We start from the raw sequence: 144,179 nt of genomic DNA on the forward strand, positions 1-144,179 counted from the left end.
GAGCAGTAAAAAAAAGAAAACTCATCTAGGGGCTGGAGGTGGAAAGAGAGTTTTGTTACTATTTACAATAATAACAAGTACCTTTGAGCTCACTTGGCAAGAAATGTGCAGCATTTATATGAATCAAACTATGAGATGCTACTGAAGAACATAAAAAATGATTTCAAAACAAGAAAAGTAAAGCACACCATTTTCCTAAAATTGTTGTAAGGATGTCCATTATTACCAAAAGAATATAAATGTAATACAACTCCAATGAAAATCTAAACATAACTTTCTTGGGGAAACTTGACCGAGAGAGTCTTAAATGTTCATCTGGAAGAATAAATGTTTGAGGATAGCCAGCTAGCCAATAAAAATGTCAAAGAGTCTAATAATAGGGAAGCATCTGTTCAACAAATAATTAAAATTTATGATAAAATGATTAAACTTATATGATTATAGGAACAATCAACAGAAAGAGGATTAAAAGCATAGAAACATACCCAAACGTACACATAAACACAGTATAAGTAAGTCCTACTTCACATCAGCAGGTAAAGAAAACATTTTTTGTAGAGCTGTCATATGATCCAGCACCCCCAATCCTGGGCATATACCCAGACAAAACTATAATTTGAAAAGACACATGCACCTTATGTTCCTAGCAGCACTATTCACAACAGTCAAGACATGGAAACAATGTCGACAGATGAGTGGATAAAGAAGATGTGGCACATATACATGCTATGGAATATTAGCCATAAAAAGAATGAAATAATGCCATTTGCAGCCACATAGATGGACCTCAGTTCAGTTCAGTCGCTCAGTTGTGTCCGACTCTTTGCGACCCCATGAATCGCAGCATGCCAGGCCTCCCTGTCCATCACCAACTCCCGGAGTTTACTCAAACCCATGTCCATCGAGTTGGTGATGCCATCCAACCATCTCATCCTCTGTTGTCCCCTTCTCCTCCTGCCCCTAATCCCTCCCAGCATCAGGGTCTTTTCCAATGAGTCAGTTCTTCACATCAGGTGGCCAAAGTATTGGAGTTTCAGCTTCAGCATCAGTCCTTCCAGTGAACACCCAGGACTGATCTCCTTTAGGATGGACTGGTTGGATCTCCTTGCAGTCCAAGGGACTCTCAAGAGTCTTCTCCAAAAGCATCAATTCTTCGGCGCTCAGCTTTCTTTATAGTCCAACCCTCACATCCATACATGACAACTGGAAAAACCATAGCCTTGACTAGACAGACCTTTGTTGGCTAAGTAATGTCTCTGCTTTTTAATATGCCGTCTAGGTTGGTCGTAAGTGTTCTTGCCCCGCCCCCCAAAAAGGGTCTCAAAGAAATAGATGGACCTAGAGATAATCATATTAAATGAAGGCAGAAAGAGAAAGACAAATACCATATAATATCACTTATATGTGAAATCTACAATATGATACAAATGAACTTATTTACAAAACAGAAACAGACTCATAGATTAGAGAACAAACTTATGGTTACTTGGTGGAAGGATGGGAGGAAGGGATAGTCGGGAGTTTGGAATGGGCATGTAGACACTGCTTTATTTAAAATGAATAATGTAATGCTTACAAGTATATAAGGAAAGAAAATTGGGTCAAAAAAGGGGTGATGACACCAATAGGCAATTCACACAAAGTGCTGGGTGGAGTGGGGAGAGAGAGAGAAAAACAAATGGCCAAGAAAAACAGGTGAAAAAATTTACTCTCAATAGTAACTGAAGAAATACAAATTAAAATAGTGACATGACACTGAACTTAGTATACTGTTAATAAAAGTCACAACAATGCTATTCTTAGACAGCCTGTGGGAGGCTGGGTTCTCATATCCTGCTGATGCAAATATAAATTGATAAAACCTTTTTGGAGAGCAAGTCAGCTGGATATGTCAAAAAGTAAAAACACGTTCTTACCCCTTTGATTAGGAATTCCCATGTGTCAGAATTTATCCTGAGAACATTTTCATGGATGTGCACAAAGCCTTAGTGTAGAAGAGATGCATCTCACCATTCTTTCTAATGAGGACAAATTGGAAATGGAAGGGTCAACAATACAGAACTGCTTTGAAAAAGTCCAGGCCTGATATGAGTGTGTGAGAGCAACTCGGATTGGTCAGCACCTCTCATGCACATTTGATGACTGTTTTAGATTGCACCCACACAAGGAAGTACTCTGTACCACTGAAATAATGTGGAAGAACATTCATCATATAGAAAAACTATATACAATTGCATCTATGGAAAGATTCCATTTTAAATGAAATACATAGGTAAATAGAGACAGGAAACAACTTAGGATACAGGTCAAAATGCCAGAAATGATATCTCTGGCTAGTAAAATTAGGTACAGTTTTTTGCCTACTCTTATTATATTTTCTGGGCTCTTCCCTGGTGGCTGAGACAGTAAAGAATCTGCCTGCAATCCCAGAGACCTAGGTTCGATCCCTGGATTGTGAAGATGCCTTGGAAAAGGGAATGGCTACCCACTCCAGTATTCTTGCCTGGAGAAGTCCATGGACAGATGAGCCTGGCAGGCTACAGTCCGTGGGGTTGCAAAGAGTCAGACATAACTGAGAGACTAAACACTATATACATTGTATTTTCTAATAACTGCACAAGATTCTACATATAATTTCTTTAGTAGAAGTTCCCGGATTTTGTAAAGTAATGATCAGCCCTGGTGGAGGCTACTCCTGGGTCAAGGATGGCCACACCTGGAGAGTGTCCATGGCTAGGGTCAGGGTATAGCGGGTGAGGTAAGGGGTTCCAGCCTTTCGGAGAACAAGATATGTGCGTGTCAGGAGATTAATATATGAATATGTATAGGAAAAAAACCTTAAGTGATGGGATTATGATGGTTCTTTCCTTTTTTTTTTTTTTAAAAAACAATCTATTTATTTATTTTTGACTGTGCTGGGTCTTAGTCACAGCTCATGGGATCTTCATTGCAGTGTGAGGGCTTATATCTCTAGTAGTGCCATGAGCTCCAGGGCACACAAGCTCAGGCACATGGGCTTAGCTGCCCCGCGGCATGTAGAATCCTAGTTACCTAACAAGGGATCGAACCCATGTCTCCAACACTGGAAGGCAGATTCTTAACCACCAAGGAAGTCCTTGGTTGCTACTTTCTTTTCTACATTCTTTTCTATCGTTCAAATACAATGAAATTTTGTGTTGCTTATAATTGACAGGGAGGGGATGAACACAGTATAACTGCTAAATATTATAAAAGCCTGCCTGCGCTATAAACCCCACCAGGGCCTGGGCCTGCCAGCCCCTGTATCCCACCCCCTCTCCCTCCTTAGGTTGATGTGTACCAGTGCCTGGGCTCCTGTTGCTTCCTCCTTCCCACCTCCGCTTTCCTAGTTTCCTCTGCCAGGAGAGACTTTTCATTTTTTATATAAAATACAGGTTTTTAATATTTTATATTTACATTTTTATATAAAATATCTCTTGGATATTGCAATAGGAAAAATTATCAGATAACTTGGAAAAAGATTTCTTAAAATCATCAGATGGGGGCGGGATAAATTGTAAACACTGTAAATCAACTATGCTCCAATAAAATTTTAAAAGAAAGAAAATTTAAAAAGCACCAGTTACAAAAGAAAGCAGTGATCTATTTTATTATGTTAAGAACATTAATTCTTCAAGAGATACCTTCAAGAAAGTGAAAAGGACAGCAAACAAAGAATTAGAATTGAGAATATATTAAGGACCCTTCTAATAAAAGCACCAGCAATTATAGAATGATGGGCAGAAAACATGCACAGATACTTTTCAGAAGAAAGGAGATATATTTGACCAGTCATATCCAAAGAGATGCCCACCATCAAAGGTAAAAATGCAAATCAGAACCGCAAGGAGGTACTATTTCACACACAATCTATTGGCAAAAATGAAAAAGCCTGACAACACCTAGCACTGGACCTCTCACTTCTCATACACACGGGCCAGGGAGGTTTAAGTTGGGGCATCAATTTGGGGAAAAGTTTGGCTTTGTACTCTGAAATCGAGCACATGGATGCTATCCAACTCAACAATTCCACTCTGAGGTGTGTGCCCAAAAGAAATGTTTGCACATGTATAAGACCAGCTATAACACAGTTCATCACAGGACTGTTTACAGTATCAAGAGTCTTTGACCAGCTCAAATGACGGGTAATGAGAGGGTGGCTGGATAAACTATGGGATGCTCACATAATAAAATGTTACAGAGGAGCCAAAACAAATGAAAGACAGCAACATGCGACAATAAGTGCATCTTAACAGCTTAGTTCCTAAAAATTACATATAGCATGATGTCTTTTCTATAAAGTTAGGAACATATATACACGTAAATAGACATACACTTTTCTGAATACATATAACATATATATAAAACAGTGAGACTAGATAAAAAAGAAGGGCATACTGAACACAGACATCAGAATGAGGGTCCTTATGAGGGAGAAGTAGGTAAATAGAGTGGGGGTAGATCTACATGGTTAGATGCAGGTTATAATCTTATTGTCAAGGTTCTAGCATTTTATGTTAAAAAAATTTTTTGTTTTGTTTTTAAAAACCCTGCTCTCCCACTGCAGGAGGCACAGATTCGACCCCTGGTCAGGGAACTAAAATCCCACATGCCACATGGTGTGGCCAAAAAAATCAAATCAAATGATGGAGCATTTATGAAAAAAAGTAATTGAAGCAGGTCATGCATGGACCAATGGTGATGTGTTTCATGAACCAAGGATTATTAGTAGATTATGCACTTCTGTGTATCAGGCATCCAATAAGAAAGAAAAACTTATGTTAAATGAAAGTTAGAACATGATAAAGGAAACACAATTATTAACTAGAGGAAACAGGGAGCTGGAGTCTGACAACAGATTGAAGATTCAGTCTGAAGGCATATATCCAAGGTTTGAAGCGCCTACTACAAACTGTATGCAAAGGTATCATCTAAAACTGCACTAAGAAGCTAAACAGACCTACCTGGGGCTTGTCTTTGTTTTTATGAAAGTTCTCTTCCATTTCAAAAGCACCCTCTGATACCACTCAGTGAAACCAGGGAATAGCCTGAAGACTCTCAGCAGCTGGACATTGGTTCCTTGGCTTTTTTCAAGACAGCTAAGCTCTCACGTCAGCTGGAAAGACTCGTCTCATGCTATCTTATTCCTACAAGGCATTAAATGTGAAATAAGGCCTTGCTGGGCAGTTTGCCACCAAGTCTACTTTTACAGCCTCGGTAACCTATGCTCATGGCATCTCAGAACTCTGTAATGCATATCACAGTGCTTGGAAGGTTTGGTCATTTCCAGGCAATGAGTATGTGTGTGTATATGTATGTGTGTGTTTAATCTAAGTAATACTTTACTGTCATTCCATTATTACAAATACAAAAGCTGGCTCTGCTTTTAAGGTTCTTTTAAGATCTGAAAAAAAAACAAACAAACAAACTCAAAAACCCAGCAACCTGTAACTCCAGCTTCTGGGCCATATTCTACTTACTGTCTGGCATGTAGTAGGTGCTTCCTGAGTGTTTTGTTGAGTTCAGTGGCACTGTTTTCTAAATGATGCTGTTGAAGACCCTGGATTTCAAGAGTAAACACTTGTTCAGTGAGTCATCTTTTCTACCGATCCTGTTTATACAGACACACCTTGTTCTACTGTGTTTCACAGATACTGCGATTTTTTTTACATATTGAAAGTCTGTGGCAGTCACGTCTATTGGCATTTTTCCAACAGCATTTGCTCACTTCATGCCTCGGTGTCACATTTTGGTAATTCTGGCAATATTTCTAGATCTTTCATTATAATATTTGTTATAGTGATCAATGATTCATGATCTTTGATGTTAATGCCATGACTTATAGAAGGCTCAGGTGATGGTGAGCATATTTCAGCAATAAAGTATTCTTTAATTAAAGTACATATATCATTTTTTAAACATCATGCTATTGCACACTTAACAGACCACAGTACAGTATAAACATAACCTTTATATGCACTAGGAAACCCCCAAATGCATGTGGCTTGCTTTATTATGATACTTGCTTTATTGAGGTGATCTGGAACCAAACCTATGGCATTTTGAAGGCATGTCTATATAGCAAGAAACAATCTAAAAAGGATGAATATATTTATGGGGGAGGTATGTCAGAAGAATGAAGTTTGGGACTGTCTTTGGATGTTAAGGACACACTGCTGTTGTATGTGAGATCAGCCACTGCAACAAGGACACACCTTCAGAGTATATTCAGAATCCAGGGAGTCAGAAAATAGCGCGCATACACACACATTTAGTGACAGATGATGAGATTAAGACAAAGCCCTCCTACATTAATGACCCTCTTGTACAGATGACAGTCAAATTTTCCAACTCATTTTGTTTTGTCCGTTGAATTTGGTCACCAAAAGACAGCGGCAGACAGACGGAACAATGAAAGAAATAATTAAAACCTTACCCAAAAGGTTATCAGCCAGAAGCAGGAATTATCCAGAGAATCTCTCTAGGAGGAGGATGGAAAAGTCACTTTTCCTGTCCACCATGGGCGTGTTATCTGAGAGGAGAAAAATATCACATACTTTTCAGAAGAAGCTCCTGGGCCAGCCCACGCAGAAGCTCATATTCATATTTTCCCAATTGAGGTCGATCCCATCTAAAAACATCTGGACCGCCCCTCCCTTCACTGTGGCTCTTTCTTGATCAGCCCCACCTGCCAGGCCATTTGGTTCTTTTTTGCCATCTAAGCACACATGTGTTCGTTTTCGCCTAGATTAACTTGCTTGTGGGTTTGCTGGGGTCCAAGTGTTAAGTCATTTCACGTGTGCGGCCCCGCCCATCCATGTAGCACAACTGGGTGCAGTTATGCTGTTGGCTTGACCTGACTTGTATTTGTTGAAATGGAAAGGCACCCGGGGCATAAACAGATGTCTCCAGTCTCAAGGCTGCTAGGGAGCAGGTGGAGGCAGGTACCGGGAAGGTCCTTTTTGTCTCTGCTCCCCAGCGTCTACCCCTCCCCAAATTCGTTGCCGGTCTGGGCTTTACCTATTCCTGGTCACGTGTCAGTTAAAAAGGAAAGAAAAGAAAAAAGCTCACCTACCAAATACACTCTAGGAGTGTGGGATCAGCACACCAGTGTTAGGTGTGTACACTTCATCTGTGTTTGCACCCAAATACAAAGCAACAGGGGCTTCCCTGGCGGCTCAGATGGCAAAGAATCTGTCTGCAGTGCTGGAGACCTGGGTTTGATCCCTGGGTCGGAAGATCCCCAGGAGAACGGAATGGCAACCCACTCGAGTACTCTTGCCTGGAGATTTTCCGTGGACAGAGGAGCCTGGTGGGCTACAGTCCATGGAGTCACAAAGAGTAGGGACAGGACTGAGCGACTAACAATTTCACTTTTCACAAAGCCACAGATGGGTATGGATGAGACAGTGAGGGCGGATACCAAGAGCTTCAGGATAAATCACCATAAAAATGGGTTGCCCAGGTTTTTTCAATTCCACCAAACTGTTAACTGTGTTTATTTCTTAAAAGATATTTGTGGTATAATTTACAATAAACATCACATATTTAAGCTGTATTTCCTGAATGATAACTGGCAACGTGTATGTCGTGACATCATCACTGCAAGAGTTTGGACATTCCCATCAACTCCAAATGAGTTTCCATGTGTGTATGGCCAGTTTTTCAGTTTGGAAGCCTTTTTGGTTTTGAGGGAATTGGAGCTCACCTAGGAGTCCAGGGCTTACCATGGGGTCACTGATAATGTTAAAGAAATCAACAGCAACCTCACCTCCTTCCCGACACCCCTACCCCCACTCCCGCCTCCGCCCCAAATCCACTGCTTCCGCAGGAAAAACAATCCCTCTGACCAACAAAAGACTTGGGACTTCCAGCATGACTCACCCTCAGTCCTGGGGCGCATACTCGGTTTCTGATAAGAGGCAGTCAATCTGTCCTCCGTTTGTTTATAATGAGTCATGCTGGAAATCAGGCAGCTCCTTTTTTTTTTTTCCCCTCCCATGTCAGGGTTGGGCAAGAATTAGAGGCAGATACACCACCATTCAAGTGCAGTCATCCTTAAAGTGTCCGGTGACTCAATGGGGCCCCCTACTGGTGGAGACAGGGAGGGCCACGTCGTGGAGCGGAGGTCTGCCTTTCTACTCACACTTCAAGGCCAGACCTTAGCGACTTGCAGATTGATAAGAGAACTGGGAAAACGCAACTGAGTTTTCTGTGCATCCTGCCCACTACCCCCAACTATTAGTGGCAGAGTGGAGCGTGAGTCACAACTTGCAGCCGGTGTGTACACTGGAGCGATTAGCCACATAATTGCTTCAGTGATGAACCTTCCCCCAGCTGCAACCCGCCTCCCCCTCGGAGACCTCTGCCAACAGTTTCAGTGGCAGGAATACTGAGGGCCGAGGTTTACAAAGCGCGAGTTGTGATTCTTTTAGCTAGTGCCCTCTTGGCCCTGATTTAAAATTCCTGCACACGAGTCTGAGGGGAGCAGGGGAGAGTTTTCAACTAGAATTGGTGTCATGATCAAGCCAACGTAAACTAGACTGATCTGCTGTTTCAAGGTATTGAGGCAAAGCGCTCTGTTTGGAGAGCAAATCACCATAGCAACTCAGCCGCCCCAGTTACAGTAGGCGCGCAGGACGACCAAAATAAAAATCCTTACCAAGTCTCAGGATTGGCTCCTGAGAGCTGCTCAACAGACTTTCAGTTTCCAGACAGCATGAGCCAGCATATATTTTGGTTTCCTAAATTGCTGAAAGGAGCGCTTTAAATAATAATAGAACTATCCAGCCAGGTTACAAACAGAGGAGTTCTGGGCTGTCCCCCCTTTCAGCTTAAAACACAAGCAGACATCAGTGCCAAGCAGCAGCATTTGTCGTTGAAACAGACTTTGGAAAAGGGCTCATTGTTACTTATTGTGGCTTGCCACATGGGGGTACATGGTACTCTAAATGCTGATTTTTAAGAAGAGCCAAATCTGTATGAAAACAGGTTTTCTGTAGGTGTGAAAGGAAGAAAAGCAAAACCACTCTTTCTTTCCTCCACCCCCAGGATCCCAAGCACTGGGCTTGGATTCCATTAATTATCTGCCCTCTCTCCAGCATCTGCCTTCTCTCACTTGGCTCTGCTCCTGATCACCAACAGACAAAATCGCCTTGGCCATGGGACTTGCCCGTTCTTCTCTTCATCCTCATTGTCCAGACTTCCTTTGGCCTCTCAGTCTGGTGTGTGTCCGGAGCTCCCTGCAATCACCATCCGGGATGCCCAGTGTTCTCTGCTGCAAACCCAGGCAATGAGCATTCCTTCTGCTCCACTCCTAATCCTGTGGGTCATCCCCTTGAAATTCTCTCCTGCTTTTGATTCTGGTTGCTGCATGATTCAGAATCTTCTTTTTATAGTCTGTCTCCTCTATTGTCTCACCTCCTAAATTTAGGAACTTTTAAAGTCCTATCTGTTTCATATTTGCTTTAACCATTTATCCGATGTCTTCAATTCTCACTTCTAAGCAGATATCTACTACATTTTCAGCTGAGACTGTTTGCCTAGAGGTTGTTTCAAAACCAACCCTATCAAAACTGAATTTAATCTTCCCCACACAACTGGATCCTTCTCTAGGCTCTGTTAACAGTGTCATCATTTCCTAAGGCTTAAAGGTTAGGTGTTATTTAGACTCTTCCTAGATGGATATTTTCTTTGCCACATTCCATTGACTGTCCATTGATGCTTCTTCCATTTGTGTCCTTCTTTCCATTTCCAAAGCTATTGTCTGAGTGCTCATCACCAGAACTGTTGCTGAAATTGCTACAACTTCTGAAATGGTGATTTCACATCCAGCCTTTCTTCAAGACAGCAAATTATGGTAGAAAGAAAGTAGGCTTTGGAGTTGGACTCCCATCTCTGCCATTTACTTTCATTGTGACTTTACTTTCATAATCCCGGAGTCTTAGTCTCTTTACCTGTAAAACAGGTATAAATCTGTACTTTGAGGTATAAGGACTTAATGGGGGTAACATATGTGAAGGACAGAGAAGCCTGGTGTGCTGCAGCCGATGGCGTCACAAAGAGTCAGACACGACTCACGACTGAACAACATATGTGAAATGTCTGGCGCACTTTAAACCCTCAGTTGATGCTAGTTCCTTTCCATTCAAACTTACTACCAGACCGAAGCCTTAAAACAGACTTCCTAGTCACGTCCTTCTCTTACTCAAGCATACGTTTTTCTACCAAAATAAGGACAAACTCCTTGAGCCTAGCACTTGAGAGACTTGCCTAATGTGGCCCCCGTGTCTTGCTCCAACTCTGCTGTTCATGACTCTTTCTTTAAACACCATCTGCTCCTTTGCTGGTGCTCTGGACTTGGACTTGAGTGCATTGTCTGCGTCTCTGTCTGATGAAATTCTAGCTGTTCTGTAAGACTCATCTCAAATTCTATCTTCTCTCTGAGGCCACCCCTGCTCCCTACCATCGGATATGACATCTTTCTCTGGCCCCTTTTTTATTATTCTACTTGGCTCATGTTCTTTGTTCGAATTCTCTTTACTGCACGACTGAATGTCCTTGATGGCACAGAGAGTCCTGTGCCTTATGCAATAAATGCCTTATGCCAAAAACAAACCTGCCTGGTCACGCTTCCCTTTGTCTACTGAGCTTTCTTCTTCCTGAAGTTTTTGTTGGGTGTCACCCTTCCCAGAAACAAAGTTGCACAGGGAAGCAAATCTCTCTCAGTGAAAGGCATTCTCTGGGACACCAAAGTTCTGGAGCTCATCGTTATGGGAAAAGTGTCCTCGAATATCCTCTCAAATAATCCACGTCACCATTTCATCAGACCCAGTTTATTTACTGTTTTCATAAATCCCAGGGAATTCCCTTGTTTGAAATCACAACTTGGTTTTGCTTACTGGTCTCTCAGGCCCTCAGGGAGCACTGTTCTTTCAATGTAGAAAAAACTTCATGCAAATGGATCCTTGGGAATGTCTGAAATTCCTTTTTTCCTCATGCATTAATCAGCCTTTTTAAGACTGATAATACAACACAGGAAAGGAACTCAGATTAAAGATTCAGTTGAGCATTTGTGAACAATGAAAAACAGAGGTCCACTGAGCGAGTATCTTAAAATGTGTCTGTGGTTCTTAAATATTTAATCAATTTATAGTTTTTAATATTAATGGCCTAATTCCAAAGTACAGTTCTTAAATATGTGTACATATATTATGTATGTGTGTGCACGTGTTCGTGCTGTCGATTCAGTTGTGTCTCTTTGCAATCCCACGGACCTCAGACTGCCAGGCTCCTCTGTCCATGGGATTTCTCTGGCAAGAATACTAGGGTGGGTTGCCATATCCTTCTCCAGGGGATCTTCCCCACCCAGAGACAGAACCTGCATCTCCTGCATTGAACGTGGATTCTTTAATACTGAGCCACCTGGGAAGCCATATTGTGTGTGTGTGTGTGTATACATATATATCTTTTTTCCTCATTCATGAATCAGTCTCTTTAACACTGATGATACAACACAGAAAAGGAACTCAGATTAAAGATTGAGTTGAGCTTTCATAAAATGAGAAACAGAGGTCCACTAGAAGGTTTAATTTATACTTTCTAGTTTACAAAGTTTCATTTTAGGATGAATGAGGCTGGAAATATGGTTTCATCATTATATGGGAGCTCCTGTTGGTAACATCATTTGCAAAGTACAATTTTCAAAAGGTTAAATTCATGGGCTCTCATACAAACAGAAAAATAACAGAAGTCAAAGTTTTTCTTTAATTCAATCTCATTAATGAGGAAACCAGTTATATATTGACTGAGTTAGGAGAAAACTGAAAGACCTGGAGATTTGTAGCTGGTCACAGGAATGTAGAAATAAATTTACTAACAAATGCAAAATTGGTTAATTTCCCACCAGACAATAACCTTTGTGATGTTACTGAACAAGACTCATCTGCAGAGCTATCAGCTTTCTGCAAGTTAAACTCTCTTCTTTATAAGCACGCAAAATAGTTTTCCTAAGCAGTCAGCAAAAGGTTCACAACTCTAGAAAATCAGATAATCCCTGGGCAGCAGAGGTCACTAGACAACATCCAGGTCTGCAGAGAAGAGTACTCCGTGTTCTCTTTGACCTGTTTCCAAGTTTTGCGTATTTGCTCAGCACATTCTTCTCTGAGAGGCATGGAAACAAACCAATCTGCTTTCTCTATATTTGTTATTAGATTCATGAAAGGAGACACAAAACATAGTTTCCAACTCTCCACTGGGCCCTCCTTTGCCCTCAAGTTTTTCATTATGAACTTTGGGGTCAAAGTGCTTGAGTTGAAATCATGGTTCCACCATTTATTGGATGACTTTGGGAAAAATTACTTAACCTCTCTGTGCCTCAGTTTCGTCTCTGTAAAAGAAAAATTTAAGTATCTGTAACTTTATGGCTTTGCCATGAGTTAAAAGAGATAAAGCACAAGTGCTAATAAATTTGAGTTATATTACTACTGACTAAGGGTTTGATCCCTGGGTTGGGTTACAGTGCATGGGGTCGCAAAGAGTTGGCTGTGACTGAGCAACTTAACACTTCCGCATTACAAGGGTTCATTATTCTACCGAAGTATTGGGACATAAACATTTTGAGAAATAAATTGACATTGTGCATTAAAGAGGGTTTAGGTCCTACATTTTAAAGCAGAAGCAAAATAACTGTTAGTCTCTCAGTCATGTCCAACTCTTTGCAACCCTATGGACTGAAGCCTGCCAGGCTCCTCTGTCCATGGAATTTTTCCAGGCAAGAATACTGGAGTGAGTAGCCATTCCCTTCTCCAGGGGAACTTTCCCACCCAGGGATCAAACCCGGGTCTCCTGCATTGGCAGGTGGATTCTTTACCATCTGAGCCACCATGGAAGCTCAAAATAATTAAATCCAAATGAGCAAATTAGTAAATAACTTATTTAAGAGGATACAATAAATTCTTGTTTCAAAATAATCATCTACCTCTTTCAACTTCATTGTTAAAGGGACAAAAATGTATGAGTCACAGGTGGCAAGAATTAATCTTTGTTGAGTTGAGGTGTCCCAGGCATTGTGCTTACGACACATTCATTACAAGTCAACAAATGAGTATTTTCAGAAGAATCATTTTTCCCCTCCTCCTTAAGGACACATGCTACAAAATGAAAAGCAGCAAAGGAAAATAACCAGAAGAAAAATACACTGGAGCCTTAGAAAGTGGGCTCACCAAGCAAGTCAAATGCCAAAGCAGTGGTTCAAAGCACATTGCAGCTTTAATCACTTATTCTGTATGAAAAACTAATTAAATATTCTCTATAATTTTAAATTAAATCTACCAACACATTGGTAACTATCATATACTGGGAATGTATTCCTTTTTGCTCCACTTGGTTGTTTTTGCCCACAGAACGTTGAGGAAAATACTGAATAAATACACACATTTTATTAAAACATACACAAACAACTCTGTCACAAATTGATGTAAATGGTTAGGTATCCCTCCCATCCAAATTTTGGCTTATATAACCTTAAAAAAACCACAGTGGTGTAGGCCACCAAAAACCTATGGATAAAGATGGTAGATTAAGTACTGAAGCTCAGAATCAGACAGGAAATAGCTATAAACCAAAATAGAAAGCAAAATAATGAAGAAAAGTGACAACTCATGTCGAAGTCTGGGTAAATTTTAATAGGCTCAAGCCTGAGAAAAGAATTTTCCTGAAATGTTGGTTCTTAAGGGGACATTCCTAGGTTCAACTGAACACAAAAGAGAAGGGAATTTCCCTAAAGAAGTTTTCTGAGCCAGAAGAAAATCAAATTATGCTTGAAAAACAAAAGCAAAGATTAATAATGCCTGTCTTTCTCCCCTACCCACTTCTCTGGATTCACTTCAGTGTAGGTTTTCCTGCTGGAGGCCATTTATTAAGTCTATACTCTGTTTTCTCAACACAACCAAATCTAGTCTTAACCCTCTGAGTCTCAGAGGGTTGATAAATGAGACAATTATTTTCAGTCCCCTCATGAGCTGGGAAACTACAATCTGGAGGTACTCAAACATATTCAGACATATAGACATACTAAGCCTCAGATTAAAGAAACAGCAACTGGTTGCCAAAAGGATATTATTTATGGCCACTCTTAAAAATGATTTCTTATATATAATTTTAAGAAAGTATCAAGAGAGGCACTGTGATTTAAACAAAACTGAAAACCATTTCTCACAATATTTCATATACTCAAAAAGTTTTGTGCAAAAAACTTGTAAACTAGAATAATGCTGGTCTCGAGTTCTTAAAAAAGGTTTTAAGAAAGCTAAGCATGAGTTCATAATCGGATATTTGTGATTTTGAAAGAAAAAAAAGGGCAAAGCTAACAAAATGCTGCTAGAAAACAAAGTGATAAAGTTTTTGCAACTGCATGCATCTCTAGCTCTTTGCCAGATTCTTAGGCTATAAAAATTTGTAAAAGAAGTTGATGTAAAGTAAATACGTGGTGGTTATATTGAAGGGTTTTCACAACTGGAGACACTAAGATGTTTATTTAGTCGGAAGAGGACGTAGCAATGAGAGCCTTTCAATTATAATGACCATTTTAGAGCTCATTAGAAACTATCACTCATAATTCAAACACATCTGAGCCAGTGCCCCATCTTAAGATGTCCAATAGGCATGTCCAGTATTGTGCATGCTGAGTCGCTTCAGTCATGTCCAATGCTGCGCAACCCTGTGGACTGTAGCCCGCTGGGATCCTCTGTCCACAGGATTCTCCAATCAAGAACACTGGAGTGGGATTCCACATCCTCCTCCTAGCAGGTACAACAGCATGTAAGTCTTTGGGAGCCAGAGGATGTTGGCTCTCTAAATACAACTAACTAAATACAACTGTCTTCTATGTTGTAGCAGGTAACGAGGACTATTTTAAAATAGTAGCTTTAAGAGAGGTTATTTTTGAAAACCTGGAGTGAAACCCTTCTCAAAAAATGTGCTGTTAGGGTTTTCCTTTTATGTAATGAAAGAACAATAAAAGGCAGGTGGAATTATACTAGGAGAAAAAAATAGAAATTACGTTTCTCAAGCAGAAGTGCTAGGATGAAGAAAAATGATAATAACCATCACTATCTGAGGTGGTATCTATTTTAATGTACTTAAAAGACATGACTATGACTGAGTGCTTAAAGAAAGAAATGCAGAGGAAAGTGAAAATTAACATATGTGCCTGACATTTTGTTTTCTGTTCTTAAGGGTATATTTTTAACCCTGGGACAGAGTTAGTATCCCAAATCTTTATTCTACCACAAACTAATCTCTGTTTCTTGTCCTCTTCTCTCTTCTCCAAGTCACTCTACAGAGTCTAATGATAACAATTCGGTACCCCTTAATTCATTCTTGTGATACTCTCGTAAAGAGTTCAAAATCCACACACTTTAACTTATGTCAACATACCAAGAAACCAAGATGTCAAGACAACAGATTTGGTTTAGAGATGACACTTGAAAGACTGTGTTAAAGATGAAGGCCATTTCATGTCACACAGACCCCCGTCTACTCTGAGTTCAGACACTGTGACAAACACAGCTGATGCTGACAAAACACGCCCCTAGGTGATGTGGCCAGTGGAGCTTATGCTCTTGAACAGCACTCCTGAGGTAGATGATCAACTCATTACTGAATATGTGAATAATATCTAAGTTAATAATGGTTCAATATCAAAGTTTAAAAACTGTACAAAGATGCTGTGAAAGTCCTGTATCTATACTTCAGTAAGAAGCTAAATAAAGTCAATCAGAAGGTTTGGAATGAGACTGTTTTCCTTATGGATTTTTAAAATATATATATATTTCATTAGGATTTTTATATATTCTATGCATTGATCTTCCATTTCCTCGCAACACTTGTAGTTCAAATCAAGAAGGAAAAATCGAATCTTAAAAACTGTGCATCCCTCCTTTTCTTGCATCCAGTCCTCACATAAGAGACGCAGGAGGCCAGTCCGGCCCAGGAAAGTGGGGGGCAGGGACCTGGGAGAGGACATGTGCTGGGGGGGTCCCAGGGCAGGTGAGGAGACACTGGGAAGGAAGGCATCTAACAGACTCCCGGACTAGCCATTTGGGCTTAGAGATCGCTGGACTCAGGAGGTTAAATATCTGTAGAAACAGAATTTTTAGGGCTCCTTCTAGACAATCCAGTTCTATAAACAAGTAATTCATTCTATGTTTTAAAAATACTGGTTTTGAACAAACCAGGTATGGTTCTGGTACATGCCATCTATCTTCAGGTGATCAGAAAACCAACTGGCGTTTTAGAGGTTGCTGTCTTTCTTTGATTAGCAGTAGCAAGTCCCCATGAACTTATCCTAGAGGCAGGCAGTTAGGAGAAGCTAAGGAGAGCGTGGAGAGTACTGGTGAGGAGTGGCAGAGATGCTCCCTTCTCAGAGTCCCAGAGGCCCCTCTCAGACAGAGGGTAAGAACACAACTGTGCATTTCATTAGTCTCCGAAGGAAACCGAAGTTTCTGTTCCTTTCACGAACAGCCTTCTATAAACACCTGCAGACACCTTCCCTGATCCTGACAACACTTCATGTAAAGATGGAACGTACTAGACCTGGCGCGGATGGTGCAGAGTGAAAATGATGCCTAAACAAGCCTCTGGTCCCCTGACCCAGGAAACAGCACAATCGTTCAAAGATTGGAAGAGAACGAGCTTTGTTGTTTGGTCGCTGAGTCCTGTCTGACTCTTTTGTGACCCCAGGGACTGTAGCTCACCAGGCTCCTCTATCCATGGGATTTCCCGGCAAGAATACTGGAGTGGGTTGCCATTTCCTCCTCCAGGGGATCTTCCCAACCCAGGGATCGAACCTGCGTCTCCTGCACTGACAGGCAGGTTCTTTACCACTGCGGCACCTGGGAATCCCGAGAGAATGAGCTACTGGGCTAATAACAAAGATCTGTGAGGGCCGGCAAAGAGCAGCTCAGAAGCAGTCGGGGGACAAGAAAACAGGCAGCACGGCTCACTTTCTCACTCTCCCTCTGGACAGGACCTCTGCATAGGAGGTGTGAATGAAGTCATAGAGCTGCCGCGCACTGCCCGTGTTCCCCAGCAGGCTCGCCAGCTGGTCGAAGGGCAGGCTTGCTAATTCAGCGATGTTCTTCACGTGGTTCATCAAGGAGCGGCAGTTTTTGGCGTTTATCCCCGGCATTTTTAACAAGAAGTCCTGGGGCCCGGGGTTGTACTTCTCCGCCTCGGGGAGAGTCTCGGAGTCGGCGGTCACTGCCATGGCGGTGCTGGCGTCCGGCTGAGGCTTGTTCTGCTTCAGCTCCTCGAACAGCTCGGCGGTGGCGTGCGGGGAGGGGCACCAGAGGATCCGCAGCCGCGGGAAGTGCAGCGTGAGGAGGGTGAGCTTGGAGCTGACGTCGTTGCCGGAGATCTCCTGATAGAGGGCGCCGCGGGACATGAGAGAGAACGGCTTACTGGGGTCGAACTCGATGAGAAGCACCGGCCGCTTGTAGTAGCGGGACATGGAGATGCACTGGCTGTAAAGGCGGCCGTTGTTCAAGGAGCCAATCAGATCACTGATGCTCTTGCGCTCCACGCACATTTCCGGAGTCAGGATGTAGTCTCCGACCTCCAGGGTCACTGGCTCGATGTCGATGCCCCGGCGGTGGATCAGAGAGGGCAGCTCACTTCGAAACTCCCGCATGTCCACGACGATGCTCTGCTGGGTACCGTTCTGCTCCTGGCCGCCTGGGAAGAAAGAGAAGCATTTTAAGAAACATTGCTGAGGAGTAACTCTCAAAGATGGAAGATGACAATTAAAGTCAGATGTCTGTGTTTCTGCTATTAGTCTCCCACGCCTGGTTACACAGTATTACTTTATTCCACATTTTCCCGTATTTTCAAAAAGGTTTATTTACGGTTGAAGGCAATTTCCCTTAAACTAAATAGAGCTACTAGGAAACTGGGGTCTCTTGGTAAATACTTCCTTACACAGAATTCACAAACACCAACACTCACCATCGTCTTCCCTCTGGGGCTCCTCTGTGCTCCCTCACTGCTGCACTGACCACCCTTTGCTGATCACCGTCATCCCAATTCCTACGGCAGAGCCTAGCAGGCAGTAGATGCTTAGTAATGTCCTCTCAATAAACTGCCATGTGAGCTGCTGTGAAAAATTTTGAAGTGTTTCCTGCTTGTATCAATGAGTCCAGAGACAGAAAAATGGAAGAAGCTGGGAGAAACATGAGCACAGAGCTTCTCCCACTAATGTGCATGTGAATTGCCTGGGATGGAGTGAAAACGCCTACTGCATTCTGTAGGTGTGGAAGAGGGCCCCAGAGGCTGCGTTTCTAACAAGCTCCCTGGTGATGCCAACACTGCTGGCTGAAGGACCTACTTCTGTAGGTAGAATAATGTCCCCCGCTCCGGAAGATGTCTCTGTCCTGACCCCTGGAAGCTGCAAATATGTTACTTTACACAGCAAAGGGGACTCTGGAAATGTGATTAAATTAGAGGTCTCAAGATTGGGAGATTCTTCTGGATTATGGAGACAGGTCCAAGGGCCCTTATAAGCAAAGGAGAGCAGGAAGCTCAGAGGCAGAGCTGCTGGTGGAGGTGGAGGAAGGAGCCACGAGTGAGGGAGCAGGCAGCCCTGGATGACCTGGAAGAGGAAGGGATTCTCCCCCAGAGCCTCCAAAGGGAGCGCAGCCTTGCAGACACCTTCTTTTTAACTCAGTGAAACCCATTTGGACTTTGGATTGTATAATAACTGTTAGATAATGACTGCATGTCATTTCAAGACACTAAAGTTTGTGGCTATTTGTTACAGCAGCAAAGGGAAGCTAATACGAGCGCTGAGAAGACTGAACTCAGAGGGCAGATTTCTGTGAATAGCTTTTCATGTGGTACCCATAGGCTCTACCTTCCTTCATATTGCCGGGTATTCCTGCTGTCCTGCAGGAAATGTCCCCAACCTATTTAAGAATCTTCTTCAAAAGACACAGATCCTCTGATGAGGCCGTGTTTCCCAAAGTATGGGCCAAGGACCACTTCCATCAGATGCTGACCCCGTTTCAGATCTATCAAATCGGAATTTCTATGGAGTGGGATCCATGAATCTACAGTTTTAACAAGCACCAGAGGCTATTCTGAAGGACAGTGAATTCTGAGACGCACTGCTTTAACTGCGCTGACCTCACCAAAGGAGAAAGCGACTCAGCCATAGTTTTTCCCACGCCACCTGGCTGAAGGCAGCTGCTGAAATGGAGATCTGGGGAGTGAGAGGGACATGGTCATCCTCGGACCGCAGTGCAAGGGTCATCCAGCATGTCTCGGTGGAAGGCCACTGGCTGGATGCGGCAGAGCAGTGAGTACCACATACCTGTGGTCTAGAAGAGTGCCAGGAAGCAATCAACAAACACTGGAAGGGGTGGGAATGCTCCCTGAACAATGAACCCTGTCTCTTATCTATAAGGACACTGGCCTCTTTGGGTTAAGGTAAGAACCCAATCACCATTCACAAAAGCTTCTTGGCAAAAGTATATTCTGAATCTCAACTAATGCTGGAATGTAACTTATTTCCAATGCTGGTGCCTAAAACACAACCCCCCTATCTTATGGGTGAAGAGCCTGAGATTCAGAAAGACATGTGGTTAGTAAGTAGCAGAGCTGAGACCGAGATATGAGAGCAGACACCCACATTGAAGAGCTTGTTGAGAAAAACCAAGCTCTTGCAGTGAGACTCTGGAGCCCCATAGCCTTCGGCACAAGCAGCAGGAGAGCTTGACAGAGAGTGGGACTCACCGGCTTTTCGCGTGTCGGTGGGAGCACTGGCAGACACGCAGCCTCTCACAAGGTCGAGGTTCGTTTCGTCTCTGCCTTCTCTTTCTTCAGGGATGACCATGCTAGCCTTTTCCCTGGGGGTGGGAGGAACACATCTTCAACCTTTCTGAATTAATTTCAAAATTCCTGATTTTAATCTTCGGTAAATTATAACATAGAAAATGATCTATGCAACTGTAGTGCTAAAAGAGAACCCAGGAAACATCAGAAGGATGTTTGGGTATGAGCCAAACATGCACAGACAAGCGATGGGGAATGGAAGCACAGTTTCTTGGTTGGGTACTTCTGCTCATCTTCTGGAGTTAAAAAAGAAAAAAAAACTTACTTATTTTCTATTCTGTATGTCCTCCAAACACTTTGAGTCATGAAATAAGCATATGAAGACTGCCACAAAGAGGTTACTGAGGTTTTTTATACAAATGTGCTAAATGTGTTACTGAGCACTGAAAAGAATTCAAACAATTCATATTCCAATATTTTCAGAGAAATCATAGATAAGATAATTAAAGACCAATGATTAAAGACATGAAAACATAAATGGCCAAACTAACTATGATTTGAAAAACTCTAGGTGGGAGGCCCCATTAAACACTCTCCAGTTTTAAAGGAAAATCATGATTAATATAAGAAAGCAAATTTCCAACAGAGATTTAAACAAAAAAAATCGACATCTCAGGTTATGCAGTACGGCAGTATTGATTCACTAACTTAGCTGTTTAAAACATTTAGGGCAGGCTCCCACATACTATGCGAGGTAATTTGGATACAAATATGGTTACCCAATAATTTCTGTCTTCAAGAAAGCTTAGCACCTTAAGCTGGTAGACTGACAAGCCTATAGAATCCTAACTCAGATTTGCAATCAGGAACCAGAATCATGACAGGACCCTCAATAGCCACAGGAAGACTAAGCCAGGCTTGCCATCCTCTGATTTTTCAAAACCAGTAAAAGGATGTTAGAATCAGCTCAGGAAACAGCGGGCTCTGTGGGTCCTTTTGTGGCAGGTCAACAGAAAAGATGTATAAGACTGCGTCTCTGCCCTGGCTGGGTTTGCAGCTGAGTTGAGGAAATATAGCAACGTGAAAAACCACCGTGGAACTGCCTGCAATAAGAGAGTCTGCGGAAGGGGAAACAAGAGGAATCATTAGCAACCAGTGATTCCAACAAGGGCTCATACCCAAGGGTTTTCCAAAGAAATAAGATAAAATCAGATGGAGCAATTCCTCAGCCACTCTGGATACGCAATGTCTTAGGGCACGGTACCAAAAAGAGGTACCATGGGTGAACAGAAACTCAAGTTTATAAATTCTATACTATTTGAAATAATATACAAATGCAAAGTTGTTATTAGTGTAACACTTTATGAACAGGTTGCATAGGCCAATCACTCGAGTTCTGTTCTGGCCCATTATTCTCAACACCAGCGTCAAGGGTGGCTACTGCAGAATTCTTTGCAGTGATCACAGCTCCAGAGTCACTCAGTACTGCCCCGTCACACCTACCAGACTCCAGCTGGGGACACATGGCAAATGGTCCAGAGAGCTTACTGCTCTTAAATTTCTTTTACATTTGGGATCAACATGGGGGATTTTCCCCCCCTCTATATCTCCACTTACCCTACTGACTAAGCCATCACAGGCAGGGGCAGCTTCCTTTCCTGGTCAATCTGTTATCTGTGCGTGGCTGCACAGCACAGGGGGTTAGAACGCAGACTCTGCATCCACATGTTGTGGATCTGACACCACTTACTGGCCGTGTTGACTTTAGGCGAGTTTTTTAAAAGCTCTGTCCCTCAATTCTGTCTGTAAAATGGGAAGAATACTAAAACCTAACCTCAACAGGTTAGGAGGAAGCACAAGCTGGAATCAAGATTGCCGGAGAAATATCAATAACCTCAGATATGCAGATGACACCACCCTTATGGCAGAAAGTGAAGAAGAACTAAAGAGCCTCCTGATGAAAGTGAAAGAGGAGAGTGAACAAGTTGGCTTAAAGCGCAACATTCAGAAAACTAAGATCATGGCATCTCGTCCCATCACTTCATGGCAAATAGATGGGGAAAGAGTGGAAATAGTGGCTGACTTTATTTTTCTGAGCTCCAAAATCACTGCAGATGGTGATTGCAGCCATGAAATTAAAAGACGCTTACTCCTTGGAAGAAAAGTTATGACCAACGTAGATAGCATATTAAAAAGCAGAGACATTACTTTGTCAACAAAGGTCCATCTAGTCAAGGCTATGGTTTTTCCAGTGGTCATGTATGGATGTGAGGGTTGGACTCTAAAGAAAGCTGAGCACCAAAGAATTGATGCTTTTGAACTGTGGTGCTGGAGAAGGCTCTTGAGAGTCCCTTGGACTGCAAGGAGATCCAACCAGTCCATCCTAAAGGAGATCAGTCCTGGGTGTTCATTGGAAGGACTGATGCTGAAGCTGAAACTCCAATCCTTTGGCCACCTCATGTGAAGAGCTGACTCATTGGAAATGACCCTGATGCTGGGAAAGATTGAGGGTAGGAGGAGAAGGGGATGACAGAGGATGAGATGGTTGGATGGCATCACCGACTCAATGGACATGGGTTTGGGTGGACTCCGGGAGTTGGTGATGGACAGGGAGACCTGGTGTGCTGCAGTTCATGGGGTCGCAAAGAGTTGGACACAACTGAGTGACTGAACTGAACCTCAACAGACCGTTACAAAGATCACATAACACATGTAAGGCACTCATAGTAGTGCCCGGAACATAACAAGCACCATATGTTAGCTTTTATTAATGTCGTAACTGTGTGCTCAGTCACTCAGTCATGTCTGACTCTTTGTGGCCCTCATGGACTGTAGCCCGCCAGGCTCCTCTGCCCATGCGATTTTTTAGGCAAGAATACTGGAGTGGGTTGCCATTTCCTCCTCCAGGGGATCTTCCCCACCCAGGGATTGAATCTGTGTCTCTTGTGTCTCCTGCACTGGCAGGCTGATTCTCTACTACTGAGCCACCTGGGAAGCCCTATAATGTAGTAACCTCATCCCCTAATTATCCATGACTATGCTAAAAAAAAAACTGGCAAAGGAAATGGCAACCTACTCCAGTATTCTTGCCTGGAAAATTCCATGGACAGAGGAGCCTGGCCGGCCACAGTCCACAGGGTCGCAAATAGTCTGACATGACCAAACACGCACTCGCATGCTAAAAAACAGATTTCTTTCAAATGATCCTGCAACTGCTTCAGTTAATACTGTTAAACAAAACAGCTAGTTTACTATGAAATGTAACTGCAAATTAAATCTCAGAAAAAAAAGCGTACTCTTGAAATGAAACCAGGGTTGTGAAGAAAATATTAAGTCTTCCTAACCAGTAACTCAAATTAGTTTAACAGAAATTTGTCATACTTAAAAATATTCAGTCCCTTGTTCACAACATTTCGCATAATCAAATTACTGTATGTGACAGATACAAAATAATAGAACAATTCAGATTTCTACATCCACCTGAAATACTATGGTTTCTTAATATTGCTGTAACATCTCTAGTGGTATTTGAATAGCTTGTACAACGTGATAAAACAGGGAGGAGGTATTGGACTAGGAGTCTCTTCAAATGGGCATTTATTCAAGTCCTCATAATAACCCATTTTGTGATCATATTTTTTTAACTGTAAAATTTCAAATAATCTAACCCTTCCCTTTGAAAAGTGGTGACCTCTCGAAAACTATGTTTACTCAGAATGTTATTACTAATTTTTTGACCCAGGGAGCATTTTATTATCAATACTGAGACATGTAATCTTTTTTCTCTTTACTTGTCATCTGTAATCTACTGATCTCTAGTCCAGCCAAACAGTCCTTTCACTGCCAGTTTGCCTGATTCATTCCTCTCTGGTTATTTTAAATAGCAGCATTGCTTTTGTTCTTAACAAAACCACTTGTGGAGGTCCTGGCAAAAGTGCATTTCCTCAGTCTCCCATTACATTTTTCTCTAAGTCCAGGCTCAGTGCAAATGCTCTTTTAGCCATGCACCTCACATATATTTTGCTTTTCAAAACAAACACTTCTCAAATTCCCCAAGTTTTCTGGGAAAGTAAATATCTTAAGATTCTAAATAGTGTTACTATCTGTGTGATATGGCAAGACCTAACTTAATATGTAGACAGTCACAGCTGAGAGAGTTAGAAAATTAGGCCAGGCCATATAGATAAAATCTGGTACGGAAATTGCTGTAGAAATTGAAATGTAGGAGAAAGGCTACATCCTGGGTTCTGCTGAGGGATGTTTCCAGTCAAGGCCAGGTTGATCTGAGCCTTGTCACTAAGCCCTTTGAGTGTACAGTCCCTCGTATAAGCTGGGAAGTGCATGCGGGTCCCCAACACCTGGCTACAGTCCACTAATGGCACTCTTTTCTAGGCTACGTTCTGATGAACTGGAGAAGATGCAGCTGTGGGAAGGAGGCCTGGCGCATACAACTCACCTACTCAGATGCTACAGGCACCCTGGGTGGGCTACAGCTCTGGGCAGGAAAGGGTTCAGAGAGCAGGCCTGGGATGCTCAAACCCTGCACATTCCCAAGAAAGGCCTGTCTCCTCAGTTTGTCTTTCTGGAAACCCCTGGCCAGCTTCTGGGAGCTGAGATCTGAGTTCTTGGACTACTCCGCCTGATAAGAGGATCACACAGCAGGCCCCAGTGTGATTTATGGTGAATACATGTTTCATCTCCAGGGAGCCGGAGTCCGTCCTTTGAGTACTGCATCTGTATGACTGACTCCCAGTAAAAACGCTGGACCCCAACTCTCGGGTAAGCGTCCCTGAGGGTAGTGCTGAGTGTGTGCTGTCACACACGGAGGCCAGGATTAAGCACTTCCCGGGACCTCACTGCAAGAGGACACTCGGAAGCTCACGCTGGATTTCTCCTGGACTTGGCTCCGTGCGTTCTTTCTCTCTGCTGATTTGACTCTGTGTCCTTTCTCTGTAATTAACCACAATGGTGAGGATCCCAGCTTATCTGACTCCTGTGGGTCCTTCTGGTGACTCACTGAGCCTGAGGGTGATCTTTAGGGACCCTCAACGTAAACACCTCATCTGAATATCTTAGTTCCCTGTACGCACTGTAATCTAGAGACAGTCACTTTAATCAGAGAAGCCTGAGGCAAAGGATATTTTAAAAAAAGTGAAAGAGCCAATTAGGAGGTTACTGGCCCACATCCAGGGGCACCAATTCTTGGACTCCATTTCCTCAATATCGCTTAAATCTCTCCCCTTCTCTCCATCAACCTAATCTTAGCTGCCACTGGTTCTTATCGGACAACTGCAATAGCTTCCTGACTACTTCCCTACTCCATCCATTCCAAGTTTGGTGCCAGAGAGAGCCTCTGAAAACACACTACGTCACTCTCCTACTTAGAACTCTGCAGTGCTGTCTTACGGCCTTCAGAGTAAAGTTCTGAATCCTTAACAGGTCTCCTGCACCTCTGAGCTTTCACACACACTCTTGAACACAACCCTCGGCCCACTTTTGTCTACTCAGCAACCAACACACATGCTGCCTAGGTCAGCTTAAAGGTCACCCCTCAAGAGATGCTGCCCCTGACGCTGCCCTCCTCGCCCCCTCTGACAATCTCTCGATACCACTTTCTTTCAGCTTTGCAGGCTATAGCCTGCAGGTGTTTATTAGACTGTGCATAACCATTCAGTGTTTGTCTTTTACACTAGGGGATAAGCTCTAGAAGACAGAACTGAGCTTTTTTTCTGCACCACTTTAAGTCTAGCACTTTAATGTGAGGACAGGAGGAGTTGGATCATAATAGATGCTCAAGAAATATCTGTTGACTGAGTCTTGGGAGATGAAGGTCTAGGAGACACAGAGAAGCTAAATGTTCTGAACAGGAAGAGGAAGTCTGTGTAACACATGGTTATAACACTTTCTGGAATATCTTTTTCAAAAAGCATACATACACACATATAAAATATCCTCCATGGATTATAGCTCACCAGGATTTTCTGTCCATGGAATTCTCCAGGCAAGAATACTGGAGTGGGTAGCCATTCCCTTCTCCAGGGACTCTTTCAAACCCAGAGGTCAAATCCAGGTCTCCCGCACTATAGGCAGATTCTTTACCATCTGAGCCACCAGGGAAGCCCACATACTATCCTCCAGAACACATGAATAGAAAATACATACCCACAAAACACCAGAGAGGAAAACGTCAGTTTTCATTTCAATTGCAAAGAAGGGCAATGCCAAAGAATGTTCAAACTACCATACAACTGTGCTCATTTCACATGCTAGCAAAGTAATGTTCAAAATCCTCCAAGCTAGGCTTCAACAGTATGTGAACTGAGAAATTCCAGATGTACAAGCTGGATTTAGAAAAGGCAGAAGAACCAGAGATCAAATTGCCAACATTCACTGGATCACAGAAAAAGCAAGAGAATTCTAGAAAAACATCTGCTTCACTGACTATGTTAAAGCCTTTGACTGTGTGGATCACAACAAACTGTGGAAAATTCTGAAAGAGATGGGAATACCAGACCACCTGACCTGCCTCTTGTGAAACCTGTATGTAGGTCAAGAAGCAACAGGTAGAACTGGACATGGAACAGTGGACAGGTTCATACTTGGGGAAGGAGTCGTTTACTCAACTTATATGCTTCTTTAACTTCCATGCAGAGTATGTCAGGTGAAATGCTAGGCTGGATGAATCACAAGCTGGAACCAAGACTGCTGGGAGATATATGAACCACCTCAGATATGCAGAAGATACCACCCTAAGGGCAGAAAGTGAAGAGGAACTAAAGAGCCTCTTGATGAAGGTGAAAGAGAAGAGGAAAAAAGGCTGGCTTAAGACTCAATATTCAAAAAATAAAGATCATGGCATCCAGTCCCATCACTTCATGGCAAATAGGAGGGGAACAGTAGGCCTGTACAGATGTGAGAGTGGACCATAAAACAAGTTAAACACCAAAGAATTGATGCTTTTTAACTGTGATGCTAGAGAAGACTCTTGAGTCCCCTGGACCACAAGGAGATCCAACCAGTCAATCCGAAAGGAAATCAACCCTGCATATTCACTGGAAGGACTGATGTTGAAGCTGAAGCTCCAATACTTTGGCCACCTGATGCAAAGAGCTGACTCACTGGAAAAGACCCTGATGCTGGGAAAAATTGAGGGCAGGAGGAGAAGGGGGAAACAGAGTTTGAGATGGCTGGATGGCATCACCGACTCGATGGACATGAGTTTGAGCAAACTCCAGGAGATGGTGAAAGACAGGGAAGCCTGGCGTGCTGCAGTCCATGGTGCTGCAAAGAGTCAGACACAACTTAGTAACGGAACAACAATGAAACAGACTCAAGACATAGAGAAAAGACTTCCCAAGGTGGAGAGGGGCTGGGGGAGGGAAGGACTGAGAGTTATATGTGTGTAACTGAATCGCTTTGCTGTATGGTGGAAATTAACACAAACTACAAATCAACCACACTTCAATAAAAACTAAAAGAAAATATATTTTCACAGGTTGAAAGGACTGTCCCATAGCTGTGGATCGACAGCTGTAAGAATCCTTGCCTAAAGGTGAAAAGACAGCCCTCAGACTGGGAGAAAATAATAGCAAATGAAGAATCAGACAAAGGATTAATCTCAAAAATATATAAGCAGCTCCTGCAGCTCAATTCCAGAAAAATAAATGACCCAATCAAAAAATGGGCCAAAGAACTAAACAGACATTTCTCCAAAAAAGACATACAGATGGCTAACAAACACATGAAAAGATGCTCAATCACTCATTATCAGAGAAATGCAAATCAAAACCACAATGAGGTACCATTACATGCCAGTCAGGATGGCTGCTATCCAAAAGTTTACAAGCAATAAATGCTGGAGAGGGTGTGGAGAAAAGGGAACCCTCTTACACTGTTGGTGGGAATGCAAACTAGTACAGCCGCTATGGAGAACAGTGTGGAGATTTCTTAAAAAACTGGAAATAGAACTGCCATATGACCCAGCAATCCCACTTCTGGGCATACACACTGAGGAAACCAGATCTGAAAGAGACACGTGCACCCCAATGTTCATCGCAGCACTGTTTATAATAGCCAGGACATGGAAGCAACCTAGATGCCCATCAGCAGACGAATGGATAAGGAAGCTGTGGTACAATATACCATGGAATATTACTCAGCCATTAAAAGAATTCATTTGAATCAGTTCTAATGAGATGGATGAAACTGGAGCCCATTATACAGAGTGAAGTAAGCCAGAAAGATAAAGACCAATACAGTATACTAACGCATATATATGGAATTTAAAAAGATGGTAATGATAACCCTATATGCAAAACAGAAAAAGAGACACAGATGTACAGAACAGACTTTTGGACTCTGTGGGAGAAGGCGAGGGTGGGATGTTTCGAGAGAACAGCATCGAAACATGTATATTATCTAGGGTGAAACAGATCACCAGCCCAGGTTGGATGTATGAGACAAGTGCTCGGGCCTGGTGCACTGGGAAGACCCAGAGGGATCGGGTAGAGAGGGAGGTGGGAGGGGGGATCGGGATGGGGAATACATGGAAATCCATGGCTGATTCATGTCAATGTATGACAAAAACCACTACAATATTGTAAAGTAATTAGCCTCCAACTAATAAAAATAAATGGAAAAAAAAAAAAAAAGAATCCTTGCCTAAGACATGCCACAATCACAGAGGAGAGGAAGGGGAGGGAAGGACAGCACAGGGTGCTGCCCACATACTGTGCTGAGTGTCTTTACAGGGGCTCAATGACACTGATTCAGGAAGTGCTCCTGTGTCTGGAAACCATTCCTGGATGCACTGGGGTATCTACATATTTTAGGCATATACTGAAAGCCCATAGCCAGTGCTGGAGAATGACTGTCCATTTTGAAATTGTGTCGAGGTCCTGGCTGGCTAACTGCCACTAAAAGTGACTTATGCCCTCTCGTTGTCACTGCTACGTTGCCAGTGTCTGAGGCTTTTAGGACTGGTCTGGCTCGGTCCCAGCCAGGCTAGGCCATGGTATCCTCTCATCTAGCCTCTTCTCTATCTCAGCTCAAGGATTCCCTGTCCAGCCCCTGCCCTGGCTCCTGGGGCCCCTGAGAGACCACCTGATTCATCTTCTCTCACCAAGCTACCATCTCCTTGACAACATTCCTTGGGAGATGTTATCAGCTTTCTCAGATGCCTACAGGTAAGAGGTAGCCATGCAATTTGCCTATCAATATCTCACTTAGGAACATTTTCCTTCTGTTAAACCAAAAACTTTTTCTATCTGGAACATTAAAGGATACTCATTCTCAAAAAACACACATCTGCTCAGACAAATGTTGCACTTTTATAAAAATGTTTTTCTCAGAGTGATTCTATTGATATGAACTGACCAGGTCATAAAAGTATTTTTGGGTAAAGACTAAAGCAGTCACCCACCCAAGACAATGGAGATTTCACAAGGGAAAAAAAAAAATCATGATTCCAAGCGAAGGGAGAAATCTTGGACATGGGGGAGGGGGAGAGTTCTACCTACTGCTGGTGCTTTAGGTTTTATTTCTTTACAAACAGAAAAGCAGTTTTCTTCACATATCTAATAGTCCATCAAACCCCTGAAAAGCAAATGGGGATGGTGCAGAGGCAGGGAAAAAAGAAATGGGTGCTGATCCATGTAAACCCTGGGGGGTTATCAGACCATAGGTGTATCTTGACGTGACTGTCCCTAGCACCTAAGGGCTAGGAGATATTCCCCCACCTAGATCCAGAGAAGCCTCTGGATCTTCAAAGGCCTTTGATTCCTTCATACTGATCTTCTGTGTATTTACCTTATGAGCTTTTCAAAAGCTTCCTTTTCTTTCCGCAAAGCAGTGAGGTAGCGCTGTTCCTCCGTTGAACCTCCGTATATAAGAAAGTAAACCCTGCAAGTTAAGACAGATCTCTTTTAGGCTGAAAACACATAATTTTTAATCCCTGGAAGGAAAAGCGTGAAATCAGCAACCCAGAGTGTTCAAATAATAAATATTTGATGGAGAAGAAAAGGTTCCATTAATCACATACTTGCTAAAATCAAGCAGCCTAAACCCCACCTGTTAAAGGTCTCATTACCACATGGGCTTTTTTTTCCTTTCTTCTTTCACCGAAAGGAGGAATGGAGTTTAGGTAAACACTGAAACATAACAAAGAGGGATAGAGTAATTCTTTCCTCATAACTATAAACAAATCAGAAAACACAATCTTAGCGGCTTCTCTTTTTTCAATTTTTTCTTTGCACCCCTGCCAAACAATCATTTAAAAAGTTGGAGAGCAGTTATAAAAGCCAGCTTAGGAAAGTTCATGTTAGTGAAAAGTAAACAAATGAAATCTATATGACCTTTATCTTCACAAGTAATTTCTCAGTTCTTTTTATTCATGTCTTAACAGAACCAAGCCATCGCACATTTTATATAAACACATGGACACAGAGGACATATGGATTATATCAAGCGCCTCAAGAAATAATTTGACATATTCTTTTCTCTTAGAAAAGGCCAGCTTTCTATCTTGTTTGTTGCTAAGCTGAATGAAGCACCTTTTCTTCACCTTCCATCAGAGATATTTTCTTTTTTTTTTTTTTTTAATTTTTCCTCTTTAACCCTCAATTTTTCTTTTGACCTTCATCTTCCTAGATTGCATTTTTTTAAAGTGTGAACATGGAAAAGTTCACATGAGTGAACATGAGTCCAGAGACCCCCAGCTCTGCCACGAATACATCAAGTGGCCAAGGGCAAGTCACTCACCACCTCTGAGCCTCAGTTTCTCATTGTTGGACTAAGTGGTTGAACTCCAAAGACCCTTCCATTTCTGACATTTTGTTTTCTAAGCATCACACAGTATTCTATTATCAGGCAACAGAGAACTTGGGTGCACATAAGCTATCTACAGTATTGATCAATGGTAAAGTATGAAAAATTTATCAGCCTATAATTATTTTACCAGCTTTGTCTAATCTCTTCATCCTGCATTATTTCTGACCCAACTCCTCCATTCATCTCTACTTGGAAGGGTTGCCTTTGTTAAACTGGCTAGAAAGGTTTCTTTTGGCTCTGATTTTGGTTCAGGCTGAGTTCAGGATATTAATTTTGCTGTTTATTTCCCTCGGATAATTGGAGAGCCAGAACACTATATTCTTTGGGAGGCACCATTTTCTCATCTGATATTTCTGTAGATTTCTCATCTGATAGTTCTTGAAACTCAAGAAAACTTGGTACAATAATTCCCCAAATACTTCAGTTTTATGTGGCTGTAACTTAGAGTCACTTCTTCAGATTTAAAAGAAAGACATTTTCGAATTATGACATGATTTTGCTGAGTCATAATTACATGAACATTTGGGAGAAGTTAGGATATTGTAAATTTCCTAGGCTTATTCAGAGACGGCACCCTGTAGGCTACAACCGATGCATAAAGAATACGGCACCGAACAGCAGCAGAGGTTACCAAGGGAGGCGTTCGCCCAGATCCCCGGTCCCACTACAACACGCGACCTCCTCCTCAGGCGTACTTCCCAGATGGACCTGAACCATCAGACGTTTCACAAACTCAGCCAACATCCCAACAAGGCAGCGTTACAGATCAGAAAGCCCATGGGCAGCTGGTCTGTCTGTACAAACCCTACAGAACTGTGAAGTCGAGCCTGTAAGGTGAGACTTCACCTTCCCTACAACTTGCCTGAGAGGCTTCCCGGGCCGAGACGCCCTGTAAATTTCAAGCTGACGCACGAAGGTCAGCTCTGCATCATACAAGACCACGTATCTCGGCTCCACCTCGTGGAGCACGCGTGTCAGAGCGTAGGGATCACTGCAGCCCAGGAGCGGGTGGATGATGGTGAGGGGGTCTTTCAGAATCCCGTAGGCGGCATCGGAGGACACGTTCACATCAGACTCCTCGTGCTTACTGTCTCCTGTGCAGCTCTCCGGGCTGCTGGTCAGCTCTCCTGGGCTGCCCTCCTCAACACCTGCCTCCCCCTCTAGTTCTTCAGTTCTTCCCACCATCTGAGTTAAAGTCAACCTTGGTTTCTTCTTTCTGAGGGCCTTCTCTTTGGCAGGGGGCCTGTCTTTGTCTCGGAGGTCTTTGGGCCTCTTGTTGGATTTCATGATTCTCTTCGAGTCATCTTCCTTCCTTAATCTCATCCATACATCTTCGGCTTTGCTGTCCTTCTCAAAGGTTTTTCTGTACAGCCTCAACAAGAAGACCTCTGCTCCGACAGTGAGGTACTCTCGCAGCTGGGAACATGTCCTGTCGTCACTTGCGCAAATGAGAACTTGTCCTAAAATTGAAAACAGCGTTATGGAGCTATGAGCTCACTTCCTGCCCTCCTCCCTGTGTGCCCCCGCCTCCTGCCCCCCACAAAGAAGACCCGTCTCACCTCCTTGGCGCTAAAGATACTTTACACTTTGTTTAACAAGGGTCTCAGATGCTCATCAAAGACATTCACCTCTCTGCCAGGATCACTTAAATCTTTTGGGTAAAGTTGAAGCCAGAAATATTTAGAGACTTATGAAAATATAGCTGTGGTATAACAGAGGCTTTAAGGGAGCTCTTTTTAATTAATAATTTTCCAGAGGATCTGGAAATACTAAAATAAATTCCAAATGGATTACAAAGTCAAATGTTAAATAATAAATCATAAAAAAAAGATGACTCTTCTCCATCTCTCCATATGAGGATGCTTTTCCAGGCTTAAAAGCAATGAAGAAATCTCAGAGAAGATTGATATCTGTAAACTAAGACTGACTCAATACACTGGAGAATTAACTGTGCATTATAAAGGTAAAGAAAGACTGCTCTCAAGCCTTTTGAGATGGACCGTGTTCTGTCTACAGAATGTGTATCTCTCTAAATAAACCCATTTCTAATCTTAAAAAAAGAGCTAAAGACAAAATACAACTTTATACAACTATGATAAATGTTAGTATCTTCAATGTATAAAAAGCTGATACAAACTAAGAACACACCTTAAACCAGCAAAGGAAACTAACACAATTCACAAAGAAAGAAATGCATCTGAGAAAATACTGAGCTCCCTAAACATCAAAATTTCAAACTAGATAAGCATTTTTCTCCCATCAAATTAATAAAACTGTTATACATATGTGGTACATGCAGATACACACAAATATATACAGCGTCTTCAGTCAATGCTAGCTAGGTGAAAAAGAGACAAAAGAAATGACAACTTTTCTTTTCTTTTCTTCCAAAAGAAATGACAACTGATAAAAAAAAGAAAAACCTACATATCAATGTGGTAATATGTTTTGAGAACTTTGAAAATGTCAGTGTCATTTGTCTCATTAATTCTACATCCAGAATTAATCTACACTATAACTTTATAGTGTTATATCTATACTATAACTTTAACAATGTGAAACAGAAAATACACAGAAGAAAACCAGGAAGGAAATATGTCAGGGTTAACAGTGGCTGCGAGACATAATTTTCCCCCCTTTTCTTTTTTCTTTATACTTTTCACTTTGTCTAAGTGGGTATGTATGACTTAGGGTCATAAATCACAGCACCATATGTTCTGTGATAATATCATAGAATAATACTCATATAAGGACTCTGTGCTTGCCTTTATTGCTTTATAGGAGTCAAAGTCTCAACAGATATTCTTTAAAATTTAGTTTTATTTTTTATCTGGTTTTATTTTAAAAACTTAGCTCAGGTTCTGAGCTAATGAGTTATGGTGCTAATGTTTAAAGAGAGTAGCCCTAAAACTTGGAATTTCTTTAGGGCTAGGCCAACGTTACTCCACAGGCCAATTAAGGCTTCTTTGAAAAGACTTGCTGACAACTTAAAACATAAGCCCATTAGCTTTCTCCTTGGGGATTTCAGACTTTAAGCTTTAAAGCCTAGTGAACATATATGTGGAGATTAGCTGCACCTTTTATTTTTTTTAATTGAAGTCTAGTTGATTTATGATGTTGTGTTAATTTCTGCGGTACAGCAAAGTGACTCAGGTATATACATATATACATTCTTCTTAATATTCTTTTCCATTACAGTTTATCACAGGATATTGATTTGAGTTCCCTATGCTATATAGTAGGACCTTGTTGTTTATCCATTCTATATATAATAGTTGATTAGCTATATCTTTAAATAGAGGTTTTCCCAAGAACTCAACCAGTAAAACAACCTGCTTTCATGAATATACAATGACTGAACTTGGAGAAAACCATCCAATGAACAGAAAGGAAGTTGTCACTAAGATTTTGGTGATGTGGCACTTATTTTTCTTATTCTATAGACAAAATAATAGTGTTAAGTTATTTTTAAAGAGCTAATCAAAAGGACTCATTTGCCAGATTTTGAAGGCCAATGTCATCATCTCCTTTTTTCCTACCTGGACCACCAAGGACTTCACTCTCCTTATTCTCTGCCTCAATTTCCTTCAAAACTTCTGTGAGTGCTGCCCACTTTGGGTTGCTTTCTAGCACCAGTTCCTTTTTTGTTTCTGTATAGAAATAAACGATAATCTCATTCTATGTGATAATGTTTATCCATAAAGTATTCCAAAGGCTTTGAAAACAAATAACACAGGCATCGTTCTATAAGCCCATTCCTTTGAGCTTCCTTCATAACGGGGGGAGGAGGGGCAGGACTGTCAACTTAGGAGGTCCGGTTGAACATGTGCACATATAAACGGTACATCAAAACAATCAACAAGCACCCATCAAAGTGCTTATAGTGCAGGTAGTAAAAAACAAAAAACGAAAAACAAGCACCCACTATGCAGCCCAGGAAAGTAGACTTATGAGAGAATCCAGATTCTTGAGAAGGTCTCCTTATGGTCTAAATGAAGACACTTCAAACCCAGATTAACATAGGCTCCATAACGCCTTGACAGAAAGTCATATGCATGGTCACTAATAAGAGGTGATTACATGTCAGTTGTCAACTACGATGTTATATATAAACTGCTACACAAAATAAAGGAATCAGTACAGAATAACAGTTTTTATTATTTCTAAAATCTCCATGATTTTCCTAATGCTGAACACGAGATATAAGCAGACAACAATAAAACCTTTATTTCTGTAAGTACTCAAACATATTACTAATGTATTTAATTAAGTTTTGAAATAGATCTTTGCACTAGGCAGGACATAAGCATGGCAGCTCAGCTGGTAGAGTCCACCTGCAATGCAGGAGACCCTGGTTCGATTCCTGGGTGGGGAAGATCCACTGGAGAAGGGATAGGCTACCCACTCCTGTATTCTTGGGCTTCCCTGGTGGCTCAACTGGTAAAGAATCTGCCCGCAATGCGGGAGACCTGGGTTCAATCCCTGGGTTGGGAAGAAGCTCCCCTGGAGAAGGGAAAGGCTACCCACTCCAGCATTCTGGTCTGGCCTGGAGAATTCCATGGACTGTACAGTCCATGGGATGGCAAAGAGTGGGACATGACTGAGCGACTTTCACTTTTATGTCTTAAAAAGGCAACAATATTCACTATATATTTATTATAATAGTTATAGATGAGTGTGAAATAAAATCCATTATTTGCCTCATTCTAGTACCTTTGTTTCCTAAAAGCTAAAAAGAAAATCTTAAAGAGATCGGAATATCAGACCACCTGACCTGCCTCTTGAGAAATCTGTATGCAGCAGGTCAGGAAGCAACAGTTAGAACCAGACATGGAACAATGGACTGGTTCCAAACAGGGAAAGGAGTACATCAAGGCTGTATATTGTCACCCTGTTTATTTAACTTATATGCAGAGTACATCATGAGAAACCCTGGGCTGGAAGAAGCACAAGCTGGAATCAAGATTGCCAGGAGAAATATCAATAACTTCAGATATGCACATGACACCACCCTATGGCAGAAAGTGAAGAGGAACTTTCATCAAGAGGAACTTGATGAAAGTGAAAGAGGAGAGTGAAAAAGTTGGCTTAAAGCTCAACATTCAGAAAACTAAGATCATGGCATCCGGTCCCATCACTTCATGGCAAACAGATGGGGAAACAGTGGAAACAGTAACAGACTATATGGTTTCACCATGAAATTGCAGACGCTTGCTTCTTGGAAGAAAAGTTATGACCAACCTAGATAGCATATTAAAAAGCAGAGATATGACTTTGCCAACGAAGGTTCGTCTAGTCAAAGCTATGGTTTTTCCAGTGGTCATGTATGGATGTGAGAGTTGGATTATAAAGAAAGCTGAGCGCCAAAGAATTGATGCTTTTGAACTGTGGTGCTGGAGAAGGCTCTTGAGAGTCCCTTGGACTACAAGGAGATCCAACAAATCCATCCTAAAGGAAATCAGTCCTGAATATTCATTGGAAGGACTGATGCTGAAGCTGAAGCTCCAATACTCTGGCCACCTGATGTGAAGAACTGACTCATCTGAAAAGACCTTGATGCTGGGAAAGATTGAAGGTGGTAGGAGGGGATGACAGAGGATGAGATGGTTAGATGGCATCACCGACTCAATGGACATGAGTCTGAGTAAACTCCAGGAGTTGGTGATGGACAGGGAGGCCTGGCATGCTGCAGTACATGGGGTTGCAAAGAGTCGGACACAACTAGGTGAACTGAACTGAAAGGGGATGTTAAAATAGTCCACTAAGACCTTAAGTGCCCAAACAGTAATTATTCTGAAGTTAAAAAAAAATAAATCAACCATTCTTATGTAGTAGTACTTTTGATTGATACTTGGTGTTTGTTATTTGGAATCCCCTGGCAGTGAATCCATTCCAAATATTTTTTAACACAGATCACATATGTTACATGTTAACAAGTAATTAAATGCAGTCACATATTTTTCACACAGTCGAATGAGATTTAAAGTTATACTGTAACTTGATAAGCATTTCTACACCAAATATGTAAAAAAAAGACATGTTTGAAGACTTAATCATACAAGATACCTTGTTCTTCTTTAATCTCCAGTTTTTCAGGCAGTTTGATTTTTTTACTCATTTTTGCATCTGGAACATGATAAACCCTTGCTCGAGCATTTACAAACATTGAGGTGCTGGAGTCAAGAAAGAGCCAACCTAACATAAAATGTTAAGGGGGAAAAAAAAGCCTTTAATTTATGGTTAACTTCAGAGAATCTCTGAAGGTCACATGACCTGTATATCAACCAGTCACCAGCCTGTTCATCTCCCAATCACACCTCCCTTGTTATGGTCTCTGTCACTGTTTGGCTAGACTGGTGGTTTTCAAAGTGCGGCCTACAGATCCCTGGGGGTCCCCAAGATGTTTTCAGGGGGATGGTCTGTGACCTCAAAACTACTCTCATACTAATACTATTACGGAATTTCCCCCACTGTGTTGACATTTCTAACGATGCTGCAAAAGCATCGGTGGGTTATGCTGCTGGTGCCCAAGCACAGATGAAGGCAGTGGACCCAAAGTTCACTAGCAATCAATGTATTCTTCAACTCTGTGCATTTGTAGTTTATGACTCAAGAAAGTCCCTGGTGAAGCAATAAGAAATATTAACTTTATTAAATCTTGGCTCCAGGGGCCCCTGGGCCACACTTTAAAAATCACTGGTCTTGCCACACAGTGAGAAAGGTCACAGTAATGAGGCAAGAATGTGACTGGTAGAAAATCCAGTCGGTGGACAGCAGCATATGTATGCTTCCCTACAAATCTCTTCTCATTCTCTGGCTAATGAAACTCCATATTCCCTTGCCGTTTCTTTGGGGAAATGAATTTTAAGTTCATAACAACTAAACTTTCAGAAGACAACCTATTTCTAAGCTGGGGACTGCCTATGATATATGGTCTTTTCTAGAAATAAAACTGCCTGGATGGATATGAATATTTATTAATATACAGAACAGAAGTTAAGTAGGTGGAAACATTAGCTATCAATAAAACCTACATCCCTGTGCTATGAACATAAAACATAATTTGACATCTCAGTACATCATGTAGTTGAATATAGCACTCCGCACACCTGACTCCCCAATAAAATCTAGTACTTCACTCAAATCAGTTCCTAGAATAACGTTAGTATTTTTATCTCCCACCTGAATTCTGACCGAATGCCTTCTCTGTTGCTCTGAGAGATTCCAGAAGATTAAGAAATGTGATACAATCATACTGAGAGAGATACTGCAGCAGGGTTCGTAATATCTTCAAATCCTGAACCAAGGATTTAGTCTTGGCTCCAAGCTGGTGCCACAAAGGATCTAAGTAATGGCGAATTGTCTAAAACAAGAATAAAATACTGCTAAGAGATATTTAATATAGCTATTATTAATACAAATGATACTTGCAACAAACATTATTCCTTGTATACCTAAAAATGGTTAAAATGGTAAATTTTGTTATGTAAGCTTTACCACAATGGTTTAAAAAAAAACAAAAGACATTATCTCCCAAGGAAGTGGACAGAAAATTTAAGTTCATAAGACTCAGAACATTCTAATTAGAATGTTTAATTTTTCAAATGTAAAGCAGAGTGTCATCACTACAATCTTTATGATCAGATACAGTCAATTCATAATTACCTGCATTTACATTATTAGGAGACAAAGGTCCTGATAAACATCAGATACTCAATTATTCACTTTTATGCAGAATCAAAGCAAGTAATTGAGATACATTTAATTTCTGCCAAGTCCTGTATGGACAGAGATGTGACAGCCAGCTGGATGATGAAAAAGACATAAACTAGGGAAACTACACGGTATCAAATTAGTATCAGCAGACTGTAGTTTGCTGCTATAAAAGATGTGTTTATTATTTTCTTTAAGTGTGATTCAAGGATGAGAAAATATTTGTTAACAACCAACTAAATCTGAATACTTTTTAAGATCCTAAAAAACTGTCTAAAACACAGAACAGTTTTATGTATATACTATGTAGGTATCTATATATCCAGAGCTATATATATGCATGTCTCCTTCACAAGCTGATCCTATAACTAAAAGGGATAATGCAGCATGATGCAGAAGCAGTTTCACTACATGGCATCTTATCTAACACATTTAATACTGAACGGAAGTAATATTTAGAAGACCAAATAATCTACTGTCCAAACTGGAACTCTTGTGAAAATGAAATGACGTTATTAATAATTGCTCCAGGACAATAGGCAGACACTGTGACTGTCCTAGATAAACTGGGACATATAAGTCTTTTGTATATCATCTTTTGTAAAAAATCACCTACATGCCCCTTTTCTAAAACCATTAACAAAATTTAAATTTTCTAACAAACGCAAAGATTATGTTACTTTGATTTTTACTGGCCAGGGGATGATTTACAGAAATTTAGTGTGAAGCCTATCTGGCTACATTTTGTTTTTCTAGGGACATATACGGGGGCTTCCCTGGTAGCTCAGTGGTAAAGAATCTGCCTGCAGTGCAGGAGACCTGGGTTTAATCCCTGGGTTGGAAGATTCCCTGGAGAGGAAATGGGAACCCACTCCAGTATTCTTGCCTAGGAAATGCCATGGACAGAGAAGCCTGGCAGACTACACTCCATGCGGTCACAAGAGTCGGACACAACTTAGTGACTAAACCGCCACCACACAGATATATGTACCATTAGAAGAATGTGAGAGGTGTTTTTGGTATACTAGGCACTAAATTAAAATAAATTTTAAAAAGAGGCACAAAACACATGGAATGGTTTTTATGCATCATTATTTCACAGTAAAAAGACTTTCTGGAAGAATCAGAAAAATAAGGACTTAAATTTTTCCCTTTAAAAAATCACTATGCATTATTTTTAGCGACAAAGAGATTGATTCAGAGTTCGAAAGAAAAGAACTTGTTCTTCAAAAATATGAAAAAAAAAAAAGCTGCCTGGAATTTTTTTAGTTTTTTCTAGACATACAATTTGATCTTAGACATTTATGTACCTGTATTAATATTAATCTATGATGAAAAAGTTAGTTGAAATAAACATTCCTAGACTACAGTCTTAGCATTTTCTCACTTCAGAATGTAATTTTAAGACAGGCAAGTTTCACATTCCTCAGTAATCAAAACTCATCGAAATTATTTTTATTCCAAATAAGAGACCATAAATTATGAAGCTTCTTATGCACACTCTTCTACCTGTAGATATTCAAATGTTGTCATTTCAGAGCAAAAGGTGATTCGTTGTTCTCTTGGAGTGAAAGTTTAGTCGCTTAGTCGTGTCCGACTCTTTGCCACCCCACGGATTGTAGACTACCAGGCTCCTCCGTCCACGGGATTTTCCAGGCAATAGTACTGGAGTGGGTTGCCATTTCCTTCTCCAGAAGATCTTCCCAACCCAGGGATCGAACCCAGGTCTCTCACATTGTAGGCAGACACTTTACTGTCTGAGCCACTAGGAAAGTTCTCTTACACATGTTCTCTTACATATACTTAAAAAAAAAGAGACAGTCACTGTATAACTGCAAAAATCAGAATTATGCTTAGAGGCCAATCAATGTATTTGACTACAAATTACTTTCCGGTAAACCAAAGAAGATATACTTTAAATCACCTCCAACCTAATTTTAAAATGACAACAAATTCCTACTGAGAACATTATAAATATTAAAATAACTTGCATACTTAAAAATTACAACATCACAAACAGTGCTTAAAAAGAAAGAGAAATAGAGTACCTTGTCAAAAGGTTTTCCAATAGCATTTTCTAAAGATAAATCTTCAACTTCAAGTGACGGGTTATGGCATTTTAATTCCTTTAAACAGGCATTTAAAATGTCCAGAATAGCAGTCTGTATAGCAAGCATGGCAGGTGTCATAGAAACATGAATTTCTACGACTTCGGGTTTATGCAGTTCTAAAAACGAGTTTACTGCTACATGGAACCTAAAAAGACAAACATTTTAAAATTATTTTCTAGAGTTGTAAGAGCTCTGTGTTTCCAGTCTCAGTTTACTACTCTAACAGCTTTTTGTAAATGGACTGAAGATCAAACCAGTCAATTTTGGAAGTCAGTCCTGAATATTCATTGGAAGGACTAATGCTGAAGCTGAAAATCCAATACTTTGGACACCTGATGTGAAGAACTAACTCATTTGAAAAGACCCTAATGCTCGGAAAGATTAAGGGCAGAAGGGGAAGGAGCGGCAGAGAATGAGACAGTTGGATGGCATCATCGACTCAATAGATGTGGATTTGAGCAAACTCTGGGAGATAGTGAAGGACAGGGAAGCCTGGTATGCTGCAGTCCATGGGGTCACAAAGAGTCAGACACGACTGAGCGGCCGAACAACAAATGCAATTAAGAAGCAAAACGGAAAGCCAGGCGACAGTGTTTTCAGGATTACTTTTAACCATATAAATGGAAGTATTACTCAAATAAGGCAGGGTCAGGGATTGAAGCCAGGTCTTCTGCACTGCAGGGAGATTCCTTACCATCTGAGCCACCAGGGAAGCCTTAACATACACACATACCCAGCCTTTTCTAGATTCTTTTCCCACATGGGTCATTAAAGAGCGCTGAGTAGAGTCCCCGTGCTATACAGGAGGTCCTCACTAGTCATCTATTTTATACACAGTAATGTATGGCAACCCCACCCGCCAATTTACCCCACCCTCTTCCCCACTGCTGATGGGTAGTTTTCAAAGTGCAAGTTAGAATCTTAGCCAGTAAATCTGTAGTTCACCTAATTCTGTTGTACACATGAGCCTCCAGATTCCTAGGGATTTCACTAAATGAACAAGAAAGTGGTGGCCTTGGGCTACCAGAAAAATAACTATCAAATCTCTCTTTCCTATTAAAAGAATCACAAATGTGGTGACCATTTATCTATACTTGGGTGCACTGTTATAAACCTGACTAGCATGTGTCAAGTGCAGTGACAGTAAATACTATATTAAAGTGTGAAATTAAAGTACAGCAGGTTCTCTTGCAGAAATTGGTCACATAATGCTGTTTACCTTGGCCACAGATACAGCTTCCTTACAAAAAGATTTCTCATCACTCTTTCCACGTGACAAAAGCCGGTGTCAAAGGCAACAGCGTTGTCTGTGAAGGCTTTAATAAAACCACGTTTGTTTTTCTGTCGAAAGAGGCGCAAGATGAATGCTTCTTGACAAGACTCGATTATTCTGTGAGCTCTATATACCAAGATGCCTGAGGGGGGAAAAATCATAATTTAGAGTGCACAAAAGACATGTCATTTTTATGCTTGCTTTCACTTATTCATCACAGTTTTCCTGAATGCCTTATTTGAGCATAGGCAAGCTATTCTAGGCTGAGGATACAGCCACAAACAAAACACGAAAAGCTGTTCTGTGGCATTTACAAAAGTAATATAAGTAAGAAAGATATTTAGTTGTTATAAGGGATAAGTGCTGAGGGAAAAAAGTGAATCAGAGGAGACAAGGAGTATGTATAAGAGGTGGTGGTTTGCAATTTTCTTACTTATTTAATCTTTTAAAAAAAATTGTAGTTGATATACAATATTATAGTTACAGGTATATAATACAGTGATTCACAATTTTGAAAGGTTATACTCCATTTATAGCTATCATAGAATATTGGCTACATTGCCCATGTTGTACAATATATCCTTGTGGCTTATTTTACACCTAATAGTTGTATTTACTAATACTTTACCCCAATATTTGCCCTTCCTTCCCTCTCCCCTTGGTAACAATAATATGTTCTTTTTTTTTTTTCCACTGCACTTTGAGGTGTGTGTTCTTTGACCAGAGGTGGAAACCATGACCCCTGCAGTGGAAGCATGGAGTCTTAACCACTGGACAGTCCACAAGTTTGTTCTTTGTATCTCCAAGTTTGCTGCTTTTTTGGTCATATTCATTAGTTTGTTGTATTTTTTAGGATTTGCAATTTCAGATAGGGTACCTCACTGAGGTCTTAAGTGAGTAAAGGCTGGATGGAGATGAGAAGGGTGAGCCTTGTGACCAGGTGGGCCAAAAAAGTTCCAGCCCAAGGAAGGGTGAGAGTAAAGGCCCTGAGGTGGGGTGTGTCCGACCTGGTGGAGGAAAAATTTCTCAAAGTCAAGTGGGCCATTTGTTCTTTTATATGTGAATCAGATGTGAACTTTGCAAAACAGCTGCCTTTCAGAAGTCTGGGCAGCATCTGCTTCACTTATTGTAAGAGTTCAACTTTCAGAATCAGTATATTTTACTGAAAGATAAATTAGTCTATTTGAAATAAAAATCTTAAAAAAAAATGCTTAAACATCTGTTTTGTGGGGTGGATGTGACAATGACACCTCTGAATTGTAAAAACAAGGATATACACGTTTCTTTAATTAGAAAAAGAGAGTTCTGGACCAGATGATTTCTCATGTGCATATATCATACACACACGCCTCTGTGGTGCAGTAGGATTAGTGGGAAATTAGAGAGAGACAAGAAATGACAAGAGTGCACAGATGTCAATTACTCTATGACAATTCTCGCCTTTTAGACCTAAACCAAGCCAGGTACCATATATATTTGCTGTAAACTCACTGGCATGTTTTTGCTCCCATTCTCATCACTCCTGGGATCTGGAAAATGACAATACTAACCCATGACTTGTTCAATAGACTTGTTCAATAGACTCAATACAGATTCTACTATTTTGGTGTTTAAAATTTAGATTGAGGTAGATGGAGCTGAAATTTATTCTAGCCAAGCAAACTGCTTTTCAAAGACAGTAAAAACAAACAGTGCTAAGTAGAAATTTGTAGACAGAGGATTTTCAATAACACCAGTAAATGTTGTTGTTGTTTAGTTGCCCAGTCGTGTCTGACTCTTCTGAGACCGCATGGATTGGGATTTTCCAGATAAGAATACTGGAAGGGGTTGCCACTTCGTTTTTCCAGGGGAAGCCAACACCAGTATATGTGCACAGCTAATCTACTACTCAGAAAATACTTCGTACCTAGCAGGTGGGTTTTTCCAAGTATGCTTCTGGGCCACAGTTGTGGTCCTGGACAAAATAGGACATGAAAGTTAGAAATAATAAAAATAGACTTCTAAAGAAAAGGTGAATCTCAAGTTAAGAAAATGGTGTACTCTAAAAAGTTGTCATTCTTTTGGAAGCCAGAAGAAGGAGGGAGAAGAGAAGTATATTCTATCCCAGCCCTAAGCACTGGGCTTAGGCACTTTTACAGATTTTTATTTCATTTAATCCTCACAATAACTCTATGGGGTAGGTATTACTATAGAGACCAGGAAAGGGAAGCAACTTGACCATGGTCATCCTACAAGTAAGTGGAGGCCAAAGGTTCCAAATCATGAGTGTCTGATAGCACAGCTATATTCTTCCTACCAGGGCATATCATCTGAGGACCATGCACCCCTCTCCCTTAAAAATGTACAAGTAAGTTAGGTTTCCGGGTACAATTCTAGGGCCACATTTTTGCATCTCATTTTGCTGCACTGTAATTACTTCTTTACACCTACCTCCTCCTGGTTGGGCACAAGATCATTATAAGAAGAAGTAATCAGAGAGTGCTTACTATGTGCCATGCATAATGCAAGAATTTCATATACCTGATATCAGTTCACCCTCACAATAATCCTAAGAGAAAGGGGAGAAAACTGAGCCATACAGAAATGGAGAAACCTGCCCAAGGTCACACAGCTGGCACCTGCTGCCGGTGAGCTCAAACCCAGAGGCTGCCTAACTCAGGAGAGTCCCCTGCCATCTCATCATCTTTGTCTTCAGCACTGATCTCATTCCTGCCACATAAGGGCAACTGGTAAGTGAAGCCTTCACTAACACTGAATGTTAAAAATGACATACAGTCTGAAAGACGACAAAGCTGAATTACAGCACTGGGTGTGCAAATCTAATGTCACTTTTTTTTCCTTTAAGTTTCCCAAGGAAAGTGTGTTCTGAGGTCTATTTAGAGATGTCAGAATATGCTTTAACAACGAAAGAATCCTCTTTCCCTATATGTTTGAAAGTGTAATCTGGGGAGATATTTTCACAGTTCTCCCACTGCTGAGAAGTCATGTTGGCAGGGATGCCTGGGGTGGGTGCAGTGACGCTGAAAGCTAATGACAGGAACAAGTTAGGGCTGGTGCGTTCAGGACTTCCCAGGGGGTTACATGCTCCTAGGACACTGGTCTGTAACAGCTGTGCTGAAAGCTTCTACAGGGGCTGGGAGAATGCAGGGGATAGACGATGATCCCATGGGTTGTAGCATTTGAAGGGATTCATTTCTGTGGCTCATTTACATTCTATTCAGCCAAGGAGCACTAACAGCTCCCACTTCATTATTGGCTGGGAATCAATCAGAAATGGGAATAGCATTTTAATTAGGAACCACCTATAAACTACACTTTGCATAGTCCTTCGATTCAGATTGCTCTCTGCCTAATCAGGTTGAACTGTTACTGGGAGTCAAGAGTAATACTGACATCTAGTGGTTATTTCAATACTTTTTTCCATTTTATCAACTTAAGTAAAGCTAAATTTATAAGAAACCAGCAAGCAGTAAAATATTTTACAACGTATCAAGATTTCAGGCTATACAAAGCCCTTTTTTTTTTTTGCTATTATCTATTATTTATTACATACCATGTACTGTACTAAGCAATTATATTTATTTTACCTCATTTAGTCTTTATAATAACTTCACAAGGCACTATGTTCTCAACGTAAGCAATGAGACAACCTAGACTTGTGCAAATTAAGTAACTTGCTTGTAAGCAGTGGCGTTACCCTTCAAAGTCAAGTGAGTCTGACCCTAACTGTACAGCCTTGCCATGGCTTATAACTGATAAATATAAAAGTATAGCAAAACTTTCCATCAATCGGTTCACTATGAATCATATAAAACATTGGTTCGGGGCTTCCCTGGTGGCTCAGTGGTAAAGAACCTGCCTGCCAATGAAAGAGACACAATTTCAATCCCTGATCTGGGAAGATCCCACATGTCATGGAGTAACCAAGCCAAGGCACCATAACTACTGAGCTTGTGCTCTACAGCCTGGGAGCCACAACTACAGAAGCCCGTGTGCCCCAGAGCCCATGCTCCGCAAGAGAAGACACCACAATGAGAATCAGCCCACACACCACAACTACAGGGGAGCCCCTGCTCAAAGCAACTAGAGAAAAGGCCACTCAGCAACGAAAACCCAGCACAGTCAAAAACAAATAAAATTATAAAGTATTACACATGACATTTCCATTAAAAAAACATTCATTCATACATTTATGCATTAAATATTTCTTGAGGGTCTTCGAGGCTCAGGACAATGTGTTAGATAGAGTAGGAAGGACAATTACGAATTCCAGCACCAACAAAGATACAAAAGGAAATTAAAAAATTCCTTGATATGAAAGAAAACGGAAACATAACTTTCTAAAGTCTATGGGATGCAGTAAAAGCAGTTCTAAGAGGGAAGTTTAAAGTGATACAGGCCCACCTCAAGAAGCAAGAAACATCTCAAGTAAACAACCTAATTTTCCATTTAAAGGTATTAGAAAAAAACAAACATAGCCCAAAGTTAGCAGAAAGAATAAAATAAAAATCTGAGTGGAAATAGAGACCAAAAAAACCAAACAAACAATAGAAAAGATCAATAAGACTAAAAGTTGTTTTTTTTGTCTGTGCTGATCGTGCGCGGCCACCTCTCCAGTGGACTCTGAACTCTGTGCTTAGCGCCTGTGGGAATGACAATGGAAGGATAAGACCCCCCTCTGGGCAGGGGAATCTTGAAGAACAGACACTAATCACCCCTGCCTCCGGACACTATCTATCAGAATGTAAGCACAGGCTTATCAGTTATTAACTATTTGGAATGTAACTGCGGGCTTATTGATTATTGACTGTTTGAACACATAACTCGTGAATGATGGGGTTATTGTAGTTGTATTTACCCTTCCTTTGTTTATGTAAGTCTCAAGGGAATTGGGGTAGTGGGTTTGGACACATGGGGTATAAAAGATTTTCACAAATGCTGGTCGGGGCCCTTGGCTAAGAGGAGACTCTGCCTTGGGCCCTCCGGTGTAATAAACTGCACTCCACTATCTGCATTGTCCTTCTGAGTGAGTTTGTTTCCCGGAAAGCGTGGCTATAACAGTAACACATAAATTAAAAATTGTTAAGTGTTAAAAAATAAATAAATAAATAAAAGACAAAACTGATCCTTTAGCAAGACTCAAGACAAAAAAAAAGGGGGAAGGGCCCCAAAAAAATTAGAAAGGAAAGAGGCAAACTTACAATTGATATCACAGAAATATAAACAGTCATAAGAGAATATACTAAGAGTTAAATGCTTACAAATTGGACAACCTAGAAGAAATGGATAAACTCCTAGAAACATACAATCTTCAAAGATTGAATCAGAAAAAAATAAAATATCTAACTAGTAATAAAACTGTATCACTAATAAAAAAATCCCAACAAAGAAAAATCTAGGGCTAAGAATTCCACCCAACATTATAGGAAAAGTAAATACCTATGTTTCTCAAACTAACAAAAAAATCAGAGGATGGAACACCTCAAAACTCATTCTACAAGGTCAGCATTATTCTGATACCAAAACCAGACAAAGACACTACAAAAAGACAAAATATCCCTGATGAACACAGATGCAAAAATCCCCAACAAAATATCAGCAAACTGAATTCAACAATAAATAAAAAGGATCACACATCATGACCAAGTGTGATTTATTCCAGGGATGCAAGGATAGTTCAATATTGAAACTTGACTTGTGAATACTGAACTATTAACAAAACAAAGGATAAAAATCACCTAATCGTCTCAATAGATACAAAAAAGGCATTTGACAAAATTCAACATCCATTCATGATAAAAACTCTCAACAAAGTTGGATAGAGAGAACATACCTCAACATAATAAAAGCCATTTATAACAAATCCACAGCTAATGTTATACTCAATGGTGAAAAGTTGAAAGTTTTTCCTCTAAAATCAGGGACATGACAAGGATGTCCATTTTCCCCACTTCTGTTTACCATAGTATTATAAGGCCTACCCTCAGCAATCAGACAAGAAATAAAAGGCATCCAATTGGAAATGAACAAGTAAAACTATTTCCAGATGACATACTATATATAGAAAATGTTAAAACTCCATCAAAAAACTTTGAGAATATACAAATTAAGTTGTAGGCTACAAGATTAATATACAGAAATCTGTTGTGTTTCTTTACACTAAGTATTAGGTATCAAAAAGAGAAATCAATACAACAATCCCATTTACAACTTAATCAAAAAGAATAAAATACCTAAGAATAAATTTAACCAAGGAGGTGAAAGATCTGTATTCTGAAAACTATGACACTGTTGAAAGAAACTGAAGACAAAAGGAAATATATTTTGTTCATGAAATGGAAGAATTAATATTGTTAAAATGACCATACTACTTGAAGCTATCTACAGATTTAATGCATCCAAATAAAAATACCTATGACATTTTTTAAAGAACTAGAACAAATAATCCTAAAATTTGATTGGAACCACAAGACTTCAAACAGCAAAACCAATCTTGAGAGAAAAGAACAACACTGGAGCTATCACCTTCCTTGAGACTATCCTACAAAGCTATAGTAATGAAAACAGTATGGTTCTGGCCCAAAACCAGACACAAATATCAGTGGAACAAAATAGAAAGCCCAGAAATAAACTCAAGCTCATGGTCAATTAATTTACATCACTTCATGGCAAACAGAAAAGGCAAAAGTTGAAGTAGTGACAGATTTTCTTTTCTTGGGTTCCAAAATCACTGCTGACAATGACTGCAGTCATGAAATTAAGACACTTGCTCCTTGGAAGAAAAGCTATGACAAAACTAGATAGTGTATTAAAAAGCAAAAACATCATTTTGTTCACAAAAGGTCCATATAGTCAGATCCATGGTTCTTCCAGTAGTCAACGTATGGATGTGAGAGTTGGCCCGTAAAGAAGGCTGAGTACCGAAGAACTGATGCTTTCGAATTGTGGTGCTACAGAAGACTCTTGAGAGTCCCTTGGACTGCAAACAGATCAAACCAATCAATCCTAAAGGAAATCAATTCTGAATATTCATTGGAAGGACTGATGCTGAAACTGAAGCTCCAATACTTTGGCCACCTGATGCAAAGAGCCGATGTACTGGAAAATACCCTTATGATGGGAAAACTGAAGGCAAAAGGAGAATAGGGTGGCAGAGGACCAGATGGTTGGATGGCATCACCAACTCAAAGGACATGAATTTGAACAAACTCTGGGAGATAATGAAGGACAGGGAAACTTGGTGTGTTGTAGTTCATGGTGTTGCAGAGTTGGACATGACTTAGTGACTGAACAACCACAACAAAATAGGGAAAAGACTCTCTTCAATAAGTGGTGCTGGGAAATCTAGGCAGTTACATGTAAAAGAATGAAATTAGAACATTTTTCTCACACTGTATTAAACAAACTCAAAATGGACTAGAGACCTAAATTTAAGATCTGAAACCATAAAACTCCTAGAAGACATAGGCAGTATACTCTCTGACATCTGTCTTAGCAATAATTTTTGAATCTGTCTCTTTAGGCAAGGGAAACAAAAGCAAAAATAATCAAATGAGCCTACACCAAACTAAAAAGCTTTTGCACAGTGAAAGCAGCCAACCAACAAAATGAAAAGGCAACCTACTAAATGGGAGAAGATATTTGCAAACAATATTTCCAATAAAAGATTAATATCCAAAATGTATAAAAAATTAATACAACTCAATATAAAAAAAAAAAAAAGAAAAAAACTTGATTAAAACATGGGCAGAGGACCTGAATAGGCATTTTTCCAACAATGGCCAACAGACAAACAATGAGATATCACTTCACACTTCTCAGAATGTCTATTGTGAAAAAGACAATAAATTATAAGTGTTGTTGAGGTTGTGAGAAAAAAGGAACCCTTGTGCACTCTTGCTGGGAATGTAAACTGGTACAGCCACAATGGAAAATGTATGGAGGTTCCTCAAAGAATTAAAAAGAAAAGTATGATATGATCCAGCAAGTCCACTCCTGGGTATTTGGCGAAAATAAAAACATTAATTGAAGAAGATATATGCACTGCAATGTTCACAGCAGCATTATCTAAAAGAGTCAACTGAAGTGTCCACAGGTAGAGGAATGGATATAAAGAAGATGAGCTCTCTCACTATATATATCCAATGGAACATTGCTTAGTCATAATAAAAAATGAAATTTTGCCATTTTCCACAACATGGATGGACCTGGAGGGTATTATGCTAAGGGAAATAAGTCAGACAGAAAAAGACAAACACTGTGTTTTTACTTTTATGTGGGGTCTAAAAAATAAAACAAATGAACAAATGTAAAAAAACAGGAACAGACAACAAACTAGTGGTACCAGTAAGGAGAGGGGTGGGGGAGAAGCAAAATACAAAAAGCAGATCAAGAGGTACAAACTACTAAGTATAAAAGAAACAAGTTAAAGATGTAATGTACAGCTCAGGGAATAGTCAATCTTCATAATAAATTTGTATGGAGCATAATCTATAAAATATTGAATTAACTGTGTTATACACCCAAAACCAATGTAACACTGTAAGCGAATGAAAATTTCAAATCATAGTTTAAAAAAAAAATACTCTTTAAAGAGGAAAACCAAACTACTCTCGGGGATATACAAAGAATATTTATAAACATTCAAATCTGATTAGCTTCTAAAAGCAACCGCCAGTCAATTACTAAGCATTGAGTGAATATGAGCTTAAAATACACAGAAATGTCAATCTTACATTTAGTTTCTTATTCAGGCCATAAATATTTACTGAGCATCCAAAATGTGTCAGGTATTGTGTTAACACCTGGAAGCAAAATGCTGAGCAAAAAAACATCCAATGCTGCTTTCAACAAGGTTCTAGTTTAGAGTTTAGCAGAGGGAACAGACATACATGGGAAAAAAAGAAACATATGCAAATAAACAATAAGGCTTCAAATTCTCACCGGTAATTAAATCTGAAGGTATTCTATCAGTCAGGAAATCAACCACAAGTATTCGGCTTGTTGCAAATATCACACCGCCTTGTGTGTATACTTCATAGCGATTGCTACTTGTGATTTCATTTGTTACTCGCCGAGGGAGATGTTCAACTCCTTCTATCTTCAGCTGATTGATAAAATACTCCTAAATCAAATTAAACTGGATTAGCAGACTATTTAATACAGGGCAGTTTTTAACAGGTTACAAGTGTTTGTATTTAAAGAGCTTCCCTGAAGGCTCAGGTAAAGAATCCTGCGGCAACTCAGGAGACCTGGGTTCCATCCCTGGGTAGGGAATGTCCCCCGGAGAAGGAAATGGCAACCCACTCCAGTGTTCTTGCCTGGAGAATCCCAGAGACAGAGGAGCCTGGCGGGCTACAGTCCATGGGGTTGCACAGAGTCGAACACGACTGAGCACGGCTCGGCACAGCAGCAGCATTTGTACTTAAAATGACATGCTGCCTTTTTCAGAGATTATGAACTTTATCATGAACATACAAATTAAATTACTACTTAACACCAATCAATCGACATTTACTTAGGGTTTTGTTTTTGTTTTGGGGTTTGCACTAAAGACTCATTGCACTTGAGATGTTATTAGCAGTTTAACAACCAAAAGACTTTAAAATCCTGGGCTAAAGACTGCTACCTAGAAAATACTGCCTGCCAGAGGTGGCTTTGCAGTCACGTGTACCATGTGAGAGGACAACAAGGGAACCCTTTCTCCAGGTGGTGTTTTAGACTATTAGTTCTGTCCCGGTCCCCCCTAGAGGGGATTTCATCATGTCAGTGAGACCCTTGGTCCTTCACATCTTCAGTTCTGTGCCAGGGGGGCGTGACAGGGGGGTGCCTGTCATGCTAAGTCCCAGTCCAGCACTAGGGATACCCAGATGAATCAGCCAGGTCCCCAGCTCTTAGGAGTTTATGGTCACTCTTCTCAGCTGGCATTTTCCTTGAGGCCACCTGCTCTAGATATCTAGGGGCTCATCAGACTTGTCAACCAGGCTGTGACACCTGTCACTATCCCACAACACAGGTGTATCCTATTTTCCTCAATGTCCTCCACTCTCCCCAACCCAGGTACCATTTCCCAATAACCTCAGCTTCCAGCTCCCTTCCCTTCGGACCCTGTGCCCCGCGTCCCTAAAGCCTGGGTGAACCCCCAGTACGTCCCGTCCCTGCTGAGTTCTCCCCAGCCTCAGCGTCTCCTAAGTTCTCATTCCCCTCAGTGACTCCTCCATCCCCATCACTGTTCCCTTTTAGGGACCTCACTGCTCTTGCTCCAGCAAGTCCCTTAATATCCAACTTGAGGACTGCCTCGTTATTCCCACCCATATGCTCCTCCAAGTATCTCCCCACCCTCTGAAGAGACCTCCGATCCTTCTCCCCACCTCCATCCTCCTTAAATGAACTCCCCTAACTGCTCTCAGAGACCCTCCAACACTCAGCGTCCTCGCACCTGTTTCACTGTCCCGCATTTTCCCTCGGGACCCCGCCGCCCTCTCAGGGTCCTGGCACCTACGTCAGCATCCTGCGACCACCTCGGGACCTCTCCCACCTTCTCAGCGCGCCAGGGGCCTGCATCTACCTCAGGGACCCTTACTCCACGCCCCCCCGCCCGCGTCAGGGCCCCGCATCGCCCTTGGCCTCCGCGCGAGGCCTGCGTCCGCTCAGGAGGCCCCCCCCAAGCCCTATCGGGGTGCCCTCGTCCCCCGCGCCAGCTGCCGGCCGCACCTCTTCGGCCGGCTGCGTGTTGAGCACCAGCACGAGGCACGCCGGGTGGCAGTGCAGCCGGAGGAAGTGATAGAGGAGCCGGTCCGCGCCGAGCCCGCGGGCGCACACTACCAGTCCGTCGGCGTCCAACAGTTCCAGCACCAGCTGCCGCTCGTATTCCAAGAGCGGCGCCATAGCCGTCGCTCTAGCCGGCGAGCCCGGCTCCATGGGCGCCCTTCCGGGGCCGCGGCCGAACGTAGCCGAAGGGAGCCGAGTCTGAGACGAGAGTGGGCGAACCAGGCCGAAGAGAGCCGAGCGTAGCCGAAGGGAGCCGAGTCCGGGACGAAAGTCGCCGAACGTAGCCGAAGAGAGCCGAGCCCGACAGGACGAGAGCCGGCCGAACGCAGCCGAAGAGGAACCTAGAAGAATCGAAGATTCGTGGAGTCGCGGGGAGGTGCTATCGCTCTCAACAGGTGTCTGCTGCGGGCTTCAGGTTTCACCTTGTCTGTAGTTTAGATCTGAGAGTCAGGCGGCCTAGACCCACCAGAGCACAAGCTACCACAAAGCGAGAGAGGAGATGTAAACCCAAGGAATTGAGCTCCCTGACACTGTCCATTGAAAAAGTTAACTGTCAGTCTAAGGATTGCGCTTAGAATGGGTAGCACCTGCTACCCAGGGTGAGGTTTGCTCCTTTCTTTTGCAACGGGCCCCTCTTAAAAATTTTTTTTGAATAAGCAGAATAGTTTGTTAATCTCAGACTCTTGCTTCTCTCGAAAGGTCTTGACTATAATTGCCGCTGCTGCTAAGTCGCTTCAGTCGTGTCCAACTCTGTGCGACCCTATGGACTATAGCTTGCCAGCCTCCTCTGTCCATGGGATTCTCCAGGTAAGAATACTGGAGTGGGTTGCTATGCCCTCCTCCAAGTGATCTTCCCCACCCAGGGATCGAACCCGTCTCTCTTACGTCTCCTGTATTGGCAGGTGGGTTCTTAGCTCTGTAAAAAGTCGCAACCAGGTGTACCCGGGGCAGCCTGGTCTAGTCTTCCACTAGGGGGACACCTAGGTATTTGTTCTGTAGGTAGAAATGCCAGTAATCTAATTAGAGGAATTCTTCTGTGTGTACGCACCTTCCCCCCCCAACCTTCATTACTAGAAAATAAAAAATACTGTATAAGTAAGCAAAAATAAAAATCATTTGTAATTCTGTTACCAGAAATTACTACTGTAACATCATCTACGCTTTGTTTTTGTCTTTTTTTTTTGGTATATAAATTCTCACCACACAGAATTATTTTACTGATATCATGAGAAACCCTGAGTTAAATCGAGAGTTTGTTGCTCTCATTTGATAAATCTGTGAACGTGGTATTTAATATTCTTCTACAAAATTCTTTTTCGTGACAGTTTTATTGAGGTAATTGTACAGTCACATTCATTTGTAAGAAATGCTGTTGCTGTTTAGTTGCTAAGTTGTGTCCAACTTTTTTGCGACCCCGTGGACTATAGCCTGCCAGGCTCCTCTGTTCGTGGGATTTCCCAGGCAAGAATACTGCAGTAGGTTGCTATTCCCTCCTCCAGGGGATCTTCCCAGCCCAGGGATTGAACCCGTGTCTCCTGCGTTGGCAGCCAGATTCTTCACCACTGAGGCACCAGGGAAGCCCCCCAAATTTTCTTATATATATATGGCTGATGAGATTTCTGCAATGCAAATGTACCATACTCATTTACCTAATTCTTTATTAGTGGACATTGAGTCTGTTTCCACTCCCCCCTGAGATATTGTAAATAATATTTTATTGAGCATCTTCAGACATAAATTCAACCATGCCCCTAAGATGCACCTTAGAAGTGGGTACTTACTAGGATAAAGAGAACAAACATATAAAAGATTTTACATTACATCCATGGTGCCACATCACCTTCTAGAAAGCCTGTACCAATTTATATCAACATCAGCAGTTTACAGGGCTTCCCTGATGGCTCAGTGGTAAACAATCTGCCTGCCAGTGCAGGAGATGTGGTTTAATCTCTGGGTCCAGAAGATCCCCTGAAGGAGGGCATGGCAACCCACTCCAGTATTCTTGCCTGGAGAATCCTGTGGACAGAGGAGCCTGGTGGGCTACAGTCTGTGGGGTGGCAAAAGAGTTGGGTGCAACTGATCACACAGCAAGAGGATCTGTTTCTCTACCTTTTACTGCTTAGTCTAGTATTTTATGTACATTTTGTCAAGATTTAAACAGTATATGGTATTTCCTAAATGTTGATTAAATGGAAAAGAATGTCTGCCGACATTCTCCACACACCTGTTCTATGAGACACATGTGAATCCCTCCACTTTTGCAAGTGAGAAAAAGGAGTCTCAAGGAGCTTTTGTAACTTGGCCAAGACCAGTCAACTAGTTAGGGCATTTAGTTCAGGACATGATAAGTAGGGACTCAACATGTGTGAAGGATATGCATATTGAAGTAACAACTCTGATATTCACACCTGATTCCAAGCTGTGATATGCAAAGTAATGGCTCCACAAAGATGTCCCTGTTTTAATCCCTTGGTACCTGTGAATATGTTACCTTATGTGGCAAACGAGACTTTGCAGACTTTATTCATTTAGAGATTTCAAGATGGGGAGTGTATTTTGGATTGTCGTGGGGGGCCCACTGTAATTATGAAAGTCTGTATAAAGGAAGGAGAGAGACCAGAGGGTGAGAGTCTGAGATGGAGATATGACAGTGGAAACAGAGGTTGGAATGATGTGGAAGGGGCCACGAGCCAAAGAATGCTGCCTTTTGTAGCTGAAAAAGGCAAGGGAATGAATTCTCCTCTGAGGCCTTCAGAAGGAACACATTCTTGCCAACTGATTTTGCACTTTTGACCCCCAGAACTGGAATATAATGAACTTGGGTTGTTCTAAGCCCCTATATTTGTGGTAATTTGTTATAGCAACTGGAAACTAATATATAAGCATTCACTATTTCCACTAAACTGAGCTCTACAGATGAAGTCTGATAAGAGTATATAATGAAGCAGTAATTTTGGAGGATGATTGGTCAATATATAGAGAAATTTAAAATATCTATATAGATCCATATATGTGAAAATATATTTACCCCACAAATATTTACCGGGCACCCATGGCTTGTCAGTGAACAAAACAGATAAAAACTTGGCTACCGTAAAACTTATATTCTGTGGGGAACTTATGTATGAAGATGTTTATTCATCATATAATTTTGTGAATTGTCATTATTTCTCAGACATTTCTCCGGAATTTCTAATGCTAGGAGACTAGTCAAAACTTCTTCCTGCATCCCTAATAAGTGGAATATCATACCATACTTATAAGCTGTTCAGTTAAGCCACTCAGTCATGTCTGACTCTATGACCCCATGAACCGCAGCATGCCAGGCCTCCCTGTCCATCACCAACTCCCGGAGTCCACCCAAACTCATGTCCATTGAGTCGGTGACACCATCCAACCATCTCATCCTCTGTTGTCCCCTTCTCCTCCTGCCCTCAATCTTTCCCAGCATCAGAGTCTTTTCAAGTGAGTCAGCTCTTCGCATCAGGTGGCCAAAGTCTTGGAGTTTCAGCTTCAACATCAGTCCTTCCAATGAACACCCAGGACTGATCTCCTTTAGGATGGACTGGTTGGATCTCCTTGCAGTCCAAGGGACTCTCAAGAGTCTTCTCCAACACCACAGTTCAAAAGCATCAATTCTTTGGTGCTCAGCTTTTGTTATAGTCCAGCTCTCACATCCATACATGACCACTGGAAAAACCATAGCCTTGACTAGACGGACCTTTGTTGACAAAGTAATGTCTCTGCTTTTTAATATGCTGTCTAGGTTGGTCATAACTTTCCTTCCAAGGAGTAAGCGTCTTTTAATTTCATGGCTGCAATCACCATCTGCAGTGACTTTGGAGCCCAGAAAAATAAAGTCAGCCACTGTTTCCACTGTTTCCCCATCTTATTGCCAAGCTGTATGTGACAGATACCAAATCCATGCTATTATATAATACAAAAAGTAACTTCAAAACAGTAATGTATAAAATGGTCCCATTTGTTTAAAGAACCAGTAAACAGACATTATTTCCTTATGACTACATAGAAAAGCCCTTAACAAAAGTAATAGCTTCTGGGGAGTTGAAATGGGTGGTTGGTGTAGGGTGAGACCTTTACATTTCAGTTTATTCCCTTCTGCTCTGTTTGACTTTCTTACCATGAACTTATATTGCTTTTATAATGAAAGCAAAAGAAAACACTTCCCAGGTACTAAATAAATACTTCATCAGTACTGCACAGTATTACATCGTGAATTCTATATTTAATGTGTGTTCTGGGCAACAATGTCAAAAGTTGGTATCTAGGGAAGCAGACTTTTGTATTAATAAATTCTAGCAGATGTGTCTAGACATTGTAGTTTTGTCCCTCAGTCAGTTCATTCGCTCAGTTGTGTCTGACTCTTTGCGACCCCATGGACTGCAGCACACCAGGCTTCTCTGTCCATCACCAACTCCCAGAGCTTACTTAAAACTCATGTCCATTGAGTCAGTGATGCCATCCAACCATCTCATCCTCTGTCATCCCCTTCTTCTCCTGCCTTCAGTCTTTCCCAACATCAGGGTATTTTCTAGTGAGTCAGTTCTTTCCATTGGTGGCCAAAGTATTGGAGTTTCAACTTCAGCATCAGTCCTTCCGATGAATATTCAGGACTGATTTCCTTTAGGATTGACTGGTTTGATCTCCTTGCAGTCCAAGGGACTCTCAAGAGTCTTCTCCAACACCACAGTTCAAAAGCATCAATTCTTCAGGGCTCAGCTTTCTTTATAGTCCAACTCTCACATCCCTGGGCAAAAGTTTTTCACTTAAAGGATTCTTCCTCCCACCATGTCACTGTCACAATAATTCTCCAAACCTTTCCTTATTTTTAGATTGTTCTGATCAACAGAGCTATCTCCACTCTAGATCACTTTGCAAGTTTCAGTTTTGCCCACAAAGACACAGGTCAGGCAGCAGCCCTGTGGTTTTTGATGCTGGGCTGCAGTGAAATTAAGCATCATTTTCCTCCTAACTTGAGGTAGAACTCAGCACATCTTAGATAACCCTGATTTGCCATAGGTAGGCCACCATAATTTCTCTCAACAACCTCAGTTTTTCACATCCGTATGGAGACTGCCTTAAATCTAGAGGCTGGAGAAAAGATCAAGAGAGAATGCTTTCTGACTTTTAACTCCTTTCCTAGGACCAGATCACCTTTGGGCCCCTTAGAGTTTGCTTGTAAGGTTTAAGGGTTCTGGATGTAACTTATAAAGACTTGGGCTTAAGACCCAGCTCAGCTATGTGACCTGTGCAGGTTATTTAACCTCTCTACGCCTAAGTGGCCTAATCTTTAAAATGGAGCTGACATAAAAAAGAATGAAATAATGCCATTTGCAGCAACATGGATGGACCTAGAGATTATCATACTAAGTAAGCCAGAGAAAGACAAATACCATATGATATCACTTATTTGTGGAATCTAAAACATGATATAGATGAACTTATTTACAAAACAGAAACAGACTCACAGACAGAAAGCAAATCTATGGTTACCAAAGGGGAAAGGGGGTGAGGGATGAATAAGGAGTTTAGGATTAGCAGATACACACTATTATAGCTAAAACAGATAATCAACAAGGGCCTGCTGTATAGCACAGGGAACTATTTTCAGTATCCTGTAATAACCCATAGGGGCTTCCCAGGTGGCTCAGTGGTAAAGAATCTGCCTGCTAATGCAGGAAACGCGGGAGATGTAGTTTCAATCCCTGGGTTGGGAAGATCTCCTAGAGGAGGAAAAGGCAAAATCTAATGGTCAGTGGAGCCTGGCAGGCTACAGTCCAGAGGGTTGCAAAGAGTCTGGGATGATGTCTGGTGAGATAACAAAGTAGGAACTGTTATTCTCCTTATTTTCCAAGTGAGAAGATACGAGATTAAGATGGCCGAGTAGAAGGACATGCGCTCATCTTCTCCTGCCAGAGCACGAAAATTACAACTAGCTGTTGAACAACCATTGACAGGAAGACACTGGAACCCACCAAAAAAAGATGCCCCACATCCAAGGACAAAGGAGAAGCCACAACGAAATGGTAGGAGGGGAACAGTTATGATAAAATCATATCCTATACCTGCTGGGTGGGTGACTTAACAAACTGGAGAACGATAATACCAAAGAAGTTCTTGCACTGTTTTGAAGGTTCTAGGCCCCACATCAGGCTTCCCAGCCTGGGGATCTGGCCAGGGGATTAGAAATCCCCAGGGAATCTGACTTTGAAGGCCAATGGGATTTTATTACAGAGCTTCCACAGGACTGGGGGAAACAGAGACTCTTCGAGGGCACAAGCAAAACAATATCTTGTGTGCATCAGGACCCAGGGGAAAGGAGCAGTGACCCCCCAGGAGACTGAGACAGACCTACCTGTGAGTGTGTGAGGGTCTCCTGCACGGTGTGGGTGGGTAGGGGCCTGCCATGGGACAGGGGCGCTGACAGCACCAGTCCTGGGAGATGCGGCTCGTGTAAGCCCTCTTTGGAGAGGACTCTTGAGAGTCCCTTGGTCAGCAAGGAGATCAAACCAGTTAGTCCTAAAGGAAATCAACCGTGAATATTCATTGGAAGGACTGATGCTGAAGCTCCAATATTTTGGCCACCTGATGTGAAGAGTCAACTCATTGGAAAAGACCCTGTTGCTGAAGGCAGGAGGAAAAGGGGGTGACAGAGAATGAGATGGTTGGATGGCATTACTGACAGGAGTTTGAGCAAACTCCAGGAGATGGTGAAGAATAGGGAAGCCTGGCGTGCTGCAGTCCATGGGGTTGGAGAGTCAACCGACTCAGCAGCTGAAAACAGCAATAGAAGCCCATAGACTCCAGGACTGGGTCACCACAGGCCAAACAGCTAAAGGAGGGAGCACAGCCCCACCCATCAGCTGACAATTGGATTAAAGTTTTGCTGAGTAAGGCCCTACAGGTGAGAAGACATAACTAACTTGTCCACAGCTACCCAGGTAAGAGTGGAACATGGAGCACAGTCCATCTGCTTCTAAACCTGAATTCTTTCTTATTGCCGCCTTAAACTAAACTATTGCCTCCTTAAATGCCTGATGCTGAAGGCCTTGAACGCCATCCTGAGTCATTCAGATTTGAACATGTGATTCAGATGGTCCCCTTCCTTTCCACTCTTAAATATCCTTTTAACGAATTCAAAATACTCTTGGACCTATCCTTCATAAAGGCAGTAGGATTTTTTGTGTTTGTTGGTTGGGACAATACATTTAAAAAGCTGCTGTGAATTTAGCGAACCTTCCCAGATGGTGTTAGTGGTGAAGAATCTGCCTGCCAGTGGAGTAGACATAGGTGACTTGGGTTCAGTCCCTTGGTTGGGAAGATCCCCAGGTGTAGGAAGTGGCAACCCATTCCAGTGTTCTTTCCTGGAAAATTCCATGGACAGAGGAACCTGGTGCGCTAAAGTCCATGGGGCCACAAAGAGTCAGACATGAGTGAGCACACACACACACATGATTTCAGCAATGCTTTCATATCAATTGTTGACTTATTAATTCCAGCAGCATCTATTAATAGAAACATTTGAAAAACTTTAGTATATGACCTTGAGCAGTCTATTACTGATTCTGTCCGTGGGCAATAGTTGGTATACACAGGACTGGGGAAACAGTTGTAATACCTGTAGAGTTCTGCCCATGACCTGAGGTCCATGGGGGATTCATTGGTGTGTATCACGTATATTTGTTGTTGTTGTTATTTAGTTGCTAAGTCGTGTCCCACTCTTTTGCAACCCCATGGACTGTAGCCCATCAGGCTCCTCTGTCCATGGGATTTCCCCAGCAAGAATACTGGGTTGCCATTCCCTTCTCCAGGGGATCTTCCTGACCCAGGGCTCGAACCCAGGTCTTCTGTGTATCCTCCATTGGTAGGCAGATTCTTTACCAACTGAGCCACCTGGAAAGCCCAGTATTAATTGTCTGAAAATGAAGTCACCTGCATGCTAATACTCTATAGTTAAGTCCACCAAAAGAAGACTTAGCATTTGGTTAACTATTACTCACAGAAGCAGAGGGAATTTAATTATTAAACTAATCTTTTCTCTTGGAAATAAGGACTTTTGATGGCTTGTAATTAAAATAAATATATTCTTGCTGTTTTGACAAGCCATTCATCTTTAACAAAAAAGAAAAAAAGTAAGAATGAAGCTGAACACAAAAACCAATTACCTGTTCCTCTTTGCAACATTAAGTAGCCTTTTGTGAAAATGATAGTGGTTCCTATGGATTAGCAATTAACCTTTTGTAAGGATTTATGGGGAACCCCATGGAGGCTCTCCCCTGGGGAAAATAATACTTAAATCCAGTAAGCTTTATGGAATGTGTTTTTTACTTATTTTTGGAGACATTCTTTTCCCCTTACTGCACTTTCTCTCTTAGAATGCTTTCTGAGAGGAGGCAGCAGGCAGTGCAAAATAAAAATTCAGGGCGTTTTGTAAAAAATTGAGAATTTCAAGGTGGTGACAGCAGGGCACTTAACCAAGCATGAGGCCTTCCTGAGCCTGTGTGACTGTACATGCCTTGGAGCTGATGCTGGCAAAGAGCTTTGACCTTGCAAATGACAAGTTCTAAGTTACCTGTCTTTGTTAGTAGGCACTTATGACCTTGCAGTTGTAATCTGTTTTGCCTGATTTGAAGTTAGTCTTGTGTAGAAGGGAATTCTGGGGTAGTGATGCCCGGGGACCTTATTCATAAAGGTCTTAAATGTAGAATTTTAAAAAAAACAACTTTTTATTTTGTGTTGGGTCCTTGGTGGCTCAGATGGTAAAGTGTCTGTCTACAATGCAGGAGACCCGGTTCTATCCCTGGCTCGGGAAGATCCCCTGGAGAAGGAAATGGCAGCCCACTCCAGTACTATTGCCTGGAAAATCCCATGGATGGAGGAGCCTGGTAGGCTACAGTCCATGCGGTCGCCAAGAGTCGGGCACGGCTGAGCGACTCCACTCCACATAGCTGATGAACAATGTTGTGATAGTTTCAGATGAGAAGGGACCAAGTCATTTAAAAAGACTTTCGACGTTTTCTCCAAATGTGGTTCTACCTGCAGTCTTATAGAAGAGAGAAGGGGTGGTAGAAGAAAACATTACATTTGGGTCTGATTTTTGTACCATATTGCTTGTAGTGACCTTTGGCTTAATATTAAATGGAAATAAACCATGTAATTTTATTGTAGGACCTTGTCATTGGAGTGGAACATGTAGACAGACTTAATTCTGTAATTTATAAGTAATGCATAGTTATCATTTTAACATATCTGCAACAATACTATGATTATCCAAAAATCCCCAGTAATATTTTACTGTAAACCCTCCCCCCCCCGCAAACCCTGGGGTTCTTATTAATCAGAAATTATTGATTTTGTTGAGTGAAAAAAGTAAGGTGCAGAACAATGTATAAAATATGCTGCCTTTCGTGTAAGATCATTTTTGTGAATGTAGATTTATGCTTGAATATACATAAAGAAAATCTGGCAGGATATAAGAAACTAAGAAACTGTTAGAGGAAATTGAACAGATGGAATTCAGGATGAGAAGGGGATTTTTTTTTCAATGTTTATCTTTTAATTCTTTTTACTGTTTTAAGTCATATAGTTTAAATGTATTAAAAATTAAATAATATTAACAAGCAAATGTAATTCAGTAGAAGATAAGAAATCAATTATTTATGGCACTAGATTTTGGGGTTTAAAGCATTCATTTTTAAAATAAATGAATGTAAATAAGTGATAGCCATTTGAAATATCCCATTTTGTCATTTCTTCATGATCTGGTCCTTTCTTGACCTCTTAGATGCTTGCTTTGGAGTTTGCTTCTTATGTTTTTTCTGAGAAATGCCATTGGGTCAGGGTACCTTCTCAATAAAAAATAGGTTTAGGAAATTCAGAGCTGGCTCATTTCAAAAGTAGAATTGATTGTTATTTAACATAGATCTAATCATGCCTAGTTTTGCCTCCACAGGGAGTCATGATATACAGCATTGACATTTGGAGTGAGAATGATGTTTAGAAGTCAAGACAAGCTGCTTGAAATAAGAGAAAGGAGGAAACAGTGTGATAGCTTTTGTATCATTCTGGTGAGAAAAAGGAGATTGTGAATAGCTTATTCATGAAGAGTCCTCTTTAAGACTAATAAATCAAAAGGTTAGTTCTTTACCCATTCTTGAAAAACGAGTAAATGGCCTTTTTCCTTTTTTCTCTCCTGTGCCACTTCCAGATAAATCCTTGATTTTTTTTCACCTTATCAAATTTCATCAGACTCTATAAGGAACAGTCAGTGTAGTAGATACTGTGGTATGCCACACTCATTTCCTCATCTGTTGGAAGTGCTGGAGGCCAACAGTTCTCATCTGAGTCTCTAAGACTTGCTCTCAGCTGAAGAGGGCTGCCTCGCCCCAGGTCACTTCTCTGTTCCAAGGATAGCCAAGTATGATTGGAATGGACATACTAGGTGTTTGGGAGAACTCCACATCCCTGGCTTGTCGAGTAAAAACTGTCACAATGGGAGCAGGCCAACAGGAAGTGTCTAAAATGGCCTTTCTCTCTCACATCAGCCAGAATAGTATATAAAAAACAGTATGACAGGGGTAGCCATCCCCCTCATGTGTGCATGCTAAGTTTTCAGTCATGTGCATCTCTTTGTGACCCGATGGACCCCACCAATTCCTCTGTCCATGGGATTCTCCAGGCAAGAATACTGGAGTGGGTTGCCACACTGTCTTCCAGGGTGTCTTCCGGACCCACAAATCAAAACTGGGTCTCTTATGTCTCTTGCGTTGGCAGGCAGACTCTTTGCCACTGAGCCACCAAGGAAGACCCTGTGCCTATATTAATGATTAAAATGTGGCAGAAATGATGCTGGTGCGTGACTTCCAAAGTTAGTATAGTAAAGGCCTTGTTGGTTTCTTTTGGGGCACTCTCTCTGGGAGCCTTCAGTTGCCATGTAACCAGTCTGGCTATTCCGAGTCCACCATGTTGAAAGACTGTTTGGAGAGATGGGTGAGAGAGAGGGAGAGAAATAGAGATAAAAAGTGAGTGGGAGGGCACTTCCTGGATGGTCCAGTGGCTAAGATTCTGTGCTTCCAATGCAGGGGACCTGGGTCCTGGACCTGGACCAGGGGACCTGGTCAGAGAATGGGATTCCACATGCTGCAGCTAAGAGTTTGCATGCCTCAAGTAAAGGTCCTGCATGCTGCAATGATCATCCCTTGGGTAGCAACTAAGACTTGGCCCAGCCGAATAAATAAATAAATATTAAAAATTTAAAAAGAGAGAGAGATTGAGATTGAGATTTGCCTGAGCAACCCTTGATGTTTCAGCCCCTGGCTACCTGAGTCATCCTAGCCCAGAGAGCAGATACACGAGTGAGAAAGCCTTTGTGATGACCCTGACCCCAGGCACCAATTGACTGCAACCAGAGGACAGACCCTGATTGAGAATTACCCAGCTGAGCCCAGCTGACCTCCAGAATTAGAACAAACCCAGTCCTGAATATTCATTGGAAGGACTGATGCTGAAGCTGAAACTCCAGTACTTTGGCCATCTGATGAGAAGAGTTGACTCATTTGTAAAGACCCTGATGCTGGGAAAGATTGAAGGCGGGAGGAGAAGGGGACGACAGAGGATGAGATGGTTGGATGGCATCACTGACTCCATGGACATGTGTTTGAGTAAACTCCGGGAGTTGGTGATGGACAGGGAGGCCTGGCGTGCTGCAATCCATGCGGTCGCAAAGAGTCAGACACGACTGAGTGACTGAACTGAGCTGAACTGAAACGCTTGTTATTGGTTTACAGCACTGTGTGGTTTGTCACTAGTAGGTAACTGGAACATGGCTGCTGTGCCAGATATGGTATCTTTTGATGGAGGAGATCAGTATGTCCTCAGGTACATGGCATGTGACCTTTGATCCAAGAAATGTGCTGATTTTCACCCCGACCAGAAAGACTTTGTATTTACTTAGGATGGACAACACTATACATTTATTGTTTTGCCCCAGTCCTATCTTAACTTCCTTTCCTTTTGTCAAAATATAATCCCAAAGGTCCTGGGTCATCCGGACATCCCTGTTGGCCCACTATACTGATGGCATCATTGACATACCAAATGGGCAAGAAATGGCAAGTACTTTGGAGGCATTGGTCCATTTGGGATGCTGTAAAAACATAACACATGAAACTTCCCTGATGGTCCAGTGGTTAAGAATCCACCTACCAGTGCAGGGGTCACGGGTTCAATCCCTTGTCATGGAAGATCCCATGTGCTGTGAGGCAACTAAGCCCATGCACCGTAACTACTTAGCGCTGGTGCCCTAGAGCCTGTGCTTCATAAGAGAAGCCACTGCAATGAGAAGCCCACATACCCCAATGACGAGTAGCTCCCACTCACTGCAACAGGAGAAAGCCAGCATGTAGCAATGAAGACCCAGCACAGCCACTGAAAAAAAGTAAAAAGATACCTCAGATTGGATGGCTTGTAAACAACAGACATTTATTTCTCACGGAGGAAATCCTTGGCCGTCTTTTGAGACTCATTGGCCCAATTTTGATGGTATTTTTGATTGGCCTGAGAAACACTGGTGACCAGGTGCTCAGATTCCACAGAGAAGAGGGTCTAGATTGTTGCACCAGATAAGCCACCTTGACCTTCAGAGGTGCTAGCCATAAGTGAGGGGATTCTAGAATGGCTAGTTGTAGGAGGGGGTATAAAGAGAAGGAGTTTTGGAACTGGGACTTGCTTTAGTGATGGGGGCCATGGTTAATCACATTCATTATTATTTGGAAATTTACCCAAGGAAGAGTCCCAATAGAATCTTGGAAGAGCTGTTCACAGATTAAATTGTGTGCAACATATGAATCTGACAAGGGGTAGACTGTAGTGGATACTGTAATGTGCTGACCAGATCACTCCCTTCCAGGACTGAAAATTCATTCTCTCATCTGCTGAGGTATTGGCAGCTGCAGTTTCTTGGTTGAGTTCCTAAGACTTGCCTTCAGCTAAAAAGAGGTGCTTTGCTCAAGATTACTCCACAACTCTTTACAGTGGTGGCTACACCTAAGGACTGGTTGATGCAGGGGTTTGATTGAAGTTCTCTTGCCCCAGGCCAACCCAGCTCCAGAACTTCTTATAGGATTAGCTGAGGACTTTCTTGTGACTACATCACAATTCAACTTTTCTTTTTGACTAGTCCTGCTTTTTTTTACTTTCTTATGGGTGTTGAGAATTCCCCAATGCATTTCCTGCATGAAAATCTCTTTTTCAAAGTCTGCTTCCTGGAGAATCTGACTTGTGACAGACAGAAAATGCATTTATCAATTATGAAGCACATTTTAACATTATTATATGTGTTTAGAGAATTAAAAATGGGAACATACAAAGGAGTAAAAGAAGAGAAAAATTAGCCATAATATTTTTTTGTGAGTTCAGTTCAGTTCATTCGCTCAGTCGTGTCCAACTCTTTGTGACCCCATGAACAGTAGCACGCCAGGCCTCCCTGTCCATCACCAACTCCCAGAGTTTACTCAAACTCATGTTCATTGAGTTGGTGATGCCATCCAACCATCTCATCCTCTGTCGTCCCTTTCTCCTCCTGCCTTCAATCTTTCCCAGCATCAGGGTCTTTTCAAATGAGTCAACTCTTCTCATCAGATGGCCAAAGTCTTGGAGTTTCAGCTCAACATCAGTCCTTCCAACGAACACTCAAGATTGATCTCCTTTAGGATGGACTGATTGGCTCTCCTTGCAGTCCAAGGGACTCTCAAGAGTCTTCTCAACACTACACTTCAAAAGCATCAATTTTTTGGCGCTCAGCTTTCTTTATAGTCCAACTCTTACATCCATACATGACTACTGGAAAAACCATAGCCTTGACTAGATAGACCTTTGTTGGCAAAGTAATGTCTCTGCTTTTTAATATGCTGTCTAGGTTGGTCATAACTTTCCTTCCAAGGAGTAAGTGTCTTTTAATTTCATGGCTGCAATCACCATCTGCAGTGATTTTGGAGCCCCCTAAAATAAAGTCAGCCACTGTTTCCACTGTTTCCCCATCTATTTGCCATGAAGTGATGGGACTGGATGCCATGATCTTAGTTTTCTGAATGCTGAGCCTTAAGCCAACTTTTTCACTCTCCTCTTGCACTTTCATCAAGAGGCTCTTTAGTTCTTCACTTTGTGCCATAAGGGTGGTATCATCTGCATATCTGAGGTTATTGATGTTTCTCCTGGCAATCTTGATTCTAGCTTGTGCTTCATCCAGCCCGGCGTTTCTCATGATGTACTCTGCATATAAGTTAAATAAGCAGGGTGACAATATACAGCCTTGATGTACTCCTTTTCCTGTTTGGAACCAGTCTGTTGTTACATGTCTAGTTCTAACTGTTTTGTGAGTAGAGTTTGCTTTTGTTTAAGGTGACTCAGATGGTAAAGAATATGCCTGCAATGCAGGAGACCCAGGTTTGTTCCCTGGGTTGGGAAGATCCCATGGAGAAGGGAATTGACTACCCACTCCAGTATTCTTGCCAGGAGAATTCCATGGACAGAGAAGCCTGGGAGGCTATAGTCCATGAGGTTGCAAAGAGTTGGACATGAATGAGTGACTAACACTTTCACTTTCAAATGATTTTGTACTTACTTTATTGCTTTTCAGCTAATAATATAATTTGGAGATCAGTGTAAGACAGGTGCTTGAGGGTGAGCAACTGAAGTTCATTCTGGTTTATTAAAGAGCAAAGGAATTTATTGAAAGCTATTCCATGGTTCACAGAATTGCCAGAAAGTCTAGAGAATCCCAGGTGGCACTAGTGGTGAAGAACACGCCTGCCAATCCAGGAGAAGTAAGTGATGTAGGTTCGATCTTGGGTCAGGAAGATCCCCTGGAGGAGGGCATGGCAACTCACTGCAGTATTCTTGCCTGGAGAATCCCATGGACAGAGGAGCCTGGTGGACTACACTCCATAGGATCGAAAAGTTGTACCTGACTGAAGCAACTTAGCTCTAGAGAACCAGGTTACAAAGAAAACAAACCAGGGAAATTAAGGACCAAGCCCATAGGTGTGGCTGCTCTGCAGGAGGGGTATGAGCCACTGTGGCCACCACTGGGTGATGGACACACTCTCCTCTGTGTCTTCTTTGAATCTCTTGTGTCAAATCCAAAGCCCCAGATGAAGATGCCTGTTCATATCCCAGCTGCTAGGGTGTGGTAAAAGTGTGTAAATGGTCTTTTCATGGTCTGGAAAGACATACAATAGCCAGTCTCTGTTTCCTAGAAGTTCCTTTTCCTGCCTCCATCCTGTCTGTTAGAGGCTGTCCTCATAAACTTGGCGATCCCTGGCTCGCTGTTAACAGAGTGAGGCACCAAAGGACTGACTGGAAACTGTGTGTGAGTGGGGCTGGTGGGCTAATTGATTTCATTGAGGGATTGCCATACTTCAACTTCTCTAGGTCTTTTCTCCTGGGAAAAAAATGGTGTTTTTTGGGGAGAAGAATCCACCAGGATTTCTGCTTGGGGACACATGAGTCTGGTTCCAGAGCTCTGGGACTTGGCTGGGAGGTTTCTGCAGAAGAAAGTTGAATAATGGTCCTGCCTTGTGTCTGGCTTTAGTAAGACTGTTTGTTTCCATTTTAAGATATTTCTTCTGGGGACTTCCCTGGTTGGTCCTGTAGCTAAGACTCTGTTCTCCCAGTGCAGGGGGCCTGGGTTTGATCCTTGGTCAGGAAACTAGAACCCACATGCCACAACTAAAGATCCCAGTGAAGCCAAATTAAAAAAAAAAAAAAAGATGCTTCTTCTGGTTTGAAGTAGTATTCATATATGTTACTTCTCCTTTATAGTAGATTATTTAAAATCTGGAATGGCTGTTGGATTTTATCAAATATTCTTCAGCATCTGTTGATATCATATAAATTTTTTCCTTGATCTATTGAAAAAAGTTAAATTTTAGATTTCCTAGTAATGATCCATTCTTGATTTCCATCGACATATTAGCTAATTAGCTAACACTTTTGGAAAGTCTATGGCAATGTATCTGTGTAACTATAGAGGCCAAAAAGAAGCCTCATTCCAAGGAGGTTCAGCCTAGTGTACTAGCAAAGCACAGGCCCCAAACCCAAGAGCCGTATCTTTGAGCCCTCTGTCTGTATCTTTCTAATTGTATGGCTGTAGGCAATTTTTTTGACCCTCAGAATTTTGGCCTGTGAAATGGGTGTGCAGAAATGAAATGTAACTCATGGGAATGTTCTGAGAATTAACTGAACTAAACTGCTACACAGTCAGAGCTCAGTGAATGTTAGGGAAAAGATATTTTTGGATAAAGTGAATACCTGCAAGAATAGAGCAGCTTGGTAGCCATCAATGTCAAGACAGTTACAGAGGTAATTTTGTTCCTTTGAGCTGAAGCTTCAAAGAACTATGTTTCATATCAAATTGTTAGTACTCTGAGAAAATATTTCTCCTCTTATCTTTTTATTCACAACAAATTTTGTTCCTAATGCTAGATGCATATTAAAATATATTTTTAAAGATTAAGTAAATTATATTTGGATGAGACTTTTCCTCATTTCTTTCTCCAGAAAAATTACTGTGGTTCCAAAGAAAGAAGACTGCAAATAAATGGAAATTGAATATTAACTTTTTGGGTGAATTTCTTTTGAGTAAGCATTAAATCCAAGGGAAAGAACTGAAAAATAGACATATGGATTCAATTCAGCTTAAATGTAGATGCATTTTAGATTATATGTGTATTTATGTGTATAGTATTGAGCTATATATAATATAGATTATGTATAATATATATATATACTATAGATCTATTAAGTTGATGCAAATGTAATTGTAGTTTTGGACCATGAATTTTAAATCATTATAACTAGGCTCAAATATTTATTAATCAAAATAGGAAAGGAACCATTAACAATCAACACATTTTTGCCAATGAGAAATTAGTTTATTCCTGTAGCATAAAAATCCATGCTTCAGGATTCAACAAACACTTGGAAAGCATATTCTGCCTCCTACTCATTGTGGAAATGTTTTCCCTGCAAAAAGTTGTTGAGATGCTTGAAGAAGTGATAGTCAGTTGGCGAGAGCTCAGGTGAATATGGCGGATGAAGCAAATTCATAGCCCAGTTGTTTCAACTTTTGAAGCGTTAGCTGCGTGTTGTGTGGTTGGGCATTGCCAGGGAGACAAATCGGGCCCTTTCTGTTGACCAATACTGGCTGCAGGCATTGCAGATTTTTTGGTGTATCTCATCAATTTGCTGAGCATACTTCTCAGATGTAGTGGTTTCACTGGGATTCAGAAAGCTGTAGTGGACCAGACCGGCAGCAGATCACCAAACAGTGACCATGACCCTTTTTTTGGTGCAAGTTTCACTTTGGAAAGTGCTTTGTAGCTTCTTTCTCGGTTCAGCCGCTGAGCTGGTCATCACTGATTATAGTATAAAGCCCACTTTTTATTGCATGTCACAATCCAATTGAGAAATGATTTGCTGTTGTTGCATAGAATAAGAGAAAATGACACTTCAAAATGACGATTTTTTTGATTTGTGGTCAGTTCATGGGGCACCCACTTACTGAGCTTTTTCACCTTTCCAGTTTGCTTCAAATGCCAAATGATCATAGAATGGTTGACACTGAGTTCTTTGGCAACTTCCCCTGTAGTTGTAAGATCAGCTTCGATAATTGCTCTCAATTGGTCTTTGTTAACTTCCAATCGCCAGCCACTGCACTCCTCATCTTCAAGGCCCTTGTCTCCTTTGCAAAACTTCTTGAACCACCACTGCACTGTACATTTGTTAGCAGTTCCTGGGCCAAATGCGTTGTTGATGTAGTGAGTTGTCTCTGCTGCTTTACAACCCATTTTGAACTTAAATAAGAAAATCATTTGAATTTGCTTTTTGTCTAACATTGTTTTGCTAGTCTAAAATAAATATAAAATAAACAGAAAGTAATGTCATTAGCAAAAATAAAAGTGAGAAATGTGCATTAAAATAATGTATAACAAAACCACATTTATTTAAGAAATGTATTCCAACCCAAATTTCAGCAATGCAAAACCACAATTACTTTGCACCAACCTAATATATAGCTCAATATATTACATCTATATAATACATAATTTAGATCAATGAATTTGAACTTTGTCAATATGTGGCACATACAGCATTTGTGAATGTAGCTGCAGAAACTTACCCTTGATCTGTGTGTGTATAACAATTAGTAAGCTTTATTATTTTTGTTTTAATTGACTTGCATAAAATCAGATTTCCACCTTGATGAAATCAGCAATAAATTATGCAGCCTTTCTCATCTTTTCATGTCCTATTCTCTAATATAACTCCACAAATATAAATAGTGTTTACCATCTTTTGGGATGTGAGCAATTGCTTGTTTATTTTGATGAAGGAAATAAATTATTTTCCCATAATATTAATGTAAGTCCCTAATCTCAGTAGTTAAAGAATTTAAAAGACTTCAGAATGATTCAGGAATAGTTAGTAGCATCTTAATTATCTCACATCATTTTAGGAAATACAAAATGGCCCTCTGGGGCGTACTTTGTCTCGCTAGGAATAATGACTGATGAAGGTCTAGGGAGTGGCTGTGCAGTCATGTGTCAAATTCTTCAAAAAGAAATATACAGTGACTCAAGTCAGATATGTTGACTGGGTTTTTGAAAAGGGACTCATTGGAGGTGAGATGGAAAAATACTTGTTCCCAGGAAGAAGAGGGATAGAGGTTAGAGACATGTTGGAGGGGGTCAATAGATGAACTGGCTTTATCTTTAATAAAGCCATATTGGATGGTTCCATTCCCTGGGAGGAGTTTGACTTGCCGAATGAGGAGAAGGAAAGATTTGAGAAAAGACTGCCTAAAGTTGAATGTGGAGGAGGTGAGCCATGTCTTACTCGAACTCTGAGCCTGACAGACACACCATTAATGCCAGACACAATGGCTTTGACATCGCTGCTCATCACCACAGATATGAAGGCACATGGGAGAAACCAAATGGCATATGAAAGAATGTCAGATTTCCAAAGAAGGCAAGCAAATACAACAATCAGAACAAAAATTGCCTGGTGAACTAGAGATGCTGCAAGAAATGGGAGAACAGTCAAAGTTTAGAGTATTTTTTTAAAATTTTTTTATTTATTTGGCTACATCAGGTCTTAGTTGTGAGATCTTCACTGAAGCTCTCAGACTCAGTAGTTGTAGTTGCCCTGAGGCATGTGGGATCTTAATTCTGAGACCCCACATCCCTTGCGTGGGAAGGTGGATTCTTTTTTTAAAATATATTTATTTTTAATTGAAGGATAATTGCTTTGCAATATTGTCCTGGTTTCTCCCATGCATCAACATGAATCAGCCATAGGCATACTTATGTCCCCTCCCTCTTGAACCTCTCTCCCACCTCCTACTCCTTTAGATTGTTACAGAGACCTGATTTGAGTTCACTGAGATTTAATCATATAGCAAATTCCCACTGGCTATCTAGTGTACATATGGTGGTACGTATGTTTCCATGGTGCTCTCTTCATTAGTCCCACTCTGTCCTTCCTCCCTCTACCCCGTGGCCATAAGTCTGTTCTCTGTGTCTGCATCTCCATCGCTGCCCTGCAAATAGGTTCATCGTACCATCTTTCTAGATTCCACATATATGCATCAGTATACGATCTTTGTTTTTCTCTTTCTGACTTACTTCACTCTGTTAGTAGGCTTTAGGTTCGTTCACCTCATTAGAACTAACTCAAATGCGTTCCTTTTTATGGCGGAGTAATATCCATTGTATATATGTCTCACAGCTTCTTTAGTCATTCACCTATCACTGGACATCTAGATTGTTGGAAGGTAGATTCTTAACCACTGGACAACCAGGGAAGTCCCTAGACTATTTCTAAATTATGTTTTAACTCAATTCTTCAGAGTATTTGTAAACTTTATATTTGTGAGTGGTCTTAAAGAGGAAAGAGGTGGAGATTGGGAAGGGTTATATGGGGAAAATACACGATGGATAAATTAAAATCTGTGATGACACAATCATGTATTTATAGGTTGTCTGTTGTAGAAAGAGCTTCCCAGGTGGCTCAGGAGTAAAGAATCTGCCTGCAATGCCAGAGACATGGGTTTGATCCCTGGGTCGGGAAGATCCCCTGGGGTAGGAAATGATAACCTGCTCCAGTATTCTTGCCTGGAAAATTCCATGGACAGAGGAGCCCAGTGGGCTACAGTCCAGGAGTTCCCAAAGAGTTGAACATGACTGAGCATACACACTCTTTAGAAAATGGAATCAGTGAGGTGGGAGACATGCTCAAAAATTTCTCTCAAAACTCAGAGGCATTTCTTCTTCTTTTAGTTGTATCATGTGAACTCTTTAGTTGTGGCATGTGAGATCTTAGTTCCCTGACCATGCATTGAACCTGAGCCCTCTGCGTTGGAAGCATGAGTCAGTCACTGGACCGCTAGGGAAGTCCGCAAAACTCAGAGGAAGAAGACAGAGACATGGACATTGACTTAAGAAGAGATAAAGGAAGTGTAGAACAGAGGGAGAAAGAGAATAATTTCACAAGGAACAAATAGCATATGGAAAAAGAATAATTTAAATAAATAACAAGATATTTTGCTTTTTAAGTGAATAAAGATTAAATTTATGGTTTACTGAGCATGGGCAAAGATAGACTAATGAAAATAGACTAACAAAGTATAACCACACAGTATTGAATCTAAGAGAGTTTCATACTTGGATTTTTTCAGAGATATCAATAGAAGTGTATGAAGAATGACGATACTATTGCCATATGGTAGACAGAAACTGTAAGGTATATCTTGATTCCAGAGAGTATAAAAAAGTACAAAAAATTCATCTTTAATCAATGAAATAGGCCAGTCTAATGAAATATTTCCATTTTAAGAGAAGGAAAAGAATATGAAGAGCATGTCAATAGAATAAAGGATTACTTATTAAGGAAAAAAGATAAGAGTAAGATTTTTCTTATCTGCAAAGCCAATAATCAAAGACAGTGGGCAACTTGTACAGAATTTGGAGAGGATATTATATTGCATTAAGATCCTGATACTTGACTTTTCTACTGTTCATGTGAGAAAGCACAGAAAGGCATTCTTAGACATGCTCAAGTTGTATACCCTTAACATACCCTTCCTGAAAGCAATTACTTACCACCATATTCCAGACAACTGAAAAATGAATCAAATAAAGAATCTGCCTGCAATGCAGGAGAGATAGGTTGAATTCCTGGGTCAAGAAGATCTCCTAGAGAAGGAAATGGCAATCCACTCCAGTATTCTTACCTGGAAAATCCCATGGACAGAGGAGCCTGGTTGGGCTACGGTCCATGGGGTTGCAAAACATTCGGACGTGACTGAGAATGAGAAAGAAATAAAAATTGTGAAATTCATGGTATAAAATGATTGGTGGAAAGTAATTAACTTAGTAATGCTTACATTAAATCTAAATAATTATTACCAATATACCTGCAGAAGGGCTTCCCTGGTGACTCAAATGGTAAAGAGTCTGCCTGCAATTCAGGAGACCCAGGTTCAATCCCTGGGTGGGGAAGATCCCCTCAAGAAGGGAATGGCAATCCAGTCCAGTATTCTTGCCTTGAGAATTCCATGGACAGAGGAGCCTGGCTGGCTACGGTTCATGGAGTTGCAAAGAGTCAGACACAACTAACACACAACACAGCACACACATACCTGTAGAACAATGCAAACATTAAAAAAAAATCTTTAAAGAGAATCATGTAATGTATACATGTATTAATCAGGAATCTTCAGAGAAACAGAACAGTAGGATGTGTGTGTGGTGTATGTGTAGTATATATATTTATGTGCTCCAGTACTCTTGCCTGGAAAATCTGATGGATGGAGGAGCCTGGTAGGCTGCAGTCCTTGGGGTCGCGAAGAGTTGGACATGACTGACCGACTTCACTTTCACTTTTCACTTTCATGCATTGGAGAAGGAAATGGCAACCCACTGCAGTGTTCTTGCCTGGAGAATCCCAGGGACGGGGGAGCCTGGTAGGAGCCTGCCGTCTATGGGGTTGCACAGAGTCTCACACGACTGAAGTGACTTAGCAGCAGCAGAGCTATGCACATGATATTATAATATCATTATAATGGAAAGTTCCTTAATGACCAAGATCTACAAGGAGAAATTGTATCCCCAAACTGGGAAATATTAGGGGGTGAATGGAAGGAAAGACGTGTATTCACAGTGTATGCTTGCAAACCAGATCTCCACATGTAGAGGTGGGAAGAGGTGTGTCCCGTCAGCTTTGTGAGCCTGTACACGGAGCCTCCAGCACCACCTGTGCACGCATGCTTACATGCTGCGGTCTCACCTGCTTCACTCTCATCCCTGCTTTGACTGTATTTGCCTGTAGATCTTCCTCTAGTACTTCACTCTTCCTACATATTTTAGGCAAAATAAAGTGTAAGTTTTTAAAATCTTATTTGAAAGTCCTAACCATTTGACACACAAATTTAACCCATTTATATTTATTGGGTTAAATTTGGTCTTATATATGATACTTTGTTTTATGATTATTGCCTTTGTACATCTATCTTTCAAAAATATGGATTTAATTGCCTTTTTTTCTTCTTCTATATTCTTTAGGGTTTTGAAATTTGTTCTCTATAGCACAGTTTTCCAGTGTCCTTTCTGCTTTAAACTATCTTCAGTATGGATTTAATTCTTCTACTAGAGTTTAAATTTTCTTGAGTTCTTTTTTTAAAATTTCACATGACTTTTTTTTTTTTTGGTTGTATTTTTGCCCTCATCTTTTTAGGCTCCCTGCTTTTGTTTTACAGAAGATTTTTTATTTTCTATCTATCTATCTACCTTCCTACCTACTTATCACCTGTGGATAGATGTACAGTTACTTGCTATTTACCAACAAGTATTTTTAAAAATTCTTTCCATTTCTTTTAGAAAATCGTTTTTAAATTATGCTTTTCTCTGAGGCTTTAGGGTACTTTATCTTTCCTTATGTTTCAGTGCCTTTTTATAGGCTTCAAATGTGAATCATAATTTTAAGGAAGCAAATCTTTACATCATTTAATTAACTATTCCACCAGAATATTGCTTATGAATAATAAGATCTGTGATATTTTGTGGCAATGGATTATGGGTCCCAAGTTAGAGAACTCCAAAGAAAGTACATTCCGTATGTTTTTAAAGTCCCAGAAAAAAAGAGTTTTAAAATAACTTATGATCTCTAGAACTTATTTCCGTATACTGAGAAGACAGTCTAGATATGAGGGATTATTAGAAACTTAAATAGATGGGAATATTTGGTATAAAAATTGCCTTATTTTGGTAGTAATGTTTTATTAATTTAGAAAAATAAAATTTTACTAGATGTTTCTCAATATGCTATTAAAAGCTTGATATTTTAACCTTAATTCATAACACTGAGGGTTTTAACAACATAAAGAAATTTGAATATTTACAAATTGGTTTCGTGGGGAACTCTCAAGAAAAGCAACACTTATTCATAGTTGTCCTGCCTCTTTCTGCCTTTCTCAGGAACAGTGAATTTTAAGTGCATCAGCACCAGGAATTTATGAATATACAAATATCTATGATCACACATCAGACTTAGCAAAACCCTGTAAAAGTAGAACAACTTCATGTAAGATATTTGCAGGTTTCCAAATGTTTGTTTCTAAGTGTTCCTATAGAGAAATATGGGAGATGTCTATTTTTACAGTCTTAGAAGGCAGGTACATTTCAGGTACTGGGAGTGAGAAACACCTGCTGGTGTAGGAAGAACCAGAGATACTTTATTTTGACTTCAGACCAGCTATCAATACTTGCCAAGAGCACCTGTGCTGCGAATTAGTCAGTTTTTGCTCTCAGACACTCAGTTGTGTGATTCTTTGCAATGGTAATTCCTTCTGGTTGGAGTGTGCAGGCAGAGTGTGCTTGATTAATGGTCTCAGATATTAAAATACATTCCTATATATCTGAAGGAATTTCTGCTAATATGGTCTAGGTGAATGTGACCCAGAAGTTCCTCTTAATTCTCCGCTTTGAGGTAACTCAGTGTCTAAAGTGGCAGTGTGCTTTGAGGACAGAACCCATAGACTTCAGTCCCGTGATCTGGACTGAGGTCCATCATTGTCTTAATGAACCATGTGACCTTGGGAGGTCATGTAGCTATCATTCATTAAGCATTCTGCCTCCAGTCAGATTCCCCAGAAACAGACCCTGTGGTGAAGATTCACTGTGTGCTTCAGCAAGGGTTCAGAAAGACAGAGCTACAGAGAGTATTATGAAATAAAGAATTTATTACAGGATCGAAAAGTGGAACGATAGAAATTATAGCCAGGAACCATTTTTTCTGGGTCTCTGTTGTTTTATCTGTAAATTTGAGATAATAAAAACTTCCATGCTAAATAGCGCAGAGTGGGTGCTCAAAAAAGTAAATTTCCTTCAACAGGTAAAGCAAGTTCTAGGCAAAACCATTAACTACGTCAGTGGCTCCCAGAATCTCATTTTACAGACTGACACAGTAACTTTAAAAAACGTAGCCAAAACTAACACAACATTGTAAAGCAATTACACTGAAATAAAAATTTCAAAAAGGGGAAAATTATGAGTGGGTGACATCTTTTAATTTTGCCAAATTATGACATCAAATAAGTACTTACCAGCTATGATCACCATAATTTCATAAAAAAACAACCGTTCATGTATTTATGTCTGTGCTGGGTCTTTGTTTCTGTGCACGAGTTTTCTCTAGTTGCTGAGAGCAGGAGCTGCTCTCTGCTTGTGGTGTACGGGCCTCTCTTGCTGCAGAGCAAAGGCTCTAGGGCACGTGAGCTTCAGTAATTGTGGCCCTTGGGCTCAGTAGTTGTGACTCCTGGGCTCTGGAGCACAGGAGCAATAGTTGTGGCCCATGGGCTTAGTTGCTTCATGGCATGTGGGATCTTCCTGGACCAGGGATTGAACCTGAGTCTCCTGCATTGGCAGACAGATTCTTTACCAGTAAGCCACCAGGGAAACCCAAGAAACAACATTTTAAAACCAAAAAATATAAGGCCATTCATTATCATCAACTTAACAATAATGATGGGCCATGTTGTCAATTTAGCTTTATTGTGACATGATCCTTATTTTTCCCCTTATACCACACAGGTCAGTGAACAGTGTCATGGGCAGGCTGGTACATGGGTGTGTGTTTTGAGGAAGACTTGAACTAAGTAGCAACTGAATATAGTCTCCTCTCCTTCACTTGTCTGCATCCCTTAATCCTCTCTGCTTCCTCCTCATTCATTTGCAAGAAATCTGTTGCCTTCCCTCAATGCACCAAAGGTACTCCACTGTGGTAGCCCTATTTCTTACCCTCCCTCTCTTCCAGGGCAACTAAAAGACTACATTTCCCAGTCTCCTTTGATTGATAAACCATGTGACTAATTCTGGCCAATGGGCTGCAAATAGAAATATCTGTCAATCCTAGATGAAAGCATTTAAGAGCCAGTGTGTGATTCTCCATCTTCTTTTTCCTTCCATAGTGAAGTGTCTGTTGAAGTGGAAGTGCCATAAAGGGAAGCAGCTACCACACAGAGAGTAGCTTCCCTCGAAATCTGCCTAGACACAGAGGGGCTTTGCAAGAGCAAGAAATAAACCTGGGTAAAATCCCTAAGATAGTGGTATTGCCAATTACTGCAGTGTAATGTGGTCTGCTCCATCCAGCAGCAGCATAGGACCAAGATCTGTTTGACCGAAGCAACTTCACATCTGATTTTGTTAACAGTTACTGCATAGAAATGAATATTAGTCTGAAAAGAAAATAATTTCTGACTTTCAGTTTTTTACTTTTTTAAGCTCTAATGCTCTCTTCCATCTGAGCCATCCTGGGAAACTATGTTGAATTCTCCTGTTAATGATCTAAATTAAAATATCATAGCTTAGTTGGAGGAAAAAAATTCAGCCAGCCCTGAGTTCCCTTTATTATTGACCAGATGTGAGTGTAAAGCTGCTTGTTTGTGGGCATTCTCAGAGAAACTGGACAAATGACTTCCCTCTTGCCTTTTCTCCAGGGTTTTGTTATTCTTTTAAAGTTCCTGTTACATAAGGTACAAGATAAATGCAGCATGATATATTACTTTAGATTGTTTTCAAACAATGTAATTGACAGTTTGCTCATTGATTCAAAAATGTAGCCAAGACCATCCATTTTGATATTAAAAATTCAATTGTTGATTGCTAGTCATTTGTTTTTTAGGCATTTGTATATACCTACTGAATTTTGGTCTCTGGTAAAAACATGAAAAATGGCATCTGTGTGCTTGAAGTTCAGGGTGCCTTGGATTCATGCAAAGGACTTTGGATTTTGTTTTGAAAACAACTGTTGCATCCTCATATCCTATAACTATAGTCCACTGGAAAGAAAGTGTCTTTTTCTCCTGAATTTAGAGCAAGTTCAGTGAGTCACTCTAACTGGACACTGAAACATTCGTGCTGGAGGAATAGAATCATGCTGATTGGCCAGGCCTCACTCACATGCTTAATCCTGAACCAGTCATCTAGAGCAGGAATCAATAAATCAGTCCAAGGGCAGCCTGCCTATTTTTGTTAATAAAGTTTTATTGAAACATAGTCACATCCATTCCTTTAGTGTTGCCTGTGGCTGCTACGATCCCAAAATAGCAGAGCTGAGTAGTTGCAACAGAGGCCACTGGCCCACAAAGTCTGAAATATTTATTTTCTGGCCCTTTAGAGAAAAGGTTTGCCAACTCCAGGAGTGTATTAGTTTGCTTGGGTTGCCATATAAAGCTATAGACTGGGTAGATTAAACTATAAAATTTTCTTGTCGCAAATTCTGGAGGTTAGAAGTCTAAGATCAAGATGTCAACAGGGTTGGTTTCTTCTGAGGTTTATCTCTCTGACTTATAGAGGGTTGTCTTCTCCCTGTGTCCTCACATGGTCTTCCCTTTGTATGTGTCTGTGTCCAACCTGCTTCTTTTAATAAGGATGCCAGTCATATTGGATTAGGGCCAGCCTTTATGACCTCATTTTTAATTAATTATCTCTTTAGAGACCCCCAGATATATTCATACATACCCAGCCGAATGCAGAGTTCCAGAGAATAGCAAGGTGAGATGAGAAGGCCTTCTTCAATGAACAATGCAAAGACATAAAGGAAATCAATAGAATAGGAAAGACTAGAGATCTCTTCAAGAAAATTGGAGATATCAAAGGAACATTTCATGCAAGGATGAGCACAAGAAAGGACAAAAATGGCAAGGACCTAACAGAAGCAGAAGAGGTTAAGAAAAGGTGGCAAGAATACACAGTAGAACTATACAAAAAAGGTCTTAATGACCCCAGTAACCACAATAGTGTGATCACTCACCTAGAGCCAGACATCCTTTAGTGTGAAGTCAAGTGGGTCTTAGGAAGCATTACCACAAACAAAGCTAGTGGAGGTGATGGAATTCCAGCTGAGCTATTTCAAATCCTAAAAGATGCTGCTGGTAAAGTGTGGCACTCAGAATGCCAGCAGTGGCCACAGGACTGGAAAAGGTCAGTTTTCATTCCAGTCTCAAAGAAGGGCGCTGCCAAAGAATGTTCAAGGTACCAGACAATTGCAGTCATTTCACATGCTGGTAAGATTATGTTCAAAATCCTTCAAGTTAGGCTTCAGCAGTATTTGAACCGAGAACTTCCAGCTGTACAAGCTGGATGTAGAGAAGGCAGAGGAACCAGAGACCAAATTGCCAACATTCATTGGATCGTAGAGAAAGCAAAGGAATTCCAGAAAAACATCTATCTCTGCTTCATTGTCTACACTAAAGCCTTTGGCTATGTGGATCACAACAAACTGGAAAATTCTTAAAGAAATGGGAATACCAGGCCACCTTACCTGTTTCCTGAGAAACCTGTATGCAGGTCAAGAAGCAACAGTTAGAACCAGATATGGAACAACTGATTCTTTTAAAATTGGGAAAAGACTATGACAAGGCTGTGTATTGTCACCCCGTTTATTTAACTTATATGGGGAATGCATCACAAGAAACGCCGGGCTGGATGAATCACAATCTGGAATCAAGATTGCTGGGAGAAATACCAACAACCTAGATATGCAAATGATACCATTATAATGTCAGAAAGTGAGGAGGAACTAAAGAGCCTCTTGATGAGGGTGAAAAAGGAGAGTGATAAAGCTGGCCTAAAACTCAACATTCAGCAAACTAAGATTGTGTCATCTGGTCCCATCACTTCATGGCAAATAGAAGGGGCACAATGACAGATTTTATTTTCCTGGGCTCCAAAACCACTGTGGATGGTGACTACAGCTATGAAATTAAAAGATGTTTGCACCTTAGGAGAAAAGCTATGACAAACCTAGACAGTGTATTAAAAACCAGAGACATTACTTTGCCAACAAAGGTCCATCTAGTCAAAGCTATGGTTTTTCCAGTAGTCATGTATGGATGTGAGAGTTGGCCCATAAAGAAGGCTCAGCGCCAAAGAACTGATGCTTTCAAATTGTGGTGTTGGAGAAGACTCTTGAGGGTCCCGTGGACTACAAGGAGATCCAACCAGTCAATCTTAAAGGACATCAGCCCTGAATATTCATTAGAAGGACTGATGCTGAAGCTGAAGTTCCAATATTTTGGCCACCTGATGCGAAGAGCTAACTCATTGGAAAAGACTCTGATGATGGAAAAGATTGAAAGCAAAAGGAGAAAGGGGTGGCAGAGGATGGGATGGTTAGAGAGCATCACTGACTCAATGGACATGACTCCGAGAAGCTCTGGGAGATAGTGAAGGATAGGGAAGCCTGGTGGGCCATATCCATGGGGTTGCAGAGTAGGACATAACTTAGGGACTGAAAAACAGCCACAATGGGGTCAACTGACCTGCTTGTAGAGATAATGAATCAAAACAGTATGTTAGAGGGAAAAATATGTCTATCTTCAAGTGCAAAATAAAACAGCAAAACCAAAAGTTGTAAACACAGCCTCTGTTTTTTTGGCAATACAGTTCTGAGCTGTTGTCTGTGAGACCTTTGGCATCTTGATCTTGATCTTTAAATCAAGGGAAATAGAAAATGTACAAGATAAAGTATTAACAAATAGTGGGTTTACATTAATTCCATGGATCTCTGCCAGAACCCAAAGTTCATTCAGCAAGTTGGCAAGGATTCTTATAATGGTAGATGTGGACACAAAAGAATCAAGCAAAAGGTACAGTTTGCTGTGTCTGGGGAAAGAATTCTTGGGCCAAAAAGTCAGAAAGAGAAAAACAAGAATGACTCAGTCTCCAGTGGCTTGTTTTCTTCACAGTCTTGAAGAAGAAAATGATCCAAATAAATTAGGAATGAGCCATTGTAGTGGTTCTCTAAGTCTGGTACCCAAAGCACCAGAATCCATACTACCTGGGACTTGTTAGAAATTCAGATCCTCAGGTTTTACCCCCAAAATAACCAAATCAGGAACTCTAGGATTGCACTTTGTGTTTTAACAAATCTCCTGGTGATTCTGATGCAATCCAAAGTTTGAGAACCACTGAGCTATTGAATTCACTCACATCCAGAATGAAATCTTTAAGCAAGAGTTGCTGTATCAATTAGGATAAGGTTCAGCAGTTGCTTGTAAAAGAAGGGGATCGGGTTGGGGAATACATGTAACTCCATGGCTGATTCATGTCAATGTATGACAAAACCCACTGCAATGTTGTGAAGTAATTAGCCTCCAACTAATAAAAATAATTGAAAAAAAAATTTAAAAAAAATTTAAGGGAAAAAAAAATCTCTATTTAATATTCTGAAAAAAAAAAAAAAAGAAAACCAAGATAACAGTGTCTTAAATAAGATAGGTTTTTTTTTTCCTTGTATGTAGAAAAAGTGCAGAGGTAGGAATTTAGAACTGATTGTGTGGCTTAATGATCATCAAGGACCTATGTGTCTTACATTTTTTTGTCTACTAAAATGTCTGCTTTCACAGTCAAAGTGACTCATGGTTCAAAGTGGCTGCTGGAACTCCTGTAGTTACATCAGTTTTTCCAGGCAAGAGGTAGAAAGCAAGGGAGCAGAGAAGAAGGTACATCTTCTAGATGAATCAGACTTCTTTAAGAAGCCTTTCTGGAAACTCCATCCAACAAGTTTTTCTCATATAATATTCACTAACTCTGGTGGAGAGAGAGGCCTGGAAATCTTCCTTCTGCTAGTCACATTGGCCCATGAAATAAAATTGAGGTTCTTTTAGTAAAAAAAAGAGAGAAGTGAAAATTGGAAGAAGATAGTGGCTCTCTTTCTCCTTCCTTTCTAGAAAGGTGATCAAGATTTGAGCAGATATACTTGGAGAAGTTTTTGGGGAGAATTGCAGACTTGAATTTGGGCAAGCCAGATCAGAGAGGATGGTACCTGCAGAATTTTGCTACTTGTGAAGGGTTCTTGTATTTAGATGGCTTCCTTTTGCAACTCAAAGGAAAGCCCAAGAAGTGAGAACTTTAAATGTTTACATTCTATATTGAAGTTTCCTTCTGCAGCTGACCCAGGCCTTCAGTAAAGAATGATGACAATACTGTACTGGTATACTTTGTGTTGGTGGTCTTGGGGAGAGTGACAGACACTGCAATAAGGGAAAGAGAAGTGTTTCAGGGCAGACAGACTCGAGTGACCATTATGTACCCACATGCTTGTGGGCTAAGTATGCAACACTTTCCTCCCAAGGTACATGAAATAATTTCAGATAGTACACAAAAATAGCACCTAAAAAGTACTTAACTCACTTGAGTCAGTTGAAAATCACAAACTTTGCCCTTCCACCTTTCCTCCTTTTTTCTGCTTGGTACATGGATGTGATATGTGGAGCTCTAGCTGCCATTTTTTGACCATGAGGCAACACTGAGGATGGCAGCCATATGCTAAGGACGGTGCTGTAGAAAGAAAGCAGAAGCTTGCTTTCATAATGTGTATCTACTTTTATCCTTAGTCTGTCTACCTCTGGTCTTCTTCTATGTGTGAGAAAAATAAACTCAATTCATTTAAGCCACTCTTAATCTTTTAGGGATTTGTTCTTAGCTTCTGAATACCATTCCTAACCAATGCAGAACCATCTTTTGCTATTTAGGACTGTTATATGCTTGTAGGCACATTAATCACTGTCATAATTAATGTGAAAAACTGCAGTGCTTTCATTAAGGGGAATTAAACTCTAATAATATCAATAATAGGTGTTTGTAGTATGTTCTGAAGATAGCTGTAGTTAGTCATTACCCTAATAGGAGGTGACATTTCCAGTTACAGCAAGGATCTTGGTGGCAGCTACAGGATCATTGCTCTCTGATTATCTAGTTGTTAGAGAGTCCAAATGAACTTGGGCAAATTGGAAATAACACACTGCATTTGAGAGGCTTTCGTGCATAAAATGATTTGTTTAGACAAAAATGGTGCTTGTCAAGGCGAGAAGCAGGCCACAGTGGGTGAGCACTTTGAATAGAGATATACAACAAACTGAGTGGGAGTCACGATGTGATGGAGAGATCATTGTATGTGTCCTACCCATGGCCAGGTTTCTTCTTCCCAGAAATCAGTGGAGGTGAGCTCATATTGCAACAGTGGGTGGAGAAGGATGAGTGGACTTTGCTTCTACTTCTCATCAAATGCATCTTGTGGTCACTCTTGCCTCCAGGGTAGCAAAACCTAGTTATTGAGTAAAGTGTGTAAGCAAATGTTACTCTTTCTATGTATGAGGCACAGATATCAGTTCAGAACACAAACTGATATACGATATATGGGTGTTTATAACATTTCACAGCAGGAGGGGAGGTCAGAAAAAGAAAGTCTAACCGGCTGCCTAGGGGGTGACAAGGAATACAAGATTGAGAAACACCAATGTATCTAGTGCGCTAGACCACATCAGTGGTCCCAGTTCTTCACTCCATGACCCCATGTCTTTTTTGTTGTTGTTGTTAAACGTCTAATTTAATTTATTGATTTTTGGCTGCACTGGGCCTTCGCTGCTGGTTTTCTCTAGTTGTGGCGAGCAAGGGCTGCTTCTCTAGTTGCGTTGCATGGGCTTCTCATTGCAGTGGTTTCTCTTGTTGCTGAGCGCTCATAGGCTCTAGGGTGCACGGGCTTCAGGAGCTGTGGCACATGGGCTCCATAGTTGCAGCTCAAGGGCTATAGACCACTGTCTCAGTAGTTGTGGTGCTTGGGCTCAGCTGCCCTGTGGCATTGTGGAATCCTCCAGGAGCAGGGATTGAACCTATGTCCCCTACACTGGCAGACGTACTCTTAGCCACTAGACCACCAGGGGTGTCCCCCATTTCTTTTTTTTTTGGTTTTTTTTTTGAGGGTTAACAGCTTAATTTAATATCTGACATTCCTTCGAGGAACATTGAAGATCAGGCATTTATAAAACGTTATCTGCATACCTAATTTTTTCCCCACTTGATGTTTTCTTCTGGAATGGTCACACCCATTCCTGACACACCTTGCATAGAGGCTCTTGCTGCATTTCTTGACTTTGGGTTTTTAGCTGCATCATTTGCTTTGGCCAGTGGGATTTTAGAGCTGGGGATGTGAGCAGAGGTTTGCACCGTGCTTGTATAGTTAGATTGTCCTCTTGCATCCTGGTGACCTTGAAACAACTGTCCCTCTGATTTAAGCCTCTTAACAAACCTGAATGGAACCTGTAACCTGGAGGCATCCAGCCAGTTGCAGCCTAGATGAACCAACCCACACCCAGTCTAAAGACTCATGAACACAGGAATAAATGCTTATTTTTGTAAGCCACTGAGATTTTTAGGGTGGGTGGTGATGGTGGTGGAATCCATTCTGCAGCATTATTATGGTAATAATTGCTTGATTCACCTAGGGGTCCCCCAGGGGAGTCCTGATTCCTGTCAGTCAGTTCCACTTTAAAATTTGAGGCCCATCACAACATAATTAATCAAGCCCTAGTTTGTTCATTTTAATTTTATTACTACTTTTTGATTATTTTTTGATGTGGATCAATGTTTTTTTAAAGTCTTTAAAGAATTTGTTACAATATTGCTCCTGTTTAATGTTTTGGTTTTTGGCCCCAAGGTGTGTGGGGATCTTAATTCTCCAATCGGGGATTGAACCCAACCCCCTACATTGGAAGATGAAGTCTTAACCACTGGACCACCAGGGAAGTCCCCAGTGAAGTGAAGTGAAGTGAAAGTCACTCAGTTGTGTCCGACTCTTTGCGACCCCATGGACTGCATAGTCAATGGAATTCTCCAGGCCATAATACTTCCCAACCCAGGGATTGAACCCAGGTCTGCCACATTACAGGCGGATTCTTTACCAGCTGAGCCACAAGGGAAGTCCCCGGGCTCCACCTTAAATTCGACAGAATCATCACTTCTGGTGTAGAATCTGCCTTGCAATCTTTTCGCCTCTATTTCTAGGTCCGGTCTGGATTCCAGTGGTGGCTGCCACTAATTGGATTCCAGTGAACTATAATTTCATGAGGGTGTTTTGGATGCTTTGTGGCTTTTGCTGGCTTCCTATTTATCTTTGGATGCTTTAACTCCTGCCTTGTCCCAGCATTCCTTTAAAGACATGATTTAGTTATGTTTTCATTCCATTCTCTCTGAAATTGGAAGACTTTCTGGCTGGTGTGGGAAACCAAGGACTTTGGGTTAATGAGGTTATCCAGTAATGTTTGTAAGTCAGATATGAGCTTTTACTTTAATTAATTAAACATTATTCGGTCTGAGCCCTATTTTTCCTTGCTGTGAGCAGGATGTGAAGTGAAAATCAGTTATTTGCCGGAATTCTTTTTCCTCTATGTCTTCAAATGTATGTAAATATCCTAAGACTTGGCTCAGTGTAGACAAAACAGTTTTGTTTCAGATGTTTTTGGATGTCACATAGACACAACCTCATTATAGCATCTTTGAAGAGTCAGTTTCAAGAAACACTTCAAAAGAATCGCTGATGCATTGGCTTCTAAGAGGAGTTACTATTTATCACAAAATTTTATGGCCTTAAAATATTTTGTGTGCAGTAGAGAAAAATATCATTGAGATAGATTATATTTAAAAATGCAATCAGTGAGTAGTCAAATGAACAAATGTATTTAAACCCTAGCCAATAAAACACAAGAGCATGATATATTGATTTTGCATTTCCTTCTGAGCACAATTATGACATAAAAGAAAATTCTCAATTAAATTAGAAATCACAATAACTATAATTTATGACTGAGTTCATGTCATGAAAATGAAAGCATGGAGTTACAGAAGAAGGGATGGTATTTGTATACCACTGATAATTTTTAAAGTATAAGATCACAAATAAACTTCACTTTATCTTCTTGCAGGTTTTATATTAAGAAGCCAAATTTTTCGCATTGCCTAAATGTTTCTCTTGAAGTGAGGTGTTAGAAAACCTTATTTGTTTGTGAAATTGTTACATTTGAGCTTTCTACCCTGCAGGCGAGTGTTTCCATCTCCCGGCCTATATTGGCACTACTGTCCAGTATTTTACTATTAAAGGGGACTTCCCTGGTGGCCCAGTGGTTAAAACTCCATGCTCCCAATGAAGGGGGCATGGGTTTGATCCCTGGTTGGGGAACTAAGATCTCACATGGCAAAAAAAAATGTGTCCCATCCACCTGCAGCATTGGACTCACCTGGAAGTTTGATAGAAATGCAGAATTTTAGGCCCTGCCCTGGACACACTGGAGAAGGGGATGACAGAGGATGAGATGGTTGTATGGCTTCACTGACTCGATGGACATGAGTTTGAGCAAGCTCCTGGCGTTGGTGATGGATAGGGAGGCCTGGCGTGCTGCAGTCCATGGGGTTGCAAAGAGTCAGATAGGACTGAGCAACTGAACTGAACTGAAAGGACTCTTATGCATATGCAGTGAGAAGTGCTAGAATCTACCTTTTATTTGGTTATCAGAACTAAGAAGTTTGCTTGTGGTTGTGGGGCATCAACCGCATCACCTCTTTGGTTCCTTCTGTGTTCCTGGACCCACCCATCCTTACATAAGGCTATCTTTTTATTTATTTTTAATTTTTATTTATTTATTTTTTAAGGCTATCTTTAAATGTTGAGTGCACTGAGACAAAAGCTCAGCCACACGCTTTGATTTGCATGACCCTTAAACGGAGAGGCTCCCTGGTGGTTCAGACGGTAAAGCGTCTGCCTGCAATGCAGGAGACCCAGGTTCGGTCCCCGGGTTGGAAAGATCCCCTGGAGAAGGAAATGGCAACCCACTCCAGTACTCTTTCCTAGAAAACTCCATGAATGGAGGAGCCTGGTGGGCTACAGTCCATGGGATCGCAAAGAGTCGGACACGACTGAGCGACTTCACTTTCACTTTAAACAGAGAGAGGGAATTTGGACTTGGCTCTAGTTCCCTGAAGGAGGTCTGCTAGGTGGGAGAGAGAATGACCCCCTGATTACTTTGTGTAGGGGGAAACTTGGTGTGTGTGGACCTGGCTTGGGGTGGGGGGTTCTATTTTGCAGCTGCCACATGGGACTGTCCTGATCACTGTGGGGCCCAGCTTCCCCTGTAGGGCTGGCTGTCCTGAGGAGGAACTGGCAGGGGAGACCCCTAGGGTCTCTAAGGGCTGAAGCATTCTTTTAAGAGCTGAACTTAAGACACAGAGCTGAAATTCAACTCAGCTTGAGCCTTTTGGCCCTCACCATGAAACAAGACTCAAAAAAAAGTGTCTTATTTATTGATCACTTACTATGTTCCAGGGGCTTCCCTGGTGACTTAGGGGTAAAGAATCTGCCTGCAATGTAGGAGACGTGGGTTCAATCCTTGAGCCAGGAAGATCCCCTGGAGGAGGGCATAGCAACCCTCTCCAGTGTTCTTGCCTGGGAAATCCCATGGACAGAGGAGCCTGGTGGGCTACAGTCCATGGTGTTACAAAGAGTCGGACATGGCTTAGCAACTACACAACAACAGCTATGTTCCAGACACCAGTCAAGCTGCCTGTGTATATTATCCCTTTCAGTTTGAATCCTTCTGAGAGGTTGCTCTTCCTGTTGCCATTTTATAGATGAAGAATCTAAAGCTCAGAGAGGTTATTTGGTTGTTCAAGAGCCATTGGCCCATAAGTGATAAGAGTAGGATTTGAGCTTCCGATGGGCCTGACATCAAACCCAGGCTCTTCTTATGCCATAAAGAAACAAGTACCTGCTGTTGTCAGAGCAGTGAAGTAGGGGTTAGGGCTTCAGGGTTTGTGGTTGAGGTTGTCCCCCACACAAGGACGATAGTCAAGAGGAATGTGCAATGCATTAATGGAAAACACGGTGCCCCGTGTGTTCCTTCTTCAGTCCTCGGAACCAGACTTCTCTTGTCTGTGTGCCTGCATGTGAGAGTCCAAGAGGGCTTACACTCTAGGTCCACAGACCCCGCCAGCCGCTGGAGAAGGAGCCAAGTGCTGCATTGGCTTCTGGTCTCACGATGTGGAACGAGATGTAGGATGTGGGAAGAGGCCCATCACTCATGGCCACAGAGGAGACAGAGGGAGGGGCCGACTGGCTCCTGCCTTTATTGCAGAGCCCTGCTGACTGGTGAAATGCGCCCATAGACTGTCTCCAGCTGTCACCATCCAATCAGCAAGTCCTCTCCTCATGGGGCTGGTGTGAACAGAAAGGGCAGAATTTTGGGGGCAGGAGTCAAGTGTCCTACTCCCTTAAAAGTTCAGGTGGGGGACTTCTCTGGTGGTCTAGTGGCTAAGACTCTGAGCTCCCAATGCAGGGGGCACAGGTTCGATTCCTGGTCAGGGAACTATATCCCACATGCCACAACTAAGACCGAGTGCAGATAAATAAATAAAAAATAAAAAAGTTCCAAATGGGACTTCCCTTGTTGTCCAGTGGTTAAGACTCTGTGCTTCTACTGCAGGGGGTGTGGGTTCAATTCCTGGTTAGGGAACTAAGATCCGCATGCCGTGAGGCACAGCTGAAAAATAAATCATATGCTCTACCCTGAGAAATGTTGGTTCCAGTTGGAAAGCACGCAGTGGGGTGTTGGAACCTGCTGGTGCCAGCTTGCAAGAACCAATGTATTTGTCTTTTCCCAACTCTGCATCCGTGGATGTCGTGATGGTAGTGTTTACACCGCAGAAACTGGCAAATGCTACACACCAGGGCATCCTCTCCCTGGAGAGCCAGTTGTTACACACTTGCCAGCACACTTCTGAGAGCAGGTGCATACAAACACAGAAGATCCAGAGTAATTCATCCATGAGTTATACCTAGTATTCAAGTGAAATCCTCTCCCAGATGTAGCAAGAGAAATTTCTCAAACAGATTTCTAAGCTCTGGCAACCAATCTTCTGCTTTTGTTTTTTTTTTTTTTCAAAAATAATTCCAGTGAATTCAGAATTTGTAGTGATGGAAATTGATGTGGATAATCCATCAGGCGTTGAAAGGAATTGGAATAGCGGTTATCCCTTTGGAGCCAGCCTGTCACACTGCAGCCCAGCTCAGAATCCCCTGGGGGGCTTGTTAAAACCCAGATGTCCAGTCTTCACCTTCAGAGTTTCAGATGCTGTAGCTCTGGGTTGGCACCTGAGAGTTTGCGTTTCTGACATGTTCTCAGGAGATGCTGCTACTGCTGGTCTGGGGACCACCCTTTAGGCTTTGACAACCACTGGGTTAGAGTCAGGGACAGATTCCAAAGCATCTCAGTGAGAATGTGAGTGAGGCCAGGGTTAGAAGAGGGGAGGGATCTGACGGCAAAAGGAAGGAGTGAAGGAAGCATCGCATTTTTTATTTATTTTTATTGGAGTATAGTTGCTTTATAATGCTGTGTTAGTGTCTACTGTACAACAACGGGAATCAGCTATATGTATACATACATCCCCTCTGTTTTGAATTTCCTTCCCACTAAAGAGCGTTGAGTAGAGTTCCCTGTGCTTTACAGGTTCTTGTTAGTTATCTGTATTATACATAGTAGTGTGCCTACGCCAACCCCAGTCTCCCAGTTCATCCCCTCCCTCCCTTTCCCCCTTTGGTGTCCACACGTTTTTCTCTACATCTGTGTCTCTATTTCTGCTTTTCAAATAGGTTCATCTGTACCATTTTTCTAGATTCCATATATAATGCATTAATATACTATCCTTTTCTCTTTCTGACTTACTTCACTCTGTATAACAGTCTCTAGGTGGAAGCACCCCATTTATTAAGTACCTACAAAGTGCTGGACATTAACTGTAAAGTATCTTAGATATATTGTTTCCTTTAGCATCCTCTCTCCTGAGTAAATGCATTCAGAGTGGATGTCATGGAAACAAACACAAAGATCTGGGGGAATGACCCACTGTGGAAAACTGAAGATGCCAGAGATAAGGAAGGAGAAATTAGAGTTTCCTTCTTCTCTTGATTCCTGAGCTTGGGTAATTATGTCATAATCTGTTTGAGATGGGCAGAAACACAGAGCAGAAGTTGAAGAAATGTGCTGTGTTTTGAACGTCAGCCCAAGAAGGATGGTTGTTCCAGTTTCCCAGTGCCTGCCTCGTCCCAAGGCGGCCATTCCCGGGTGGAGCAGGTGCCTTGCAAAGGAAAGGATGGGAAGAGCAGCAAACCTGGCACCTTGAAGAGCATCCTTTTAAATCACCAGCGTGCTTGAGCCTTATGCTATTCCTTTTAATTTTCTCAGCACTATAATTGTAAGTGGAAAGCAATATTGCAGCACATCCAATTATAACCAGATTCTTGTCCCCTAGGACTCATTGAAGAGAAAAAAAATGAATTTATGGCTGTGAGAAGGCATTAATCTCTGCGCTTATGGCTCTGCACATGGTTACAGAGCAGCTGCAGGACTGGGACTCCTGCAGGACTGGGACTCTCTCCCTCGCTCTCCTTTCTCCAGGGATGCACTTGATCAAGCCCCAGCTGAGCATTTCATTATAAATTAGATCCTGAAACATGGGCTCCATAAGCACCTTGGTTAGAAGCCACTAAATAAGATTTCTTGTTTGGTCTCCTACCCTGGGATCATCCTTCTTTTCCAGTGGGATGTCTCATTTGTGTGAAACTTTTCTTTGATAGTCAAGAGTGGTGTTTATTTGGGGGGAAGCAAAAAGGAGGCAAAATATCCTTGGAAAACGGGGAAATGAGGCATTTTGTGGTTTTACTGCATGAAAGATTGCTCTTCTGGATTTATTAGGAATCAACTACAAGTTACACTTCTCTTCCTTATCTATATTCCTTATATATCATTTCTTCTATGTTCTTTCTGCTACTTAATGTAAGGTAATACTTATACAGGAGTGCTTAATGTATTACCACTTAATACTTCGTGTATTAATACTCAGTACATTAAAATTTAATGTATCAGTTATCTTTCACTGCATGCCAATATTAGTATGAACTTAAGAGCTTAAAACAACTCACACATATTATCTTACCATTTCTTTGGCTGAGGAATCTGGACACAGCTTGACTGGGTCTTCTGTAAGGTTGTGATCAAGGTGTTAATTGGGGCTGTGGTTTCAATTGCAGCTGGGGAAGAATCTGTTTCCAAGCAAGTTGTTGGAAGAATTAGTGCCTTGCTATAGGACTGATGGTTTCAGTCTCTTATCTTCAGCTCCTTCAGAGGCAGCCAGTATTCTGTTCAGCACAGAGTTTCCCAACTCAGCCCCTTGCTTCCTCTGTGCCAGCAAAGGAGAGAGAGATGCCAGCAAGACAGGTGCTGGACGCTTATGTAATGTAATCACACAGAGCGTGTTGCCTTTGCCATATCCTTTTTAAGTTGGAGTTTTATAGTTGCTTTACCATATTATCTTGATTTCTGCGGCACAATGAAGTGCATCAACTGTATGCCATACATGGCAATCCCAATCTCCCAGTTCATCTCACTCCCCCTTCCCCTCTGTGTCCATCCATCCGTTCTCTATGTCTGCATCTTTAATCCTGCCCTTCAAATAGGTTCATCTGTACCATTTTTCTAGAGTCCACATATATGCGTTAACATACAATATTTGTTTTTCTCTTTCTGACTTACTTAACTCTGTATCACAGACTCTAGGTCCATCTATATCTCCACAAATGGCCCAGTTTCATTCCTTTTTATGGCTGAGTAATATTCCATTGCATATACTGATATCTACCACATCTCCTAGTTGCAGGTCGTGTCTACACTTAAGGGGAGGAAGACGACAAGGATGTGAAATCCAGGAGGTGGAGATGATGGGGGCTACCCTAAGAATTTGTCTGCCACAGCAATAGTCATCAGTAATGATGATTATTAAAAATAGCAAATAATAATAAAAAATAGCAAATAATAACTACTATTATTTGGTATCTAAACCATGTATTAATTTTCAAAGTTTATATTTGGGGTTTGAATAGGTTCACCAGATGGAGAAATAGAAGATGCCATCTGCATACATAAAGAAAATCATGGACATGGATTTGTAGACACAGTTGAGAGTTCATGTGGAAAGTCTTTGGTGGATCATGGGAGGTTTGTAAATGCCCAGTTAATAAGAGGTCTGCCTTATGCCTATTGGTTAACAGATTTAAAAGGTTTTATAGAGAATGAATTTATGGCTACTTGAGGGAAAGATTGCGGGGGGAAGAATAACTTAGGAGTTTGGGATTGACGGGTACACAATGCTGTATTTAAAATGGATAACCAGGGGACTTCCCAGATAGTCCAGCACTTAAGAATCAGCTTTGCAATGCACAGGACACGGGTTCAATCTCTGGTCTGGGAACTAACGTCTCACATGCTGTGGAGCAACTAACCCCACGTGCCACAGCTAGAGAGTCTGTGTGGAGCAAGGAAGGATCCCGCATGATGCAACGAAGGTCCTGTGTGCTGCAATTAAGACCCAATGCAGCCAAATAAATTAAAAAAATGATAAAAAATAAAACAAAACAAACAATATAAAACAATAAAACTATTGCTGTTATTAGTGGATATGAATATTTTGTGTTGTAAAATAAATCTAAACCCAAACTTCAAAAGGCAAAAAAACAAAAGATTTTAAGGCAGAGGTTCTATTTAAAGCAGAGCTTCTGTGTTTGTCCAAGTGTCCTTCTTACCCTATACTTCTAAATAATATGCTTGTGATTACTATTCCACTTTTTCATTTATCAGTTTGAAGCATGAATCACTGCTTTTCTACTATTATAGAGGAAAATTTGGGTCTTTCATAATTTTTTGTCATCATCCTCCCAAAAATGTTATTTGATGATTTAAAAAAATAAAGTCAGAAATTAAATCAATAGGTTTTATAAAAGGGCTATTATGTAAAATTGTTCACAGATGAATTAAATTTGTGTGGGTGTATTCCCACTCCCGGACCCTAGCTCCCACAAAATTCCTAATAGTGGATTCAGGGCAATGCACATCAGTGGTGGGTTGGCTCCAAGCTCTGCACAGCATCTGGGGCAATAGTCTGCCTAAAGATCAGGCTTCTGTCACTCTGCTTCAAGGAAACTGTACAAGTGAAACCAGAGACTTCATGTGGGAGGTGGGTGGTGGTGGTTTTGTCGCTAAGTCGTGTCTGACTCTTGAGACCCCAGGGACTGTAGCCCGCCAGGCTCCTCTGTCCATGGGATTTCCCAGGCAAGAATACTGGAGTGGGGTGTCACTTCCTTCTTCAGGGGATCTTCCTGACCCAGGTTCGAACCTGGAACTCCTGCATTGCAAGTGGATTCTTTACCTCTGAGCCACCTGGGAGGCCCGTGGGAGGTGGGAGACAATGGCAAATGGCCTCACTCCCCCACTCCATCCCTCGAAAGGAAAACCAGCAAGTCCTCCCCTCTGTTTTTAACACCGCACTCATGGAACCTCGTCAGGAAGGAGACTGCTGGCTGGCTTCTCTCACCCCTTTCAGAGAAACTTTAATCAGGGTTTATTCACTCAAGGACACTTGAGACCAATAGCTCTGTCGGCTCTCAGCATGCCTTCCTTCCTTCTTGTCTCCCTTGTGTCTCTCAAGCCATTGAGGCTTGCACTGTTGGACAGACTTTCCTGACCGTCAGGTACAATTGTGAAATGACCACCTTCAAATGGAGCAGCTTGGGGGACAAATCACGGTCATTATTTCACCCCTGCCTTGTTTAACTGGCAAGTGGGGGAAGCAGAGGTGATGAAAATGAGAAGGGAGATGCTGGCAGGGCAGACTGGAGGGCAGGATATGAAAAACTTTGATTTTCTAATTGTCTTGGCTCTGAGGACCCAGTCCATTGTAGCTGCGTGTGTGTGTCTGACTCTTTGAGACCCCATGGACTGTAGCCCGCCAGACTCCTCTGTCCATGGGATTTTTCAGGCAAGAATACTGGAGTGGGCTGCCATTTCCTTCTCCAGGGATCCCAGGGGTTGAACGTGCATCTCCTGCTTGGCAGGAAGATTCTCTACCACTGAGCCACCTGGGAAGTCCTCCACTGTAGCTCTTGCACTGTAAATGAAGACAAAGACCACTGAGCTTAGAGAATAAAGCGATTGGTATATTTATAGAACCTGGTCTTTTTGGGCCCCATGTTGAACTCAAAGCTGGCCTGGAAAACTCACTCTGATAGGCAGCATGCATTGTTCATGAAGACTTGTCTAAAACTGTTATTTTTTAAGTTTTTAAAAAACTGTTATTTATTTTTGGCTGTGCTGTGTCTTTGTTGCTGCTCGGGCTTTTTTCTAGTTTCCACAAGCAGTTGTGGTGTGCAGGCTTCTCACTGCAGTGGCTTCTCTTGTTGCGGAACACAGGCTCTAGGCACGCAGGCTTCAGAAGTTGCGGCTCTCAGGCTCTGGAACACAGGCTTGGTAGCTGTGACACACGGGCTTAATTGCTCTGTGGCATGTGGGATCTTCCCAGATCACGGATTGGACCCGAGTCTCCTGCATTGGCAGGCAGATTCTTTACAACTGAGCCACCAAGGAAGCTTGTCTAGAACTTGTTTAAACTCTGATGTGATCATTCTTGCAAAACCCCGAATGTCTATGTGTTTTATTCTGCCATCAATGGGAAACAGGAACAAAAGCAATAAAGATAAATTTCCCTATTACTATTGGTACCCAGGAGGCATCTCTGACTTGGGAAGATGAGGTAGATGCCTCACATCAGAAGAGTTTAACACTTTAACCTATATTGTTGCCACAATATGACATATCAACTGGAAGGAAAACATGCAGGTTGTTATGCTGTTAATTCTGAAGTAACTACAGTGCTTAACTCCTTGTGCTTGAAGGAGATATGATCTTTTTTTATTTCCAACTGACTCTACTATAATACTAATTTTTAAATTTAAATAAATATAAATACAGTGAAAAAGGATCTTAACCCAGCTCTCAGGACAGGTGGGGCTTCCCTGATAGCTCAGTTGATAAAGTATCTGCCTGCAATGCAGGAGACCCTGGTTCGATCCCTGGGTTGGGTAGATCCCCTGGAGAAGGGAAAGGCTACCCACTCCAATATTCTGGCCTGGAGAATTCCATGGACTATGCAGTCCATGGGGTCGCAGAGAGTCGGACACGACTTTCACTTTCTTAGGACATGTGCTGAGAGCAGTGGGCTCAGGGACCACACCATGTCTCCCATCACAGGCAGCTTTTTAAATCTATGAGTGAAACCAACATCAGAAGTCTTCTTGATACATTTCTTGGATCATTAGAAACTGCGGCAGTGGGAGCGGGGAACCATTATAGTGGCAGAGTGGTGGCAAAATTGGGAAAAGCCTCACACTCCCTGAATTACCCAGGGAGAACCCTTCGCGGTTTTAGGAAGAATTCTAACATCTCATCACATGAGGCTCATGAAATGTCCTGACCCAAACCTTACTCAGGTTCCCAGCTGGCTCAGTGGTAAAGAATCCATCTGCCATTGCAGAAGACACAGGCTCGATCTCTGGGTCAGGAAGATCCCCTGGAGCAGGAAATGGCAACCCACTCCAGTATTCTTGCCTGGAGAATTCCATGGACAGAGGAGCCTCATGGGCTACAGTCCATGGAGTCACAAAGAGTTGGACATGACTGAGCAACTGATCAAGGCTTAATCAGAGAGAGAGGCTTTCACAAAGATTATATAAGATCCATATTATGATAGCCTCCAAAGTGCTCTCCTATCAGTTCTTTCTCCTTCCAACATAACATGGTGGTGTCCTATTCACATGTGATCAGGGTTAGTGGTTGGGGAAAGATGAAGGGACATTTATCAGGAGAGACCCTGACCTTTTTGCCTGAGCAAACTGATATTCCAAGTAAAAATCCTTTGGCACCCTTGACAAACTTCAGAAGCTCTAATGCTAGATGTTTATAAGTAAGTGTACCAGTTGGGAATGTGTTTGACTGCATGTAACAAATAGTGGCTTAAGCGTTGTACCTGTTTTTCATGTGACAAAAAGTCCAGAGGTAAGCAGTCCTCCAAAAAGAGTGCAGACAGTTCTATTGTAATAGGACATAGGTTGCTAAAAATAGCTGCATTATATTGATAAATTGCACAATAGAAGCCACAAGCTTATGAGAAAGATGGGATTGGGACACAACATTCAAAAACATCATCAGGAACACATTAATATAAGAAACTCAGTAAAATAAGTTATAATAGTGACATGTTAATGGTTAAGAAATATCAATATATAAGTAATATTATAAATATGGCACTTTCCTTGAAAAAGGCCGAAGTTTGCTTGTGGAAATAGGTGTTGGACAGGTACGTGGCTCCGTTCAGGTAGGTGCAGTATTCTTCTTTTATCTGGTGTTTATTATGGTTAAAATCACACACAAGCAAAAGTGACATTTACACCAGGCTCAGATTGTTCCCTATGATTTCAATCACATTAGAATAAATAAAAAACAAGCATTATAGTGGAGTTAACTATACAACTGCTCAAGGAAGTCATCTAAGAACCAGGCTTCTTCTGTCTTCCTGCTCTGCAAACTTGTGTGTGTGGGTTTTGTCCTCATGGCCTCAAAAAGACTGCTGCACTTCCAGGTACTATCTACATACATTCCAGGCAGAAAGAATGAAGGACAAAATGTGAAGGGAAAAAGCACTTTCTCGCTAGAATCTTTGCCTGAGGAAGGGATATGCTCCCCAGGGACATCCATCTATATCCATTGTCTATAATGGAACCACATATCCATTCCCTCTAGCCACAAGGGAGTTTGAGAAGATGAATATTTTAGACAAGTACATTGCTAGTTAGTTCTTTATCATTGTCACCTACAGGTTTGTTAAGAGTGAGTTGTAACAGGTCCAAGTTATGGAGATAACTTTGTTTAATATATGTTTTCCTATTCAGTTATCTGGAAAGACGCCTGACCACAGATCTTGAAGAGGTTGGAAGATGTGTCAGATTGGAAATTTCCTAACTGCCTAAGTATCTCAACCTTTTAATTTGAGCCCATCACAGGGATATTAATATTACTCAGCTTAATACACATCTAATGCACAACAGTTATGTGCCGGGCGTTGTGCCAGGTATTGAGGATATAAAGATGAAGATGATGGTGATGTTGGTGATGATAGTGATATTGATGATGTTGACTAATGCTTACTGAGCACTTACCCTGTGCAATGCAGTATTCTAAGTACTTTGTTCATATTAGCTAATGGATTTCTCACAACAACCATAGGGGTACACTTTATTATTCCTCCAAATCTGTCAAAGATGAGAACCCTGATGCACAGAGAGTTAAGTAATATACTGAGGTCATTCAGCTTGGCAAGTGGTACTGCCCTGATTTCAGTGTGGGTCTATGTTCTTAACTGCTGTTGAACCACTAAAGGGCTTACTTACTTAGTATTAGAGGCAAACAAATAAACAAGTAACCAGTAGGCAGAACTTATTGATGGTCTACACAGTATTTAAAAAAATTAAATGCCAATATTTAGAAATTGAGGGATTTTCTCATATGCATATACTTATTAGGGTTTTCCAGAGAAAAAGAACCATTACATCCATATAGATACATAAAAAGAGATACATGAGGGATTGGCTCATGCAGCTATGGAGACTGAGCAGTCCTACAATCTGCTGTTTATGAGCTGGAGGTATAGGAAAGTTGGTGGTATCATTTCAGTCTGAACCAAAAGGCTTGAGAATCAGGGGAGCAAATGGTATAAGTCTAAGCTGAATCTGAAGACTCCAGAACCAGCGATACCAATGTACAAGGGTGGGAGAGATGGGTGTCCCAGCTCAAGCAGAAAGGACAAATTCATTCTAGAACAAATTTTGTTCTATTTGGGACTTCAGTGGATTGGCTGATGTTCATGTACATGGTGAGGGTGATTTTTTTATTCAGTCTACTGATTCAGATGCTAATCTCTTCCAGAAACACCCTCCAGACACACCCACAAATAATGTCTTACCAGCTATCTGAGTGTCCCTTAGCCTGGTCAAGTTGACATGTTAAATGAACCATCACCACTGGTTTCTCTTGACAAAGATTATTTGGCAATACAGTGCTAGTACTCACATATGGCAGGGGCTGTTTGGAGTTGAGAGGTAGCTAGCTCCTCCTTTAAGCGGGGCAATTTCTCTCCAGTACCCCACTGCTCACCACTCCCTACTTCCTGTCTTACCCCTCATCAGTTGGTTTACTCATGCTTGGTCCTGCAGCATTTGAGTTAGCAATCTCTGCACTATGAGACATAATGGGTACAACAGAGGAGGTAAAATCAGTCTTTCAAAATCACAGAGAAGAGAGTTGAGGAAAACTTCATAAAGGGGCTATGTCAAAATTGGGTCTTGAGGGTGAGAGCAGGTTGATTAAATGAGAAGGGAAGAAAGACATTCCTGGCAGAGGAAATAGCACATGCAAAGGTAGATAGGCGGGACTTCTCTGGTGGCAGTGGTTAAGAATCTGCTTTGCAAAGCAAGAGATGCAGGTTCAATCTCTGGTTGGGGAACTCAGATCCCACAAACTGCAGAGCAACGAACCCCATGCGCTGCAACTACTGAGTTCACTCGCCACATCTAGAGAGTCTGTGTACCACAACAAAAAAATCCCCACAAGATGCAAAGAAGATCCAGTGTGCTGTAGCTAAGACCTAATGCAGTGAAATAAATAAATAAAAAAAAAAATTTTTTTTTAAAGTAGGCTTAGGAAGATGCAGAATATTTGCTCCCTTTTGTCATAACATTTGTGGAATTTGCCATAGTTGAAATCTATTCATTAGAATCTAAAGAAAAAAAAAATCTAGTCTCTGTTATCATTTTATCCAACCTGGGCTTTTGGTATAGCTTTAATTTCCCTCTAGTTCTATTGATCAAACAAAGAAAAAATTTTTCTTTTTTTTAGAAAAAGTTCTTTTTGCACCAGCATTTTGCTTCCTTGTCTGATGCTTGCTTTGTGTGGATATTGATTTGTTTTCTTTCCAGCGTGCTGGGGAATTTACCTTTCTTGTCCTCATCTCACTTTATACCACAGCTTGAAACTCCCGGATTCAAAGCTCTGGACAGGCAGGTTGCATGCAGACTGCCTGAATTTGAATCCTGTCTCCATCCTCCCCAGCTGTGTGTTCCAGGGAGATGCCCTTAACCTATCTGGGCTTCAGTTTCCTCATTTTTATTGTTATTATTTTTTCCCAATTATTTTTATTAGTTGAAGGCTAATTACTTTAATTACTTTCTTTGTAGTGGTTTTTGCCATACATTGACATGAATCAGCCATGGATTTACATGTGTTCCCCATCCCGATCCCCGCTCCCGCCTCCCTCTCCATCCCATTCCTCTGGGTCTTCCCAGTGCACCAGCCCTGAGCACTTGTCTCATGCATCCAACCTGGGCTGGTGATCTGTTTCACCCTTGATAGTATACTTGTTTCAGTGCTGTTCTCTCTGAACATCCCACCCTCGCCTTCTCCCACAGAGTCTAAAAGTCTGTTCTGTACATCTGTGTCTCTCTTTCTGTTTTGCATATAGGGTTATCGTCACCATCTTTCTAAATTCCATATATATGCGTTAGTATACTGTATTGGTCTTTATCTTTCTGGCCTACTTCACTCTGTATAATGGGCTCCAGTTTCATCCATCTCATTAGAACTGATTCAAATGAATTCTTTTTAATGGCTGAATAATATTCCATGGTGTATATGTACCGCAGCTTTCTTATCCATTTGTCTGCTGATGGGCATCTAGGTTGCTTCCATGTCCTAGCAATTATAAACAGTGCTGCGATGAACATTGGGGTACACGTGTCTCTTTCAGATCTGGTTTCCTCGGTGTGTATGCCCAGAAGTGAGATTGCTGGGTCATATGGCACTTCTATTTCCAGTTTTTTAAGGAATCTCCACACTGTTCTCCATAGCGGCTGTACTAGTTTGCATTCCCACCAACAGTGTAAGAGGGTTCCCTTTTCTCCACACCCTCTCCAGCATTTACTGCTTGTAGACTTTTGGATAGCAGCCATTCTGACTGGTGTGTAATGGTACCTCGTTGTGGTTTTGATTTGCATTTCTCTGATAATGAGTGATGTTGAGCATCTTTTCATGTGTTTGTTAGCCATCTGTATGTCTTCTTTGGAGAAATGGTCTGTTTAGATCTTTGCCATGTTTTGATTGGGTCATTGTATTTTTCGGAATTGAGCTGCAGGAGTTGTTGTATATTTTTGAGATTAATCTTTGTCTGTATTCTTCATTGCTATTATTTTCTCCCATTCTGAAGGCTGTCTTTTCACCTTGCTTATAGTTTCCTTTGTTGTGCAAAAGCTTTTAAGTTTCATTAGGTCCCATTTGTTTATTTTTGCTTTTATTTCCAATATTCTGGGAGGTGGGTCATAGAGGATCTTGCTGTGATTTATGTCGGAGAGTGTTTTGCTTATGTTTTTCTCTAGGATTTTTATAGTTTCTGGTCTTACATTTAGATCTTTAATCCATTTTGAGTTTATTTTTGTGTGTGGTGTTAGAAAGTGTTCTAGTTTCATTCTTTTACAAGTTGTTGACCAGTTTTCCCAGCACCGCTTGTTAAAGAGGTTGTCCTTTTTCCATTGTATATTCTTGCCTCCTTTGTTGAAGATAAGGTGTCCGTAGGTACATGGATTTATCTCTGGGCTTTCTATTTTGTTCCATTGATCTATATTTCTGTCTTTGTGCCAGTACCATACTGTCTTGATGACTGTGGCTTTGTAGTAGAGTCTGAAGTCAGGCAGGTTGATTCCTCCAGTTCCATTCTTCTTTCTCAAGATTGCTTTGGCTATTTGAGGTTTTTTGTATTTCCATACAAATTGTGAAATCATTTGTTTTAGTTCTGTGAAGAATCCGTTGGTAGCTTGATAGAGATTGAATTGAATCTATAGATTGCTTTGGGTAGTATACTCATTTTCACAATATTGATTCTTCCAATCCATGAACATGGTGTATTTCTCCATCTATTTGTGTCCTCTTTGATTTCTTTCATCAGTGTTTTATAGCTTTCTATGTATAGGTCTTTTGTTTCTTTAGGTAGATATACTCCTAAGTATTTTATTCTTTTTGTTGCAATGGTGAATGGTATTGTTTCCTTAATTTCTCTTTCTGTTTTCTCATTGTTAGTGTATAGGAATTCAAGGGATTTCTGTGTGTTAATTTTATATCCTGCAACTTTACTATATTCATTGATTAGCTCTAGTGGTTTTCTATGTAGAGGATCATGTCATCTGCAAACAGTGAGAGTTTCACTTCTTCTTTTCCTATCTGGATTCCTTTTATTTCTTTTTCTGCTCTGATGCTGTGGCCAAAACTTCCAAAACTATGTTGAATAGTAGTAGCGACAGTGGGCACCCTTGTCTTGTTCCTGATTTCAGGGGAAATGCTTTCAATTTTTCACCATTGAGGATAATGTTTGCTGTGGGTTTGTCATATATAGCTTTATTATGTTGAGGTATGTTCCTTCTATTCCTTCTTTCTGGAGAGTTTTTATCATAAATGGATGTTGAATTTTGTCAAAGGCTTTTTCTGCATCTATTGAGGTAATCATATGGTTTTTATCTTTCAATTTGTTAATGTGGTGTATTACATTGATTGATTTGTGGATATTAAAGAATCCCCCGTGCATTCCTGGGATAAAGCCCACTTGGTCACCGATGTATGATTTTTTTTTTTTTTTGTTGGATTCTGTTTGCTAGAATTTTGTTAAGGATTTTTGCATCTATGTTCATCAGTGATATTGGCCTGTAGTTTTTTTTTTTTGTGGCATCTTTGTCTGGTTTTGGAATTAGGGTGATGGTGGCCTCATAGAATGAGTTTGGAAGTTTACCTTCTTCTGCAATTTTCTGGAAGAGTTTGAGTAAGGTAGGTGTTAGCTCTTCTCTAAATTTTTGGTAGAATTCAGCTGTGAAGCCATCTGGCCCTCGGCTTTTGTTTGCTGGAACATTTCTGATTACAGTTTCGATTTCCTTGCTTGTGATGGGTCTGTTAAGATCTTCTATTTCTTCCTGGTTCAATTTTGGAAAGTTATACTTTTCTAAGAATTTGTCCATTTCTTCCAAGTTGTCCATTTTATTGGCATAGAGCTGCTGGTAGTAGTCTTTTATGATCCTTTGTATTTCAGTGTTGTCTGTTGTGATCTCTCCATTTTCATTTCTAATTTTGTTGATTTGGTTCTTCTCTCTTTGTTTCTTAATGAGTCTTGCTAACAGTTTGTCAATTTTATCTTTTCAGAAAACCAGCTTTTAGCTTTGTTGACTTTTGCTATGGTCTGTTTTGTTTCTTTTGCATTTATTTCTGCCCTAATTTTTAAGATTTCTTTCCTTCTGCTAACCCTGGGGTTCTTCACTTCTTCCTTCTCTAGTTGCTTTAGGTGTAGAGTTAGGTTATTTATTAGACTTTTTTCTTGTTTCTTGAGGTGAGCCTGTAATGCTATGAACCTTCCCCTTAGCACTGCTTTTACAGTGTCCCATAGGTTTTGGGTTGTTGTGTTTTCATTTTCATTCATTTCTATGCATATTTTGATTTCTTTTTTGATTTCTTCTATAATTTGTTGGTTATTCAGAAGCATGCTATTTAGCCTCCATATGTTTGAATTTTTAATAGTTTTTTTCCTGTAATTGAGATCTAATCTTACTGCACTGTGGTCAGAAAAGATGACTGGAATGATTTCAATTTTTTTGAATTTACCAAGGCTAGATTTATGGCCCAGGATGTGATCTATTCTGGAGAAGGTTCCATGTGCACTTGAGAAAAAGGTGAAATTGATTGTTTTGGGGTGAAATGTCCTATAGATATCAATTAGGTCTAGCTGGTCCATTGTGTCATTTAAAGTTTGTGTTTCCTTGTTAATTTTCTGTTTAGTTGATCTATCCATAGGTGTGAGTGGGGTATTAAAGTCTCCCACTATTATTGTGTTATTGTTAATTTCCCCTTTCATACTCATTAGCATTTGCCTTACATATTGCGGTGCTCCTATGTTGGGTGCATATATATTTATAATTGTTATATCTTCTTCTTGGATTGATCCTTTGATCATTATGTAGTGTCCTTCTTTGTCTCTTTTCACAGCCTTTATTTTAAAGTCTATTTTATCTGATATGAGTATTGCGACTCCTGCTTTCTTTTGGTCTCCGTTTAGTTTCCTCATTTGTAAAATGAGAATAACAGTAGGGTTATTAGGAGGAGGATAACAGTAGGGTTATTAGAAGGTGGTTTTTAGTAGGTTCCAGTATTCCTCCCTGGAGAATCCCACGGACAGAGGAGACTGATGGGCTACAGTCCATGGGGTCCCAAAGAGTCAGACATTACTGAGCAACTAACACTATTAGTAGGTTATTAGGAGGATTTGATGAGTTACTCCGTGAAGAGCACTTGGAACGATGGCTGAGATCTGGCTCTCAAGACGTGTGGGCTGTTATTACAAATGCCCCTCAGTGCCTGACTCTGTGCCAGATGTCAGAAAAACAGAAGGGATGTGGTCCCAGCAGCAGGGAGCTGAGTTTCTGGCAAGAAGGTGGCAGGCAGGTCTGAGAGGAGAACAACATTTTGCTTTTTAAACCCTGGCCTTTTTCATCATCGATGAAAATGCCAACATCAACCTCTCAGTCTAGACCCTTGGTTCAGAGATGTTGCTCTTCACTGCACTTTGCAGGAAACTTCACGTTGGGTGGGTAGATACCTCTGTGCATAGGCACTGAGTCATTCCACAGTGGCATCCTTGTTTGTGCTTTGGCATTTTCCCCCAGTCCCTTTAAGGAGAGCCCAGTGAGTGGGGGTCAAGAGCTGGAAGGAAATAGGTCTGGAAAGAGATATAATAGAGATCGTGTTTAATGTGGCTCAGTGATAAATCAGTGTTTACTTTGGGCATAAATTTTTGTGTTATGCTGGCATAGTCAGAACAGATGCATTAAACACAAAACAAAACAAACCTTCAGGAAGAAAAGAAAGTCAGGAGGTTATTGTCTACTTTGTCTGTGCAACAAGCCCACCATGGATATTTCAAGGCGCCTTGTTGTCCTGATACTGATTGGGAAGAGAATGCCCTGGGGTCTTCTGTCTCTCTCTTCCTCCTGTTGTTTTTTTCACTGTGATGGTGCTTCTGCTGTCACCTTTCGGTAACAAATGTGCACCTTGTGGGTGTTGAATTTATTCAGCTGCTCCACCTGGGGAAGATTACAAATGAGGAACAAGCTTAGGATTTTTGAAACACGCTTCTAAAAGGGAACAAAGTGGCTTTAGAATGATGCTGGGGTGGCATCTCCTGTGGCTATGCTCTGAAAAAGAAGTGAAACAAGACAAATTCAATTCTGAGTAGTACATATTTACAAAACGAGGCCAAAGGGCAGTAGGAAAGGGGAATACAAGGGCTCTCTCGGCATAGTAATGTTGGACAATCAAGTGCCTAATATTTGGAATTCATCTGTCATTCCTTTTGAATTTGTCTCTGACCTAGGAAGACTGGAAATGGAAAATGGGTGGACGAATAGATAATTTTGTGCAAGAGGTAATTCTTAAAACAAAGATAGGGACTTCCCTGGTGGTCGAGTAGCTATGACTCCCAAGTTCCCAATGCAGGGGGCCTGGGTTTGATCCCTGGTGAGGGAACTAGATCCCACATGCCACAGTTAGAAGATCCTGTGTGCTAAGACCTGGCACAGCCAAGTAAATTTAAAAAATAAATGTTGAAAACAAAATGTAGCCAAAAGGAGGATGCTCTCTCAGACTTGACATTCAAGAGACAATGGAGGGAAAAGAAATGCAAACAGCTGTGACTTACTGGGCTATTGACAGTAAATCTTGGTCTGAGCTACTAAAAAGTTGCCAGAGCCATGTGGGAAGGCATCTGCTACTCCCTCCTTGGGAGGGGGCTTGGCAGGAGGGGGAAAAGGGAGAAGGGATCTCAGGGTGAGATGAAAAGCTATTTACCTGTTCTTTCCAACACCAGTGCTTGCTGAAAGGCACTGAAGGGGAGAGAAAGATGTCTGCAGCCCGAGGTGAAGCCAGTGCACTCACAGCTATTCTTTACTGGAAATTTGTTCTGTGCCGATCAGTTTCCTTATGGTATTATCTTTTTTCTTAAAATGAATTTTCATTGGAGTATAGTTGCTTTACAATATTGTGTTAGTTTCTTCTGTACAGCAAAGTGAATCAGCTGTGCATATGCACATGTCCCCTGCTTTTTGGATTTCCTTCCCGTTTAGGTCACCACAGAGCAGTGAGCAGAGTCCCCTGTGACATACAGCAGTTTCTCACTAGTTATCTGTTCTATACACAGTAGTCTGTGTTTGTCAAGCCCTATCTCCCAGTCCATTCCACCCCCCACCTTCCTCCTTTGTGTCCATCCATTTCTCATGGTATTATCTTTAATCATGACAATATTTGTGAAAGTTTGATAACATTATCTCTGTTTTTCAATAAACTTTCATCTTAGATTAGATTTACAGGAAAGTTGCAAAGATACTACAGAGATTTCCAGTATGCCCTCACTCAGTGTTCCCCATTATCAAGCTCTTGTGTCACCGGGGTGTGTTTGTCAAAACTAAGCAACAGGCGTTGTTAAGTTACTATTAACCAAGTCCTAGGCTGGATTTCGGAGCAGGCAATGGCAACCCACTCCAGTAGTCTTGCCTGGAAAATCCCATGGACGGAGGAGCCTGGTAGGCTGCAGTCCATGGGGTCGCTAAGAGTCGGACCCGACTGAACGACTTCACTTTCACTTTTCACTTTCATGCATTGGAGAAGGAAATGGAAACCCACTACAGTGTTCTTGCCTGCGGAATCCCAGGGACAGGGGAGCCTGGTGAGCTGCCGTCTGTGGGGTCGCACAGAGTCAGATACAACTGAAGCGACTTAGCAGCAGCAGGGTGGATTTCAATTTCATCAGTTTTTCCATTAATGTCCTGGTCTTAGTCTGGTTGCTATAACAAAAATCCAATGGAGTGGGTAGTTTAAGCAGCATAAGTTTATTTTTCACAGTTCTGGAAGTTGGTAAGTCCAAGATCAAGGTGCCAGCAGATTCAGTGTCTGGTGAGAACCCATGTCCTGGTTCATAGATGGCCATCCCCTTGCTGTGTCCTCACATGATAAAAGGGACAGGGAGCTCTCTGAAATCTCTTTTATAAGGGCACTTTTCAGGGCTTTCCTGATGGCTCAGTGGTAAAGAATCTGCCTGCAATGCAGGAGGCGCAGGAGACATGGGTTCGATCCCTGGGTCAGGAAGATTCCCTGGAGGAGGGCATGGAAACCCATTCCAGTATCCTTGCCTGAAGAATTTCAGGGACAGAGGAGTCTGGTGGGCTAGAGTTCATAGGGTCACAAAGAGTTGGACACGACTGAAATGACTGAGCCCAGCACAGCAATCTTATTCATGAGGGCTCCAACCTCATGACCTAATTACCTCCTTAAAGTTTCCACCTCCTAATGCCATCACATTAGAGGTTAGGATTTCAATATATGATTTTTTGGGGAGGGGGTTGCATAAAACTTTCAGTCTATAGTAGTCTTCCTTCAATTGCAGGATTCTATCCATACTACATGTGGTCACCATGTTCCCTAGTTTCCTCTGCTCTGTGAACAGTCTGCCAGTTTTTCCTTGCTTTTCACATCCTTAACAATCTTGAGGGATATTATCTTTAACATGTGCATGTGTGCTAAGCTGCTTCAGTCATGTCCAACTCTTTGCAGCCCTATGGCCTATGGGATTCTCCAGGCAAGAATATGAAATGGGTTGCCATGCCCTCCTCAAGGGGATTTTCCTGACCCATGGATCGAACCCATGTCTCTTACATCTCATGCATTGACAGGTGGGTTCTTTACCACTAGAACCACTTGGGAAGCCCTTTATTTTAACATATCAAGGCATTAGACCTCAGAGAGGTTAAATGGCTTGTTCAGGTTCAAACAGCTTATGGAGGCAGTGCTATATTTCTGTGAAGGCAGTTTCAAGCCTGTTTCTCAGATTTGAGCTTGCATTGGACTCACCAGGAGGGCTTGCTAGGACTCAGACCACAAGGACCCACCCCTAGAATTTCAGATTCAATAGTTCTGGAGTGAAGTCACAATTTGCACGTCTGGAAGTTCTCTAGTGATGATGATGGTGAGGACAATAACCAATTCCTACCCTAGACATTGAACTGAAGCAGTTACTGAAGAAGAGGAAACTGACAGATAAACAATGTGAACTTCAAATATTCCCTCGGAACTAGTAGCATTTGTTTCTTTTTTTTGGAGAAAGTTTCTACATCAGTAATTCAAAATTTATCCTTCCTTTCTTGCTTTTTAAAAAAATGTTACTACAAGGCTGAACTATGCTGAAAGTGGAATCTGGAGATTGTAATCCACTGACCTAAGAATTAAGCCACTAAAAGGGATTGGACAATACAGCCTCACTAAAGAGCTGTACTCATTTATTTGTTTTAAATTATGTATTTATTTATGGCTGCACTGGGTCTTCATTGCTGTCTGTGGGCTTTCTCTAGTTGCAGTGAGCGGGGGCTATTCCCTGCTTGTGGTGCCTGGGCTTCTCTTGTTGTGGAGCGTGGGCCTCAAGGCGTGGGCTCAGTAACTGTGGCATGTTGCCCTGAGGCATGTAGATTATTCCCGACCAGGGATCACACCCATGTCCTTTGCACTAGCGGGTGGATTCTTAACAACTGAACCACCACGGAAGTCTCCAATACACTCATTTATTGAATTTAAATAGTAGAGTGGTAAAGCGAACCTTTAGCCACTATAATAGCTTCCAGTGACCTGGCATATAGTGAACCCACATCACCACACCATTGTTAGTCGCTTAAAAACAAATCACCTAGTAATATATTATGTGTTGTCTTCTGTGCAGTTTATAAGGGAGTAACTCAAAACTGTTCTTTCCTTTCAATGATCTTGACCTTAGGCCTATTTTAAATATGTCTTAAAAAGAATCTTGAAAGAGAGGGAAATAAAAATACTCAACCTCCTAGTGTTAACTGAAAAAGTGCTGCAAATTTTTGGAAACCCTTGAATTCGTTACCTTAAGTACTCCCATATTAATGATTCATATTACTTTCAAGCTCTCTCCCTTCCTATTTTGATTAGAAGCTCAGCCTGACTTTTAAGTCAGGCCGAATTCACAATAAAATATGAAACTTTAGTTGCTTCCTTTATTATCCTTCACATCTCTGCCCCTGAATCATTTAAAATACTTCCAAACAATCATAAGTTATCTAAAACAAAGTACAAATCATGCACACAGCCCTTGGGGGCAGAGGAAAGAATTCTGTGTGTGTGAGCATATTTAATCATCCCATTTTGGGCAAGATAATCCCTTTTAATTTTCTTAAACTGTGTTTACTTGCTTTCATTATTTTCTTTACTTCAAAGATCAACTTGACAACTATTTTTCTTCACCACTAGGCTTATAGTATCACTCCAGGTCCATCTGATTTCATGGCCTTTGGGATTGCTTTCATGTATTATGAATTTCTCAATTGGCCGTGTTTATTAGATGGAAACTTACAACTCTTTGTAGAAGTATGATCTTGCAGAAACCCGGTTGCCAGGGTTTTTATTTTTAAAGAGAAGGAAATATGAACGTTTTCAGAGGGATGGTGAGAATTGTTTGCAAAAGCTACTCAATTATTGTGCATTGGATCATTCTTCTGCGATATGCACTGTTTTCTATTTTGTCTCCTGGCATTTCTCTCTCCATTTAAGCAATGAGTCCTCTGTGTTCCTTGCCTCTGGCAAGGGTTTGTGACAGACCCATCTCCTTTTTCTCCTTCCCACTTCAAAATCCTAGATCCATTAATGAGAATAGGGTTTTTGACCACAGAGGGCTTTTCCCCAGACTTGGGAAAGGAGGCATTGTAAATGTTCCTGGGTTTCTAAACTGGCAGGGGAGCAAAGAGGGCTAGTAGATTTTGAAGCAGGAATTATATATGGTTGCAAGTAACAGACTACCATCTCCTAATAGAGTGACTTAAGCAGTTCAGAAAGTCGTCTAAAAAACACAAGTAAGTCTAGAGGCAAGTAGTCCAGAGCTTGTGTGCCAGTGACACAGAGTAATCCGTGACTTCTATCTCTTTGTTCCTCCATCCTCACTTCATGGTCTCCATGCTCAAGGTTGCCTCATATTCCAAGATGGCTACCAGAGCACTAGCCATCACATCTGTTTTCTTGGCAGTAAGAAGGTTGAAAGAGTGCTTCTGTCAGGCAAAGCAATTCCTTTTGAAATCTCTGTTCCAGAAGTCATGTAACATATCTACTTATATCTCACTAGACAGAACTTAGTCACATGGCTATGTCTAGCTGAACAGGAGACTGGGAAATTAGCTTTTATAGTAGATTTTTGTTACTAAGGAAGAAGGGGAAGTGGATACTTGGAGGGCAACTAGAAGTGCATGTCACAGGCCTGCGGGTGCTAGGGGGCTGAAGCAAAGTTAACTTCATGTGTGCATAATGTAGACTAATAACAACAACAAAAATGGACATGACCCACTCTTTGGCTATTCAGTGTTCATCCACATGCCTCCATGTGTATTTGAACTTCCTCCAACAACACAAATGACCCTATGCTTCCCCCTAACAATATACAGCCAACTTTCATTGAAACAAAGGCATTTGCATCTGCTCCTCAGAGTCACAACAGTCATTATACTCATTTCTGGGCCATGTTAATCACTCTCCAAAATCATAGTTCCTTCAGAAGATTTTATTACTTAGATTTAATTGTAAAATTAACTGCCACTAACAGGACTTGTATAAGATTTTGGGGAAGAAGAAAAGAGAGGAAGAAATTAGTACACACACACACGCCAAACCAGGAAGAAGATATGCCTGGTTCTACAGTCCTTGCTTCTGTAACTGATCATGATCTCGCAGTTGGTATTATAAGTTCCTCTTCCTCCTATCAGTTTCTTATTTCCTTTTTCTTCAGCCAAGACATTTGCTGGTACTTTTCTCTACCTGGTAGTGAAATTCAAACTTCCGTTTATGAAGGGTAGAGGTTCCCAACCCTATTTTTGAGGTCATTGTTATTGTAGTTTTCTATTAATCAAGTACATGAAAGTACCGAGAAGAATCCCAGAGACTCTTTGGGTCCAGACATAAGTCTTCTTGCTATGAGGGTGTTGTAGCAACCTGATTCCCTCTTCATGATTGGGATCAATCTCCCTTGACAGTAGAGAAAATTCCTTCTTTACTTGTTAATTCAGTGGCATATGGAGTTAACAGTGGGCTTTCCCTATGGCTCAGTGGTAAAGAATCCTCCTGCAGTGCAGGAGATGCAGGTGACACTGGTTTGATCCCTGAGTCAGGAAGATCCCCCGAGTAGGAAATGTCAACCCACTCCAGTATTGTTGTCTGGAAAATCCCTTGGAGAGAGGAGCCTGTTGGGCTATAGTCCATAGTCCATGGGGTTGCAAAGAGTTGGACACGACTGAGCATACACACAATCATGCAAGGAGTCAATTCTAGTCTCATCTTCCAATTCAATGGAACTATGATGGTGCCCCTGGCTGGAAGCACATCCCCCCTTGGGACTAAAATCTCCAAAGCAGCAGAGCTCAGACTTGCTGGAATGGGAAGCAAAAATCCTGCAAGTGATTGTGAGAGTGAGAAAAGCAACCCCCACCCCTTGATTCCCGGCCCTGCGTAATCTGACTACGGAAGAAATGGCACCATGAACTGGTAGGCAAATCAGAAAATGTACTGCTTCCAGTGGAGAGAGCTCCATCCTTTGTGGGAGTTGTCTCCTTGATGGCTTTGTAACTAACTCTTTCACAGGCTTCATAACTGACCCTTCCATTCTATTAGGCCAGCATTCCTAAACGATGGCCAACCAGTGAAGTCCACTGGCAAGAACCCATTGATGCATCTATTTTATTGTGAGACATATTTCCTGATCAGGAGCAATGTGTATGTGGTGGGGGGTGGGGGATGGAAATGTTAGGGCGAATGGGCACACTCTTGCAGGTCCTTGGATGGTGGTGCTGGCAGAAACATCGTAGACAGGAGGGAGGATATTCAGATCCAGAGTATTTGTTTATTTCAGTGAGGATGAATCTCTGCCCTGTCTGTGATGGAAGGGATGTGACTGACCTCTCCCTAAGTGGCTGTCTGGACCTCCAGGGAATGCATTACTGGACTTCAGTGTTGTTCTCTGCCATTGGCCAATTAGGCACATGCTTAGCATTGGTGGGGGGAAACTCATATTGTTGAACTCATGCAGGCCTCCATTCCTGCCACCCTGGCCAGTTTGCAAACAGATCCATTGAGCGAGCACAGAAGTGGCTGGGGAGGAAGGCTGACCCATGTCCACAGAGTGTCCCATCTTGCCCATCAGGTTACTGAGAACTTTCTCTACTGTGAATCTGTGTCTCACGTGGGTCATTCTGAACCTCCTCTAAGATGTCCTCCTGCATACATCTTCCATGACACCAGCCTCCCAGGCCTGTTCTTTCCAAGAACCTACTCATCCAGACATATCATTAGCAACTGCTCATGTATTGGTGTAGCTCGGGATTCCAGTTCTTGCTTGGCCCACCGAAAGTGAACACCCAAATGTACTACTCACATTTCTGACCCCTGGAGGATTCTTCTTTACCTCTCCTTCATGGCCATCTCTGAGTAGGGCTAGAAGGATGCAGGTCCATTTCTGGTTGGTACCAGCAAGGTCTGGCGTCTACCATTTCTCTTGTCACTTTCTATCACACCCCATCTTCCAGTCCTCTGCATCTTTGGCTCAGTTCACAATGCCTTTTCCTCTCTGGCAGTGAGTCAGCTCCAAATCAACTTGCTAACTCTGTTCCTGTGCCCTTGGCAAGTGTCTCTGCCATCATACTTGTTTGAATGCTTTTTATTATTTATGCTACCCTAGCATCAGCTGTGGTTCCCTGGCTTCCTTAGGATTCAGAACACATCCGTTCAAACCACTGTTCTGTTTCCCCTTGGAGTCCAAAGCCCTTCTCAAAATGTCTGCACTTTCTCGGGTAGCTTATATTCACTACCACTGATTTTCAGATCTGGATTTTGCACATATTTTCTCTGATTTTTGCATGTTAACCTGGCTATGAAATTAAGCTCTGTCCTCAATATGTAAGATGCTATTTTAGAGGGGATTTTTAAAAGTCTGCTAAGATTGTTCTTTGTATGTATCTGTGGCCTTTAAACATTTTTGATAAAGGGTCAGAATATATTTTCAGCTGTGGGGACCATAAGGATTCTGTTGCAATTACTTCTGTTGTACTGCAAAAATAGCCAAAGACCATAAATTAACAAATGGGTATGATTGTGTTCCAATACAATTTTATTGACAAAAATTGGTGGTAGGCAAAATTTGACCAGCCCATGGGCTATGGTTTGTCAATCCATGGTTTTTAAGAAGGCTATGGGTTTTGGTCTATTAAAGTTGTGTTTTTAGTCAATCATCTTACATTCTCTTGTTTGTAATTATTTTCACTTGATTTTGAAAATTTGGGTCCTTTGGGTATAGAAATTGAATCACCTGATGTCTCTGTTTGGGCTGCTATAAAGAATACCATAAACTTAAACAACAAATGTTGTTGTTGTTTAGTCTCTAAGTTGTGTTGGACTCTTTTGCAACCCCATGGACTGTAACCTGCCAGGTTCCTCTGTCCATGGGATTTCCCAGCAAGGATGCTGAAATGGGGTTGCCATTTCCCTCTTTGGAAGATCTTCCCAACCCCTAAAATCTGTGTTTTGTGCTTGGCAGTGGATTCTTTACCACTGACCCACCAGGAAAGCCCTAAACAACAAACACCATGCATTAAACAATAAATATTTCTTATAGTTATGGAGGCTGGCAAGTCCAAAATCAGTATGGAATAGATTCAATGTTGGGTGAGGGCCCACTTCCTGGTTCAAAGACATTTTCTGCTGTGTCCTCACATGGTGGGTGGGGCAAGGGAACTCTCTGGGTATCTTGCAAGGGCACTAGTCCCATTTATGAGAGCTCTATCTCCATGACTTAATCATATCACAAAGATCCTACCTCCTAATAACATCACTTTGGAGGTTGTGATTTCAGCAGATGAATTTGGAGGGACACAGACATTCAGTTCATTATAGCTAAAAAGGACTTCCTCCTTGACCAAGCTCTAGTCAAGTTCCCTTGTTCCCTCTTCCTGATTAGACCTCATCTTTGAATGTCCATCCTTGGCCAGTGGTCCTTGGTCTGCTGTCTTTGGCTTGCTGAGCCCCGTTCAGCAGGAATCCTGCCAAGCCAGTTTAGCAAGAATCACCCCCCACACCTTGATATCTTATCAAATTCCCCCCAATAATTTTCTTTCCAATGATTCCCTCTCCCACTTGCTAGAAATTCCCAACTGTCCCTGTTGTTTTTGAACTTGAGTTTAATCTCTCTCCCCTACTGCAGTTGTCTTGAACAGTCTTGCTTAAATGGTGCAATTTTTCTTTGACCCACCTTAAAAAATTTTATTTTAACCCCTTTCCCTTTGTCCAAGTTATCATCTACAGATATAACTTGGTATTTCAGATATAGTAATGAGAGTGGATGTATGGGTAAGCCTCAGCCAGGAAACAGGAAACACCCAGCATGACTGATTGAAGAGCTTTTAATGAAAGGACTATTTCTAAGATGTGCTCAGAGCTAAAGAAACCCAATAAGAGATGATGAAGCACCCCAGGGCTGAACAAGCAATGCTGGGGTGGCTGTCATACACACCCTACACATGAAGGAATAGGTAAAGAAAGCAGTTACCAAAACTTCATCAAAGCAGGAGAGGAGGGCGTCTCATAAGAGCTGTGTCTTAGGTAGAAGAACACACCACTGCTAATCATAGCTAGATGGGAAAACTGAGGACCCTGACCCCACTGTTATCCTTCCCCCTGATCTCCTGCTGGTTTGTCCTTTGGAAGATCTCATCCAAAAGCCACAGAACAAGGGAGGCTGGTGATGGAGTCTAAAGAGGTCGGCCTCCTGGATTACAGAGCAGGGAGGAGCCGGGTGGAGGGTAGATCTGGGGAGGGGGTGTGGACAGAGTCAGAGAACTTGCATCACAATAAATACTGTTGACTTGTCCAGCCTTCAGTGATGAGTTTCTGGTGTTTGCCTATTAAGGATCAAGATGTGTTATATACATACAGTGGAATATTACTGAATCATAAAAAGGAACAAAATTGGATCATTTGTAGAGAGGTGGATGGGCCTAGAATCTGTCATACAGAGTGAAATAAGTCAAAGAGAAAAACTGATATTGCATATTAATGCATATACGTGGAATCTAGAAAAATGGTACTGATGAACCTATTTGCAGGGCAGAGATAGAGATGAAGACATAGAGAACGGACATGTGGACATAGCAGGGGAAGGAAGGGTGGGATGAATTAGAAGATTAGGATTGACATATAAACACTACCATGAATGAAATAGATAGCTAGTGGGAACCTGTACAGGGAACTCTGAGCTCAGTGCTCTGTGGTGACCTAGATGAGTGGGACGGGGAGGTGGGAGGGAAGTTCAAGAGGGAGGAAATATATATATATTTATGTGTGTGTGTGTGTGTATACACACACATATTACTGATTGACTTTGTTGTACAGCAGAAACCAACACAGCATTGCAAAGCAGCTATACTCCAATTAAAAAAAAAGAGTCATGCCAATTTGGGGAGTGAAATGGATGTTTTCTATCATATTAAGGAAGTATTTGTTTTTTAAAAGCTTTTCTTTTTAAAACAGGAATGGATGTTGAATCTATTTAGTGCCTTTTTATTTTCTGTGCAGATGATACTCTGTTTCTTTTTCCTTTACCTTATTAATATAGTGAATTATATTAGTAAGGAGTGTACTTTGAGAAATACTTGCATTCTTGGGAGAAACCCCACTTGGTCATGGAAAATGAGTACTATTGGATTCTGTTTGTTGGTATTTTATTTAGATTTTTTGCATGGATATCAGCAAGTGAAAGAGAGAATAGTCTGTATTTTCTTTTGTGCTGTTTTTATCATTTTCAGCTTCATAAAAATACAGAGAAGTTTTCTGCTTTCTTTTTGTTTTTGAAGAATCTTTTCTCACCTTGGGTATTTTTTTCTCTTGCCAGCTGAACTTGGAAATGCGTTTCCCCTGTAAACTAATTTGAGAGGATATCCTACTTCAACAATGTTGGATCTTCCTATTTTAGATTGGTCATGATAGTCTGAGTTTAATTTTCAATTCATAGTTTGAGGAGAGAGTGGCTTGAAGTAATTCTGAAGAGGTAGCAAGGACCTTAGGCAAAACTTTGCAAAAATTTGCTTCTATGTTCAGACAAAAGCCAGTAAAGGGTTTTTAATAGGTCATTTGCCCAATCAGATTTTACATTCTAAATATCTCATGCTGACCTTCTTATCTTGGGAAAATTACTCTTTAAGCTTCAGTTTCTACATCTATAAATCACAGGGGAAAAAAATCTATATTATAGAATTTGAGTAAATCATTTGAGGTAGGTGACATACATAAATGCTTATACCTGATTCTGTCTGGCATGTCATAAACATTTATAAGCAAGACTATTATTTTTGTGCATATTCATTCAAGTTATTTTCTTTTTTGTGTTTAAGCAGTAGTTTTGTAGTTTCTTCACATAAAAAACAGACCCTTTTTTTTAATAAAGATCATCCATAGACCCATGTGTATACTTTTGGAAGTGGAACCTTTTCTACATTGTTTGTTTATGGGAAACCTATTGATTTCTGTATATTTATCTTGTATCCAGCCATCTTACTGAACTTGTTGATGAACTCCTGTTTCTTCAGTTAATTCTCTTTATTTTCTTGGTTATTCAATCATATTGTTTGCACACTATTTCCTTTTCAAACCATTATTTGTGAATTACCTGCAACTTGCATTTGCTTGGAGAGTAATATTTATCCTTGGAATCCAAACCAGAATTGCACATTACAAACAGATTGCTTGGTGGAGAAGTGACCCACAGTTTAAATTACCTCTGAAGTTGAATAGGATAGTAATTGCAATGATTGCATAAGACACCATTTTGAAACTTAAAGTTGAATGTTTAACCTACCAGGTGGGATAGAAAACAGGCTATTATGTGTATGATTGAGTTTAATGGGATGTTTATTTGATCTCCATGTTCCCTACATGTAATCATGCATTTATTCCATCTTGAACTATGAAAAGGTCAGAGAGGTTTAATTATATATCTCTTCCTCTCATACCTTACTGTTGATTTGGAATATAAAACAGGTCTTGATTTCTAGAATTGCTGATTATACTTGTCACTCAATAAATATTACATATATTGAAATGTAAAACACAGCAAATAGCAGGCATATATAGTTATAGTGCAATTCCTGACATATAATAGGTGCTACAGACTGAATGCTGTGTTCCCTCCAGAACTCATATGTTGAAATCCTAACCATCAATGTGATTAGGAGTTGGGGCTTTCTGGGGTGATCAGGTCGTGAGAATGGAGCTGTCATGAATAGTATTAGAGCTCTTTAAAAGAGGCTCCAGAGAGTTCTCGCACACTTTCCCATCACCTGAGGACACAGTGAGAAGACAACTGCCTATGAACCAGGCTCTTATCAGACACTGAATGTGCTGGTGGCTTGATCCTGGGCTTCCCAGTCTTCGGAACTGTGAGCAATAAATGTTTATGGCAGATTTTTGTTTTATCAGCCTGAACTAAGATGATAAAATACAATAAACATAGCTTTCTGTCTCCTCCCTTTCAAACACATATGTCCAAGGACTCCAGCCTCATAATTTCAACCCCCCAGTTTAAGTTCTTCCCCTGCTCTGCTGTCTACGTGGTCTGCCTCCTGTCTCCTCTCCATCCTTCTTTTCTATTACTTTCCCCTTGTTTCCTTCACTCCAGCCTCAAAGATCTCGATCTCCCTTAAGCCTTTGAATAAATGAATGTTATAACCTCTAGCATGTAATTTGTGATGATAAACAATAAAATGGGTCTTGGCCTGAATTAACAGAATCTGACACCAGATGCTGATATCTCCTGATGTGGGGGATCCCTTGGGAACTGAAATCTTAGAGCTTAGAGATTGCTAAGGACCAAATTGTGTCCTTTCCAAATTCATATGTTGGAATCCTGACCTCTAATCTGACTGTATTTGGAAATAGGACCTGTGAAGAGGGGGCTAAAGAATTCACCCATCAATGCAGGAGGCATAAGAGATATGGGTTCGATCCCTGGGTTGGGAAGATCCCCTGAAGGAAGACATGGTAACCCACTCCAGTGTTCTTGCCTGGAGAATCCCATGGACAGAGGAGCCTGGTGGGCTACAGTCGAAGAGGAGTTAAAGTTAAATGAGATCATGAGTCGATAGTACTGGTGCCTTATAAGAAGAGGAAGATCCTTCAGAGCTCTTTCTCTCCCCACCATGTGAGGACACAGAGGGATGGTGACTATCCACAAACCAGGAGGAAAGCCCTTACCAGGACTTGAATGAGCTGGCACCTTGATCTTAGGTTTCCCAGCATCCAGAACTGTAAGAAGATAAATTGCTGTCATTTAAGCCACCCAGACTTATTGGGTAGTATTTTGTTATGGCATCCCTAGCTGACTATTACCAGCATACAGAGATGTTTATAAATGGTTCTGGTACCCTTCCAGTGCACTGAGAAAAAGTCTGAAACATAAGAGTAGCTGTGATGGTAATAGTTTATCACATAGACTTGGGATTCAGTCTGTTCTACAATGCATCATGTCCTCTCTGGACCACTGGCTACCTGGACCATGGTCTTCTTTTCATGAGTTGCAGATGTGGGAGAGAATGAGCAAAATAACTAATGTCACTTGTGGCCTCATCCAGAAACTGACGCACTGTCACTTACATTCATATTCCACTGGACAAAGAAGGTCATCCCACCAAGCCAGTAACAGAAGGATGGGGAAATATACTCCTCAAAAGGTATAGAATTCTAATACAGGGAGGGCATGAAGAATGGTAAATCATGCTTCAGTCCACCACAGTTCTTTTATTATTACTATCACTTGAAAATGAATCCAACATAGAGGAAAATAGTCGAGAGATGAAGAGAAAAAGCATTGATAACATTATTTGACTCCTGAAGCTTGATTTTTCCCTTGAGATTTTTCTATAAGTGAACCAAAAGACAAGATTTTATTTTAACTTAAGTTGGTTAGAGTTGGAGTTCTATTCTTTACCACTGAAAGAATCCTAAAGATTAAAAATGTGGAGTAGAAAAGAATTCATTAGTCTAGTAGGCTAAAAGACAAGTAGTGGTTTAGTTGATTAGATTTTAGTTTATAAAATATTTATATACTGTTTCCACTTTGATAAAAGGGGCATATTCCTCATCTCATTGATGTTGAGCTTGGCATAGAAATTGTTGTGGTCCATAAATTGTGGGTGGAAGTGACAGTGTGAATTTCTAAGATTAAACATCAAAGATATTGTATATATTTTCTCATCTCCTGGGAGTTTCCTACCCTTGCAACCAGAAGAACACATGCCAGGGAGCCATTGGTCCTAGAAGGACAAGAGACACATGGGCAATGACCTAAATCTAGACCAACTGAGCTGTCTAATTAGCCAAATACAGTCAATCTAAGGTGGATGAGTGAGAGATGAATTTTTCTCTTTGGATGGAAGTCATGGTGTGTGTTATGCAGCAGGGGATGACTGAAACATGCTGCATTTCCCAAATTTTGATGGTGGAATCCTTTTGTCCTCATGGAACATTTTCTCAAGATTGAGGCCTTTCAATTTGGAAAAATGATGTTCTGCTTATCTTTCAAACAATTCTACATAAACATTACTTTACTCCCCAAAATGTTTTGTGAGAGTTAGATGGGAAAAAAGTCCTACTTAGGGTTTAAAATAAATTGCTTTTTAAAAACTGTAGAAAAATCAATCAACCAAATTAAAAAATTTTGATTTTTTTCTAAAATTACTATAAACTTGAATAGGAATGGGAAGGAAAGATGAGACTCAGACATGCACCTTTAGTTTGCCAATTAGCAAGATTATGCTCTCTACAGGAAGCAGTTACTAGCAAGGGTTTAGTGGCTCAATAATGTTACACTTGATATCTTTGCAGTTCTCTTAACCTTTTTCTTCATGATCACAAGGTGACTCCTGCTCCAGCCATATGATATTGAAGGTCAGCTTCTTGTATACTTTTTGATTATGAATACAGTATGTTTCCCAGAAGCTCTACTGGGTGGCTTTCCAGTTGTGTCTGAGTCATGTCACATGACCATTTCTCCTGCAACAGAGTCTGGGAAATCAAGTGACTAATGTTTCCAAGGCTCTGTAGCAGGACATGGCAAGAGATGGAAGAAGCGAGTTGTGAACGTCTATTGGTGCAGTCCGTCAGCTGACTGTTGATATAAAAATCGGAATTTTTGCCAATACTCAAGCCCCTTGGAGAACATTCTGAGGAGGAAGCTTGCATCCTTGTTGCCATTGCTCAGATGCTCTTCCCTGTGGGTGGAGGAGTAGCTTATCTGGTTACTGGGAATGATGATCTGCTTCCTGGCGTATGGTCTCTGCCTGCAGGCAGAGCATGTTTTCCTTTCCTTGTGTTAGCCCTTCTGCTATTTTCCAGCTGCTCTGCTTAAGCAAAAGCAAAAAGAGGCAGAAATCTTGGATGTAAGCAAAGTGATCAGATTCAGTTACCATTTCTAAAGCTGGGGTGTTCTGATACTACCTAGCTCACAATTTTTAATTGGATCAACTTTGGGGGGCTAGAAAAGAGTACCCCCAAAGCCAAATACCTCACTTGTTAAAATATCTATTTACTTATGGCTGCCATTGAGTCTTCATTGCTGTGCATGGGCTTTCTCTAGTTGTGGTGAGAGGTTCCTCTCTAGTCACAGTGTGAAGGCTTCTCATTGCAATGGCTTCTCTGTGTGGAGCACAGGCTCTTTAGGTGAGCACGGGCATCAGTAGTTGCAGTACTCAGGCTCAGTAGTTTTCGCTCCTGGGTTCATGGGTTAAGTAGTTGTCATACACTGGTTTCCTTGTCCCGTGGCATGTGGAATCTTCCTGGACCAGGGATCAAACCCGTGTCCCCTGCATTGGTAGGCGGACTCTCAACCACTGGGCCAGCAGGGAAGTCCAGACATCTCACTTTTTATGCTTCACCATTTGACACGACAATTTCACATCCATTGAACAATACCTTTGTGAGTTTGGCATTGCAGGAGTTATTTATTTATTTTTAAAATTTTTCAGGCTAGATTCTTTTTTGTTGTTGTTGTTTTGCCACTTTATTTTTTAATTGAGGAATAATTGCTTTACAGAATTTTGTTGTTTTCTGTCAAACATCAACAAGAATCAGCCATAGGTACACCCGTGTCCCCTCCCTGCAGGAGTTTCTTAACCTCACTTTACAAATGAGGAACCTGAGCCTGGAGAGGGCAGGCGAGATGCACGCAGCGGGTGTCAGCATGGCCGAAACTCAAGCCTGCGCTTTCCGCTTCAGTCTGTGACAGTGCTGTTCCTGTGGCCTTTATTCCACATTCCCTCTGTGCAGTCTCATCAATTCTGCTCATCCTGTAGTATCTGTTTTTGCATCCTGTTGTCATCCATCCTGAATCCCCCTTCAGCCCAGGAGAGCGATGTCTCAGCAATCGGTCAATGCTAATATGCCAGCAATTTCCCAGAGCTTTGTTGTGGAGGAGTCTGTCTTGATTTATTATTCTAAGCGTGTTGCTTAGACAACATTGATTAATGATCAATTTCTACATTACAAAGTAATCATAGGGCCTGATGAAACTGTTCGGGAAGCAGAAGCAGCCTTTGAGTAGGTATGAGATGTTCAGCCTTAGACTAGATTGCCTGTGGCTGCCATTCTGTAAACTTTTCACTGATGCTCCACTGACTCTTTGTTTGAGTTTCCACACTTCTTAAAGGGATACTGGGCATCAGCTTATAGTTTTCTGCTTTGTTGTCTATGGGAACATTAAAAAAAATTTATATTGACGTATAGTTGATTTATAATGTTACATTAGTTTCAGGCGTACAGTAAAGTGATTCTGATATATATATATATATATACACATTTACGTATATAGGGGCTTCCCTGGTGGCTCAGATGGCAAAGACTCTGCCTGCAGTGCAGGAGACTGGGGTTCGATCCCTGGGTGGGAAAGATCCCCTGGAGAAGGAAATGGCAACCCACTCCAGTATTCTTGCCTGGAGAATTCCATGGACTGAGGAGCCTGGCTGGCTATAGTCCATGGGGTGGCAAAGAGTCAGACACGACTGAGCAACTAACATACATACACACACACACACACACACACACATGTATTCTTTTTCAGATTCTTTCCCCATTTATTCCAAAATATTGAGTAGAGTTCCCTTTGCTATACAGTAGGTGCTTGTTGATTTTCTATTGATTATCTGTTTTGTATATAGTGGTGTATATATATTAATCCTAATTTATCTCTCCCTCTTTTCCCCTTTGATAACTATAAGTTTGTTTTCAAAGTAACTATGAGTCTGTTTCTGTTTTGCATGTAAATTCACTTATATCATTGTTTTTAGATTCCACATATAAGTGATATCATATGATAGTTGTCTTTCTCTGTCTGACTTCCTTATGAGTGCATTTTGGAGCGGGGTGTTGTCAAGTGTAGTAGCATAGTGTTTGGCTCTCAGTTCTGTTTCTTCTAGTGGCAAGCAATGCGTAGCACACAGTAGGTGCTTAAATGTTTGTTGAACAAATGAATTAATTAGTGGACCTGTGGGTAGAATGTACATCTTTTTCAACCTTGGCTGTTTCCTGGACATTCACACATAATGTAAGGATTTCAAGAGTCTCCCTGATTCTACAAAGCTTGGATATTATTCATTCACTTTGAAAAAATCCTGGAAGGAGGCACTATTGTTAGATACCTCTGAGTTGCCTCTGCCTTCCTAGCTCAGTAACTTCAGGCATGTTTTTATCCCATTAAGCCTCAGTTTCTTCATCCATGAAATAGGAATTCCATTGTCAACGCCTACTTCATGGCTGAAGCAAGATTAAATGAATACAATGCATGTTGAGTATTTAGCACATTGCCTGGCATCTGGTAAGTCCTTAGTGACAGTGAGCTCGTATTTCTGTTTGACTCAAGATTTAGTGAAGAGAACCTAAAGATGAACTGAGAATGACTAAATTCACCCCATAGAATGAGAACTTAATAGAGTTTGCTATAGATTTAGTTTAGGTCAAATATTTACAACAATCACGAAAGGAAGTACAGAGGGATTACGGAGACAATTAGTCTGAAGTGGCTGAGAGAGTAGAGTTTACTCTTGTTGGTTTGGAGCTTGTGCTTCTGGTGTCCAGCACGCTCTGCTGATCCTATTTGCATTTCTCTAGCTCTTCTCGGACCTCCTGGTCTGTACTGGGATAGTACTTTATGTTTGTTTCTGGACCTTCATTCTCAGTCTCTGCTTTGACAATTTGCCAGAGTTAGATTTTTTTTTTTTTTTTTTATTAGTTGGAGGCTAATTACTTCACAACATTTCAGTGGGTTTTGTCATACATTGATATGAATCAGCCATAGATTTACACTTATTCCCCATCCCGATCCCCCCTCCCACCTCCCTCTCCACCCGATTCCTCTGGGTCTTCCCAGTGCACCAGGCCCGAGCACTTGTCTCATGCATCCCACCTGGGCTGGTGATCTGTTTCACCATAGATAGTATACATGCTGTTCTTTTGAAACATCCCACCCTCACCTTCTCCCACAGAGTTCAAAAGTCTGTTCTGTACATTCTGTGTCTCTTTTTCTGTTTTGCATATTGGGTTATCGTTACCATCTTTCTAAATTCCATATATATGTGTTAGTATGCTGTAATGTTCTTTATCTTTCTGGCTTACTTCACTCTGTATAAGGGGCTCCAGTTTCATCCATCTCATTAGGACTGGTTCAAATGAATTCTTTTTTACGGCTGAGTAAAATTCCATGGTGTATATGTACCACAGCTTCCTTATCCATTCATCTGCTGATGGGCATCTAGGTTGCTTCCATGTCCTGGCTATTATAAACAGTGCTGCGATGAACATTGGGGTGCACGTGTCTCTTTCAGATCTGGTTTCCTCAGTGTGTATGCCCAGAAGTGGGATTGCTGGGTCATATGGCAGTTCTATTTCCAGTTTTTTAAGGAATCTCCACACTGTTCTCCATAGTGGCTGTACTAGTTTGCATTCCCACCAACAGTGTAAGAGGGTTCCCTTTTCTCCACACCCTCTCCAGCATTTATTGCTTGTAGACTTTTGGATAGCAGCCATCCTGACTGGCGAGTAATGGTACCTCATTGTGGTTTTGATTTGCATTTCTCTAATAATGAGTGATGTTGAGCATCTTTTCATGTGTTTGTTAGCCATCTGTATGTCTTCTTTGGAGAAATGTCTGTTTAGTTCTCTTGGCCCCATTTTTTGATTGGGTCATTTATTTTTCTGGAATTGAGCTGCAGGAGTTGCTTGTATATTTTTGAGATTAATCCTTTGTCTGTTTCTTCATTTGCTATTATTTTCTCCCAATCTGAGGGCTGTCTTTTCACCTTACTTATAGTTTCCTTTGTAGTGCAAAAGCTTTTAAGTTTCATTAGGTCCCATTTGTTTATTTTTGCTTTTATTTCCAATATTCTGGGAGGTGGGTCATAGAGGATCTTGCTGTGATTTATGTCGGAGAGTGTTTTGCCTATGTTCTCCTCTAGGAGTTTTATAGTTTCTGGTCTTACATTTAGATCTTTAATCCATTTTGAGTTTATTTTTGTGTATGGTGTTAGAAAGTGTTCTAGTTTCATTCTTTTACAAGTGGTTGACCAGTTTTCCCAGCACCACTTGTTAAAGAGGTTGTCTTTTTTCCATTGTATATCCTTGCCTCCTTTGTCAAAGATAAGGTGTCCATAGGTTCGTGGATTTATCTCTGGGCTTTCTATTCTGTTCCATTGATCTATATTTCTGTCTTTGTGCCAGTACCACACTGTCTTGATGACTGTGGCTTTGTAGTAGAGTCTGAAGTCAGGCAGGTTGATTCCTCCAGTTCCATTCTTCTTTCTCAAGATTACTTTGGCTATTCGAGGTTTTTTGTATTTCCATACAAATTGTGAAATTCTTTGGTCTAGTTCTGTGAAAAATACCGTTGGTAGCTTGATAGGGATTGCATTGAATCTATAGATTGCTTTGGGTAGAATAGCCATTTTGACAATATTGATTCTTCCAATCCATGAACACGGTATGTTTCTCCATCTGTTTGTGTCCTCTTTGATTTCTTTCATCAGTGTTTTATAGTTTTCTATGTATAGGTCTTTTGTTTCTTTAGGTAGATATACTCCTAAGTATTTTATTCTTTTTGTTGCAATGGTGAATGGTATTGTTTCCTTAATTTCTCTTTCTGTTTTTCATTGTTAGTATATAGGAATGCAAGGGATTTCTGTGTGTTAATTTTATATCCTGCAACTTTACTATATTCATTGATTAGTTCTAGTAATTTTCTGGTAGAGTCTTTAGGGTTTTCTATATAGAGGATCATGTCATCTGCAAACAGTGAGAGTTTCACTTCTTCTTTTCCTATCTGGATTCCTTTTACTTCTTTTTCTGCTCTGATTGCTGTGGCCAAAACTTCCAACACTATGTTGAACAGTAGTGGTGAGAGTGGGCACCCTTGTCTTGTTCCTGATTTCAGGGGAAATGCTTTCAATTTTTCACCATTGAGGGTGATGCTTGCTGTGGGTTTGTCATATATAGCTTTTATTATGTTGAGGTATGTTCCTTCTATTCCTGCTTTTGGAGAGTTTTAATCATAAATGAGTGTTGAATTTTGTCAAAGGCTTTCTCTGCATCTATTGAGATAATCATATGGTTTTTATCTTTCAATTTGTTAATGTGGTGTATTACATTGATTGATTTGCGGATATTAAAGAATCCTTGCATTCCTGGGATAAAGCCCACTTGGTCATGGTGTATGATTTTTTTAATATGTTGTTGGATTCTGTTTGCTAGAATTTTGTTAAGGATTTTTGCATCTATGTTCATCAGTGATATTGGCCTGTAGTTTTCTTTTTTTTGTGGCATCTTTGTCTGGTTTTGGAATTAGGGTGATGGTGGCCTCATAGAATGAGTTTGGAAGCTTACCTTCTTCTGCAATTTCCTGGAAGAGTTTGAGTAAGATAGGTGTTAGCTCTTCTCTAAATTTTTGGTAGAATTCAGCTGTGAAGCCATCTGGTCCTGGGCTTTTGTTTGCTGGAAGATTTTTGATTACAGTTTCGATTTCCTTGCCTGTGATGGGTCTGTTAAGATCTTCTATTTCTTCCTGGTTCAGTTTTGGAAAGTTATACTTTTCTAAGAATTTGTCCATTTCATCCAAGTTGTCCATTTTATTGGCATAGAGCTGCTGGTAGTAGTCTCTTATGATCCTTTGTATTTCAGTGTTGTCTGTTGTGATCTCTCCATTTTCATTTCTAATTTTGTTAATTTGGTTCTTCTCTCTTTGTTTCTTAATGAGTCTTGCTAATGGTTTGTCAATTTTGTTTATTTTTTCAAAAAACCAGCTTTTAGCTTTGTTGACTTTTGCTATGGTCTCTTTAGTTTCTATTGCATTTATTTCTGCCTTAATTCAGAGTTAGATTTTTAACAGAAAGGACTTTATCAGCCGTATTCCTGGAGACCCGGCTTCCCTTTAATTCACTTGGCAAAATGCCTGCAATATTTGCCTAAGGAAGTTTACGGTTTTTCCCTCTGGTTCATTTCTACAGTTCTTTAGTCTCATCCCAATTTTGGGACTTGTCCTTTTTTCTCCCTTGAGTTTGACATATGTTTATAGCTATATCATCCAAACCCCTATCAAAATATTGAGCATTTTCATCACCGAAGAAAGATCCTTCATACCCATTTTCGGTCAATCTCCCTTCTCTTCAAAGGCAACTGTTATGTGTTCTATGTTTTTTTAGAAAATAATTTTACTTATATATATATATATATATTTATCTTTGGCTGTGCTGGGTCTTTGTTGCTGTGCGGGCTTTTCTTTGTTCTAGCGAGTGGGGACTGTTATTTGTTACGGTGCACAGGCTTTTCATTGATGTGGTTTCTTTTGTTGCAGAGCATGGGCTCTAGGGTGCCTGGGCTTCAGTAGTTGTAATTCCTGGGAAGATTATTTACCACTGAGCTGCCCGGAAAGCCTTGCTTTCTATCTTTATAGATTTGTATGTCCTTGAACATCTTTTGCTCAGTCTTCTGTCTGTGGGATTTATTCTTGTTGCATGGGTTAAAAGTTCATTCCTTTTTATTGCCCGTTAGTAGCCCATTATATGAATATTTTGTGGTTTATTTATCTCATTCTTATATTGATGAACATTTGGATTGTTTCCACTTTTTAGCTCTTATGAATCAAGCTGCAATTAAAATTCTTTTGTAAGAATTTTTTGTGGGACATATGATTTTATTTACTTTTGTGTAAATAGGAATAGAATTGCTGAATCATCAAGTTAGTGGATATTTGCCAGGCTGTTTTCCCAAGTGCCTGTTCCATTTTGCATTTCTTTGAGCTTCAGAGGCTTGGCATCCTCACCGGCGCTTAGTATGTTTAGTTCTTTCTGTTTTAGTCATTCAAGTGGATGGTAACTAATGATGTTGACCATCACTTTATGTGCCTTGCGTTTTAAGCTAATTAACATTTCTCCAATTGAAGGGAAGAGTAATTTTCCACTTGAGGTCAACACTGAACATCATTTCCCCCATGACTCCAGACAAGGATGTCACTCAGTTCCCTGGGTAATTTCACTAAACACCCTGTGATAGTTAATTTTGTGTCAACTTGAATGGGCCATGGAATTTCCTAAACATTTGGTCAAACATTATTTTGGGTATGTCTGTGAGTGTGTTTTTGGATGAAATTAACATTTAATTGGTAACTGAATAAAGCAGATTGCACTACCTAAATGTGGGTAGGCCTCATCCAATCAGTAAAAGGCCTGAATAGCACAAAAAGGCTAACCTTTCTGTGAGTAAGAGGAATATCCTCCTGCCTGCCTGCCTTTGAGCTGGGACATCAGTTTTTTCCTCCTTGCACACTTGAACTGAAGCCCTGGCTTGTGCTGTGTCTCTACTGGTACTCACAGCTTTAGCTCTTCCTAGGTCTCCAGCCTCCAGCTTGCCAACTGCAGATCTTGAGGTCTGTCAGCCTTATAATCACATGAGTCAATTTATTATAATAAATCTCTTTATGTCTCTATGCCCCATCAGTTCTCTCTCCCTTGAGAACTGTGACTAATACATACTCCTTTCTCCTCCACCATCTTCACCCGAAGTACTATCTTTCAGTTCTATTTCTGCACAAGCCCTGTGCTGGCTTCATTAAATAGGCCATAAACATGTGTTCAGTGTTTTCATTTAACATCCTTGGGATTACAACTAAAATCCTTGCAGAAAAGTTATGCAGAGTTATGGTAAGTCATTCAATGCAGCCATATTCGGAAGTGATGACCTCTCATTAGCATTGCATGAGAGGTAACTGCTGAGTGGTTGATCCCTGGCTTTACACTATTGTTCTTTAACAGTGTTTTTCAACTGAAAGATATGATCCAGCAACATAAAAATGAGAGGGCTCTTGCCCTCCTAATAGCAGAGTGACGAATAGAATAACTGGAACGATGATAAACCTCCACAGAAGGAGGATGATTAAGGATGCTGATGGATGCAGCAGCACTGCAATAGAGATCTGTCTCCACACTATGGGATGGAGGCAAATCTTGATTTTTTTCATGATGTGAACTCAAGCATAACATTCTGAAAGCAGAACTCCCTTTAATCAAAATCCTGCTTGTAACGCTTCAGAGATTCAAAGAGCATGTTTCTTCTTTCCTCTCTCTTTCCAAACAGCCTATTTATTTACTTGTTTGTTTGTTATTTACTTGTTCATTTGTATACTAACCTATTCATTTATTTATTATATATTTTATTTATGTATTGTTTATTTACTTACCTATGAGATATTTTGATTAGTTAATTTTAAAATGTGTGGACTGAGTTATGTCTCCAGACTGGAATAGCTTCCCCTCTTAAGTTTTTGGTTACCTTTCATGCTCCATACAAATCAAGGATCATTTCCTGAGACATCTAACCCCTCCCCAGATTGTACATGAACTCCACGGGGAGGGTGGGTTTAAAGAGGGTACTTTGGTTTCCAAATGTAGGCAAAGAGAACATTAGCGATTTGGAAACTAGCCCACCAGTTTGGTGCATCTTTTGTTTACTCCTGAAGGTCCTGCTTGGGCTACAGCATGGTCTCCCACCACCTGTCTGTTTTACCCTCAGCTTGGTGATTGTTTCCACTGCTGGACTACAACCATCTCCCCCAGGTCTGATGTTGAAGCCCTGTCAGTGGTTCACCAGCCCTCAAGGTGAACATCCCCTCTGCAGGCTTGGTGTCTGTTTCTGAAAAGTCACCATTGTCAACCAGAAAAATACACACAACCTGAAAGTTGAGAGTTATTTTTATTTGGTGGGAATGTTTGGGACTCCGAGCCTGGAAGACATTATCTCAGTAGCTCTGAGAAAACTGTTCCAAGGAGGCAGGAGGGGAAGTCAGGCTATATACAGGTTTGCAACAAAGGGAGCAGGCCATCTGAATATCAAAGATCAGGTAGCAAGTTAAGGAATTTAACATCCTCTGTATGGGAAAATGCAAGCCTCTGGGCTCACTGAATTTATTCCTTTCATATGCATCTCAGTTGTCTGGGGCCAAATCCAGTTTCCTTGTTCACCTTAAGGAATGGCACAGGGCTGCTTCCTACATTCCTCCTCAGCAATTGCCATGGAAGGTGGCAGCATCCACTGGATCGCAGTTTTGGGACCCTCATTCATATTTGGAGGCCCACAGTCACAATGGCTGTGACATTTCTTGTGTATTGAAATGGCAGGAGTCACCCCCTCTGTTGTCATCATCTTCAGAGGAGTCACTTCATCTTTCTTTCCAAACACTCATGGTCCCCTTGAAAAATTTGCCCACACCCACCATAGCTGCCAGGTGAAGGGTGTTGGAAAAGACAGCACTTGCCAGCACACAAGAGGGTCCCATTGCTCGTCCCTCCAGGGTAGTGGTTGCCTATGAACCTGAAACCTGCCCATTTGAGTTCAGAGACGATGTTGAGAGAATCTTCTCCAAGAAGTTCCCTGTGGCCACCTGGCCAAAGTAATGGCCTCCAATTCTCTTTCAAGAAGCAACTCACTGGATGCCTTGCTGTGAAAGTAGTCCTTGTTCGTGTTAGCAACCCCAGGTTGGTGTGCCAGACAAATCAAAACATCATCGTTAGAGCAGAGCAAAGTTTACTGCCGGGCCATGCAAGGAGAAACAGTAGCTTGTGTCCCCCCAAACCCTGAACTCTCGATAGGGTTCAGCAAAGCATTTTTAAAGGCCAGGTGAGGGAGGGGCATCCCAAGGTCTGTGATCAACTTGTGTACAATTCTCTGATTGGCTGATGGTGAGGTAACAGGATGGAGTCAATCCTTAGGCTTCAGTAGCCCGGCAGGCTACATGTTCATAGGCAAGTAGTTAATGTCTTCTTTGTCTGTGTGTGTCTGTGTCTGTGTGTGTGTGGTGGCGGGTGAGGGGCCGGGGGGGGGGGGGCGGGTGTCGGGGATTTCACATCTGTAAAACAACTCAGGAAATGTGCATTAGAGTTTGTTATCTAGGCATTTCATTCAGAGAGGAGCTGAAGCAGAGGATGTGGGGGAAGGGTCTTGCCCCAGGAAGGTCCCATAGGGTCCTGCTCAGTTTATATTCATTGCAGGAGACTTAAGAATTACAGATAAATCCACAGCTGATTCATGTCAATGTATGACAAAAACCACTACAAAAAAAAAAAATTACAGATGAATAATGAGAGAAAGTAAAAATCACCCATTATTCAACATTTCTTGCTTTTTTACTTCTTTGACTGGGCCGAGTCTTAGTTTGCAGCATGCAGGATCTTTAGTTGCACCGTGTTGGGATCTAGTTCCCAAACCTGGAATTGAATGCAGGCCCCCTGCGTTGGGAGCGTGGAATCTTAACCAATGGACCACCAGGGAAGTCCCTACTGATACATGTATAAAATAGATAACTAATGAGAACCTATTGTATAGCTCAGGGAACTCTACTCAACATACTGTGGTGACCTAGATGGGAAGGAAAGCTGAAAAAGAGGCAATATATACGTATATAGCTGTTTCACTTTGCTGTACTGTAGAAACAAATACAACATTGTAAAGCATTATGCTCCAATAAAAATTTTTAAAAATCACCATTTGCCTCACCCAGTGTTGAACTTCCATATGTGTCATTTCAGTCTCTTTTCCATGTACCTGCACGTACACGAGATTGAATTGTCTGGTGTTGTATCATAATCTGGTTTTTATTTTTTCACTTAATAATACATTATTCATGAATCTATTCAAAAATAGATATTGAGCAGCTTCTACATGCCAGCCACTGTTCTAGGTCCTGGGCATACATCAGCAACAAAAATTCCTGCTGTCAAGTCTCTTGTTTTTAAGTGCCCCGAAGGATAATAAATAAAACAAATGATTAAAATATGTTATTTGTCAAATAATAAACATTGAAGAGAAAACAGAAATGGAGGAAGAGGGATATGTAGAGTGCATGTCTGTGCTGGGGCCCAGAGCAGACTGCTTCAAAATATGGCTCAAGGGCATATTGATTATTTTGAATTAATGTTGCTTAAGAAATGCCTGTTGCAACGGGGACCCTCTGACCCTCCTCTCTGCCTCTGTGAAAGCAGGAAATGAATCTCTCCTGTGAAAGCTGCCTTCTCTGCGTTGGGAGGAAGAAGGACTCTTTATCACCACAGATGGGGAATTCAGGCGGAGAAGCAGTATAAACAAATCTTGTTCCTTAAGAAATTTACTACCTCAAGCCCAGACTCTGTTTGGACTTCTTGCATGCACGCTCAGTCGTCGCTTCTGTTGTGTCCAACTCTTTGTGATCCTATGGACTGTAGCCTGCCAGTCTCCTCTGTCCATGGGATTCTCAAGGCAAGAATACTGGAGTGGGTTGCTATTTGCTTTTCCAGGGTATCTTCCCGACTCAGGGATCAAACCTGCGTCTCTTAAGTCTCCTGCGTTGGCAGGCAGATTCTTTACTGCTGAGCCAACCAGGGAGCCCATTTAGACTTCTTAACTATTAATAACTACGCACCCAAACAGGGCCTCCCTGGTGGTCCAGTGGTTAAGACTCTGCACTCGCAGTGCAAAGGGCATGGGTTCCATCCCTGGTTGGGGAACTAAAATCCCACACGGTGCATAGTGTGGCCAAAAAAAGAAAAAGCACCCAAAGTTCAAGTTTCTTTGTTCTGTCAGTTCCTCACTGATTTATTGTTTCCTTGTCTAAAAAGTGTAAAAGTTGCCTGCCTTGGTCACGTCTTAGGTCCCATTTCTGTGAGACCTCTGGACTCATAAATTAAGCCTTGTTTCAATTCTCCTGTTAATTTCTCTGGTGTGAATTTTGCTATTAATCCAGCCTTAAGAACTCAAGAGGAATAGAGGGGGAAATTTCCCCCTCCCCACAGTGCATATTGAGGGTGTGTGATGGGGTAGTTGACATGTTATACGGGAGGCCTTGTGAACAAGGAGATTTCTGAGGGAAACCTCGGAGAAGGAAAGAGAGAGGAGCATCGCCATGCAGACGAAGCCGCCTGAGTCCACAGGGCACCCAGCTTGTTGCAGGAACTGTGAGGATGTTCACCAGGACCAGTGGAGAGGGGGAGTGATGGAGGAGCTGGGGACAAATGTGGGGGGTGAGAGTAGCTGACCATGAGCCCCCTCCCCTCAGGCTCCTTCCTTGTTGTTCTCTGTTTTTGTATGATAGGATTATGGATTTATGTAGCCTACCACCTCTCACTGGACTTTCGTTTCTAGTTTTCCCATAGAAACAGTTGTGAGCCCTTGCTGGAGCTTTCCCATACTGATTGTCATGCTCCCCTGGTGGCTGAGATGGTAAAGAATCTGCCTGCAATGTAGGAGATATGGGTTCAGTCCCAGGGAAGATCCCCTGGAGGAAGGCAGGGCAGCCCACTCTAGTGTTCTTGCTTGGAGAATCCCATGGACAGAGGAGCCTGGAGGGCTACAGTCTATGAGGTCACAGAGAGTTGGACATGACTGAATGACTAACACATACATAAGAAAGGAGAGCAGATGGCAGAACATGGGCACATGAGGACTTCGTTGGTGGTCCCCATGTGGCTAAGACTCCTCACTCCCAATCCAGGAGGCCGGAGTTTGATCTCTGGTCTGGGAACTGGATGCCACATGCCGCAACTAAGAGTTTTCATGCCCCGAATAAGACCCAGTGCAGCCAAATAAATAAATAAATATTATTTTAAAAAAAGGAAAAAGAAAATGGGTGCGTTGTTTTAGCCCATTTTGGCAGGGGGTGGGGTTGGGGTGAAATTTGGAGTCATTGCTCTTAACTTCGTGTTGGGTTTGTGAAGACATGATGCTGTTGACCTCTAGGGGCAGGAATGGCAGCTCTTCCGGCCCTGAGCAAGATTAATGGGATGATGTAATGCCTGATAAATTTACCAGACAGAGGAAGGAAGCAAGAAGGAGGGTTGAAAGGGCAGGAACAAAAAGAGACATAAAAGAGAAGACCAGAAGAAAGGGGGAGAGCTGGAAATCTTTATAACATTAATAATATTTTTGTTTTTCTGATTTTAAAAGTAGAGCACCACATTAAAGAAAATCTGGAAAGTTTACAGAAAAGTAAATATTTAAGTGAAAGCCACATAGCTCCATGTCTAGAGATAACAATGAGACTTTTTATTGCTTTCCACCCAGACATTCACAGAATTGTAGGTGCATACAGTTTTGGGTTTTGCTTCTTGTTTAAAATTTTGTCAAGAACCTTGACTTACCACTACAGGAATATTAAAAACCATGGTTTTCAACCATCATATAATATTAGCCTGGCATGCTGAAGTCCATGGGGTCACAAAGCTTTGGACATCACTTAATGACTGAGCAGAACAGATTGTAACGAAAGTTATCATTTCCTTGTTGTTGAGTGCTTTGGTTATTTTTGATATTGTACCATTAGAAATAATGCAGCCAGGCAGTCCTTCATCAGGCATCTTTGTATCTTTATTTTATTAGGATGAATTCTTAGGAGTGCGATGACTTGCACAGGCAGGTGAATTTTTCTTTTTTAAATACCCGAAGACTTGAAGGCAAATGATTGATGATTTTGTGCAATGACATTTGATTTTTGTAACCAATTGTGAACAGGTGACTGGCTATTAAGACTATGATTCTGTTGTAGAATCAGGAGTCACAAAACACTCTTCAGAGGACACTCAAGACAGTGGAGTACAGTTTATTACACTGGCAGGTCCAAGGGGAATAGGTTCCCAACAAGGACTCCGATGATTTCAGAGAACTTGGTTTTATACCCCCTGCTACATGACTGGTTACACGTTAGTAATTAGTTTTACAACATGCAGGTGCAGGCACTATTGTTAATCTATCTGAGACAACCTGACCTTTACTTCCAGTCTTTGTCATCTGTGAGGAAGGGGTTTTCTGGTTTTTCTTTAATGATGGTTAACAGGGTTCAGACCCAGTTCACATCCTGCCTTAAGATGGCTGACAGTCTTCAAGATGGAATCCCTCTTGCCCTCCTCCCAGCGGCCTCAACAATTCCATAATTTTGATGACAAAGGTCCATATCATTAAAGCTATGGTTTTTCCAGTAGTTATATGTGGATATGAGAATTGGACCATATAGAAGGCTGAACCCTGAAGTATTGATGCTTTCAAATTGTGGTGTTGGAGAAGACTCTTAAGAGCCCCTTAGACAGCAAGGAGATCAAACCAGTCAATCCTAAAGGAAATCATCCCTGAACATTCATTGGAAGGACTGTTGCTGAGGCTGAAATTCCAACTCTTGGAAAACACCCTGATGCTGGGAAAGACTGAAGGCAAAAGGAGAGGGGGTGGCAGAGGATGAGATGGTTGGATGGCATCACTGACTCAATGGACATGAGTCTGAGCAGACTCTGGGAGATAGTGAAGGACAGGGGAGCCTGGCGTGCTTCAGTCCACAGGGTCACAAAGAGTTGGACTGAGCAACTGGAAAACAAAGACAAATCCAATCTGTGGTCATTCCTCAGACTGTAACAAAAATGCTTTGGAGGAAGTACAGGGCATCTAGCATTACATGTTGGACTTAATTTTTTCAGGAAAATGCCACCTTGGGCTGAAAGACATATGAATAGAATCAATGTAAAAAACATATAAAAGAGACTTAGCAGTATGTGGGCCTTAATTGTATTTGTTAAAAAACACAACGGCTGAGATGTTGTTAACTAAAAACGTGTACAATGTGAGAATTGCAAGTTAAGTTTTATTTGGGGCAAAATGAGGACTGCAGCCAGGGAAAGAGCACCTCAGATAGCTCTGAGAAACTGCTCCAAAGAAGTGGGGGGGCGGGAGGGGGTGGTCAGTATATATATGATTTTGGTGAAGGGGGAGTTCATGCAATCAAGCATTTATCCTTACAACAGGTTTTCTGCTAGTCACAACAAACTGATGTCACCACAAAGGGATTTAGTGCTTTTTTAGATATGGGAAGATGGAAAGATTGGGCTCATAAAATGGGCTCCTGAAAATATCTAGCTATCTGAAGACCTGTTCCACCAGTTTTCCTGGAGCACAGAGTGCCTCCTTCCTGTTCTCCACCGGAACCCCATTCAGGGCGTCAATAGCTGCAGCAGCACAGCCACAGAGGCAGACGGCAAATGCCAGTGAGTTGACTGTACATATTTTTTTAAGTCGACAATGTGTTACTTTTATTAGACAATCAGAAATTTGAATGGAGACTGAATTTCAATAATATTAAAATATTATTATTGATTACTTACATGTGATACTTTTCATACTATTCATGGGGTTCTCAAGGCAAGAATACTGAAGTGGTTTGCCATTCCCTTCTCCAGTGGACCACATTCTGTCAGACCTCTCCACCATGACCCGTCCGTCTTGGGTGGCTCCACACGGCATGGCTTAGTTTCATTGAATTAGACAAGGCTGTGGTCCGTGTGATCAGATTGGCTAGTTTTCTGTGATTATGGTTTTAGTGTGTCTGCCCTCTGATGCCCTCTGGCAATACCTACCGTCTTATTTGAGTTTCCCTTACCTTGGACATGGGGTAGCTCAACATTCAGAAAACTGAGATCATGGCATCTGGTCGCATCACTTCATGGGAAATAGATGGGGAAACAGTGGAAACTGTGCCAGACTTTATTTTTTTGGGCTCCAAAATCACTGCAGATGGTGACTGCAGCCATGAAATTAAAAGACGCTTACTCCTTGGAAGGAAAGTTATGACCAACCTAGATAGCATTTTAAAAAGCAGAGACATTACTTTGCCAACAAAGGTCCGTCTGGTCAAGGCTATGGTTTTTCCAGTGGTCATGTATGCATGTGAGAGTTGGACTGTGAAGAAGGCTGAGCACTGAAAAATTGATGCTTTTGAACTGTGGTGTTGGAGAAGACTCTTGAGAGTCCCTTGGACTGCAACGAGATCCAACCAGTCCATCCTAAAGGAGATCAGTCCTGGGTGTTCATTGGAAGGACTGATGCTGAAGCTGAAACTCCAGTACTTTGGCCACCTCATGCGAAGAGTTGACTCATTGGAAAAGACCCTGATGCTGGGAGGGATTGGGGCAGGAGGAGAAGGGGACGACAGAAGATGAGATGGCTGGATGGCATCACCGACTCGATGGACATGAGTTTGAGTAAACTCCAGGAGTTTGTGATGGACAGGGAGGCCTGGCGTGCTGCGATTCGTGGGGTCGTAAAGAGTTGGACACGACTGAGCGCTGAACTGAACTGAACTGAACATGCGATACTGGAGGAAATGGCAGTCCACTCCAGCATTTCTTGCCTGGAAAAATACCATGGACAGAGAAGCCTAGCAGGCTATTCATAGCTTCGCAAAGAGTGGCAAAGTGTCAGACACAACTGAGTGACTGAGCACACACACGCACACACACACACATATAATCTTAAAAGATGAGCCCTTATCTTTTAGAAATATACTTGGAAACATTGAAGATGAAATGATATAATGTCTGGGATTTCCTTCTGAGCCATTTGAGGGGTAATTGATGGGGCAGCATTGACCATGAATTGATAATAGTTGGGGTTGGAGGCTGGGTTCCTACGAGTCTTTATATCAGAGTTTAGTTTAGCAAACTACGACCTGAGGGCCAAATCCAGCCTATTGCCTGTTTTTGTAAATAAAGTTTTATTGGAACACAACCATGCCCGCTTGTTCACATATTTTCTGTGGTTGATTTTGCATTGTTATGTTAGAGTTGAGTTGTTGCTACAAAGACTATCTGAGCCTGAAATATATACTTTCCTGCCCTTTACAGAGTTTGCTGGCCCTTGATTTATGCTACTGTGCCTACTTCTGTTTAAAATCATTCACAATAAAATATTTGAAGTACATTTCATTATAAAGATCTATACAGTTCCTATGACTACTGCCATAGAATAGTGTTTCTCTCCTAACTGTCTTGAATACATTAAATCACAGCTGAAACACATGGCACACATAATAAATTGCTGAAATATCTGTGGGATGATTCTTCTATTAAAATGTATTCCTCTGTGTGGGTAATACATGCATGGAACAAGATTTATAGGAAATGCTCTGGAAAGTAAGTCTCCTTTCCTCCCCATCTCTCATCCATCCTGGCCTCCTCCCTGGTGTTTCTTGTTTATTCTTCCAGGGATAATTTTTGAATGTACAAACATAATATAAATTTATAGTGTAATTTCTCTCCCATACAAGTGATAGTATACAATATATATTTGCATTTTGTCAAACTTAATAATACATCTTGGAGATCTTTCCATGTTAATTGTATAATCATTTCTAAATTATACATAATTATATGTATGTGTGCATGCATGCACACTCAGTCACTTCATTCGTTTCTGACTGTTTGAGACCCTATGGACTGCATCCCGCCAGGCTCCTCTGTCAATGGGATTCTCCAGGTAAGAATACTGGAGTGGGTTGCCATGCTGTCCTCCAGGGGATCTTCCTGACCCAGGGATCAAACCTGCATCTCCTGTGTCTACATGTATATATATATGTGTGTGTGTGTATGTGTATATATATGTGTGTGTGTGTGTGTGTGTCTATTCCTAAAATATATGTTTAGGAGTTTTATATGCATATATATTTATATATGAATTATATATATCTAGTAAATATATATATGAAGTATATATATTTAGGATATTTATATGCATAAAGTGTATATGTATGTGTTATTCTCAGTTTGGGGGAAGAATTAAGGGCCAGAGAGGCACGTGAAACTGAAGCCTGGAGCAAGTGTGTATGTTTGGTCAGGAGGGGAGAGTGGGATGGGCATCTGTTATTATACTCCCCCATCCCCGTTCTGAAGAGTGGTTGCAAAAAGAATTCAACAAGTTGGAGTTTGTTTATCTTTCCTTAAAATGCTGAAAAAAGACAGAAATATCTGTTGGTAAATCCTATTTCCTCTCCCGTCAAAGTACCTTCAGAATCTGAGTGCTTCTCACCGCTCTCCATCCTGATCTGAGACCTGGTCCCCTCTCACCTGGCATCCATGACCATCTCCTCTCCTGGTCTCCCCACCTCCACCCTTGTTTCCTACAGTCTGTTCTTAACTCTCAGTCAGGGTCATTTTTAAAGGGAAAGTCAGATCACATCCCCACCTCTGCTCAGAATCCTTCAATGGCTCATCTTATTCGGAATAAAAGTGAAAAGCCTCACAAAGGCTCACATGGTCCTGCCACACCCCTTCTCTAGGACTCTCTTCCTTCTTCCTTCTGCAGCCACGTGGGCCTCCCCGTCTCCTCTCCCAGCTCACCATCCACATTGCTCATCCCTCACCTCCTTCAAGTTTTGCTCAAATGTCACCATTTCAAACACTCCTTCCCAACTCCTTCTTTTAAAAATCACCACTCCCGAGCATTCCCTTTTTAATGTTTATTATTTTTCTCTATAGTTTTAAGTCTCTTTTGTATTAGTTTCTGTGGCTGCTGTAACAAATGACCACAAGCTTGGCAGCTTAAAACAACAGAATTGCATTGTCTCCTGGTTCTGGAGGTCAGAAGTCTGAAATCAAGATGCTGGCAGAGTTGGTTCCTTGTGGAGGCTCTATGGGAAAATAGATTCCATGCTCCTCTCCTAGATACTGGTGGTGACTTTCCTTGGCTTGTAGATGCATCACTCTAGTCTTTGCCTCCATTTTCATAATGCCATCTCCTCTCCGTGTTCTTGCCTTTGCTTCTCTTATCAGGGCACATCATTGGTTTTCCAGCCACCACTTTAATCCAGGATAATCTTTTCTCCAGCTCCTTTATTCCATTACATTTGCAAAGACTCTTTTTCCAAATCACATCATATTCCCAGGTCCCAGGTGTAGAACCGAGCAGGACCTTTTGGGGCTCCTGGGCACAAAAGCCTTTCTGTGTCCTCCACTTCTGAATTGTAGGAAACAGGCTTCATTCAGCTTCCCATGACTTTCCCTGAGTTCCAAAGGGCAGATTCAAACAGATGCTAATTAGGAAAGAGAGGGGATGCTGGGACATGCACAAGCCTTGGGGCGAGGTCCTGGTTCCCCCTCAAGGGATACACATAACAATATCTGAGCTGTTTTTCAGATACTGAAAACCCCCCGTCAGGTGGGAGAAGTTAACTGTGTGCTGCCCACAAGCACGTAGACCCCAGACTGGTTGGAACTAGAAGGTTGATGACACTGATGCCCAGTATTCTCACTGTGAGCCAATCAGAAGAATGTTCTTAAGCTAATCACGTCCTCTTTGAACTATCACTATAAAACTCTTCATTACTTGCTCCAGGTCAGGACACACAGTTTTGAGGGTATTATCCCACTGTGTCCCCCTTTGCCTGGCAAAGTAATAAAATTATTCTTTTCTACCTCACCCAGAACTCCATCTTTGATATTTAATTCGGTGTCGAGGTACAGAGGTCAGATTCAGCATCAGGTGGACATCTTTTAGGGGAGCACCATTTGACCTATTACACCTTCTATCCCTCATACATTTGCTGATTCATTTTATATTTGTCTTTCTCTCTGTTGTAGGATATAAAACCCAACAGGGCCAAGTTTGTGGTCTGTATTTTACCCCACTGCTCTAGTGACTAGGCAATGCTCAGCATATGGTAGGGGTCCACTAAGTGTGGGCTGAAAGTGAAATAACGGTGGTATTTGCTACCAGTCTTAGCACTGTCGACAAAAAGGATGCACAACATTAGAGTTCTGAGCTAAGTTTTATTTCTAAAACTGAGAAAAAATTAGTAAAACTCATGAGTAAAACTGGGCAAAATGAGTACTGCAGCCCAGAAGGCAGCAGCCCAGATATCTCTGAGAGACTGCTCCAAAGAGGCAGTGGGAGGAAGGTTAATATATAAGGTTTTGGTGAAGTGGGAGTTCAATACCATTAAGCGCTCATTTTACAAAAGATTTTCTGCTAGTCATGAAGCTCTGATGTCACCATGAAGGGATTTAGTGCTTTTCTAGATATGAGGAGATGCAAGGATTGAGATCATAAAATCTGTTCCTAAAAACATCCAACTATCTAAAGACCTGTCCCACCAGATTCCCTGGAGCACAGAGTGCCTCACTTCACCCCGAATTCCCTCAGGGGTGTTGAAGGTCAACAGCTACAACAGCACACTGTTCAGTCTCCGCAGAGGCAGATGGCAAATGCCACTGTTGTTCAGTGGTTGGCAGTGAAACTGGTAAGTGCCAATTTGTAGTTGATAGCACCAAGAGCTATAGAATATCATGTTTTCTCCCTGCCAGCCCAAGATGCCATTGTTAATACTTCACTTCCCAATAAAGTAATATGGAATGTGAAAACATGATGTGAAATGTGCCCCATGTAAATAAGTGATGTAAATCACAGAGTCCATTTATAACTAGAACCTTTTGATAGGAAAACCAACACAATATCAACAATGTCATAATCACTGAACACTTTAAGCAATGCAGACGGAAATTCTTGACTTCCTTTAGGCTTTTGTTATCAGTAACTATGAGAATTCTAAGCATAGTTTTGAACTTAAAAAATGACTTGCATACACTTTTGCCTTATAAAATGATGTATGTTCAGAAACTGGGTGGTAGCTCAAAACTGACATGTTTGGTTAGAGGATTCTGCTCTTAGGACAGAGATAGACTGGGGTCCTGGGATCCTGAGGACAGGGCCTCTCCCACACAGGATCATCTGTCTCTTTTCCTGGTCCAGGATGAAAGGATGCTCCCAGAAATGCTGCTTTGTGTCTGGAAGGAACAGAGGGAGATAACGGAATTTATATTTGAACTCATAGCCTTCGACTTACAGTTTATGGTCAAAACAGAATCAAGGAACCCTCATGACTGCCACCCCATGTGACTTTCAGACACTTTCCCAGGGCGTCTCCTGTGGGAAAATTATTCCACTTGTCTAAAACATATTAGCACGTTGCCTGAGCCCAAGCTGCAGACAGGTCCCGTGGCTCTGCTCCAGAAAAATGTTCCAGTTTTCTTTCCCTCCAACTGCTCTCAAGGGTCATAGCCCAGGAGGAGGCCTCAGTGAGACCTTCTGTTCTTTACAATGTATTATTTTCAGAGATGTTCCCAGCTTTTAAATCCCAAACGAGAAAATAAGGGGCATTGAAATTCTTCTCTGATGACCTTTTTCCCTCTAATACCTTCCCCCCTACCCTGTTTATCAAAGTGATACAGGCTTGTTGGTCAAAAATTGGGAAATAAAAAAGAAAAGCATGTTAAAAAGACAGTCCACATTACCAATAATTCTACTGCCAGAAATAACTACTTTTGTTATTTGAGTTTATTTTATTTTGACATTCAGTCAATTCAGTTCAGTTCAGTCGCTCAGTCATGTCCGACTCTTTGCGACCCCCTGAATCGCAGCACGCCAGGCCTCCCTGTCCGTCACAAACTCTCGGAGTTTACTCAAACACATGTCCATTGAGTCAGTGATGCCATCCAGCCATCTCATCCTCTGTCGTCCCCTTCTCCTCCTGCCCCCAATCCCTCCCAGCATCAGGGCCTTTTCCAATGAGTCAACTCTTCGCATGAGGTGGCCAAAGTATTGGAGTTTCAGCTTTAGTATCAGTCCTTCCAATGAACACCCAGGACTGATCTCCTTTAGGATGGACTGGTTGGATCTCGTTGCAGTCCAAGGGACTCTCAAGAGTCTTCTCCAACACCATAGTTCAAAAGTATCAATTCTTTGGCGCTTAGCTTTCTTCACAGTCCAGCTCTCACATGCATACATGACCACTGGAAAAACCATAGCTTTGACTAGACGGACTTTTGTTGGCAAAGTAATGTCTCTGCTTTTTAATGTGCCATCTAGGTTGGTCATAACTTTCCTTCCAAGGAGTAAGCGTCTTTTAATTTCATGGCTGAAATCACCATCTGCAGTGATTTTTGAGCCCCCCAAAATAATTTTGATATTATCTGATATCAAATATTTTATTTTGATATATCTGTCTACATGTATTATACAGTTATTATATTTTGCATATGGTTTTTCGACATCTGTTGCAAAAATATTTTAAACATACAGAAAAATGGAAAAATCATATAGTGGACATATATGGACCAACCAACCATGTATATTTGTAGTTAACATTTTACTTAACTTGCTTTATCATTTATCTTTTCTTTCCTCTTCTGTCTTCCCTTGTTCCACCTACTCATCTCCCTCCTTTTATCCCTGCACTGAACTCTCCATCCGTCCATCCATCCGTCCGTCTCGGTCTATGTTCATTCATCCACCTACCTCATTTTTGTGGTGCTTTTCAAAGTAAGTTACAGGCATCCATGTAGTTTACCTCCAAACACCAGGAGACCCAGGAGATTCAGATTCAATCCCTGGGTTGGGAAGATCCCTTGGAAGAGGAAACAGCAACTCACTCCAGTATACTTGCCTGAAAAATCCCATGGACAGAGGAGCCTGGTAGACTACAGTCCATGGGGTCTCAGAGTCAGACACAACTGAGTGCTAACATACACACAGCAGGCTATCTGTATCTGGAGGTTCTTCACCCACAGTCAGTCATTCACAAGTAAAAAATATTTGGGAAAAAAAATTCCAGAAAGTTCCAAAAAGCAAAATGAATTTGCCATGCTGGCAACTATTTACATAGCATTTACATTGTATTTACAACTATTTGCATAGTATTTATGTTATATTAGGTGTTATAGACAGACCTCAGAGAGATTGTGGATTTGGTTCCAGACCACTGCAATAAAGCAAATATCAAAATAGAGCAAGTCACATGATATATATTTTTTTCGATTTCCCAGTACATGTAAAAGCTATGTTTACATTATACTTTAGGCTCTTAGGTATTCAATAGTATTATGTCTTAAAACTGTATATATCTTTATTAAAAAATACTTTATTGCTAAAAATTCTACCATCTGAGCCCTTCAGTGAGTGACAATCATTTTGAAAATAGTAGCATCAAAGATTACTGATCACAGATCGCCATAACAAACATAACAACATCAAAAGTGTTTGAAATATTGCAAGAATTACCAACATGTGACACAGAAATACAGAGTAAACAAACGCTTTTGGAAAAGCGGCGCCGATAGACTTGCTGGATGCAGGGTTGCCATAGACCTTCAGTCTGTATAAAAGACAAGATCTGTGAAGAACAATAAGGTGAGATGCAATAAAGCAAGGTATACCTACATGAGAAAACTAGATATGATTTAAAGTGTAATGGGAGGGACTTCCCTGGTGGTCCAGTGGTAAAGAATCCACCTGCCATTGCAAGGGATGTGGGTTCAACCCCTGGTCCGAAAACGAAGATCGCAAGGCCGCAGGCAACTAAGCCTGTGGGCCATGACTAGGGAGCCCACACTCTACAGTCCACGAGCCTAGAGCCTGTGCTCTGCAACAAGAGAAGCCATGCAATGAAAAGCCTGTGAGCAGCAACCAAGACCCACAGCAGCCAAAGATAAATAAATATTTAAAAAAATAAAGTACACGAGAGAATATGCTTAAGGTTATAAGCAAATACTACATCATTTTCTGTAAGAGACTTGAGCATCTGTAGATTCTGGTGTCGTAGGGGAGTCCTGGAATCAATCCCCTGCAGAGACCAAGGGGTGGCTGTATATCCAGGTACCATAGGGTTCGGGATCTCTGGAGACAAGCACCAAAATTTGTGTAATAGTATTGTGAAAGTGACGGGCTCCCCTGGTGGCTCGGACTGTAAAGACTCTGCCTGCAATGC

General features: G+C 41.3%; 1 protein-coding gene and 1 long non-coding RNA gene across 2 annotated transcripts; both read right to left on the bottom strand.

Moving 5' to 3' along the window:
• Window positions 1–5,498: 5,498 nt before the first annotated feature.
• Window positions 5,499–8,019, bottom strand: LOC122433128. The gene is made up of 3 exons (XR_006267033.1): window positions 7,903–8,019; window positions 6,455–6,550; window positions 5,499–5,578 (listed from the first exon to the last, which is right to left on the bottom strand). It is a non-coding gene; the product is annotated as an uncharacterized LOC122433128 (long non-coding RNA).
• Window positions 8,020–11,592: 3,573 nt separating this feature from the next.
• On the bottom strand, window positions 11,593–52,732 carry ERCC4 (ERCC excision repair 4, endonuclease catalytic subunit). The gene is made up of 11 exons (XM_043455708.1): window positions 52,486–52,732; window positions 50,716–50,896; window positions 41,719–41,914; window positions 40,437–40,644; window positions 37,858–38,038; window positions 36,742–36,870; window positions 34,215–34,325; window positions 31,538–32,135; window positions 29,656–29,748; window positions 19,810–19,922; window positions 11,593–17,754 (listed from the first exon to the last, which is right to left on the bottom strand). The coding sequence occupies exons 1-11, from the start codon at window positions 52,690–52,692 to the stop codon at window positions 17,021–17,023; spliced, it is 2,751 nt and encodes a 916-aa protein (XP_043311643.1). The 5' UTR covers window positions 52,693–52,732; the 3' UTR covers window positions 11,593–17,020.
• Window positions 52,733–144,179: the final 91,447 nt, after the last annotated feature.

This window comes from Cervus canadensis, chromosome 32, assembly GCF_019320065.1.
Source record: "Cervus canadensis isolate Bull #8, Minnesota chromosome 32, ASM1932006v1, whole genome shotgun sequence".
In the NCBI taxonomy this organism is placed as follows: domain Eukaryota; kingdom Metazoa; phylum Chordata; class Mammalia; order Artiodactyla; family Cervidae; genus Cervus; species Cervus canadensis.

Bases quoted from the DNA above. Each gene is read 5' to 3' on its own strand.
- ERCC4 (XM_043455708.1), bottom strand. From the start codon at position 52,692: ATGGAGCCGGGCTCGCCGGCTAGAGCGACGGCTATGGCGCCGCTCTTG. The intron at 34,326-36,741 runs GTATCTTGTATG...ATTTCTATACAG, and splicing joins GGAGATTAAAGAAGAACAAG to AAACAAAAAAGGAACTGGTG. The intron at 32,136-34,214 runs GTAGGAAAAAAG...TTTCAATTTTAG, and splicing joins TGAAGTCCTTGGTGGTCCAG to GACAAGTTCTCATTTGCGCA.